This window comes from Callithrix jacchus, chromosome 14, assembly GCF_049354715.1.
Source record: "Callithrix jacchus isolate 240 chromosome 14, calJac240_pri, whole genome shotgun sequence".
NCBI lineage: Eukaryota > Metazoa > Chordata > Mammalia > Primates > Cebidae > Callithrix > Callithrix jacchus.
The window spans coordinates 52,526,453-52,658,586 of NC_133515.1; the positions used below are offsets into that span (position 1 = coordinate 52,526,453).

At 42.2% G+C, this 132,134-nt stretch overlaps 1 protein-coding gene and 2 non-coding genes across 10 annotated transcripts; 2 read left to right on the forward strand and 1 right to left on the reverse strand.

The window, feature by feature from the left end:
- The first annotated feature begins 59,864 nt into the window (after window positions 1-59,864).
- Window positions 59,865-121,183, forward strand: XPO1 (exportin 1). Of its 8 annotated transcripts, none has more exons than XM_078349253.1 (26): window positions 60,128-60,810; window positions 64,370-64,501; window positions 72,250-73,274; window positions 73,433-73,496; window positions 76,110-76,182; window positions 95,781-95,842; window positions 96,065-96,109; window positions 98,283-98,464; window positions 99,106-99,154; window positions 99,230-99,349; window positions 101,520-101,648; window positions 103,228-103,386; window positions 104,444-104,641; window positions 106,527-106,665; window positions 106,835-107,016; window positions 107,101-107,257; window positions 107,340-107,503; window positions 109,023-109,157; window positions 110,274-110,457; window positions 111,361-111,467; window positions 113,975-114,169; window positions 115,791-115,959; window positions 116,801-116,935; window positions 117,311-117,470; window positions 118,707-118,803; window positions 120,143-121,183. In XM_078349253.1, the coding sequence occupies exons 7-26, from the start codon at window positions 96,095-96,097 to the stop codon at window positions 120,287-120,289; spliced, it is 2,823 nt and encodes a 940-aa protein (XP_078205379.1). In that variant the 5' UTR covers window positions 60,128-60,810; window positions 64,370-64,501; window positions 72,250-73,274; window positions 73,433-73,496; window positions 76,110-76,182; window positions 95,781-95,842; window positions 96,065-96,094; the 3' UTR covers window positions 120,290-121,183. The 8 variants fall into 8 exon arrangements, with proteins under 8 accessions (XP_035128373.1, XP_078205379.1, XP_078205378.1 ...); XM_078349252.1 differs by having other exon boundaries at window positions 72,250-72,351; XM_035272482.3 differs by lacking the exons at window positions 60,128-60,810; window positions 73,433-73,496 and adding an exon at window positions 59,865-59,932 and having other exon boundaries at window positions 72,250-72,351.
- Window positions 71,328-71,432, reverse strand: LOC118147534 (U6 spliceosomal RNA). The gene has a single exon (XR_004733987.1). It is a non-coding gene; the product is annotated as a U6 spliceosomal RNA (small nuclear RNA).
- On the forward strand, window positions 100,749-100,853 carry LOC118147503 (U6 spliceosomal RNA). Its single transcript, XR_004733960.1, has one exon. It is a non-coding gene; the product is annotated as a U6 spliceosomal RNA (small nuclear RNA).
- Window positions 121,184-132,134: the final 10,951 nt, after the last annotated feature.

Below are 132,134 nucleotides of genomic sequence, written 5' to 3' on the forward strand. Positions count from 1 at the left end.
AATCCCAGCACTTTGGGAGGCCAAAGTGTTCAGATTGCTTGAGTGCAGGAGTTCAATATCAGCCTGGGCAACATGGTGAGAATCCCGTGTCTACTAAAATACAAAAAATTAGCCAGGCATGGTAGCAGGTGCCTATAGTCCCAGCTACTCAGGAGGCTGAAGCAGGAGAATTGCTTGAACCCAGGAAGCAGAGGTTGCAGTGAGCTGAGATTGCACCACTGCACTCCCACCTGGGCAACAGAGGGTGACTCTGTCTCAAAAATACACACACATGCAAAAAAAAAAACAAAAACCATAAGATTTTCCACTGTTTTCCCACTCTACCTTGTTTCTCTGGAGTGTGCTTCCACCGTCCCTTTATGCATATGTAAGCAAATTTTTTCTCATTTTTACACAGAAGTACCATCTTAAACAGTTTTGAACTTTGCTTCTTTTTTCACATAAAAATACATCCTGGGCCAGATGCAGTGGCTCAAGATTGTAATCCCAGCACTTTGGGAAGCTGAGGCAGGAGGATTGATTGAGCCTAGAAGTTCAAGATCAGCCCATACAACATGGCAAGACCCTGTCTCTATGAAAGTAAGAAAAATTATCCAGATGTGGTGGTACACACATGAGTCCCACTTAGGACGCCAACGTGGGAGGATGCAGTGAGCTATGACTGTGCCACTGCACTCCAGTCTGGGTGACAGAACAAAATCCTGTTATTTAAAAAAAAAAAATGCCAGCCGGGCACAGTGGCTCACGCCTGTAATACTAGCACTTTGGGAGGCCAAGGTGGGTGGATCACCTGAGGTCAGGAGTTCAAGACCAGCCTGGCCATCATGGTGAAACCTCATCTTTAAAAAAAAAAAAAAATGCCATTTTATGTATAAGGTAACCATAAGTCCTGTTTTGTTCGGGAAAGACCCTGTTATGTGTTATGCCTGCTTTTTAAATGTTTGGATGAGAAATGTGATCACTTTTTTTTCTTTATTTTACTTTAAGTTCTGGGATACAAGTGCAGAATGTGCAGGTTTGTTACACAGGTATACATGTGACATGATGGTTTGCTGCACCTATCAACCCATCATCTAGGTTTTAAGCTCTGCATGCATTCAATATTTGTCCTAATGCTCTCCCTCCCCTTGCCTCCCATCCCCCAACAGGCCTCAGTGTGTGATGTTCCCCTCCCTGTGTCCATGTGTTCTCATTGTTCAACTCCCACTTATGAGTGAGAACATGTGATATTTGGTTTTCTGTTCCTGTGTTAGTTTTCTGAGAATGAATGGCTTCCAAATTCATCCATGTCCCTGCAAAGAACATGAATTCATTATTTTTTATGGCTGTATAGTATTCTATGGTATATGTGTGCCATATTTTCTTTATCCAGTCTATCATTGATGGGGATTTGGGTTGGTTCCAAGTCTTTGCTATTGTAAATAATGCTGTAATAAACATACATGTGCATGTGCCTTTATAGTAAAATGATTTATAATCCTTTGGGTATATACCCAGTAATGGGATTGCTGAGTCAAGTGATATTTCTGGTTCTAGATCCTTGAGGAATCACAACACTGTCTTCCACAATGGTTGAATTAGCTTACACTCCCACCAACAGTGTAAAACCATTCCTATTTCTCCACAGCCTTGGCAGCATCTGTTGTTTCCTGACTTTTTAATAATCACCATTCTAACTGACACGAGATAGTATCGAATTATCATTTTAATTTGCATTTCTCTAATGACCAGTGATGATGAGCTTTTTTTCATATATTTGTTGGCCACATAAATGTCTTCTTTTGAGACGTGTCTGTTCATATCCTTTGCCCACTTTTTGATGAGATTGTTTGTTTTTTTCTTGTAAATTTGTTTAAGTTCCTTGTAGAGTCTGGATGTTGGACCTTTGTCAGATGGGTAGATTGCAAAGATTTTCTCCCATTCTGTAGGTTGCCTGTTCACATCTGATGATAGTTTCTTTTGTTGTACAGAAGCTCTTTAGTTTAATTAGATCTGATTTGTCAATTTTGGCTTTTGTTGCTTTTGGTGTTTTAGTCATGAAGTCTTTGCCCATGCCTATGTCCTGAATGGTATTGCCTAGGTTTTCTTCTAGGGTTGTTTTGTTTTGTTTTTGAGATGGAATTTCACTCTTGTTGTCCAGGCTGGAGTGCAATGGTGCAACCTCTGCCTCCTGGGTTCAAGTGATTCTCCTGCCTCAGCCTCCAGTGCAGCTGGGATTACAGGCATGTGCCACCACGCCCGGCTAATTTTTGTATTTTTAGTAGACAGGGTTTCTCCATGTTGGTCAGGCTAGTCTTAAACTCCCGACCTCAGGCGATCCACCGCCTCAGCCTCCCAAAGTGCTGGGATTACAGGCATGAGCCACTGTGCCCAGCCTTTTCTAGGGTTTTTGTCTGTTTGTTTGTTTGTTTTGCTCTGAGACAGAGTTTCGCTCTTTTTGCCTAGGCTGGTGTGCAATGGCATAATCTCGGCTCACCACAACCTCCGCCTTCCAGGTTCAAGAGATTCTCCTGCCTCAGCCTGCCAAGTAGCTGGGATTACAGGCGCCCGCCACCCCACCCAGCTAATTTTTGTATTTTTAGTAGAGACGGAGGTTCACTGTGTTGGCCAGGCTGGTCTTGAACTCCTGACCTCATGATCTGCCCGCTTCGGCTTCCCAAAGTGCTGGGATTACAAATGTGAGCCACCGCAACCTGCCTCTTTTTTCCTTTTTTTTTTTTGAGCCAGAGTCTTGCTCTGTTGCCCAGGCTGGAGCACAGTGGCGCGATCATGGCTCACTGCAGGCTTGATCTCCTGAGATCAGGAGGTCCACATGCCTTAGCCTCCCGAGTAGCTGGGAGGACTGCAGGCGTGTGCCGCCATGCATGGCTAAATCTGTTTTTGTTTTTATTTTATTTTGTTTGAGACAGAGTCTCAATCTCTCACCTATACTGGAGTTCAGTGGCAAGATCTCGGCTCACTTCAACCTCCGCCTCCGGGTTCAAGCAATTCTCCTGCCTCAGCCTCCCAAGTAGCTGGGACTACAGGCCAAAGACGCCACTTCCAGCTAATTTTTTTTATTTTAGTAGAGGCGGTTTCACCGTGTTGCCCAGGCTGGTCACCAACTCCTGAGCTCAGGCAATCTGCCTGCATCTGCCTCCCAAAATGCTGTGATTACACGCATGAGCCACCACTCCCAGCCTGAGAAATTTTTTGTTTTGTTTGTTGTATAGATGAGGTCTTGCCTTGTTGCCCAAGGCAACTCCTGGGCTCAAGCGACCCTCCTGCCATACCCACCCAAAGTTCTGAGATTACAGGTGTGAGCCAAAATGCCCCACCACTTTGCAAAATATTCTAACAATTCAGATAAGATTAAATTGCCCTTGACCTTTCCTCCACCCAGTCCCACTCCCTTCCCAGGAGATGACCACTGCTGACAGTTTATTTGTATCTTTCTTTCATCATTGTTAAAAAGTATGTGTGAATCCCTTTGAGCTGCTTGAATCTGTGTTTATTATTAGTTGTAAAAGTCCCCACTGACCACAGAAACACTCCTTATGGGGAAAGGGAAGTTTTAAAATAGGGGAGCAACAATATTTGTCATAAACTTGACCCCAGGTCTTTTTTATATCCCAAAGAGCAGGAGAAGGATGGCTTAATGTGACTGTTCAGAGGCTGCGAGCAGACAAAGAAAGGAAGCCCAGAACAATAGGGTCCTTCCATGTCTGCCTTTCTGGATAGAGGCGGGGCTGCTGCAGTTAGTGTGAAATTAGTTTAAACCAATGTAATTTAGGGATTAGGAAGTCACCAGAGTTAAACTCCCCCCACTGCCCAACCCCAAATTCCTTGTGAATACATATTTTAATTTTTTTTTTTTTTTACAGAGTTAAATTTCTAAATCTTTACTTTGAACTCTTTTATTTTTTACTCTTTTTTTTTTTTTTTGAGATGGGGTCTCACTCCTGATCACAGCTTACTGCAGCCTTGACCTCCTGGGCTCAGGCAATCCTCCTGCCTCAGCCTCACAAGTAGCTACAGGGTTTCACCACCATGCCCTGTTGCCCAAGGCTGGTCTCCAGTTCATGGGCTCAAGGGATCCTCCCGCCTTGGCCTCCCAAAGTGCTAGGATTACAGGCATGAACCACCACGCCCAGCCCTTTACTCCTCTTACTATCATCCCCAATTTTTTGTATTACATATTTATTTATTTATTATTTTTACCCTTTTGTTTGAGACAGTTTTGCCCTTGTTGCCCAGGCTGGAGTGCAATGGTGCAATCTCAGCTCACTGCAATCTCTGCCTCCCGGATTCAAGTAATTCTCCTGCCTCAGCCTACCGAGTAGCTGGAATTACAGGCATGTACCACTATGCCCAGCTAATTTTTTTTTTTAAAGACGGGGTTTCATCATGTTGGTCAGGCTGGTCTCAAACTCCTGACCTCAGGTGATCCACCCGCCTCAGCCTCCCAAAGTGCTGGGATTACAGGCATGAGCCAAGGTGCTCGGCTGTATTTTTTTTTTTTTTTAAATAGAGACAGGGTTTCATCATGTTGGCCAGGCTCATCTCAAACTCCCAACCTCAGGTGATCCACCCACCTCAGCCACCCAAAGTGCTAGGATTATAGGCATGAGCCACCATGCCCAGACTCTTTTTACTTTTTATTCTAGGATAGAATATGGTAAGAAGAGTGGGGATGTCTGAGTGTCAGATGCTTATTTATTTATATTTTTATTTTTGAGACGGAGCCTTGCCCTGTCACTCAGCCCGGAGTGCAATGGCACACACAATCTCAGCTCATCGCAAACTCTGTTATCTCCCAGGTTGAAGTGATTCTCCTGCCTCAGCCTCCCAAGTAGTTGGGACTACAGGTGCATGCCACCTTGCCTGGCTAATTTTTGTATTTATTTATTTAGTTTTGTTTTAATTTTTGTATTTTTAGTAGAGACGGGGTTTCACCATACTGGTCAGGCTGGTCTCGAACCCCTGACCTCGTGATCCACCTGCCTCAGCCTCCCAAAGTGTTGGGATTACAGGCGTGAGCCACCTCACCCAGCCACAGATGCTTCTATTTTATTATTTATTTTTTTAGACAGAGTCTTGCTCTGTCACCCAGGCTAGAGTGGAGTGACATGATCTTGGCTCACTGCAGCCTCCGCCTCCCAGGTTCAAGCAGTTCTCCTGCCTCACCCTCCCAACAAGTAGTTGGAACTACAAGCTTGCACCACCACTTCCAGCTTTTTTTTTTTTTTTTCATTTTTAGTAGAGACAGGGTTTTGGCATGTTGTTGGTCAGGCTGGTCTCAAACTCTTGGCCTCAAGTGATCCATCTCTGCCCCCCTTGGCCTCCCGAAGTGTTGGGCTTACAGACGTGAGTCTACCAGATGCTTCTTTAGATCCAAACTTCCTTTTTTTGTCGTTGTTGTTGTTGTTTTTTTTTTGAGATAGAGTTTTCCTCTTGTTGCCCGGGCTGGAGTGCAATGGTGCAATCTCAGCTCACTGCAACCTCTACCTCCCAAGTTCAAGCTATTCTCCTGCCTCAGCCTCCCAAATATCGGAATTACAGGCATGAACCACCACGCCCAGCTAATTTTGTATTTTTAGTAGAGACGGGGTTTCTCCATGTTGGTCAGCCTGGTCTCGAACTTCTGACCTCATGTGATCCGCCCACCTCGGCTTCCCAAAGTGCTGGAATTACAGACGTGAGCCACCACACCTGCCCTAGATCCAAACTTTCTAACTGCCTTGGATTTAGAAAGGAGCACTGAAGATGGTGGCATTACAGTTATTTTGCTGCTTAACGATCATGATTGGGTGAATGTTATATAATCCTTTTTCTCTGTTAATTTGTAGAAACAGGGTCTCATTATGTTCCTTAGTCTGATCTGGAACTCCTAGCCTCAAGCAATCCTCCCACTTTGACCTCCTCAAAAGGTGGGATTATAAACATAAACCAGCGGGCATGGTTGCTCACGCCTGTAATCCTAGCAATTTGGGAGGCCAAGGTGGGTGGATCACCTAAGGTCAGGAGTTCACAACCAGCCTGGCCATCATAGTGAAACCCCATCTTAAAAAATAAATAAATAAATAAGCAGGCCGGGCGCGGTGGGTCACACCTGTAATCCCAGCACTTTCAGAGGCCAAGGTGGGCGGATCACGAGGTTAAGAGATCGAGACCATCCTGGCCATGGTGAAACCCCATCTCTACTAAAAATACAAAAATTAGCCGAACGTGGTGGCACGCGCCTGTGGTCCCAGCTACTCCGGAGGCTGAGGTGGAAGAATCGCTTGAACCCAGGCGGAGGTTGCAGTGAGCCGAGATTGCACCACTGCACCCCAGCCTGGCGACAGAGTAAGACTCCGTCTCAAAAAAAATAAAATAAGGGCCGGGCGCGGTGGCTCAAGCCTGTAATCCCAGCACTTTGGGAGGCCAAGGCGGGTGGATCACGAGGTCAAGAGATCGAGACCATCCTGGTCAACATGGTGAAACCCCGTCTCTACTAAAAATACAAAAAATTAGCTGGGCATGGTGGCGCGTGTCTGTAATCCTAGCTGCTCAGGAGGCTGAGGCAGGAGAATTGCCTGAACCCAGGAGGCCGAGGTTGCGGTGAGCCGAGACTGAGCCATTGCACTCCAGCCTGGGTAACAAGAGCAAAACTCCATCTCAAAAATAAATAAATAAATAAATTTAATTTGATTTAAAATAAATAAATAAGCATAAACCACCACACCTGGCTTGTTATAGAATCTTTTCACTAAGAAAGTTGCTTTATGCCAGACTCAGTGGCCCATGCCTGTAATCCCAGCACTTTGGGAGGCCAAGGTAGGCAGATTACTGGAGCCCAGGAGTTCAAGACCAGCCCGGGCAACATAAAAAACTCTGCCTTTACAGAAAATACAAAAACTATCTGGGTGTGGTGTTGCACACCTGGAGTCTGAGCTACTGGGAAGGCTGAGGTGGGAGGATGGCTTGAGCTGAGAAGGTTGAGGCTGCAGTGGATTGTTATGGCACCACTCCGTTCCAGCCTGGGTGACAGCAAAACTGTCTCAAAAACATAAAAAGTTGCTGTTTATGTTGTTTTTAGATTACCAGGCTATTTTCACAAGATATTAATTAATTCCTTTAATTATTTTTTTAAAATACTGAATTTTACCCACCTCAGGCCAGATGTATTTAGGGAATTGGGAAATTCCTAAACTGGGCCTCTGATTAAATGGCAAAAGCTCAAGACTGGGACTCTCATCCTGGCACAGAACGCTGTGTGATCTCTCACTTAATTGTGTGATGCTTCGTTTGCCTCATCTGTAAAGTGAGAGTGTTGGTACAAACGATTTCTAAGTTTCTAGGGTTCAAAAATCTATTAGTTGAACCCATCTAGTTAATGTAAGACTGTCAGACTGAATCATACATTCAAAATGAAGAGTTGGAACAATTTATAGATCGTTCTAGAAAAAAATAAAAAATGAGTTAGACCTCAATTAGATATATTTCAGGCCACATTGTTTAGTCTATTTTATTTTTCTGGGCCTGTAAGACCAGAACACTACCTGACGGATCAAGGTAACTTGCTTGTTCTCAGATCCATTTCACCTAGATGGGCCCCTCAGAGATTCAAGCATTTATACCTAACAATGCCAGGCTCCATATACACTGAAAAAACAAAGACATTCTTTCAGCCCAGTGCCAACCAGATCCTACATGTAGCGTCTACCACCATTTAGCTAACCAGCGTTTTGCAATTGAAAAGTGCCAGTGAGTCACCTAGAGACCTTTTTAAAATGCACATTCTGATTCAGTAGATCTAGGATAAGGCTCAAGATTCTCCATTTCTAACGAGTTCCCGGTTGATGTGATGCTGCTGGTCTGTTTCACACTTAAAGTGGCAAGGGGGCTAAACTACTAGCAGCCCACTGTTTTCTTTTTCAAATGCATGCTATTTTTGATTTTTAAAAAACTCTTTAACTGATACATCTAATGCTGCTTTCAAGTAACATTGGTGAAATAAAGTCAGAATTAAGGTCCTTCCTAAAATAAATGTGTTGGGTGTGGAGGCATTACACTTTGCTAAAGGCTAGGAAACTTAGAAATGTGTTTCTTCTTCTTTAAATCTATAGATAGGTACCTTACAGTAGCAAAGATTCATTAACATATATAAATATCTTGCTCTAAAACAGGAGTCAAAGCAGTAGATTGTAAGGATTCATAACATAACCTTTGCAAAACCTTTTAGCCCCCATGCCCAGTACTTACAAAAGGCTTAAACAAAAGATATATAACCAACTAAGGCAAAAGATATAAAGAGGCATTTCATAGAAGGGACTTGAACAGTCAATAAGCATATGAAAAAGTCCCACAAGGCCCGGTGCGGTGGCTCACGCCTGTAATCCCAGCACTTTGGGAGGGTAAGGCGGGTGATCGCTTTACCCTCCCAAAGTGCTGGGATTACAGGACTTTGGTCAGGAGTTCAAGACAAGCCTGGCCAACATAGTGAGACCGTCTCTACTAAAAATGCAAAAAATTAGCTGGGCGTGGCGGTCGCTTGTAATCCCAGCTGCTCGGGAGACTGAGGCAAGGAGAACTGTTGGAACCGAGGAGGCGGAGGTTGCCGGCGGAGATTGCAGATCACTCTGTTTCATTCCAGCCTGGGTAACAAGAGCAAGACTCTTCCCCCTCCCCCCAAAAAAAAAGAAAAGAAAAAGAAAAAAGGCACACAACTTTATTAGGAATCCCAGAACTGAAAATGTAAACCAAAAGGAGACACCATTTTATAACCTTCAGATGGTCAAAAAGGAAAAAAAAATCATATAATAACACATGCTGATAAGGATGTTGTCCGGGTGCTGTGGCTCACACCTGTAATCCCAGCACTTTGGGAGGCCGAGGCCAGCGGATCACAAGGTCAGAAGTTTGAGACTAGGGGCGGGAAGAGGTTTATTAAAAAAAAAAAAAAAATAGTTTGAGACCAGCCTGACCAACATGATGAAACCCCGTCTCTCCTACAAATACAAAAATTAGCCGGGAGAGGTGGCGTGCGCCTGTAGTCCCAGCTACTCAGGAGGCTGAGGCAGGAGAATCCCTTGAACCTGGGAGGCGGAGGTTGCAGTGAGACGAGATTGTGCCGTTGCACTCCAGCCTGGGCAACAAGAGCAAAACTCTGTCTAAAAAAAAAAAAAAGAAAAAGATATGTTATACACTGCTAGTGAGATTTAAGCTGGTGCAATTACTTTATTTATATTTTATTTATTTATTTATTATTTTTCCTTTGAGACAGAGCCTCACTTTGTCTTCCAGGCTAGAGTGCAGCGGTACAATCACAGCTCGATGCAACCTCTACCTCTAGGGCTCAACTGATCCTCCCACCTCAGCTTCCTGAGTAGCTGAGACTACAGGCAAATGCCACAAGGCCTGGCTAATTTTCGTATCTTTTTGTAGAGATGGGATTGTGCCATGATTTCCAGGCTGGTCTCCAACTTCTGGCCTCAAGTGATCCACCCCACTCAGCCTTCCAGATTTAGCCAAGGGATGGAATTTGCAAAGAGATGGGATTATAGGCATAAGCCACTGTGCCTAGCCCCTAACTATATTTTAATAGTCATATAATAATCTATTATATCATATCAAGCAGATAATTTACTTTGCTGTTTTCATATTATTAACAATTAGATTGTTTCCTTTTTTCATTATTCTGCTTTTTCAGTTTTCTTTCTCTTTTCAGTAATTTCCATATGAAAAACTTCTAACAGAATATTACAAGGTCAAAGGGTTTGAACATGTATACGAGTCTTCAGACATGTACATAAAATAATTTCTGCAGCCGAAAGTATATATCCACTCAGATGTACTTCCATCACTTCAAATTCAGACTTTCTAAAATAGAAGTAGCTGCTGCACTCCAGCCTAGGCAACAGAGTGAGACTGTCTCAAAAATAAAATAAAATAGAAAAGCTCCCTGTTATTACCCTTTCTAAATGTTTTCCTTCTCCCCTTTATTCCATTACAGGCAGTAGAAATATTGGGAACCCAGGTTGGCCAAATTCCTTTTCCTAATTCCTAGAAATATCCTCCTAGAAGAAAGACTGTCCTAGACGAGACAGATCTCCCTCAAGGGCCTAAATGTACTGTGAAATGCTTTTGGAAATTCCGCTAATATCTTTAAGGATTTCTTCAGCTGTGATGACTATGTTAAAAACATATATATATATATATGTTCACACACACACACACACACACACACACATATCTGTATATATAGTCCTCATCCTCCCGAGAAGCTGAGACTACAGATGTGCACCACCATGCCTGGCTAATTTGTCTTTGTTTTTTGTTTTTGTTTCTTTTTTGAGGGGGCAGGGGGGATGGGCTCTGTTGCCCAGGCTGGAGTGCAGTAGCATGATCTCAGTTCAATGCAACCTCTGCCTCCTGGGTTTAAGAGATTCTCCTGCCTTAGCCTCCCAAGTCGCTGGGACTACAGGTTCATGCCACCACCCCCAGCTAATTTTTTGCTTTTTAGTAGAGATGGGGTTTCACCATGTTAGCCACTATGGTCTGGAACTCCTGACCTCAGGTAATCCACCCGTCTCAGCCTCCCAAAGTGCTGGGATTACAGGTGTGCGTTACCACACCCGGCCACCTGGCTAATTTTTGTATTTTTTGTAAAGACAGGGGACTCACTATGTTGCCCTGGCTGGTTTCGAACTCATGAACTCAAGTGATCCATCTGCCTCAACCTTCCAAAGTGCTAAGACTACAGGTGTGAGCCACCACGCCCATCCTTGTCTCTGATTTTTTTAAAAAAAGAAGGAGAAAACCAACAATCTGGCCATATAGAGAGGTCAGATTTAGTGGTCATTTAGAAGCCCAGCACTGGGAGGCAAACTACTAGCCACGCCACCCTGGTGCTGGGTGAGTTTCTGATCTTCTCTGTGCCTCATCTCCTTATCTGTAAAATCGAGATGAATATTATATATATACACACTCATACATATGTGTATAAACCTTAGTATTTTTCAAGCCTGTCTAAGCAAGATCTCATTCACTCCCTGATCCAATTCCCATATACACCACATGAATTCCAAATCTCTGACTATACCGCACCCCGTCTGTTGAAGTTCATACTTGTTTCTGTTCTTTTCTGTTTTTTTCTTTCTTTCTATTTTCACATTGAAGGCCATATTAAAGTTATTATCCTCACCTATCAATCTACATTTCTTTCCTATTGTTCAAGGTAGGCACTTTGTCATCATTATTTTGTTGTTGTTGTTATTTTTATTTTCATTTTTTGGTGCTGTGACTCAGATTATTCTTGTTTTTTGAGATAAAGTCTCACTCTGTCACCCAAGTTGGAGTGTAGTGGCTCGATCTCAGCTCACTGCAACCTCTATCTCCTGGGTTCAAGCTACTCTTCTACTACAGGCGCATGCCACCACACCGGGCTAATTTTTTTTTTTAACTTCGCATGTCCTTGAATTAACACCCGGCTAATTTTTGTATTTTTAGTAGAGACAGAGTTTCACCATGTTGGCCAGGCTGATCTCAAACTCCTGACCTCGTGATCGACTGCCTCGGCCTCCCAAAGTGTTGGGATCACAGGCTCGAGCCACCACACCCAGCCCTGTCATCGTTCTTCAACCTCTGCTCAGTTTTTTTTTTTTTTGCATTACCTATCTCAGCTAATGGCACCATTAATCCTGTCATCCAAACCAGAATGGGAGCATCACCTTTGATTCTCTCTCTTCATCTCTACTACCAAATCCATTTGTAAATTTTCTCATCCAAAGATTTCTCGGTTCTCGGCCTTTATCTCCAATCCTATCACCACTAATATATGTTAGGTCCTCAAACCCTCACTATTGGGATCACCTTCCTTTTCTTTCTTTTTCTTTTTCTTTTTGAGACAGGGTCTCACTCTGTCACCCAGGCTGGAGTACAGTGGCACAATCACAGCTCACTGCAGTCTCAACCTCCTAGGCTCGATCAATCCTCCCACCTCAGTTTCCAGAGTAGCTGTGACCACAGGTGTGCGCACCACCATCCTTAGGTAATTTTTAAATTTTTTGTAGAGATGGGGTCTCACTTTGTTGCCAGGCTGGTCTCAAACTCTTGGCCTTAAAGAGATCCTCCCTCGAAAGCTCATCCTCCCAAAGTGCTGAGACTACAAGCACAAGCCACCATGCCCAGGTTACCTTTGAATTATTCTTCCCATCTTCAGTCTCTCTTCTCTGACTTCCCGCTCTATCCTGTTCTGTAGCCAATCATCTTTCTAGAATGAAATCCAATCGTGTTCCTTCCCTAGAAATCCTAAATGGCTCCCTATTGTTTTCAGGATAAAAAGCATACCCTTTCTCATAGATGAAGGTGTTTAACATTTTAACAAACAATACTAGTAACTAAGATTTAGCGAGCACTTACTGTGGGTCAGATAGCATTCAAGATGATTTACATGATTGGTCTCAGTGGCTCATGCCTATAATCCCAGCACTTTAGGAGGCTGAGGCAGGCGGATCACCTGATGTTAGGAGTTCAAGACCAGCCTGACCAACATGGAGAAACCCCATCTCTATTAAAAATACAAAAATTAGCTGGGCGTGGTGGCATGTGCCTGTAGTCCCAGCCACTTGGGAAGCTGAGGAAGGAGAATTGCTTGAACACGAGAAGTGGAGGTTGCAGTGAGCCAAGATTGCGCCACTGCACTCCAGCCTGGCGACAGAGTGAGACTTCCTCTTAAACAAACAAACAAAAAAAGATGCTTTTCATTTATTAACTTGTCCTCACAACAACCGTATAAAGTGGCATTATTATCATTCTGTGCTTGGCCCATAGAGGATGCTTAATGAATACTATTAAATGAATGCATTCCTCTTTTAGAGTTGGGAAATGTGGCTTAGGACATTAGGTTACCCAAGATTTCATGGCTAGTAAATGGTTAAGAAATTACAAAGGACAGTCTGTCTCCAGGGCCTACAAAACTCCTTGAAACCTCAAGGTTCTTTAAGATCATATCATACCCTAACCTACTTTTCTTTTTTTTTTTTTTTTTTTTGAGACAGGGTCTGATTCTGTCACCTAGGCTGGAGTACAGTGGTGCTATCATGGCTCACTGCAGCTTCAACCTTGACCTCCTGGTCTCAAGCCATCCTCCTGCCTCAGCCTCCCAAGTAGCTGGGACTACAGGCACATACCACCACACCTGGCTAATTTTTTTGTTTGTTTTTTGAGATAGGATCTTACTCTGTCACTCAGGCTAGAGTACAGTGGAGTGATCTTGGCTCACTGCAACCTCCGCCTCACAGGTTCAAGTGATTCTCCTATCTCAGCCTCCTGAGTAGCTGGGATTATAAGCATGCACCACCACACATGGCTCCGTTTTGTATTTTTAGTAGAGATAGAGCTTCACCATATTGGCCAGGCTGGTCTTGAACTCCTGACCTGAAGTGATCCGCCCATCTTGGCCTCCCAAAGTGCTGGGATTACAGGCAGGAGCCACCAGGCCTGGCCATCCAACCTTTTTATGAGTCCTATGAGAAGCATCCTCTACCCTGAGGGAGAACTACTCATTCCCTCTTCTTTTGCTCCCATAACACTTTATGTATTCCTCTAATTACAGACATTCTAACACTACATCAAGATTTATTTAGGTGTCTGTTTCTTACCAAGTTGTGTTCTCCTTCAGGGCAAGAGCTAAGTTTTATTCATTTTTGTATCCCCAGCCTGGCTAGGGATGTGATCAGGATTCAGTATTTGTTAAGTGAATGAATAAATGGACGTCTTTGATTTGACTTTGCAAAAGATGCAGGAAACATTTATTTGAAAGGACTTTTTTTTTTTTTGAGATGGAGTTTTGTTCTTGTTGCCCAGGCTCGAGTACAATGGTGCAATCTCGGCTTACTGTGACCTCTGCCTCCTGGGTTCGAGTGATTCTCCTGCCTCAGCCTCCCACATCACTGGGATTACAGGCACCTGCCATCACGTCCAGCTAATTGTTGTTATTTTTAATAGAGACAAATTTTCACCATGTTGGCCAGGCTGGTTTCAAACTACTGACCTTGTGGTCCACTGTCTTGCCTCCCAAAGTGCTGGGATTACAGGTGTGAGCCACCTCGCCCAGCCGAAAGGACATTTGTTTTTCCTTTTTGAGATGGAGTCTCACTTTGTTGCCAGGCTGGAGTGCAGTGGCACAATCTTGGCTCACGGCAATCTCTGCCTCTCAAGTTCAAGCAATTCTCCTGCCTCAGCTTCCCAAGTAGGTGGGACTACAGGCATGTGCCACCATGCCCAGCTAATTTTTGTATTTTTAGTAGAGACGGAGTTTCACCATATTGGCCAGGCTAGGTTTGTCTCGAACTCCTGACCTTGGTGATCCACCCGCCTCAGCCTCCCAAAATTCTGGGATTACAGGCGTGAGCCACCACACCTGGCCTAAGGACATTTTTTTTATAATCACCTTTGTATAGAAGCTAAGGGCATAAGATTAAATCTTAATTTAGGAAAGGTTTTTGGCAGAGAAGCTATTTCAATATCAGCAAGATATCTTGCTTTCTAACATTACTTATTACAAGGGTGTCAAGGAATAGTTACAAAGACAAATCTTAAGTGCACTTAATGGAGGACACGGCAAATGAATGTGAATAGTTTGGTAATATAAGCAATCTAGAGAATGAAACCTAGGGAACTTAAAGACCACAAAGGCCTTAAATGTTTTCATTTATCTTTTAAGTTTTGGAAAAAGGAGTTGAGAATAGAAGAAAAAAATTACCAGGCACCTGTGCTAAGTCGATGTTTATGGATTCCAGTTTGAATGCCTTTTCAAAAAGATTAAGGACATCGAGGTCCTCATTGTACATAATGTATCATCTTTTCTTTGTCTATGAGATGTTGATAACTGCAAGTTCAGTTTCTGAGCCCTGTCATTTGGTAGGTTCTTTGGATCCTTGGGTCTCTGGAAATTGTTCGTTCTTGCCAACAGGTCTTAGTAATTACAAGCTTCGAGAGAGATGCATCTGACTCATTGACAAATCCAGAAAGTAAAACCATCCTCTCTATTGTTGTCCTGGTATATACTTGACAATTATTCCAATATTATTTTCAATGACTTGGTTAAGCTTACCACTTTTTCCCTCCCCACCTTTCTCTGTGTAACCAAAAACATCAGTTGAAAAATTCTCAAGAATTTTTTCTTACTTCCATTCCACAAATATGGCCCAAAGCATCAACTCCATGATGATTAAAAAAAAAAAAGCTTGCAAAGAAGTATATGCCTGGCTGGGCGCGGTGGCTCACGCTTATAATCCCAGCACTTTGGGAGGCCGAGGTGGGTGGATCACGAGGTCAAGAGATCGAGACCGATCCAAGATGGCCACCCACTAGCAGCTCAGGCTTGTAGCTCCCAGTGAAAGCGCAGAGAACGAGAGGACGCCACACTTTCATATGAATTCTTGTTGCTCGAGGACCAGGAGATTCCCAGCAGAGGAGCCCCACAGGTCGCCAGCGCGACTCTTGCAGCCAGCGCTGTGGTTTTGCCAGTGCCCCAGCGCAGCGGTTCTTGGTGCAGAGTAAACAGGACCGGTTCCCCTTTTGGCCGTTTGGAGCTGATTGAAGAAGGGATTCAGGAGGGAAGCCAGATGGGAGACTCCCAGACAGAAAAGCACCAAGAATCTTGATGCCGCTGTTTTAGCTGGCACAGTGGGTTGCTCACATTTTGGCCCTGGGAATTAACAAGTTGGATGTCTACTAAGAGACCTAATTTGAAAGTTGGTAATTGCAAAGACGACAGGTGGATAAATTTACAATGATGGGAAGAAACCAGCGTAAAAAGGCTGAGAATACTCAAAATCAGAATGCCTCTCCCTCTACGAAGGATCACAGTTCCTCATCAACAGGGGAAGAAGGCCTGATGGAAAACGAGTGCATTCCATTAACAGAATCAGGCTTCAGAAGATGGATAATAAGAAACTTCTGTGAGTTAAAAGAACATGTTCTAGCCCAATGTAAAGAAACTAAGAACTTTGAAAAAAGATTTGACGAAATCCTAACAAGAACAGACGATTTAGAGAGGAATATAAGTGAATTAATGGAACTGAAGAATACAATACGAGAACTCCGAGAAGTATGCATAGGTTTTAACACTTGAATTGAGAAAGGATATCAGAGGTCGAAGACCAACTTAATGAAATGAAATGAGAAGACAAGATTAGAGAAAAAAAAGTCAAAAGGAATGAGCAAAGTCTCCAAGAAATATGGGATTATGTGAAAAGACCTAATTTACGTTTGATAGGTGTACCTGAATGTCAGGAAGAGAATGAATCCAAGCTGGAAAATATTCTTCAGGATATTATTCAGGAAAACTTTCCTAACCTAGTAAGGTGGGACAATACTCATCTCCAGGTAATACAGAGAACACCACAAAGATATTCCTCAAGTAGAGCAACCCCAAGACACATAATTGTTAGATTCACCAGGGTTGAAACAAAGGAGAAAATTCTAAGGGCAGCTAGAGAGAAAGGTCAGGTTACCCATAAAGGGAAGCCTATCAGACTTACAGCACATCTCTCAGTAGAAACCCTACAAGCTAGAAGAGAGTGGGGGTTAATATTCAATATTCTCAAAGAAAAGAATTTTCAACCAGAATCTCATATCCAGCCAAACTAAGCTTTATAAATGAAGGAAAAATAAAAATTTTCACAAACAAGCAAGCACTCAGAGATTTCACCACCACCAGGCCAGCTTTACAAGAGCTTCTGAAAGAAGCACTACACAAAGAAAGGAACAACCAGTATCAGTCATCCCAAAAACTCACCAAAAGGTAAAGAGTATTTCCATAATGAAGTATTTATATCAACTAATGGGCAAAATAGCCAGCTAGCATTAAATGAAAATATTAAACTCACAAATATCAATATTAATCCTAAATTTTAATGGATTAAATGCCCCAATCAAAGACACAGACACGCAAACTGAATAAAAAGTCAAAACACATCAGCACTCTGTATCCAGATCCATCTCATAAGCAAGGACACACAAAGACTCAAAACAAAAGTTTGGAGGAAGACTTACCAATCAAATGGAGAGGAAAGTAAAACAAAACAAACAAACAAACAAACAAACAAAAAACAGGAGTTGTAACTTTCCTCTCTGACAAAATAGACTACAATAGTAACTAAGACTAAAAGAAACAAAGAAGGACATTACATAATGATAAAAAGATCAATGCAACAATAGGAGTCAATGATCATAAATATATATGTACCCAATATAGGGGCACCCAGATATATAAGACAAGTTTTCAATGACTTATAAAGAGACTTGGACTCCCACACTAATAGCGGGAGACTTTGACACCACATTGTTAATATTCGACGGATCAACGAGAGAAAATTAACAGAGACATTTATGATTTGAATTCAGACCTTGAACAAGTAAACTCAGTGAATATTTATAGAATTCTTCACCCCAGGTCCACAGAACATACATTTTTTTTTTTTTTAGTATCACATTACACCTATTTTGAAAGTGACCACGTAAGTGGAAGCAAATCACTCTTCAGCAGTTGCACAGCATTTCACAGATTTAAATGAAATATTGGTTGGTTGGTTGTTGTTTTCTTTCCTTATTCCTTCCTGTCTCTGCTGTTAAGCACAATCATCAGAATAAAAGAGGTTTTTAATACCTATTTCTAGATTGCATTCCAGCCTGGGCAATAGAGCAAGACTCCTGTTCTCTCTCCCCCTTTTCTCTTTCTCTTTCTTTCTAAAAAAAAAGAGAGAGAGATCGAGACCATCCTGGTCAACAAGGTGAAACCCCATCTCTACTAAAAATAGAAAAATTAGCTGCGCACGGTGGTGCGTGCCTGTAGTCCCAGCTACTCGGGAGGCTGAGGCAGGAGAATTGCTTGAATCCAGGAGGCAGAGGTTTCGGTGAGCCAAGATCGCACCATTGCACTCCAGCCTGGGTAACAAAAATGAAACTCCATCTCAAAAAAAAAAAAAAAAGACGTATATGCCTAGAAGCTTCTTCTAGCTATTTGTCACTGCTTATTCAGTAAACTTAATCTTCTTGCCAAAAAGGAGCTAGGATAACAAGAAAAACAGCTGGGTCATGAGTATAGGAGCATCACGGAAGTGCCTGGGTATAGACAAACAGGAGCTTTTGTGCTGACCTGATTGAACTGCTGGATTATAAACTGACTGTTTAGTGAGCCAGAGAGGCTCAAGATTCTGAAAGAGAGATGATTAATTGCACAAAGCCCAAGAGGACAGGGGTGGGGAGAGTGTGATCCACAGCATAGGTAGAAAAAATAGCCTTAATAGGTGAAAGGAAGGGTATTATTTTGGAGGCAGGAAGTCGGGGGAGTTCCTTTCAAAGACTTCTGTTTTCTCTAAAGTTGGAGGTGAGGTCATTCTTGGAGGGAGTGAAGGGTGGGTCAGAGGTTTGTGGAGATTTTAAATGGCTATCGTGGATAATGGGAAGCACTGGCTTAGCCTGGGCACACTTACAGGTGAAAAGGCAAAGGAATGAGCAAGGTGATGGACCAAGAACTACAGGATGAAGAAGGAAGAGATGAAGGCAGAAGGGACTCCAAAGGGAGAAAGGAGAAGGGCCCAAACACCCGAGTACAAGGAGCAACTGAGGAAAGGGCAGAGGAGGAGAAAAGTTTGGGTAAAAAGTGGTATGTCCAAATTCTCCTTATCATTTTAAATTCAACAAATAGTTATCAACTTAAAACTAAATTAAATATACAGCTTTTTTTTCCCTTTTTTGGGGGACAGGGTCTCTTGCTGTTGCCTAGGCTGGAGTGCAGTGGCATGATCACAGCTAACCACCGCCTTGACCTCCCCAGGCTCAGGTGATCCTCCCACCTCAGCCTCCTGAGTAGCCAGGACTACAGGCCTACCTATGCCACCATGCTTGGCTAATTTTTGTATTTTTTGTTTTCTTTTTTTTTTTTAAGACAGAGTCTTGCTCTGTTGCCCAGGCTAGAGTACAGTGGCATCATCTTGGCTCTCTGCAACCTCTGCCTTCCAGGTTGAAGTGATTCTCCTGCCTTAGCCTTCTGATTAGCTGGGACTATAGGCATGTGCCACCATGCCCAGCTAATTTTTGTATTTTTAATAGAGACAGAGTTTCGCCATGTTGGCCAGGCTGGTCTCGAACTCCTGATCTCAAGTGATCCACCCGCCCCAGCCTCCCAAAGTTTTGGGATTACAGGCATGAGCCACCGTCCCTGACCCAATTTTTGTATTTTTTTTTGTAGAGATGGGGTCTCAATATGTTGCTCAAGGTTGGTCTCAAACTCCTGGGCTCAAGTGCTTCTCCCACCTCAGCCTCCCAATGTGCTGGGATCACAAGCATGAGCCACTATCCCTGGCCACAGTTTTGTTTACTTGTTTTTAATTTTTCTTTCTGTTTTTTTGAGACAGAGTCTTGCTCTGGCACCCAGGCTGGAGTGCAGTGGCACAATCTCAGCTCATTGCAACCTCTGCCTCCCCAGTTCAAGCGATTCTCATGCTTCAGCCAGGGAGGCTGGAATTACAGGCATATGCCACCACATTGTTTTAATTTTTAGTAGAAATGTTTTAATTTTTAGTAGAAATGGGGTTTTGTTTTAATTTTTAGTAGAAATGGGGTTTTGCCATGTTGCCCAGACTGGTCTCGAACTCCTGGCCTCAAGAGACCTATCTGCCTCAGCCTCCCAAAGTACTGAAATTACAGGGGTGAGCCAACGTGCCCGACCCCATCCACAATTTTGTAATCTTGCATTTAAACATTGTTTTTTATCTACAGATTGTAGTTTTCAAGTCTTTTTATTTTTAATTTATACATATATATACACACACATACATCTCTATATATACACACACACAACAAATATAACAAATTTGTTATATTTGTTATATATGTATCACTATGCATATATACATATGTATGTATATATATGAATATATATAACAAATGTAACAACAAAAACATATATATATATGCGTGTGCGTGCACGCGCACACACACACACACATATATATTTGTTGTTGTTAAAAAGAAGCATGATAGTCAGCAGTGGCTCACACCTGTAATCTCAGCACTTTGGAGGCCAAGGTAGGATTGCTTGAGCCCAGGAGTTTGAGACCAGCCAGGGGTAGCATAGCAGGACACCCATCTCTACAAAACATTAAAAAATTTAGGCCAAGCACAGCAACTCACACCTGTAATCCCAGCTACTCAGCACACTAAAGCAGAGGATCACTGAAGCCCAAGACTTTGAGGCTGCAGTAAGTCATGACTATGCCACTGCCCTCCAGTCTGGGTGACAGAGCAAGACGCAAAAAAACAAAAAAAGCAAAAGAAAAAGAAGAAAGAAAGAAATGGAGTCTCAGTCTGTTGCCCAGGCTGGTCTTGAACTCCTGACCTGAAGCAATCTTCACCTCTTATCCTCCCAAAGCGCTGGTGTTATAGGAAAAAAATTATATCAACTTATGGTTAGAGAGGCCTAAGCAGCTGCCCAACTCAGAAGCCCAACAAGAAAAATACTGTTGGGTGTGGTGGTGCACAGTCCCAAAACTAAAGTAAGTTTTCTGTCTTGTCTCTTTATATTACATTAAGAGTACAACAGTAGCTGTTGTCCCACCTACTTAGGAGGCTGAGGCAGGAAGATTGCTTTAGGCCAGGAGTTGGAGGGCAATATAACAAGACTCTATCTCTTAAAAAATTTTTTAAAGGTTTAATAGAGAATATTTGGAGAAAACAAACAGAAGGAAAAAGATATATCTGACTACACAGAGGGACAAGCAATGACAACGAAAAAGTGCAAAAACTATCGTCAAAGACTGGTAGAAATATTTGCAGTATATATGACTGGGAAAGAGTTAATAATATTGCAAATTGATAAGAAAAAGACAAGTGGCTGGGCGAGGTGGCTCACTCCTGTAATCCCTGCACTTTGGGAGGCTGAGGTGGGTGAATCACCTGAAGTGAGGAGTTCAAGACCAGCCTGGCCAACATGGTGAAACCCCATCTCTACTAAAAATACAAAAAATTAGCTAAACATAGTGGCATCCGCCTGTAATCCCAGCTACTCAGGAGGCTGAAGCAGGAAAATCCCTTGAACCCGGGAGGTGGAGGTTGTAGTGAGCCAAGATCTCACTCCTGCACTCCAGGCTGGGTGACAAAGCAAGACTCCATTTCAAAAAAAAAAGAAAGAAAGAAAGAGAAAGAGAGAGAGAGGAAGGAAGGAAAGAAGGGAGGGAGGGAGGGAGGAAGGAAGGAAGGAAAGAGGGAGGCAGGGAGGGACAAAGACAAGTAAAGCAAGAAAAAGAGGCAAAGAATATGAACAGAAGAGGAAACATAGCCACAAAAGAGGAAATCCAAGTGATCAACAAATATATGAAAATAGTAGTCAGGAAAATAAAAACTAAAATAACCTTAAAATAACAACCCATGCTGGAAAGAGAATTTCAGAAATGGGAACTCTAAAATTTATTGAGCGTGTGTGCATGTGTGTGTGTGTGTATTACTAGAGCCTTTTAAAAATAATCTAACATCTATAAAATAGAAAAATTAAGGGAGCCTCACCCTGACCAACATAGAGAAACCCAGTCTCCTTAGCTGGGCTTGGTGGTGCATGCCTGTAATCCCAGCTACTCGGGAGGCTGAGGCAGGAGAATCGCTTGAATCTGGGAAGTGGAGGTTGCAGTGAGCCAAGATCACACCACTGCACTCCAGCCTGGGTGACAGAGTGAAACTCTGTCTCAAAAAAAAAAAAAAAAAAGAGAAACCCAGTCTCTACTAAAAATATAAAAATTAGCTGGGTATGATGCTGCATGCCTGTAATCCCAGCTACTCAGGAGGCTGAGGCAGGAGAATTGCTTGAACCCAGGAGGCAGAGGTTGAAGTGAGCTGAGATTGTGCCATTGCATTCCAGTCTGGGCAACAAGAGTGAAATTCCATCTCAAAAAAACAAAACAAAACAACAGGAAAGTTAGATTAAAATAAAAATACACATATGCTTTGTTTTTTGTTGTTGTTTTGTGACAGGATCACCTTTGTTGCCCAGGCTGGAGTGCAGTGGTGAGATTATAGCTCACTGTAGCCTCGAACTTTTGGGCTCAGGCAGTCTTTCTGTCTCAGCCTCCCAAGTAGTCAGCATTACAAGTGTGTGATTGCCATACCTGGCTAATTTTTTTTTTTGAGACAAAGTCTCTCTCTGTTGCCAGGCTGGAGTTCAGTGATGCAATCTCGGCTCACTGCAACTTCGGCCTCCTGGGTTCAAGCAATTCTCCTACCTCAGCCTCCCAAGTAGCTGGGACTACAGGTTCACACCACCACACCCAGCTAATTTATTTATTTGTTCGTTTGTTTGTTTGTTTATTATTTGAGATGAAGTTGCACTCTTTTTTTTTTGTTTTGTTTTAGCTACAGACTACACAAAGATTTTTTTTAATTAATTAATTTATTTTTTGATGCGAAGTTGCACTCTTGTTGCCCAGGCTGGAGTACTATGGCTCGATCTTGGCTCACCGCAATCTCTGCCTCCCGGGTTCAAGCAATTCTCCTGCCTCAGCCTCCCGAGTAGCTGGAACTACAGGCACGCACCACCATGCGCAACTAATTTTTGTATTTTTAGTAGAGATGGGGTTTCACCTTGTTGACCAGGATGGTCTCGATCTCTTGACCTCGTGATTCACCTGCCTCAGCCTCCCAAAGTACTGGGATTATAGGCCTGAGCCGCCATGCCTGGCCTTCAATATCTTTTAACTTTAAAAAAATTTTGAGGCTGGGCACAGTGGCTCACACCTGTAATCGCAGCACTTTGGGAAGCCAAGGCAGTCAGATCACCTGAGGTTGGGAGTTTGAGACCAACCTGACCAACATGGAGAACCCTGTCTCTACTAAAAATACAAAATTAGCTGGGCTTAGTGGTACATGCCTGTAATCCCAGCTATTTGGGAGGCTGAGGCAGGAGAATCCTTCAATCCCGGGAGGCAGAAGTTGTGGTAAGCCAAGATTGCGCCTTTGCACTCCAGCCTGACCAACAAGAGCAAAACTTCATCTCAAAAAAAAAAAAAAAAATTCAAATCTATGGAAAAGTTGCAAGAATTATACACTGAATAATCATATGTCTTTCACAGTCACCAGTTGTGAACATTGTGTTATATTTACTTTTTATATATATATTCACACACATATACATATATAATATGTAAATATGTCTCTATATAAAAATACCTTTTACATATAAAATTAAGAAAATGCTTAAACAGAAATACTTTTATCCTGAGGTCTATGTATGTCAATGTCAACTAAAAAATTAAATGTAATCAAGCTGTATGCTCTACACAAAAAAGACTATTAAGACAAGTCGTTTAATTTTTGCAATAGGAATTAGGCAGATGGAATGGCATTCTAGCCAGAGGATGCAGCATTCATTCATTCCAACATTTACAGTGCTTATCATGTGCCAGTCAGTGTTCTAGGCCCTGCGGATGTGGTAGTGAACAAGACAGAAAATTCTGTGCCCTCCTAGGGGGACAGAGAATAGATAAGTAAACAGTGAAGCAGGATAAGGGGTGAGAGGCGGTCTGGAGTGGTGTGTGTCGTTTTAGATAATATGGTCAATGGAAGACTCTCTGAAGAGACAACATTTGAGCTTTAGCAGACATTTGAGTGAAGTAAGGGAGGAACCATGGAAGGAAGAACAGTGAAAATGCTCTGAGGTTGGCAGTAGGTCTAGAAATGAGAGAGTAGGAGAGCAGTGCAGCAGGCGATTAAATCAGAGAGCCATTCAAAAGAGGTCATGGAGAGCCTAGGACTCATCAGCATGGAGCTTTCATCCAATCACCAAGGAAACAAGAGTAGAGCTAGAAGAGTAGCCTCAAAACTGATTTTTAGCAGTCTAGGAAAAGAGAAGGATCTGGAAAAGAAAACCGAAGTAGGAGGAAACCCAGGCGTGAATGATGTACTGGAAGGCAAGTGAGATTTGTGTTTTAAAAGAGAGAAGGTCGGCTGGGTGTGGTGGCTCAAGCCTGTAATCCCAGCACTTTGGGAGGCCAAGGTGGGTGGATCATGGGGTCAAGAGATCGAGACCATCCTGGTCAACATGGTGAAACCCCGTCTCTACTAAAAATACAAAAAATTAGCTGGGTATGGTGGCGCGTGCCTGTAATCCCAGCTACTCAGGAGGCTGAGGCAGGAGAATTGCCTGAACCTAGGAGGCAGAAATTGCAGTGAGCCGAGGTCGTGCCATTGCACTCCAGCCTGGGTAACAAGAGCAAAAACTCCATCTCAAAAAAAAAAAAAAAAGAGAGAGAGAGAAGGTCAAGCCTGTAACCCCAGCACTTTGGGAGACTGAGGCAGGAGGAATGATTGAGGCCAGGAGTTTCAGGTCACCCTGGGCAACAACTGAGACCCTGTCTCTACAAAAGCTTTTTAAAAACAGCCTGGCTGGCCGGGCGCGGTGGCTCAAGCCTGTAATCCCAGCACTTTGGGAGGCTGAGGCGGGTGGATCACGAGGTCAAGAGATCAAGACCATCCTGGTCAACATGGTGAAACCCCGTATCTACTAAAAATACAAAAAATTAGCTGGGCATGGTGGTGCGTGCCTGTAATCCCAGCTACTCAGGAGGCTGAGGCGGGAGAATTGCCTGAACCCAGTAGGCGGAGGTTGCGCCATTGCACTCCAGCCTGGGTAACAAGAGTGAACCTCCATCTCAAAAAAAAAAAAAAATTAATAAATAAATAAAATAAAAACAGCCTGGCATGGTGACCTGCACCTGCAGTCCCAGCTACTTGGGAGGCTGATGTGGATCGACTGCTTGAGACCAGGAGTTCGAGGCTCCAGTAAGCTATGATTGTGCCGCTGTACTCCAGCTGGGATGACCAAGCAGATCCTGTCTCTAAAGACTAAAAAAGAAAAAATCAGCTGGGCGAAGTGGCTCACACCTGTAATCCCAGCACTTTGGGAGGCCAAGGCAGGTGGATCACGAGGTCAGGAGTTCAAGACCAGCCTGGCAACATGGCGAAATCCCATCTCTACTAAAAATACAAAAATTAGCCAGGCGTCATGACGGGTGCCTATAATCCCAGCTACTTGGGAGGCTGAGGCAAGAGAATCACTTGAACCTGGGAGGCAGAGGTTGCAGTAAGCCAAGATTGTGTCACTGCACTCCAGCCTGGGTGACAATAGCAAGACTCTATCTCAAAATAATAACAATAATAAATGAAAGAAAGAAAGAGAGAGAGAAAGAGAGAAAGGAAGAAAGAAAAAGAGAAAGAGAGAAAAGGAAAAATTGGCCAGGTGTGGTGGCTCATGCCTGTAATTCCAGCACTTTGGGAGACCAAGGCAGGTGGATCACTTGAGGCCAGGAAATCCATAACAACATGACCAACATGGCAAAACCCTGTCTCTACTAAAAATTAAAAAATTAGCTAGGCATGGTGGTACATACCTGTAATCCCAGATACTTGGGAGACTGAGACACGAGAATCACTTGAACCTGGGAGCCGGAGGTTGCAGTAAGCTGAGATTGTACCACTGTACTCCAGCCTGGGCACCAGAGTGAGACTCTATTTCAAAAAAAGAAAAAAAAATACAAAATACAAAAATTAGCCAGGCATGATGGTGTGTACCTATAGTCCCAGCTACTCAGGAGGCTGAGGCAGGAGAATCACTTGAGCCAGGAAGTGGAGGTTGCAGTGAGATCATGCCACTGTACTCCAGCCTGGGTGACAGAGCAAGACTGTCTCAAAAAAAAAGAGGAAAAATTAAAATTAAAAAAAATTTTAGGGCTGGGCGCAGTGGCTCACGCCTGTAATCCCAGCACTTTGGGAGGCCGAGGCGGGTGGATCATGAGGTCAAGAGATCGAGACCGTCCTGGTCAACAAGGTGAAACCCCATCTCCACTAAAAATGCAAAAAATTAGCTGGGCATGGTGGTGCGAGCCTGTAATCCCAGCTACTCAGGAGGCTGAGGCAGGAGAATTGCCTGAACCAGGAGGCGGAGGTTGCGGTGAGCCAAGATCGCGCCATTGTACTCCAGCCTGGGTAACAAGAGCGAAACTCCGTCTCAAAAAAAAAAAAAAATTATAGCACTGAAATTTCCTTTGACATGATTAAAAAAAAAAAAAAATTAAGAGAAATTTCTGTCCCACAACTGAATAAATGTATTGGATATCTTTTTTATTTCAGATTTTAGTATTAACTATTCCTACTGTACTGTCCAGGCCCATGCTGGAGCTTTTTGTTTGTTTGTTTTTGTTTTTGTATTTGTTTTTGAGACAGGGTCTAACTCTGTGTCCCAGGCTGGAGTGCACTGGCACAATCTCAGCTCACTGCAACTTCCGCCTCCCTTGCTCAAGCTGTCCTGCCACCTCAGCCTTCTGAGTAGCTGGAATTACAGACCTGCACCACCATGCCTAGATAATTTTTGTATTTATTTTATTTATTATTCATTAATTTATTTGTTTTTGTAGAGACAGGGCAGTAACACAGTAGGGCTTAAAATCAACCACTGGGTCTGTAGTCATAATGATCTGTAATTAGAACAACTAGTTACAATGTGTACAAAGGAAAAAAGTAAGAATACAGGAAAAGAATACTACAATGATGAATATTTGTTTTTTTGTTTGTTTGTTTGTTTTTCTCCAGACAGAGTCCTGTTCTGTTGCCCAGGCTAGAGCGCAGTGGCGTGATCTCAGCTCACTGCAACCTCCATCTCCTGGGTTCAAGCGATTCTCCCTGCCTCAGCTTCTGGAGTAGCTGGGACTATAGGCATGTACCACCACACCGAGCTAATTTTTGTATTTTTTGTAGAGACAGGGTTTTGCCATGTTGTCCAGGCTGGTCTCAAACTCCTGACATCAGGTGATCCGCCCACCTTGGCCTCTCAAAGTGCTGGGATTACAGGCTTGAGCCACTGTGCCTCCCATTTTTCTTCATATTTTTAATGGCTAATATCAAAATGGTGTTAAAGAGTGTATTATTGGCCGGGCGTGGTGGCTCATGCCTGTAATCCAAGCATTTTGGAGGCCAAGGGGGGCATATCACCTGAGGTTGGGAGTTCAACACCAGCCTGACCAACACCGTGAAACCCCCTCTTGAAAAAAAAAAAAAGAGTGTATTATCTTGCATCTTCTTATTGGACCCAACAGTATTTTTCATTTCTTTTACCTGGAGGTATTAAATTAATTCTATTAATTTGAATCAATTTTAAACTAGCTATGTAATCAGGTTTGAATAATGATATTATTGCCATTTTCTTTACTTCAATTTTTTAAAATTTAATTTCATTTTTTCTTTCTTAAAAAAAAAGAGATGGGGTTTTGCCATGTTGCCCAGGCTGGTTTTGAACTCCTGAGCTCAAGAGATCTCACCTCAGTCTCCAAAAGTGTTAGAATGACAGGCGTGAGCCATTGCACCTTGTCTGGGTTTTTTGTTTTTTTGTTTTTCTTTTGTTGTTTTGTTTTTTTGCCTTTTACCCTGTTGACCAGGAACTTTCTCCTTTTGAGTATTTTTACACCATATTTAATACATGCTTTGTTGCATTGATTAGAATTTCTAAAACAGTATTATAAGGAAAGTAGCTGTGCTTACCTCACAGGCAAAGGCTAATCTTCCTAATATAGAAAAAGCTCCTACCAAACCCAGAGAAAAACACCAACAAGAGAAAAATGAACACCAGATATGAATAGACAGTTCAGAGAGAAGAAATACAAACTTTTAAATATGAAAAAAAAAATGTTCAACCTGACTAATAATGTGAAAAATGCTGTGGTGCCATTTTTAATTCATCACATTGGCAAATAACCAGATGTTTGTTAACCCTGTGTTGAGAGGCTCTGGGAAAACAGGTGCTCTGATCCACTGGTGTCAGGAATGTACATTGAATTAATCCTTATGGAGGACATTTGGTAATGTCTGTCAAAATTACAAATGTGGCAGGTCGCAGTGGCTCATGCCTGTAATCCCAGCCCTTTGGGAGGCCGATGTGAGTGGGTCACCTGAGGTCACGAGTTTGAGACCAGCCTGGCCAACATGGTGAAACCCCATCTGTACTAAAAACAAAAAAAATTAGCCCGGTGTGGTGTTGAGTGCCTGTAATCCCAGCTACTTGGGAGGCTGAGACAAGAGAATCGCTTGAACCTGGGAGGCGGAGGTTGCAGTGATCCGAGATTGCGCCACTGCACTTCAGCCTGGGTGACAAGACTCTGTCTCAAAAAAAAATTGCGGTCCGGGCGCGGTGGCTGACCCCTGTAATACCAGCACTTTGGGAGGCCGAGGCAGGTGGATCATGAGGTCAAGAGATCGAGACCATCCTGGTCAACATGGTGAAACCCCATCTCTACTAAAAATACAAAAAAATTAGCTGGGAATGGTGGCACGTGCCTGTAATCCCAGCTACTCAGGAGGCTGAGGCAGGAGAATTGCCTGAACCCAGGAGGCGGAGGTTGGGGTGAGCCGAGATCGCGCCATTGCACTCCGGCCTGGGTAACAAGAGGGAAACTCCGTCTCAAAAAATTAATTAATTAATTTTTAAAAATTAAAATAATTTTAAAATAGCCAGGTGTAATGGTGGGCGCCTGTAATTCCAGCTACTCAAGAGGCTGAGTCAGCGAGAATGGCTTGAACCTGGGAGGTGGAGGTTGCAGTCTCAAAAAAAAAGAAAAAAAAAAGAATGATGTGCTAATAAAGATCTTCAAGAAAAAAAGAAAAAAAAAGAAAGATCTTCAAGATATATCACTAACTGGAAAAAGCAATGTGCAGAACATTGTGTATGGTATGCTACCTTTTGTGTGAAAAAAAATGAGGCAAAATAAGAACGTAAAGCAACAGATAGATAGATTTTGTTTGTATTTTGTTTTTTTAAATTGAGTCAGGGTCTCACTCTGTCACCCAGGCACTTTGGGAGGTGGAAGCAGGAGGATTCCTTGAGCCCAGGAGTATGAGATCAGCCTAGGCAACAGCAGGACCCCTTCTCTATGAAGACATTTTTTAAAAATTAGCTGGGCATGGTGATGCACACCTGTTGTCCCAACTACTGGGGCAGCGGGCCAGGTAGGGTGGGAGGATCACTTGAGCCTGAGAGGTCAAGGCTGCAGTAAGCTGAAATTGTGCCACTGCACTCCAGTCTGGGTGAGAGAATGAGACCCTGTCTAAAAAAAAAAAAGCAGAAATAAAGTTTTTTGGGTTTTTTTTTGAGACAGAGTTTCACTCGTTACCCAAGCTGGAGTGCAATGGCACGATCTCGGCTCACTGCAACCTCCGCCTCCTGGGTTCAGGCAATTCTCCTGCCTCAGCCTCCTGAGTAGCTGGGATTACAGGCACACGCCACCATGCCCAGCTAATTTTTGTATTTTTAGAAGAGACGGGGTTTCACCATGTTGACCAGGATGGTCTCGATCTCTTGACCTCGTGATCCACCCGCCTCGGCCTCCCAAAGTGCTGGGATTACAGGCTTGAGCCACCACGCCTGGCCAAAATAAAGTATTTTAAATGACCTATTAAAAAAAGAAATGGGAAAAACATGTTTTTGGCCATTTTGATCTCCTTTGAAATTGTTAACAGAGCATGACAGTGTGTCTGCTTTCTGCTTTGGAGCTTGAAGACCTGGATAAACTGGATCAAATTCTGGCTATGGCCTTGGGCAAGTTCCTTTACCATCCCTAAAAGAATACCAACCACCAGAGGCAGTCAGGAGGATGGAATAAGGGAGATAAGGTTTTGCAGGTTTTGTTTTGGAGACTCATACATCATAAGTGGCAATGCTTGTTTTTGTGTTTTCTGAGACTTGGCACTTTGCTCCTCCCTCTTCCCAAGGCACCTGATGCCCACTTCCCTTCCAAGCCCTTCTGCTCTGTGATAGTAGTGTGCAAGTCCGATACCTGTGAAGGCAACACTCTGTCTTGCTCCTCTCTTCCCCCCACCCACAATGCCTAGCACAGATGTCTGGCATGTAATAGAATGTAGTGGGTGCGTAATAAATGTATTCATTCATTCTACAAAAGATTAACTGAGCACCTACTATTTGGTCAGGTACTCTGCTTGGGGTTGCACATTGAAGAAACACATAGCCATGATTAACAATCTAGGAGAAGAGATAGACATTGACAGACTTGACTGCAGTGGGATGAATGAAGAAATAGTAAAGTGTGAGACGCTGTAGAGGCGATAATTTGGGAGAGCCTCTCTTAGGAAGTGGCTTTTAAAGTGAGAATTGAAGGTAAGCAAAATTACTGTAGCCAAGATTATGAAAAAAAGTGTTATAGGCAGAGACAACTGCCTACCCAAAAAACAGGCTCCATACCTTTGGGGAGCCACAAGGCCCACATGACTGGCCCCTAGGAATAAGGGGACAAACGTCTGCAGTTTGAAGGCTGACTTGACAAAATTTGTTAACATGGGTGGGCTTAATAAGGACAATGGGTTTCCACTGAAGGTTTTTAGATAGGATAAATTATTAATTAGATTTGAATTTTTTTTATTTCTTTATTTTTATTGCATTTTAGGTCTTGTGGTACATGTGAAGAACATGCAAGATTGTTGCATCGGTACACACATGGCAGTGTGATTTGCTGCCTTCCTCCCCATCAACTATATCCGGCATTTCTCCCCATGCTTTCTCTCCCCAACTCCCCACCCCCTGCTTTCCCTCCCCTATTTCCCCCCGACAGACCCCAGTGTGTGATGCTCCCCTCCCTGTGTCCATGTTTTCATTGTTCAACACCCGCCTATGAGTGAGAACATGCGGTATTTCATTTCCTGTTCTTGTGTCAGTTTGCTGAGAATGATGGTTTCCAGGTTCATCCATGTCCCTACAAAGGATAGGAACTCATTGTTTTTGATGGCTGCATAATATTCCATAGTGTATATGTGCCACATTTTCCCTGTCCAGTCTATCATTGATGGGCATTTGGGTTGGTTCCAGGTCTTTGCTATTGTAAACAGTGCTGCAGTGAACATCCGTGTGCATGTGTCCTTATAGGAGAATGATTTATAATCTTTTGGATATATACCCAGTAATGGGATTGCTGGGCAAATGGAATTTCTATTTCTAGGTACTTGAGAAATTACCACACTGTCTTCCACAACGGTTGAACTAATTTACACTCCCACCAACAGTGTAAAAGTGTTCCTATTTCTCCACATCCTCTCCAGCATCTGTGGTCTCCAGATTTTTTAATGATTGTCATTCTAGCTGGCATGAGATGGTATCTCAATGTAGTTTTGATTTGCATTTCTCTAATGACCAGTGATGATGAGCATTTTTTCATGTTTGTTGGCCTCATGTATGTCTTCTTTTGTAAAGTGTCTGTTCATATCCTTCACCCACTTTTGAATGGGCTTGTTTGTTTTTTTTCTTGTAAATCTGTTTTAGTTCTTTGTAGATTCTGGATATCAGCCCTTTGTCAGATGGATAGATTGCAAATATTTTTTCCCATTCTGTTGGTTGCCAATTCACTCTAATGACCATTTCTTTTGCTGTGCAGAAGCTGTGGAGTTTGATTAGGTCCCATTTGTCTATTTTGGCTTTTGTTGCCAATGCTTTTGGTGTTTTAGTCATGAAGTCCTTGCCTATGCCTATGTCCTGAATGGTTTTGCCTAGGTTTTCTTCTAGGATTTTTATGGTGTTAGGTCTTATGTTTAAGTCTTTAATCCATCTGGAGTTAATTTTAGTGTAAGGTGTCAGGAAGGGGTCCAGTTTCTGCTTTCTGCACATGGCTAGCCAGTTTTTCCAACACTATTTATTAAACAGGGATTCCTTTCCCCATTGCTTGTTTTTGTCACGTTTGTCAAAGATCAGATAGTTGTAGATGTGTTGTGTTGCCTCTGAGGACTCTGTTCTGTTTCATTGATTTATATCTCTGTTTTGGTACCAGTACCATGCTGTTTTGGTACCAGTACCATGCTGTTTTGATTACTGTAGCCTTGTAGTATAGTTTGAAGTCTGGTAGTGTGATGGCTCCCGCTTTGTTCTTTTTGCTTAGAATTGACTTGGCTATGTGGGCTCTCTTTTGGTTCCATATGAAGTTTAAAGTATTTTTCTCCAGTTCTATGAAGAAGGTCATTGGTAGCTTGATGGGGATAGCATTGAACCTCTAAATTACTTTGGGCAGTATGGCCATTTTCACGATATTGATTCTTTCTAACCATGAACATGGAATGTTTCTCCATTTGTTTGTGTCCTCTCTTATTTCGTTGAGCAGTGGTTTGTAGTTCTCCTTGAAGAGGTCCTTTATGTTCCTTGTTAGTTGTATTCCTAGGTATTTTATTCTCTTTGTAGCAATTGTGAATGGCAGTTCGTTCATGATGTGGCTCTCTTTAAGTCTGTTATTGGTGTATAGGAATGCTTGTGATTTTTGCACATTGATTTTGTATCCTGAGACTTTGCTGAAGTTGCTTATCAGTTTCAGGAGATTTTGGGCTGAGATGATGGGGTCTTCTGGATATACAATCATGTCGTCTTGCAAAGAGAGACAATTTGACTTCCTTCTTTCCTATTTGAATACCCTTTATTTCTTTTTCTTGCCTGATTGCTCTGGCTAGAACTTCCAGTACTATATTGAAGAGGAGTGGTGAGAGAGGGCATCCTTGTCTGGTGCCAGATTTCAAAGGGAATGCTTCCAGTTTTTGCCCATTCAGTATGATATTGGCTGTTGGTTTGTCGTAAATAGCTTTTATTATTTTGAGATACATTCCGTCAATACCTAGTTTATTGAGGGCTTTTAGCATAAAGGGCTGTTGAATTTTGTCAAAGGCCTTCTCTGCATCAATTGAGATAATCATGTGGTTTTTGTCTTTGATTCTGTTTATGTGGTGAATTACATTTATAGACTTGTGTATGTTGAACCAGCCTTGCATCCCCGGGATGAAGCCTACTTGATCATGGTGGATAAGCCTTTTGATGTGCTGTTGCAATCGGTTTGCCAGTATTTTATTGAAGATTTTTGCATCTATGTTCATCATGGATATCGGCCTGAAGTTTTCTTTTCTGTTGAGTCTCTGCCGGATTTTGGTATCAGGATGATGTTGGTCTCATAAAATGATTTGGGAAGGATTCCCTCTTTTTGGATTGTTTGGAATAGTTTCTGATGGAATGGAAACTCCTCTTTGTGTGTCTGGTAGAATTCGGCTGTGAACCCATCTGGACCTGGGCATTTTTTGGGTGGTCGGCTCTTAATTGCTGCCTCAACTCAGACCTTGTTATTGGTGTATTCAGGGTTTCAACTTCTTCCTGGTTTAGGCTTGGGAGGATGCAAGTGTCCAGGAATTTATCCATTTCTTCCAGGTTTACTAGTTTATGTGCATAGAGTTGTTTGTAATAATTTCTGATGATGGTTTGTACTTCTGTGGAATCTGTGGTGATATCCCCTTTATCATTTTTTATTGCATCTATTTGATTATTCTCTCTTTTCTTTTTTATTAATATGGCTAGTGGTCCATCTATTTTGTTGATCTTTTTGAAAAACCAGCTCCTGGATTTATTGACTTTTTGAAGAGGTTTTTTGTGTCTCTATCTCCTCCAGTTCTGTTCTGATCTTAGTTATTTCTTGTCTTCTGCTAGGTTTTGAGTTTTTTTGATCTTGCTCCTCTAGCTCTTTCAATTTTGACGACAGGGTGTGGATTTTAGATCTTTCCTTGCTTCTCATGTGGGCATTTATTGCTATATATTTTCCTCTAGACACTGCTTTAAATGTGTCCCAGAGATTCTAGTATGTTGTGTCTTCGTTCTTGTTGGTTTCAAAGAAAATCTTTATTTCTGCCTTCATTTCATTGTTTATCCAATCAACATTCAAGAGCCAGTTGTTCAGTTTCCATGAAGCTGTGCGGTTCTGAGTTAGTTTCTCAATTCTGAGTTCTAACTTGATTGCACCGTGGTCTGAGAGACTTTGTTATGATTTCCATTCTTTTGCATTTGCTGAGGAGTTATTTACTTCCAATTATGTGGTCAATTTTAGAGTAGGTGTGATGTGGTGCTGAGAAGAATGTATATTCTGTGGATTTGGGGTGGAGAGTTCTGCAAATGTCTATTAGGTTTGCTTGTTCCAGGTCTGAGTTCAAGTCCTGGATATCCTTGTTAATTTTCTGTCTGGTTGATCTGTCGAATATTGACAATGGGGTGTTAAAGTTTCCCACTATTATTGTGTGGAAGTCTAAGTCTCTTAGTAAGTCATTAAGAACTTGCCTTTTTCTTCACATGTACCCCAAAACCTAAAATGCAATTAAAAAAAAAAAGAAGAAGAAGAAGTCACCAGTAGATAAGGAAAAAAAAAAAAAGAACTTGCCTTAGGGCCAGGTGTCGTGGCTCACACTTGTAATCCTAGCACTTTGGGAGACCGAGATAGGTAGATCAACTGAGGTCAGGAGTTCAAGATCAGCCTGGCCATCATGGTGAAACCCCATCTTTTTTTAAAACATAAATAATAAATAAATAAATAAATAAATAAATAAATATAAATAAAAGAATTTGCCTTATGTATCTGGGTGTTCCTGTATTGGGTGCATATATATTTAGGATCTTTAGCTCTTCTTGTTGCATTGATCCTTTTACCATTATGTAATGTCCTTCTTTGTCTCTTTTGATCTTTATTGGTTTAAAGTCTATTTTATCAGAGATAAGAATTGCAACTCCTGCTTGTCTGACCTGCCTAAACCCTCATAACTTGGACCCCAAGGCGCGACCGAATTAGACCAGATGAAAGAGGAGTTCAGGCTTTATTGGAGAGTCTCTGGGCGGACCGGACTCGTGACGGGGGAAGAGTCAGCAGTCTCGCACTGGCTTTCTTTGTTCGGCGACTTTTATAGGGGTAGAGGGACTGGGGGAGTGGGAGAGCCGACCTGGCAGGTAGCAATTGGTCAGGTTGGCTGTCGGGCGGGAAGTCTGCCGGGCGGGAGCTTGTTGGGCGGGAAGTTACTGGAGAGCTGAGGGGGCGGATGGTGATTGGTTCAGTCGGTTGCCGGGCGGGAAGGTTGCTGGAATCGGGCGGAGCCAAGACGGTAGACAGAGTGAGATAAGGGACCTTCCTTGCGAGGGAGGAGGGGCTTTCCTTATCGGGAAGTTAGGTACTTTCCATGTGGCTAGGGGGCCCAAGGTTCCTCCACCAGACACTGCTTTTTTTTGCTCTCCATTTGCTTGGTAAACCTTCCACCATCCCTTTATTTTGAGCCTTTGTGTATCCTTGCATGTGAGATGGGTTTCCTGGATATAGCACACTGATGGGTTTCGGCTTTTTATCCAATTTGCCAGTCTGTGTCTTTTGATTGGGGCATTTAGCCCATTTACATTTAGGGTTAATATTGATATGTGTGAATTTGATACTGCCATTTTGATGCTAGCTGGATGTTTTGCCAATTAGTTGATGCAGATTTTTCATTGTGTTGATGCTCTTTACCATTTGGTATGTTTTTGGAATGGCTGGTACTGGTTGTTCCTTTCTATGTGTAGAGCCTCTTTCAGGAGCTCTTGTAAAGCAGGCCTGGTGGTGATGAACTCTCTGAGTACTTGCTTGTTCATAAAGGATATCATTTTTCCTTCACTTATGAAGCTTAGTTTGGCTGGATGTGAAATTCTGGGTTGAAAGTTCTTTTCTTTAAGGATGTTGAATATTGACCCCCACTCTCTTCTGGCTTGTAGGGTTTCTACTGAGAGATCTGCTGTGAGTCTGATGGGCTTCCCTTTGTGGGTAACCCAACCTTTCTCTCTGGCTGCCCTTAGTATTTTCTCCTTCATTTCAACCCTGTTGAATCTGATTATATGCCTTGGGGTTACTCTTCTCAAGGAATATCTTTGTGATGTTCTCTCTATTTCCTGGACTTGAATATTGGCCTGCCTTGCTAGGTTGGGGAAGTTTTCCTGGATAATATCCTGAAGAGTATTTTCCAGCCTGAATTCATTCTCTCCATCACATTCAGGTACACCTATCAAACGTAGATTAGGTCTTTTCACATAGTCCCATATTTCTTGGAGACTTTGTTCATTCCTTTTTACCCTTTTTTCTCTAATCTTGCCTTCTCATTTTATTTCATTGAGTTGATCTTGGACCTCTGATATCCTTTCTTCTGCTTGGTCACTTTGGCTGTTGAAACTTGTGTGTGCTTCTCAAAATTCTCATGTTGTGTTTTTCAGCTCCATCAATTCACTTATATTCCTCTCTAAGTTGTTTATTCTCATTAGCATTTCGCCAAATCTTTTTTGAAGGTTCTTAGTTTCTTTGCATTGGTTTAGAACATGTTCTTTTAGTTCATGGAAGTTTCTTATTGTCCACCTTCTGAAGCCTGATTCTGTCAATTCATCACACTCATTCTCCATCCAGCCTTGTTCCCTTGCTGGTGAGGTGGTGTGATCCCTTATAGGATGAGAGGCGTTCTGGTTTCAGGTGTTTTTATCCTTTTTGCACTGGTTTCTTCCCATCTTTGTGGATTTATCCACCTGTCATCTTTGTAGTTGTTGACCTTCATATTGGGTCTCTGAGTGGACATCCAGTTTGTTGAGCATGAAGTTATATCTTTCTGTTTCTTGGTTTTCCTTCCAACAGTCAGGCCCCTCTGCTATAGGACTGCTGAGGTCCACTCTAGGCCCTGCTCACCTGGGGATCACCTGCAGCTGGCTGCAGAACAGTAAGGGTTGCTGCCAGTTTCTTCTTCTGCTATCTTTGTCCCAGAAGGATACCCACCAGATGTCAGTCTGAGCTCTCCTTTATGAGGTGACTCTGGATATACAGTGGTCAGGGAGCTGCTTGAGGAGACAGTCTGTCCTTTATAGGAGCTCAAGTGCTGAGCTGTGAGCTCCATTGTTCATTCAGAGCTGCTGGGCAGGTATGTTTAAGTCTGCTGCAGCAGAACTCATAACCCCCCCCACTTTTGTTTCCCAGGTGCTCTGTCGCAGGGAGTTAGGGGCTTATTTATGAGTTTCCGTTGTGTTGCTGCCTTTTTTTTCAGGGCTGCCCATTCCAGCAAGGAGGCAGCCTAGTCACTGTCTGCCTGCAGAGGCTTTGCTGAGCTGCTGTGGGCTCCACCCAGCTGCCATGTGAACTTCCCTGCAGTCCTGTTTATATGGGTGTAGTTAGAACTCCCTCAGCAATGGCGGCCCACCTCTGTAATGGCGGACTCTCTCTGTAATGGTGGACTGCCTCAGCAAAGGCCAACTGCCTCAGCAATGACAAACTACCTCTGTAGTGGTGGACTGCCTCGGTAATGGCAGACGCTCCTCCCCCACAGAGCTGGACCATCCCAGGTTCAGCTGTGCTTGCTGTGAAACTCTCAATCCAGAGCATTTCTGATTGCTGAGATTTGGATTTCTTAAAATCTTTTTGAGCCTGGTGTGTTGGCTCATGCCTGTAATCCCAGCACTTTGGGAAGCGAAGGCAAGAGGATTCCTTGATTTCAAGAGTTTGAGACCATCCTGGGTAATACAGTGAGATCCCATCTCTAAAAAAAAAAAAAAATAGGCCGGGTGCGGTGGCTCAAGCCTGTAATCCCAGCACTTTGGGAGGCTGAGGCAGGTGGATCACGAGGTCAAGAGATCGAGACCATCCTGGTCAACATGGTGAAACCCCGTCTCTACTAAAAATACAAAAAATTAGCTGGGCATGGTGGCACGTGCCTGTAATCCCAGCTACTCAGGAGGCTGAGGCAGGAGAATTGCCTGAACCCAGGAGGCGGAGGTTGAAGTGAGCCGAGATTGCGCCATTGTGCTCCAGCCTGGGTAACAAGAGCGAAACTCTGCCTCAAATAAATAAATAAATAGTGTTAATAACAATACTTAATATTGGGTGCTTACCAAGTGGTAGGTAGTTTCATATAAGCAATACCAGTATTACATTTGTTAAATACCAATCCTCAAAATGATCCTTTGAAATAGGTCCTGTTCTGAACAGTGTTTGAGAGGGATTGGCAACAAAAAAAAGAATTTAAAAAAAAAAACACAAAATAGGTCCTGTTGTTATCCTCATTTTAGATGGGGAGGCTGGGACACAAAGAGGGTGGGTAATTTGCACAAGGTTACAGAGTGAGGAATAGGGGAGTTGGAACTCAAAATCACACACTGACATCCACAGTTTTAAATCACAATGCTGCTGCTGCTTCTTGAAAAATTTTTTTTTCTCAGAGTCTCGCTCTGTCACCCAGGCTGGAGTGCAGTGGCACAATCTCAGCTCGCTGCAACCTCTGCCTCAGCCTCTTGAGTAGCTTGGACAACAGGTAGACGCCACCATGCCCAGCTAATTTTTTGTATTTTTAGTAGAGACAGGGTTTCATCATCTTGGCCAGGCTGGTCTTGAACTCCTGACCTTGTGATCCACACGCCTCAGTCTCCCAAAGTGCTGAGATTACAGGCAAGAGCCACCATGCCCAGCCTTGAAATGTTATCTTGCCCAACCTGGGTGACATACGGATTCCCTGTCTCTACAAAAAATAAAAAATAAATTAGTCAGGCGTGGCAGCGCATGCCTATGGTTCCAGCTACTCAAAGCTGGATCCCAGGAGGTCAAGGTTGCAGTGAGCTCTGATCAAGCCACTATACTCCAGACTGGGCAATAGGCCAGTACCCTGTCTAAAACAAAAAAGAAATATATGCATCTCACTATGTTGCTCAGGCTGTTCTCAAACTCCTGGATTAAAGTGATACTCCTGGCTGGTCTGAAGGCAGTGAGTTATCTCAATTGATAGTTCACAGTCAGTTACAGATTGAACTCCTTGTTCTACTCTTTCGCCCCTTCTCACTATTGCACTTGACTAGTCTTTAAAAAACAATAAATAAAGTGATACTCCCACCTCAGCTTCCCAAGTACTTGGGAGGATTTCGAATGTTTTCACCACAAAGAAACAATAAATGTTTGAGGTGAGGTGAGAGATATGCCAATTACCCCGATTTGATCATTATACAATGTATATATGTATCAAAATATCACATTGTTCTCCATAAATATGTATAATTATGTGTCAATTAAAAATAAAATAACATTGGCCAGGCATGGTAGCTCACGCCTGTAATCCCAGCACTTTGGAAGGCCAAGGTGGGCGAATCACTTGAGGTCAGGAGTTTGAGAACAGTCTGGCCAACATGGTGAAACTCTGTCTCTACTAAAAATATAAAAATTAGCTGGGCATGGTGGCAGGTGCCTGTAAGCCCAGCTACTCAGGAGACTGAGGCAGGATAATTATTTGAACCCAGGAGGCAGAGATTGCAGTGAGCCAAGATAGTGCCATTGCACTCCAGCCTGGGCAACAGAGTGAGACTCTGTTTCAGAAAAAAAAAAAAATTAAAATTTGAATATCATAGTTTAAAATTGTTTCCATCTTTGGTTCTTTCTGTGCCTTTAAATATTTTCAAGAAAGCACAGGCCAAGATCAGTGGCTCACCTGTGCAATCTAGCACTGTGTGAGGCCCAGGTGGGAGGACTGCTTGAGACCAGGAGTCCAAGATCAGCCTGGGATTCAAAGTGAGACCCTGTCTCTACAAAAATTAAAAATTAGCTGGGTGTGATGGCTGGTACCTATGGTCCCAGCTACATGAGAGGCTGAAGCAGGAGGATCCCTTGAGCCCAGGAGGTCGAGGCTGCAGTGAACCACCATGTTTGTGCCACTGCACTCCAGTCAGGACAACAGAGCCAGACCCTGTCTCAAAAAAATAATAATAATGGCCAGGCATGGTGGTGCATACATGCATGTAGTCCCAGCTCTTTGAGAGGCTGAGGTGGGAGGATCACTTGCTTCCAGGAGTTCAAGGTTACAGTGAACTGTGATTGAGCCACTGCACTCCAGCGCAAAACCTTGTCTCTAAACAGTAACAACAATAATAATAATGATATTCCTTTCCTAGTTTACTACCAAGAGTTATGCAAATGGAAGACAAATTAGTCTTCATGATTTTGTTTCTTTTTTGTGTATATGATTAATTATGACTTTGTTTGAAAATGTTTTGACAGGATATTGAACTTCAAAATTTAAGATTTTGCCATCACTTCTTTGATTGTGGAAATAATTAAGTAAAAGTTGAAGAATGAATCAAAGCATTTATTATGTAGGCTAAATGTGTTTGTTATGTTAACTGTTAAGATTATTGCTGATTTCCACTAATGGGTTATTGATTAACTATAATGACCTCCTCCACCATACCTGGCATATCTTTTTGTGAGTTGGTTTGCCCTATAACTTCAGGAATTATAGTTCAATATTTTATGAGTTACAAGATTTGCAGAGGGAATCTGAAAAACATACAAAATTTTTCTGTACAGAAAGCACGTAACACTGCTTCTGACATTTCTGACATATCTAAGCCACAAGATTTCTCAAAACATATGTACCATATAATATACTTTTATATTGCAGGCCAGGTATGGTGGCTCATGGCTGTAATCCCAGCCCTTTGGGAAGCCCCAGGCAGGTGGATCAAGACCAGCCTTGTCAACAAAGTAAAACACCGTCTCTACTAAAAATAGAAAAAAATTGCCAGGCATGGTGGTGCATGCCTGTAATCCCAGCTACTCAGGAAGCTGAGGCACAATAATTTTTCTTTTTCTTTTCCTTTTTTGAGACAGAGCCTCTCTCTGTTGCCCAGGCTGGAGTGCAGTGGCACGATCTTGGCTCACTGCAACCTCCTCCTCCCAGGTTCAAGTGATTTTCCTGCCTCAGCCTCCCGAGTAGCTGGGACTACAGGCATGCACCACCACACCGGGCTAATTTTTGTATTTTTAGTAGAGAGAGGGTTTCACCATGTTGGCCAGATTGGTCTCAAACTCCTGACCACAAGTGATTTGCCCGCCTTGGCCTCCCAAAGTGCTGGGATTACAGGCATGAGCCACCGTGCCTGGCTTGGAAAAAAAGTATTTTTAAGTTGTTTTTTTTAGAGACAGGGCCTTGCTCTGTTGCCCAGGCTGAAGTACAATGACATGATTATAGCTCATTATAACTTTGAATTCCTAGGCTCAAAGGATCCTCCTTCCTGCCTCAGCCTCCCAAGTAACCAGGAGTATAGTTGCACACCACCATGGCTGGCTAATAATTTTTATGTTTTGGTAGAGATGGGGGGGGGTCTTACTATATTGCCAGGCTGGTCTTGAACTCCTGACCTCAGGTGATCCGCCCACCTCAGCCTCCCTAAGTGCTTGAATTACAGGTGTGAGCCATCATGCCCAGCCACTTTTATTTTTTTGTTTTATTTTATTATTTTATTTATTTATTTTTTGAGACAGAGCCTTGCTCTGTCACCAGACTGGAGTGCAGTGGCACAATCTTGGCTCACCACAACCTCCGCCTCCCGGGTTCAAGTGATTCTCTTGCCTCAGCCTCCTAGTAGCTGGGATTACAGGCGCCCATCACCACACCCAGATAATTTTTGTATTTTTAGTAGAGACAGGTTTCACCATCTTGACCAGGATAGTCTTGATCTCTTGACCTCATGATTTGCCTGCCTCAACCTCCCAAAGTGCTGGGATTACAGGCATGAGCCCCACACTGGGCCCCAGTTTTATTTTTTAAGAGTAAGAATTTATCAGCTGTTTTGCAAGTAGCCAAAAGTTTCATTCATTCTTTCAGTAATTCAACAAATATTTATTGAATACCTCATCTACAGGTAGGCAATATAGATAATTCAATAGAATACAAAGAGATAAACTACAGAATTTCTGCTCTTCAGAAGTTTATCACTCAACTGGGGAGGGAAGATGCAAAGCCAATTAACCACCAAGTTCTGACAATTCTGATCCCTTAACATTTCCTGAATTTTTCCACTTCCTGCCATCCTCAAGGCTGCTCCATTACTTCAAGCCAGCCCCAGCTCTCCCTTGGTTTTCTGCAATAGTCACTATAACATAGCTCCTTGTCCTCAGTCTTACTTGCTTCAAATCTATTCTTCAGAATGGTTTTTGTTTGTTTGTGTTTTTGGTTTTTATTTTTGTTTTTTTTTTTTCTCACTAACTTGAGACAGGGTGTAGCTCTGTCACCCAGGCTGGAGTGCATTGTTATGATCACAGCCTACTGTACCCTGGACCTCCCAGACTCAAGCAATCCTTCTACCTCAGACTCCCAAGTAGCCAGGACTACAGCTACACACCACCACACCAGGCCCAGAATGTTCTTTCTAAAATGCTAATCTAATTTCTTCCTTTTCTAAAGCCCTTTAATAAATCACCATTGTCCTCAGGATGAAGTCTAAATTGTCTCACCGGTTGAAAGTATCCTTGCTTCTTTTGTCCCATCTCTGAATGTCCTCAGCCATTCTGAATTCCTTTTAGAGTCCCCAATTCACCTTGCTTGCCTTCCCTCATGCTGTTCACCCTGCTTGAAGTGTTATCTGAAGATATATATTTATTACTTCATTTATTTCCTCAAAATATCTTATTAAAAGTGTCTACATGTTGGGTCCCATGCACCACCCTGGAACTTTTCCCTGTGGTCAGGAGATAGATGTTTAAGTGGGCCATTGCACTGCAGCAGGCATGTCCCAGGATGGATGTAGGCACAATAACTGTGGAGGGCATGGATGAACCAAATCCAGGGAATCAGCAAAGACTCTGGAGGGATGGGGTGAAGAACATTCTGGATCAAGGGAGCAGAATGCATCAAGACCCAGAGCTGGAGAGCATGTTACTCTGGGAAACAGCAATCAGTGTGGCCTATGTGGACATCATGAACAGGACTAGGAGAGCCAGTGCCCAGTCACCAAGCACCTTGTCTGATTTGCTAGGGAGTTGGGGTTTCTTTTCTTGTAAGGTAAAGTGTAGCCACTGAAGGATTTTTTTTTTAAGACGGGGTCTCACTCTGTTGCCCAGGCTGGAGTGCAGTGGCACAATCATAGCTCACTGTAGCCTCCTGGGATTCCTGGGCTCAAGTGATCCTCCTGCCTGAGCCTCTCCAGTAGCTGGCTCAGGCACACCATTACATTTAGCTAGTTTTTGTATTTTCTGTAGAAATGGTGGGTCTTGCTATGTTGCCCAGGCTGGTCTTAAACTCCTAGCCTCAAGTGATCCTCCTACCTCAGCCTCCCAAAGTGCTGGGATTACAGGCATGAGCTACCGTGCCTGGAAGGATTTTTTTCGAGTTTGGGGTGGGAGGAAGGGATAAAGAGCTGGGAAGGAGAAGAGAAAATGGCATGGTCACATTCATTTTCTTTTTCTTTTTTTTTTTTAAAGATGGGGTTTCACCATTATGGCCACCTGAACTCCTGACCGCAGGTGATCCACCCACCTCGGCCTCCCAAAGTGCTAGGATTACAGGTGTGAGCCACTTCACCCAGCCTCACATTCATTTTCTTGAAATGAACACTCTAACAGCAGTGCTAGAAAAAGTGGCAATTTGTCAAAAAATGTTTGAATAAGAAAAGTCTTAAATTATTTTTTAAAAAATCACTTTTAAAATTTCAGGCCCATCTTATGAAGCTTGACTAGCATGCTCCAGAATTTTAATTGCATAAATGCATACTAGTTGAAAATTATCATATTTTAATGGACCCAGAAATATGAGTTCTTGGAGGGCAGGGACTCTGCCTGACTTATTTCCTACCCTATCTTCACCACCTACAACAGAGCATGGCATGGAGCAGATTATCAATACATAATTTTTTTTGGGGGGACAGAGTTTTGCTCTTGTTGCCCAGGCTGGGGTGCAGTAGTGTGATTTCAGCTCATCACAACCTCCACCTCTTGGGTTCAAGCAATTCTCCTGCCTTAACCTCCCAAGTAGCTGGGATTACAGGCATGTGCCACCACACCTGGCTAATTTTGTATTTTAGTAGAGACAGGGTTTCTCCATGTTGGTCAGGCTGGTCTCGAACTCCTGACCTCAGGTGATCTGCCCACCTCTGCTTGCCAAAGTGCTGGGATTACAGGTGTGAGCCACTGTGCCTGGTCTATCAATACACATTTTTAACCAAGTGATTCTGAACTCTCTTCAAAGACTTCTCCTAAGATTATTCAATGAAAAAACTCCCCCTCCCCCAAAAAATTGATCCTCAGCAATGGCAGAAAATAAATAAATAAAATAAAATAAAGAAAAAACTCCCTGATTGCTAGGAATGGTGGCTGGTGACTATAATCCCAGCACTTTGGGAGGTCAAGGTGGAAGGCTCCTTTAAGCTCAGAAGTTCAACCTGGGTAACACAGTGAGACCTTGTCTCTACCCATAATTTTTAAAATTAGCCAGGCATGGTGGTGAACGTTTGTGGTCCTAGCTACTTATGAGGCTGAGGCTGGAAGATAGCTTGAGCCCAGATGGTCAAAGCTGCAGTGAGCCATGATCATACCACTGCACTCCAGCCTGGGAGACCAAGCTAAACCATGTCCAAACAACAACAAAAACCAGGTCAGGTGTGGTGGCTCATGCCTGTAATCCCAGCACTTTGGGAGGCCAAGGTGGGTGGATCAGTTGAGGTCAGGAGTTTGGGACCAGCCTGGCTAAGGCCAGTGGATCACTTGAGGTCAGGAGTTTGAGACCAGCCTGGCCAACATGGTGAGACACTGTCTCCACTAAAAATTAAATTACCCAGGTGTGGTGGCACACATCTGCAATCCCAGCTATGAGAGGCTAAGGCACAAGAATCGCTTGAACCTGTCCGACCTACCCTCTGCGGGAAGACTGAGCTCGTTCGGAAAAAACCGGACCGCTGGCTAGAGGAAATTCCTTAAGTTCAGGCTTTATTGAGAGGAAAGAGCCTCCGGGCGGACCAGCCGGGAGGAAGAGGAGAATGGCCGCGCCGCTCAGAGGGGCAGGGTTGTTTTATAGGGGGCTGAAGGGCTGGGGGTGGGGAAGCCAAAAGCCGAGGTGGTGGGCAACTGTTGGTCAGTTTGAACTGCTGGACGGGAAGCTGGGCAGCGGGAAGCTGGACAGCGTGAGGGCTAGGGCCGGTAATGTAAAGTGAGAGATAAGGGAGCCTCTTTGTGGGGGAGGGAAAGAGAGAGAGAGCTTTTGCGGTAGGGGCAGAGTTTTCCAAACAGAACCCAGGAAGTGGAGGTTGCAGTGAGCCGAGACAATGCTACTGCACTCCAGCTAGGAGACAGAATCTCAATAAATAAATAAATAACAACTCCCTGGTATTTAACAACAAAAAAGATCCAACAATACAACTAAATGAACTCCCCACTTGTTAAGGATAAAACTTCTAAATTTAAACAATTAAATTTTGGGCCGGGCGTGGTGGCTCATGCCTATAATCCCAGTACTTTGGGAGGCCAAGACGGGTGGATCACGAGGTCAAGAGATTGAGACCACCCTGGTCAACATGGTGAAACCCCATCTCTACTAAAAATACAAAAATTAGCTGGGCATGGTGGCGCACGCCTGTAGTCCCAGCTACTCGGGAGGCTGAAGCAGGAGAATTGCTTGAACCCAGGAGACAGAGGTTGCGGTGAACAGAGATCGCGCCATTGCACTTCCAGCCTGGGTAACAAGAGTGAAACTCCATCTCAAAAAAAAACAACAACAACAAATTTTAACAAATCTAAACATTAAATTTATGAAACAATGTGTGATTACTTTAAAACTATTATAGATCCAATTATTGAAAAAACATTGTTTTTGTTCAGTCCTTTTCTGCCTGTGGAAATCATCATTGACTTCCAGCCCCAGCACAGTACATAAAGCATGGTGGGACTCAAAAAAAAATTATTTAAGTGAATAAATGACTGAATTAGTATGGATAATGCTTCCTTAAACTTTCTTAAACTTCGCATTCACAAAATTCCTTGTCAAAAAAATATTTCTGCACTTCTCTTTATCTGCTTTTATCTTCAAGAAGAAAAGAATATACAGAAGTTAAGTATTATCATTGATCCAGGAACGATCTTAGGAACCTTCTAGTAGTTTGATCATAAATGGCAAAGAGCTCCATCTATTAAGGGCAGAACTGGGAGGAAATCCAGAACCTCTGATTCCAAACATTTTTCTCTGTCCCATTTTACTACTCCAATTTTTTTTTTTTAATGTGGCAACATTTATAAATATATTGTTTGGTCCTGTGAAATTCATTTTTTTTTTTTTTTTTTTTGGGTACAGCTGAAACCTATCTCTCCACCTTGTGGAGTTATTGCAGAGTCATATGTCTCCTCTAGGAGCAGAATTTGAAATATAAACGTGGAATTCAAAAATAAAGGTGTTCCTTGGGGAGGGATAGCCTGGGGAGAAATGCCAAATGTGGGTGAAGGGGAGAAAGGAAGCAAAACACACTGCTATGTGTGTACCTACGCAACTGTCTTGCATGTTCTGCACATGTACCCCAAAACCTAAAATGCAATAAAAAAAAATTTTTTTTTTTAAATAAAATAAAGGTGTTCTTGTTCCCTGAGTAAATCTTGCTTGTTTTTCTGTATGCCAGTTATTTCCACAGTATTAATTGTTTGGTGGCAGCCTTCAACAATCAATGAAGTTATGCATAAGACCTTGGCGGTTTCATGTTTGCGAGGCCAATAAAAGCAAATTCTCTCATGCTCTCCTACCAAGAACCTCATTATGATGTCCGGCTGATTGCCATTTTAGATCTGCATGTGATTCTACTTCTTTCTCTAGATTCGAGCACAGGCAGCGTTTGTCTTGTAAGCTCCATTGACTCTGCCCCGGTTACTGGCTCTCTTTTTGGCCCTTTAGGGTCCTTTAGTGGTCCTGTTTTCCTCCCGTAGCTACCTTTGCCCCAGCCCCCACCCTCACTTGGCAATATATCTTTCACTTACAAATCTTTCACTCCCATTAAAGCTTAAATGCCTGAAAGCACTCTTCTCACCCACACCATTCCTCTGTGAGAAAAACAGTAAAGGAGAAATGACACTGACTTAATCCTCAGTTTTGCTTCCCTAAAGGAAGAGACTAGAAGATAATTCTTCTAGGAGTTGCCCCGAATGGCCTTAGGGCTGCCTACAGTCTTCTGGGTCCTCTCTGGAGAGAACTGCTTTGGAGTATGAAAAGACCATGGTAGAAAGGAAAGGGAAGGCTTGTTCTTCCCTTCTGGTTCCAGTCTATGGAAGGGTACTCACATCTCTCATGATAAGGATTCAGCCGGAGCATCCAGATAGCTGTGCTGAGCTCTGTAACAGGATAATAGGAGGCTGGAAGCCCCAACAGGCCACATTCTACATTTTCAATAGGGTATTAGGAACAAATAAACTCTTTTGATGGAAAGGTGATGAGGAGATGTTTAAACTTCCAACTGCCCCTTGCCCATCTTTCTCAGGCTTACTTACTTGGAGGACTACCTTTTGTATCATTGTATCTTTCTCTAGCATCAGAGCTGACCCTACTAGAAGATAAGATTGTGGCCAGGCATGGTGGTTCAACCTATGGTGGCTCACACCTACAATTCCAGAACATTTGGGAGTCTGAAGTGGGCAGATTACCTGAGGTCAGGAGTTTGAGACCAGCCTGACCAACATGGAGAAACCCCGTCTCTACTAAAAATACAAAATTAGCCGGGCATGGTGGCGTATGCCTCTTATCCCAGCTACTCCGGAGGCTGAGACAGGAGAATCACTTGAACCTGGGAGGTGAAGGTTGCAGTGAGCCGAGATCGTGTCATTGCGCACCAGGCTGGGCAGTAAGAGTGAAACTTGGTCTAAAAAAAAAAAAAAGATTGGCCGGGCACGGTGGCTCACGCCTGTAATCCCAGCACTTTCGGAGGCCAAGTTGGGTGGATCACGAGGTCAAGAGATCGAGACCATCCTGGCCAACACGGCGAAACCCCGTCTCTACTAAAAATACAAAAAAAGTAGCCGGGTATGCTAGCACGTGCCTGTGGTCTCAGCTACTCGGGAGGCTGAGGCGGAAGAATCGCTTGAACCCAGAAGGCGGAGGTTGCAGTGAGCCGAGATTGCATCACTGCACTCCAGCCTGGTGACAGAGCAAGACTCCATCTCAAAAAAAAAAAAAAAGATCGTACAAATTTTCATGACAGGACTGAGTGAAGAACTCCATTGACTTGTCTCCAGTCTTTTCGAGCCATGGAGTGGAAGCATCAGCTTGGAAAACAGGTCAGAGCCGGGTGTGGTGGCTCACGCCTGTAATCCTAACACTTTGGGAGACTGAGGTGGGTGGATCACCTGAGGTCAGGAGTTCAAAACCAGCCTGGGTATCATGGTGAAACCCCATCTTTATTTAAAAAAAAAAAAAAGAAAGAAAGAAAGAAAGAAAATAGGTCATTGTGGACCTCTGTGGATTTTGAAAATGCTGGAAAGTCAGTGGATGGGAGCTCTCTAAACCTTTGAACTAATCTGTGTATAGCATGGGTTTCTTGGCCTCCTGGCCCACTCTGTTTTCAACCGGAAACCTGAAAAGTTTGCATGTGCTAGGGAGGTTTGTATTCTGGTGAGGGAGGAAGAGGCTGAAACTGTTTATACTGGCAACACTCATAAAATCTTAGTTCTTCTTCATAGCTTTCTTGAGTTGAGTCCACTGGTCTGTCACAGGAATGCAAATACCACCTGGGTAATTAACTCTGTGATCTTCATTGTCTCCCACTTAATTGCCTCTGTAGGCCAACCTGGAGCTGTTTTCTATTTCCTCAGCCTGGCGAGTCAGCAGGCTTGTTTTGATTCAGCCTTCTGGATAGCATATGGCTTTCACTAAGCCTGAGCCGCCCAGCCTGTGACTGCACAGCCTCTTCGGCCTCAGAGGTAGCCCAGTTGTTTCAGTGTTGCCATTCTGCCTTGGCCTCAGCTTCATGCACCCTTGCCCATCTTATTTGCTCATTTTGTGCTCTGCTTTCCCCAAATTCATTGTCAAACCCTTGTTGGGGAATTCTATTGTTACCTAGTAAAGAGAAGTGTGGCTTGTCATGGTGTAAACACAATCTGGAAAGAAAAGACTGTGTAGTACATTAGCAATTATATTTAGGTTCTACAGAAAACTTACAGTTAAATTATTAGGCAAATGACTTTCAATGTGTTCTTTGGTACAATTTGATTTATGTAGGAAAGACTTAAGAAATATTTTCAAATATTTCAGCTTTCATCAATCTCAGAGTAGGTTTAAAAAGAATGAAAATATATTTAAATACTTTTTTAAGGGTCCAATGGCCAATGGACTGAATCTTGGTAGGCAAAGAAAAGTGTCATGAGCCTGGGTGTGGTGGCTCACACCTGTAATCCTACTACTTTGGGAGGCCGAATCAGGCAGATTAGCTGAGCTGAGGAGTTCGAGACCAGTCTTGGCAATATGGTGATGAGACCCTGTCTCTAACAAGAAGAAAGCTGAGACTAGCCTGGGCAACGTAGTGAAACCCCATCTTTACAAGAAATATAAAAATGAGCTGGCCATGGTTTTGCATTCCTGTAGTCCCAGCTACTTGGGAGGCTGAGGTGGGAGGATTACCTGAGCCCAGGGAGGTTGAGGCTGCAGTGAGCCATGTTCAAACCAATGCACTCCAGCCTGAGTGACAATTCAAGACACTGTCTAAAAAAAAAAAAAAGGCTGGGCCAGTGGCTCATTCCTTTAATCCCAGCACTTTGGGAGACCAAGTTGAGCAGATCACCTGAGATCAGGAGTTCGAGACCAGCCTGATCAACATATAGAAACCCCATCTCTACTGAAAATACAGAATTAGTCGGTGTGGTGGTACATGCCTGTAATCCCAGCTACTTGGGAGGCAGAGGCAGGAAAATTGCTTAAACCTGGAAGGCGAAGGTTGCAGTGAGCTGAGATCGCACCATTGCACTCCAGCCAGGGCAATAAGAGGGAAACTCCCTCTCAAAAACAAAAATACCAAAACTAGCCAGGTGTGGTGGCACACACCTGTAATCCCAGCTACTTGGGAGGCTGAGGGCAGGAGAATGGCTTGAACCTGGGAGACAGAGGTTGCAGTGAGCTGAGACCTCGCCATTGTACTCCAGTGTGGGCAATAGAGCAAGACTCTGCCTCAAAAAAAAGTGTCATGAAAAACTTATCTGGATAAATCAGAAAAATTTCATTTTAGTTTAAATTTATAAAATCATACATTCTTTGGATTCATGGTATACGGCATAAGCAAGATTTCACTGTATACAAGATTTTTTAAATCTCACTTTTTATTTGATTAAACATTCAAACATTTAGAAATTTAAAATTACTTTGGCCCTATTTCTGACTTTCTCTCTCTCTCTCTCTCTATATATATATATATATATACACATACACACATATATATATACACATATATACGCATATATATACACACATATATATATACACACACACATATATATATATAAAGCATCTGGCAAGTAGTAGATACTAATAAATGGTGAATTCAGTTGTTTTCTTTTCTTTTTCTTTTTTTTAGACGAAGTCTCACTCTGTCACCAGACTAGAGTGCAGTAGCTCAATCTCGGCTCACTGCAACCTTCACCTCTTAGGTTCAAGTGATTCCCCTGCCTCAGCCTCCCGAGTAGCTGGGACTACAGGTGTGTGCCATCATGCCCAGCTAGTTTTTTGTATTTTAGTAGAGACACATTTCACCACGTTGGCCAGGATGGTCTCGATCTCCTGACCTCAAGAACCTCCCACCTCGGCCTCCCAAAGTGCTGGGATTATAGGCATGAGCCACCACACCCAGCCCCAGTTTAGCTGTTTTCTTATAAGCAACAAGTACTACTACTTGATATCCAGCAGATTATTGTATCCATCTAGAAAAGAGTAAGTATCCAAGATTCAGAGCCTAGTTAAAAAAAAAAAAAGACCCTTTGACCACCTTCAAAATTTTGGAGGGGGAAAGTGTTGAGTAAGAAGATAATTTTCCTTGATTTCAATTCCAAGAGCCTTCCTTTTTTTCTTTTTAATGCTCCCAAAGTGAAAATAAAAAGGGAGGCTGGGTGCAGTGGCTCACACCTGTAATTCCAGCACTTTGGGAGGATGAGGTGAGTGGATCACTTGAGGCCAGGAGTTTGAGACCAGCCTAGGCGACATGCTGAAACCCCATCTCTACTAAAAATACAAAAATTAGCTGGGCATGGTGGTAAGCACCTTTAATCCCAGCTACTCTGGAGGCTGAGGCACAAGAATAATTTGAATCCAGGAGGCGGAGGTTGCCGTGAGCTGAGATCATGCCACTGCACTCCAGTCAGGGCTACAGAACAAGACTTGGTCTCAAAAGACAAAAAAGAAAAAAAGAAAGGGAGAAGAGTAATGAATGTATGTATGTATAAACAAAAGAATTTTTACATACCCATGAAATTGAATAATTATTATAAAAGGAGTTGGTAGCTGGGTGCTGTGGCTCACACCTGTAATCCCACCTCTTAGGGAAGCAGAGGCAGGAGGATAGCTTGAGCCCAGGAGTTTGAGACCTGCCTGGGCAATATAGCGAGACCCTGTTCTTTAAAAAAGAAAAAAAAAAAAGGATCTGGTAGTGAAGGATATTATGATCTTATGCTTACACAGATGCTCCTGGCTTAAACGATGGGTTACATCCCAATAAACCCATCTCAACATAGGAGCCGAAACTATTGTAAGTCGAAAATGTATTTAATACACATAATCAGGCTGGGCTTGGTGGCTCACTCCTGTAATCCCAGCACTTTGGGAGGCCAAATGGGCGGATCACCTGAGGTCAGGAGTTTGAGACCAGCCTGGCCAACATGGAGAAAACCCCATCTCAACTAAAAATACAAAAATTAAGGCCGGGCGCGGTGGCTCAAGCCTGTAATCCCAGCACTTTGGGAGGCTGAGGCAGGTGGATCACGAGGTCAAGAGATCGAGACCATCCTGGTCAACATGGTGAAACCCCGTCTCTACTAAAAATACAAAAAATTAGCTGGGCATGGTGGTGCGTGGTAATCCCAGCTACTCAGGAGCCTGAGGCAGGAGAATTGCCTGAACCCAGGAGGCGGAGGTTGCAGTGAGCCGAGATCGCGCCATTGCACTCACTCCAGCCTGGGTAACAAGAGTGAAACTCCGTCTCAAAAAAAAAAAACAAAAAAACAAAAATTAGCAGGATGTGGTGGTGCTCACCTGTAATCCCAGCAACTCGTGATGTTGAGACAGGATAATCACTTAAACCCAGGAGGTGGAGGTTGCAGTGAGCTGAGACCGTGCCATTGCACTCCAGCCTGGGTGACAAGAGTGAAACATTGTCTCAAAAAAAAAAAAAAAAAAATACACATAAACTGCCAGGCATGGTGGCTCACACCTGTAGTAATCCCAGCACTTTGGGATGCCAAGGTGGGTGGATCACGATGTCAGGAGATCAAGACCATCCTGGCTAACACAGTGAAACCCCATCTCTACTAATAAATAAATAAATAGACAATAGAATGGTTAAATAATATTAAATAAATAAGTAGTAGGGGATAGTATTTCTTTTATTCAATATTCTGATTTATATTCAAATAGAAAGGGAAAGAAAAAAAAGCTAAAAGAGTTTATTCCTCTAGGAAACTTCTTGACATTTTCTTCTTTTTTTTTTTTTCAATTCACCCAGGTGCGGGTGGGCTGAGTCCAAAACTGGAGTCAGCCAACATTTCATTCATTCAATTAAGCCATTAATTAATTACTTTTTTATTTTCATTTTCTTTTCAAATATCTTAACTTTCTGTATTTATTTCCCCATCTTAAAATGGCAATGATAATGACTACTTCATTGGAATGTTGTGAAAATTAAATGAATAGATACTGTAACATGTTTAGAAAAGTTCCTAGCACAAAGTAAGTGCCCAATAAATGTTAGCCATTATTATTCTGCTGTTTTCGTAATTACCTTCACCTTCTCATCTGTCTGGGCTTATGGTCTATCTGCTGTTTGATCTGATGTTCTCAGTAAGCATGTAGATACCAGCTTGAAATGGTTTAAACATAATCCCACCTGAAAGCAGGGGAAGTACTGAGAATTTTCTACTAATGCATTTATGATGTCAATTTGATCTCTTCAGAGAGGAATTTCTTCTGCTCTAGAAATACACTTTAAAACATCTCCCAGGGCTGGGCACTGGGGCTCATGCCTATAATCCCAGTACTTTGGGAGGCCAAGGCTGGAGGATTACTTGAGCCCAGGAGTTTGAGACCAGCCTCAGCAACATGGTGAGATCCTGTTGCTACAAAAAATAAAACAAGTTAGCTGGGTGCATTCATGCACACCTGTAGTCTCAGCTACTCAGGAGGCTGAGGCAGGAGGACTACTTGGAGCCAGGGAGGTTGAGGCTTCAGTGAATCACAATCATGCCACTGTACTCCAGCCTGGGTGACAGAGCAAGCCCCTGGCACAAAAATATATAAAAATATTCTTCGTGTAAGGGCTAAAGAAAAAACAAAAATAGGCCGAGCGTGGTGGCTCACGCCTGTAATCCTAGCACTTTGGGAGGCCGAGGTGGGTGGATCACCTGAGGTCAGGAGTTCAAGACCAGCCTGACCATAATGGTGAAACCCCATCTTTTAAAAAAAGAAAAAGAAAAACAAAACAAAACAAAACAAAAAATATATATAGAGAGATAGCCAGGCGGGTGGCACATGCCTGTAGTCCCAGCTACTCAGGAGGCTGAGGTGGGAGGATCGCTTGAGCCCAGGAGTTCTGGACTGTAGTGTGCTATGCCGATCGGGTGTCCACACTAAGTTCGGCATCAATATGGTGACCTCCCGGGAGCGGGGGACCACCAGGTTGCCTAAGGAGGGGTGAACCGGCCCAGGTCGGAAACAGAGCAGGTCAAGACTCCCACGCTGATCAGTAGTGGGATCGCGCCTGTGAATAGCCACTGCATTTCAGCCTGGGCAACACAGCGAGACCTCATCTCTAAAAAAAAAATAATGTGTGTGTGTGTGTGTGTGTGTGTGTGTGTGTGTGTGTGTATAGGCCGGGCGTGGTGGCTCACACTCATAATCCCAGCAATTTGGGAGGCTGAGGCAGACAGATCATGAGGTCAGGAGATTGAGACCATCCTGGCCAACATAGTGAAATCTCATCTCTACTAAAATACAAAAAAAAATTAGTGGGGCATGGTGGTGTGCGCCTGTATTCCCAGCTACTCCGGAGGCTGAGGCATTGCCCAGGCTGGAGTGCAATGGTGCAATCTTGGCTCACTGCAACCACTGCCTCCTGGGTTCAAGCAATTCTCCTGCCTCAGCCTCTGGAGTAGCTGGGATTACAGGCATGTGTCACCACGACAGACTAATTTTATATTTTTAGTAAAGACAAATCCCAGCTCTACTATGTTGGTCAGGCTGGTCTCAAATTCCTGACTTCAGTTGATCTACCTGCCTCGGGCACTGGGATTACAGGCGTGAGCCACTGCACCTGGCCTAATTTTTTGCATTTTTGCAGAGTCTGGGTTTCACCATGTTGGCCAGGCCAGTCTCAAACTCCCGACCTCAAATAATTTGCCCGCCTCAGCCTTCCAAAGTGCTGGGATTATAGGCATGACCCACCATGCCCAGCTCATTTTTAACCTTAGCACTTAACCACTGTACAACATATGAATTCTCTGACTTACACTATTGACTTTGTGTCCTCCATTAAACTCAAAGTTCAATGAAAGCAAGGATTTTTGTTGGATTTGTTCCCCCTTGAATCCTCAGAACTTAGAACAATAATCAGGAAATAATGGGGTCTTGATATTTGTTGAACGAATAAATTCATGTCACTTCTTCATTCCCTTTATTTCCTTTTCTGTTTCCTATTACCTAATACATAATACAATTTTTTGTGTAATTATTTTATTTTTATTTTTTCTGAGACATGGTGGGGGCGGGGGTTCTCACTTTGTTGCCCAGGCTAATCTCAAACTCCTGGCCTTAAGTGATCCTTCCACTGCTGCCTCCCAAAGTGCTCAGATTACAAGCATGAGTCACCCTGCCTGCCCCTTAATGAAATGTTTTTGAGTGAAAAAGAATTGCAATGACCAGGCATGGTGGCTCATGTCTGTGATCTGAGCCAAAGCAGGCAGATCACCTGAGGTTGGGAGTTCAAGGCCAGCCTGATTAACATGGAAAAACCCCATCTCCACAAAAAATACAAAATTAGCCAGACATGGTGGAGCATGTCTGTAATCCCAGCTACTTTGGGGGCTGAGGCAGGAGAATTGCTTGAACCAGGAGGCAGAGGTTGCGGTGAGTTGAGATAGTGCCATTGCATTCCAGCCTGGGCAACAAGAGTGAAACTCTGTCTCCAAAGAAAGAAATGGCATATCTTTTCAACCCACAGGTACCAACTTTAGCTTCCCTAGTCTATTTTGCTTCTTATATATTGCAATGGACTGAATGTTGGTGTCCCCTGAAAATTAGCATGTTGAAATCCTAAACCCTAATGTGATGGTATTAGGAGGTATGGCCTTTGGGAGATCAGTAGATCATGAGGGTGGAATCCTCATGAATGAGATTAGTGCTCTTGTAAAACAGATTCCAGAGGCTGGGCGCAGTGGCTCACGCCAGTAATCCCAGCACTTTGGGAGGCTGAGGCGGGCAGATCACGAGGTCAGGAAATGGAGACCAACCTGGCAAACATGGTAAAACATGGTCTCTACTAAAAAAACACAAAAATCAACCAGGCATGGTGGCGCATGCCTGTAATCCCAGCTACTCAAGAGGCTGTGGCAGAAGAATTGCTTGAACCTGGGAGGCGGAGACTGCAGTAAACTGAGATCACGCCATTGCAATCCAGTCTGGGCAACAAGAGTGAATCTCAATCTTCAAAAAAAAAAAGATACCCCAGAAAGCTCTCTAGCCTTTTTTTTTTACCTTTGCAAGAGAGTACAGGAAGAACTCATCCATCTGCAATCCTGAAGAGGGTCTTTGCCAGAACCTAAACCATGCTGACACCCTGGTTTCAGACTTCCAGCCTCCAGTAATGTGAGAAATAAATGTTTAAGCCACCCAGATCACGGTACTTTATTAGAGCAGCCCAAACTGACTGTTACAGCAGACCTATAACCCCATTTCATTATTTTTATATTTGGCCTACAAGTACTTCAACAAAACAGCTATAGCTTCCTCTGTCCTGTCCGAGAATGGTACAGGTTAAGGGATACTTCTCTCATTTCTCCAGGAGTAAGAGAATCTTGGGATCCATTGTTGAATGTCACCCCATAGAACTGTACAGACTTCTCAGACTGTCAAACTTCAACTCCTAGATTTAGCAGCTTTGTCACATATTCTTTCAGTATGTTCTCAAAAAGGCAGCAACTCACCTGCAGGCAACTACTGATTCTGCTCCTGATTGATTTGAGGTTTCACAGACAATGTAGGTTTCCAAGATCCTCTCCATGAGCATGTTAAGTGAGGACTTACTGTATTTGCATATACTGTATTTGTACACTTCCCGTTACACTTTAATCTCACCCCTTTTTAGCTGGGGACTCTACATAGATTATTTACTGATGTCTTGGTGATATAGGGAGCTTAACATCAGACAGAATACTCATTAATTTTTCATAAACAGTCTCGACACTGAATTGAGCCTGACAGAAATAGGGGTGCAACCCAGACTTCATCTTCCCAGGTCTATTTTTTCTTGAAGAGAATATCCTATTGGGTGCCGTGGCTCACACCTGTAATCCCAGCAATTTGAGAGGCCAAGGTGGGCAGATCACGGAGGTTGGGAGTTTGAGACCGGACTGACCAACATGGAGAAACCTCGTCTCTACTAAAAATAAATTAGCCAAGCGCAAGCCTGTAATCCCAGATACTCTGGAGGCTGAAGCAGGAGAATTGTTTGAACCCAGGAGGTGGAGGTTTCGGTGAGCCGAGTTTGCACCATTGCATTCCAGCCTGGGCGACAAGAGCAAAACTCTGCCTCCAAAAAAAAAAAAAGAAAAAAGAAAAGAAAGGAAGAGTATCCTGACCAGGCCAGGTGGCGCAAGCCTATAATCCCAGCACTTTGGGAGGCTGACGCAGAAGGATCACTTGCCTACAGGAGAATCAGCCTGGGTAACATGGCAAAACCCCTTCTCTGAAAAAGATAATACAAAAACTAGCCAGGTGTCGTGGCATGTACCTGTAGTCCCAGCTACTCAGGTGGCTGTGGCAGGGAGGATCCTTTCAGCCTGGGAGGTCCAGGCTGCAGAGAGCCTGGGTGAAACATGGTAAGATCCTTTTTGAAAAAAAAAAAAAAAAAAAAATCCCAGCTGGTTTTAGCATCATATACAATCATACTTTTGTCTGAATTAGATTGGTAATTTTTTTTGAGACAGGGTCTCGCTCTGTCACCCAGGCTGGAGTGTGCAGTGGCACACTCATCACCACAGCTCATGCAGCGTCAGCCTCCCGGGCTCAAGTAAGCTATCCTTTCACCTCAGCCTCCTGACTAGCTGGGACTACAGGCACATGCCACCATACCCAGCTAATTATTATATTTTTGGTAGAGACCAGGTTTCACCATGTTGCCCAGGCTGGCCTCCAACTTCTGGGCTCAAGTGATACTCCAACTTTGGCCTCCCAAAATGCTGGAATTAGAGGCCTATGGTAAAACTGATTTTGTTATACATCCTTGTGGGTTTTGTTGTTGTTGTTTGTTTTTGAGAAAGAGTCCTGCTCTGTTGCTCAGGCTGGACTTCAGTAGCGCAATCTCAGCTCACCGCAGCCTCTGCCTCTCGGGTTCCCCGTATTCTCCTGCCTTAGCTTCCTGAGTAGCTGGGATTACGGGTGCCCACCACTACGCCAGGCTAATTTTTGTATCTTCAGTAGAGAAGGGGTTTCACCATGTTGAGCAGGCTGGTCTCAAACTCCTGACCTCATGTGATCTGCCTACCTTGGCCTCCCGAAGCACTGGGATTACAGGCGTGAGCCACCATGCCTGGCCTATCCTTGTGTTTAAAGTTGAAGTTTCCAAGATCCTCTCCATGAGCATTAAGTGAGGATTTACTGTATTTGCATATACTGTATTTGTACACTTCCCATTACACTTTAATCTCAAGATTGTTTATAATACCTTATATGACTTAAAGTTTACATCATATATATTGTGTACCTTATACAATGTAAATGCTATGTAAATAGTTGTTTTATGGCATTGCGTTTTAATTTATTTTTATTGTTGTATTATTTTTTTGAGAGGGAGTCTCACTCTGTCACCCAGGCTGGAGTGCCATGGTATGGTCTCGGCTCACTGCAACCTCTGCCTCCCGGTTTCAAGCCATTCTCCTGCCTCAGCCTCCTGAGTAGCTGGGATTACAGGTGCTGGACACCACGCCCAGCTAATTTTTGTATTTTTTTAGTAGAAACAGGGTTTTACCATGTTAGGCAGGCTGGTCTCTTGTGATCTGCTTCCCTTGGCCTCCCAAAGTGCTGGGATTACAGGTGTGAGCCACGTGGCCCAGCCTATATCATTATTATTTGAATATTTTTGAATATTTTCCACCGAGGGCTGGTTGAAACTGAGGATGGGGAACCATGGATACAGAGGGCTAACTGGACATCATATATCATACATAGTACATTATATATATGTATATACGTATGTGTATATATACACATATGTGTATGTATATACGTATGTGTATATGTATATACACATACGTATTATACACATACGTATATACGTATGTACATACGTATGTGTATAATACGTATATACCTGTGTATGTATGTATACATATGTATATATGCATGTGTACATATGTATATACATATGTATACACATCTATAATGTATATACACATATACGTATGTGTGTGTATATATATATACGTATGTATATGTGTATATATATACGTATGTATATGTGTGTGTATATATATATATATATATATATCAGAGAGTTGGACGTTGCAGTGAGCTCGAGATGGCGCCACTGTACTCTAGCCTGGGCGACGAGCAAGACTCCTTCTCAAAAAAAAAAAAAAAAACTTAGGTCTGAAAATCATCCCAAATCATTCTGGTACACCTAAGAATTGAGTTGTTGGGGTTTTCTTTATTGGAGGGGGAGTTAGAATAAGTAATGCTTTGGTTAGCCATAGTCCATCGTAAGTGAACATTTGCTAAGGAAAATTTTATTAATTTAATAAACCATTTATCCACGTCTTGGTGGCACAATGAGCCTAGTAAATTTTGGTAGGCTATTTGCTCTTAAGCGTACAACAATCTGTAAAGCTGATTTGGAGGACACTTGGGAACAAATCAGAGAGGCAACCACGTCAAAGGCCACATGCATGTGACTTTCACAGAAAATACTATTTGGTGATTTAGTACGTGAAGGGCATCTAGGGTAAAAGAAATATCTGAGTGTGGCAGATCAAGGGCACCAGGTGGGAAGCAGTTGGCATGAAAGCTCACCCAGCCAAAACATGCACTGTTAAACCACACTTGGAATTGCAGTGTTTTGGTTTTCAGGAAAGGTTGTTGAAGCGGCCAAATTCCAGCCCGGGGAGACAGAGTTGAAATTTTAAGACTTTCCCAAGAAGTATTTCGATATCTTTTCCAAGACCCTGAAAACATCACAAGGCGCCAAAAATGCACACTCTGCGCGTCACCCCAACCTTTCTCTCTCAGCTACCTGGCCCCGAACCCAGGCCTCTAAAATGGATGAGAGGTCTGGGGCCTACCTAGGAAGTGTTCTTTTCGCTACTTTCTCCACCCCGCTTTGAGTTCTAAACAACTGGGTGTCTCCTCCCTTTTCCGAACGCAGCCCCCATCTGAGGGGCGGATCCTGATTCCCGCTGGCTCAGGCCCCGCAGGTTGGCGGGACCCGGTAGGGATAGGCCAGCCGAGTCCGGGGGAAGCAAAGCGAACGCTACCGCGCGCAGCGATCAAACTCGCGCCGCCACACGCTCACGAGCTGCGCCCCACCCTCTCCGTCACCGAAGGCGCCCAGCCAATGAGCCGGCGGGAAAGGCCGGGCCTGCGAACTAGACACTGGGAGGGGGAGGGCTGGAGGGGGAAGGGAAGTCGAGGGCGGGCTGTGTTTGATTGACAGCTCGTTCTAACCAACCCTCCACGCGGATTTTCTTCACTCTCTTTTTCTACTCAGCCAGACTCTTCGTCCCACCTCCTCCTCCTCCACCCCTCTCCTCTTGCTTTTCGACCCGTCCCACTTCCCCTCCCCCATTCTGCGGGCAAATCGCTGCTGAAAAGAGGCGGGGGCCGGAGCGGCGGGCTCGTGTGGAGACTTGAGGTGGGATTGACTGGCTCTCGGACCAACGAGAGATAGGCTCATGGCGTGGCTGTGGCTGGAACTGACCAATAGCAGGGCGGGCTGGGGGCGGAGGCCCAGGTTCCAAACGCTCCGCGGCGCCATGGGCTGAAAACTCAACCGAGATGGAATCTCCCAGTCTGAACCGGTTTCAACCGGTTCCGAGTTTGAGGCACTAGAAGGAGGGGGAGAAGCGGCTGCAGCGGCCGCGGCAGGAGCAGCGGGAGCTACAGCATCAGCAAGAGCAACAGTAGCTACAGCCCCGGCGGCCGTGCCTGTTCCAGTCTTTGCTGCTGCAGTCCGTGCAACCACCCAGAGGGGGAGGGGGAGCCACCAGTCGCTGAGGAGCAAGAGAAGGGGGGAAAGTTTAGGCGAGCCTGTGGGGGGGCCCAGCGCCGGAGCCGCGTGAGAGAGGGAGCCGTGTTTTGGTAGGGGGGGAGTCGGACTGCAGCTGGCAGCAGAGCGTCCCCCCGGCCGTGTGGACTCTACACCCCCTACTCCTGCCACTTCTGTTGCTGCCTGTGGCTGGAGGGTCCCCCTTGGGCTGAATCTTCAGGACTTGACCCCGTTCCCTCCCCCTTCCCTCACTCCTAGCCAGGCGGGAGCGTTTATTCCTCCTAATTCCCCTTGTTTTTGGGGGGGGGGCGGGTGGGTGTGTGTGTTGTGGGGAAGCGTCCCTGAAATAGTAAATATTATTGAGCTTTTTTTTTTTGCCCTTTTCCTCTCCGTTTTTGAAATTTCCTTTTTTAAGGTGGGAAAACTGTGAAACCCACCTTGATTCGTCCCCTTTCCCCCCTCCCCACCTTCCCTCGCCCTAATCCCCCAACAAGGAAGGAAGGAGCAGTTGGTTAAATCTCTGGGTAAGTCGACTGTGTCTTCGGGGCCGAGGGTCGGGCGGCGTCGCGGACGGGCGGGAGGAGGCCGGCGTGGGGCGCGGCGGCTGTAGTCGCCGCGGGAAGCGAGCCCGGGAGGCGGCGGGCGGGCCGGGGGCGCGCCGGGCCCACGATGGAGCCTGCGATTGAATGGAGCCGCTTTTACCGCTGGGGGATGGAGGCGGGGAGGGGAGCGCTTGCTGGGTCATTCGTGTGTGCGGGTGGCGGCGGAGGAGGACGAGGAGCGTGATAGTTAAGCGGGGCGCCTCGCGAAATGGAAGGGCTTCCTCAGCCCCACGGCTTGGGGAGAAGTTGGGGTGATTTCAGGAACATCTCTGTAAATTATTAGGAGTGGAAGTTTCCAGAAATATTTAGTGCAGCAGCATTGAAACGTCCGCCTGCATCACGTGGCCCCCTCGGTGGAGAGCTTGGGATGGGGGAGGGAGGGGCTGCCGACTCCCTGTTCCTCCGGCAAGGAAACTCGAAAGCTCTCCGGGTTTTTGCGGAGTGGCATGTGAAGTAGGAAAGATAAATTTTTCAGGGACCTGCACGTGGGATTCCGTCTTACAGTTTCTTTTCAGGGGTTTGAGTGTGATAAGTTGGTTAAACCATATGCTGCTGGCCTTGTACAGTGTAGGATGCCCTGATTCTCCTTCATTCCGATGTCTGAGTTTAGGGTGGGTGGGAGGAAGTGGTGTAGTAGAGGAAGCATTCGGTACTGGCTCAGCCCGGACCTCCTCTGATCACGCCGAGGCCATGCTGCTCAGAGAAAGGGGCGGTGAACTTAAGGCGCCTGGTCTAAATGCCTCCTCCGAGTATGGGCGGGGTGAGTGCGTGCTCCCCTGTGCTATAGTTAGAAGTGCAGCCGATCGGTTCGGGTGGGAAGCCAGGGGAGGGCGGGCCCTAGTGAGGTGTGTTTCTCCTGAATGAAGCAGGCGATTGCCCACACACCTAAGGAGAAGTCTTTTGCTTTGTTGCGACTTTTTTTTTTTCCTAGTGTGAAGTTGGATTAAGCAACGGTTATAATTTTCTGGTTTTTGGATAAGAACTGGCATTGGGGGTCACTTGTAGAGTTACAGCATCCATAAACTGGTTAATCCCTAGTGTATGCTGTCCAGTGAGTGGATTTTAGGATTGAAAAGCCCAACGAGAAAAGAGCGTTCATGGTTACACCTCTCCCACTATGGTTGTTTGCTTGTATATCTTAAGTGTGGGATGCTGCTGTTAGTGGAAAGAATGTTTCGGAAGCGTTTTGATTTGGGGGACTAAATGTGCTTGGCATTGACCACAAAGCCGCCATTTCTGTACTACGTACAGTTCAAGAATAGGTAGGTTATTTCGAAGACAGCCGCTAGTTCTAAGGATGGCAAATTACTGTATTGAAACCCTTCTATTCCAAATCTCGTTTTTCACACCAAAATCTAATTCGTAGAACTCTGTAAGGACAGTGTATTTGAAAGTGAAACTTTGAAGAGAGTCATTTTCTTAATCTTTTTTTGTTTTGGCATTAAACTGTGGTAGGAGTAAATAGGTGAAAAGTTTGTTCATTTTTTTTTTTAACCGAAGTATTTGGAAATTTTTGATACATAGATCTTGGTGCTTTGTGGACATTGCTTTTAAGCCTCAAATATTAAGATTGTTCTGATCTTTTAAATTTTATGGTACTTGAAGGTGGAGGAGAGTTTACACATTTATTTGTGAAATGTGTATTTCCTCAGTATTTAGATCTCGGGTTTTTGTGTGGTAACAAGTATTCTGTTTAAAAACGTTTAATGCCAACTACAAAACATTTTGAAGTCTCATCAGTTTTGTCAATAATGGACCAGTTCTTGAACTCCTAATTTCTTGGGTTTCACATCATTTTTACATTTTATCAGTCATAAGTGACTCATCTTTTGGCGTTCTAATCTGTTGTAACAGACATTATCTTTAAGAAAAACCTTTGCATTGAAATTGCTGCCATTATTGCTATGAACGTTTTAAAGCTGTTATAAAATACCCTAGAATTAATGCTTTTTCCCCCCCTGCCAAGCTAGTTTGTCCAAGTATAATGTAAAGAAATTGGCCACTCATTTTCTGGTCCACGGAAGTTCCTAAAATGGGAAGAAGTGGAGATCTGACCTTGTTAGTTCGAAATACACTAAACCGGGGGTGCCATGGATGGCTTTCAGGATGTCCCGAATCCTCTGTAGTTGTATACAAAATAGCGAGTTTTTAAAAACTGGGTTAGAACTGTTGGTTCCTCAGAGTCTCAGGCATCTTCGACCCCCAAAAAGGTTAAGGGCTACTGGCTTAACCAGTCAGGTTTGAGTGGCATTGGCTTCAAAGAAAAGCAGAGGAAAAATACTTTTAATAATTCTGGGTAACAAAAAAGTGGATGTGTGCCAGCATCTTAGAGTAGAATCCTCTTAAATGGATAACACTGCATATGAACTAGCAGGTTTTAACCAGTACTTATTTGGGCGAAGTAGCTCATTTTTCTGTTAGAATTCTTTTTTATCTGGAAATGGGCAAGCTTTTAGAGGTTTTACCTTGCTGAGGAATACCTGGAATTTAAAAAATCTTGCTTGGCATATTGCTATAAAGTTTTTTTTTTTCCCCAGATCGTATGTTCAGTAAATATGTTTGTAAATGTAATTACAATCCCCCAATTCATTGAGGGTTGAAACAATTTGAATGTTTTGAGTGTAGAAACTAAGTTATTTCTGTAAAGGTTAAGGGAATTTTTACCAAGATATGTAAGACTTGTGTTTTTGCTAACCATTGCTGTATACAATAGGAATTACTGTATATCCTAATTTAATTTTTAACATCTGTCTTTTTTCTTTGTTGGTTTTTGAGATGGAGTCTAATACTACCACTGGAGTGCAGTGGCGGAATTGAGGCAGGGATTACAGGCGCCTGCCTCCATGCCTGGCTAATTTTTGTATTTTTAGTAGAGATGGGGTTTTGCCATGTTAGCCAGGCTGGCCTTGAACTCTTGACCTCAGGTGAGCAGCCTGCCTCGGCCTCCCAAAGTGCTGGGATTATAGACGTGAGCACCGTGCCCAGCCCATTCTGTCTTTATAGCATATCTTTAAAGTTACTGTAATGTGAAGTGAGCTTTTACTGAGTTATCCAGAAGCCCCTACTTGGGAAGAAAAGAAAATCTCATTCACTGGAACTTAATAATCATACTTGCTGAAAAAGTTTTGACATCAAGATACTGAACTGTATCACTTTTTAGGGCCATACAGTCCTAATAGTGGATGAATTTAAATAATAGGTTATCATACTTTATACATGTTAGTAGGATAGGAAAATCTGGTGTATAAACTCTGAAAAAGTTGAATGGATCATAATAACTTATGTAATTATCAAGTAGTTAAGTAATTTCAACTTTTGTTACTTGATTTTACTATCGCAGTTTTTTTGTAATAATAATAAGTCTCTAAAGTATTCATTAAAATATTTGGAATAACATGATTGAAGTAAAATAACTTGTAGAAAGTTTTTGATAATACCAAAACTTTATAGGCAGCTTCAATTTTTTTTCCTTTATTTTCAGTAATCTATGCCAGCAATTATGACAATGTTAGCAGACCATGCAGCTCGCCAGCTGCTCGATTTCAGCCAAAAACTGGATATCAACTTATTAGATAATGTGGTGAATTGCTTATACCATGGAGAAGGAGCCCAGGTAAAGTAGCCAACCAAATCTTTATAACGTAATGACAGTGTAACAGAGTTGTTGGGTTTAGAATAAAATTTTATAATTTTTAAAAAAGATATTCCATAGTTTACATTAATTTGGAATTATATATTAACCATAATGATAATTGGTTTGGAGAAAGAAATAGCATAATGTTTGACATTGTTAGAGTGGGTTGTTTTGAAATATTATGCTTGTTTTGTCCTTAAGAGCTGAATGTTATTAATAAATACTTTGTAGGTATTAAAGGTTCTCTGTATTTTTATATATACTTAATATGTTTGGAGCTACATGATTCTTTTGCTTTGGAAACATTTACAGAAGTATTTCACAGATATGTTTGTTTAAAAAAACCAGGAATACCAAGTATTTTTATGTTAGTTGAAATTTGTGCACTTTCTAAGTAACTGTTAATGTAGAGAAGAATTATCTTAAACATAAACCGTGTTTTGATCAGTTTAAGGTTTTTGGCCTTTTTGAACCCAATTAAAAGGTGAAACAGAAATGTATATAAAATTTTAAATTGTGTTACAAGAAAAAAACCTTGACTTTTTTTTTTTTACCCATAGGACCAAACTTTTTTGAGACAGAGTCTTGCCCTGTGGCCCAGGCAGGAGTGCAGTGGTGCTGTCTTGGCTCCCTAAAACCTTTGCATTCAAGCGATTCTCTTGCCGCAGCCTCCCTAATAGCTGGGATTACAGGTGCACGCCACCATGCCTGGCTAATTTTTGTGTTTTTAGTAGAGACAGAGTTTTACCATGTTGGCCAGGCTGGTCTTGAATTGCTGACCTTAGGTGATCACCCACCTCATCCTCCCAAAGTGCTGGGATTACAGACATGGACCACTGCGCCTGGCCCAAACAGTTTTTTGAATGAGTAAAAAGTTCTTCAGTTGGGTCAGAAATTTTTTTTCTTTTTTTTTTTGAGATGGAGTCTTGCTTTGTTGCCAGGCTGGAGTGCAGTAGCCTGATCTTGGCTCACTGCAACCTTTGCCTCCCAGGTTCAAGCAATCCCTTACCTCAGCCTCCTGAGTAGCTGGTACTACAGGCGTGCACCACTATGCCCTGCTCTGCTCATTTTTTGTATTTTAGTAGAGACCGGATTTCATCTTGTTGGCCAGGATGGTCTCCATCTCCTGGCCTCGGGATCCACATGCCTCCACCTCCCAAAGTGCTGGGATTACAGGCGTGAACCACTGTGCCCGGCCTCCCAGGGGCTTTTAATCAGTATGTTATCTCCAAAAGCATTCTTGAAAAATTGTCCATCAGTATTTATTATCCCTGTCATTTAGTTGTTCCTCAGGCTATGCATTCAACATGAAGTTTTGTTTTTTTTTTTTTTTTGAGATGGAGTTTCGCTGTTGTTACCCAGACTGGAGAGCAATGGCACGATCTCAGCTCACCGCAACCTCCACCTTCTGGGTTCAAGCAATTCTCCTGCCTCAGCCTCCTGAGTAGCTGGGACTACAGGTGCGCACCACCATGCGCAACTAGTTTTTTTGTATTTTTAGTAGAGACGGGGTTTCACCTTGTTGACCCAGGATGGTCTTGATCTCTTGAACTCATGATCCACCCGCCTCAGCCTCCCATAGTACTGGGATTATAGGCCTCAACATGAAGTTTTAAGCTTCATTTCTTCTAGCATGGATGCATAGAAAGCAGCTGCTTTTGGAGGAAACTGTGAAATTAAGGTTGGGTTCAACTTTGAATATATTATTGGAAACACGGGTCTGTAGCCATTGGGAAAAAGGGCACTTAATTTTTTCCATATATATTCAGCTGCCAATACTGTTTAATCTTGGCACTAAGGTAGTTCACAACATCTAAAGGATCTAATAAATAAACCAACATAGACTAGTGTTCTTCAAGACTTATAACAGAATTAATGGTAATTTTTATAATTGAAAATGTTATAGTAATACTGCTTTTAATGTTTCACAGTATTCAGAAATTTAATGGTTTGTTTTAAAGTTGACTTGTTAATGAAAAGTTTCTAAATTTTTTTTGTTTATAAAGACAATAGGTTAACTTTCCCAAAGTAAAAGGATTTTGTCTGCAGTATTTAATAGATATGTAACAAATCAATTGCATGAAAATACGTAGGAAACTTGTATTGTAAATGAAGACACAGATTTAGAGCTTAAAGCTGGTTAATGAATCCTTTTGGTCTCTCCTTTTTTTTTTTTTTTTTTTCATTTTTTTGAGACAGAGTTTCACTCTTGTTACCCAGGCTGGAGTGCAATGGCGCGATCTTGGCTCACCGCAACCTCCGCCTCCTGGGTTCAAGCAATTCTCCTGCCTCAGCTTCCGGAGTAGCTGGGACTACAGGCATGCGCCACCATGCCCAGCTAATTTTTGTATTTTTAGTAGAGACAGGGTTTCACCATGTTGACCAGGATGGTCTCGATCTCTTGACCTCGTGAGCCACCGCGCCCGGCCGTCCTTTTGGTCTCCAAAAGTACTATGTCTTTCAACTTTTAGTTCAGTCTACTTTTTGATTACCACCTCCTTGAGGGTCTTATTTCAAAGGAAAAGTAGTAGTAGTAGAGAGCTGTAGTGGAAACATGTTTTTAATGTTAGATGTCTTAATTTGATTCCTGGAAGTTCTCTCTAGTCATTTCTTAAGTCCCATGTAGAAACGTGACCTGCCCTACAAGAGACTGGAAGGTTAGTAATGAGGTTTGTAAAGCACCTATTACAGTGCTTAATAGGTAGAAGGCACTCTGTTTAAAGGGTACAGTTAGCAGTATAATTAAAATGATTAAACATATGTGATACACACTCATTGCTTGAAATTAAAAAATACTTTTTTTGCTACTCATAAAATATGCACTAAGAAAAAGAAAAAAATAAAATATGCACTAATAATGACAAGTAAAATTTATGCCAATTAAACTTTTAAAGTCAACTGGGAAAACGTCAGCTGTAGGTAGCCCCTTTTTTTTTTTAAGGAATATGTAACTTGGGGAAGGGGAAGAAATTATTTAGAAGGGTGACTTTCAAACTGTAGGCAGAACTTTTGCATACATGGTTAGTAGTATAGTAGGATATTTAGCACTGTGACATTAGGACTACCTTCTGTTACAGCATTTTTCCATTTTTAGCCAAGTAGACAGAAAAGAGATAAGGGAAGAGTTGGGTGTCTTCTCCAATATTGTGTTCTGTTAAGGATCTTGAACTCTTTATTGCTTAGCAACTAAAATGCTTTCACCATTCAGTTAGTAGCATAAGGGAGATGCTAGGTTTTCTGTCCCTTTAGTTTGCTTTTTTGTCTTTTTTTTTTTTTCTTTTTAACCCCTGCTGGGGTTTTAAGTTTATAAAGAACATTATGTGAGAATGATAGGATTAGAATACATTAGGATGTAAATACTAGAAGTAACATCAGAAAGTAAAATTGCCACAGGAAAGAACATGATTGATGTAGAGATTGAAATGAGTGATGATAGTGTGGGAAGTATTTGATTCTGTGTAGAAAGCATATCCCTTCAAAGCATCTGACAAAATGGCAACTTGACCAAGTAACTTTTACTATGTGAGGATCTTTGTTACAACTTTTCCTCTAGTTAGATATGATTATCTAGTTAGATATTCTCAGGGAGAAGATCAGAACATTGCTAAAATGTGCTTTGGCCCTAGATAACTCACATCATTGTTATTTCTGCCTTCTGTCATTTCTCATGACGCATTATACTCTTCAGTTCTTTAATGAGATCAAATAAAAATGTGTGTAATTGTATTTTCAAGTATACACATTAACTCTTCTAACCACAGACTTGAAATGGAAGCAGGTATCTATCTGTCCGATCATTTCAGGCAACCACAGTGGTTCTGGTGGATTTCTGGGTAGAGAACAACCATATTATTGAGTGTGTAACAGTGTGTTTGCTGATTGATGGATGGGATAGTCATTAATATGATATTGTATTTGCTACCTGAGGAAAAGATTGTGGTTGAAATAAAGCATCAAAGCCAGGATAAGCATCCCATTTTTTTTTTTTTTTTCTTTTATGAGGCAGAGTCTCACTCATCGCCCAGGCTGCAGTGCAGTGGCCTGATCTCAGCTCACTGCAACCTCCTGAACAGTTCTCCTTCCTCAGCCTCCCAAGTATCTGGGATTACAGGCACGTGCCACCATGCCCAGCTAATTTTTGCATTTTTAGGAGAGATGGGGTTTCACCCTGTTGGCCAGGCTGATCTTGAACTCCTGACCTTGTGATCCTCCTGCCTCTGCCTCCCAAAGTGCTGGGATTAACAGGTGTGAGCCTCCACATTCAGCCAAGCATATGATTTTTTAAAAGACCGGAATAAAAGCCAAGCTAAAGAGTATGAGATATATCTTTGTCAGAGATGATTATAAGAGTGTTTCCTGCCCTCTTTTTGATGCTTTCTTGTTTATAACCGTAGAGTTAAACTGATGATAAAGTATAGTATAAGAGAAAGGTAATTCACAGATTTTAAAGTCATCAAACCTTTTTCTTGCTCTGTCATACAGGCTGGAACACAATGGCATGATCACAGCCAACTAACTGCAGCCTTAACTTCCCAGGCTCAGTCTTCCCACCTCAGCCTCCTGAGTGGCTGGGACTTTAAGTGTGTGTCCCACCACAACTGGCTCATTATTGAACATTTTTCTTTGTTGCCAGGCTAGTCTTGAACTCCTGGGTTTATAGACATGAGCCACCACACCTGGCCCAAACTTTCTGCTTACAACTTTTAATAGAAAAGATAGGAAGAATCTGATTGAGTTATAAAACAACCTTTAAAAATATAAAAGTGAAAAAGATTAAGCTATTGCTTCTTGTCAATAGAATTAAAAGCTGTTGGTAAAAATATGTTAATGGGTGAAAAACTTTTTTTTTTTTTTTTGGGGAGATGGAGTTTGGCTCTTGTTGCTCAGGCTGGAGCGCAGTGGCATGATCTCGGCTCATTGCAACCTCCACCTCCCGGGTTCGTGCGTTCTCTTGCCTCAGCCTCCCTAGTATTTGGGATTACAGGCTTGCGCCATCTTGCCCAGCTAATTTTGTATTTTTAGTAGAGACGAGGTTTGTCCATGTTGGTCAGGCTAGTCTCGAACTCCTGACCTCATGAGCCACCCGCCTCTGCCTGCTGAAGTGCTGAGATTACAGGCATGAGCCACTGCATCCAGCCTAAAAGATTCTTTTTTTTTTTTTTTTTGAGACTGAGTTTCACTCTTGTTACCCAGGCTGGAGTGCAATGGCTCAATCTCGGCTCACCGCAACCTCCGCCTCCTGGGTTCAGGCAATTCTCCTGCCTCAGCCTCCTGAGTAGCTGGGATTACAGGCACACACCACCGTGCCTAGCTAATATTTTGTATTTTTAGTAGAGACAGTGTTTCACCATGTTGACCAGGATGGTCTCGATCTCTTGACCTCGTGAGCCACCCGCCTCGGCCTCCCAAAGTGCTGGGATTACTGGCGTGAGCCACCGCTCCTGGCCAAGATTCTTTTTTTTAAAGATGAGGTTTCACCATGTTGGTCAGGCTGGTCTTGAACTCCCGACCTCAGGTGATCCACCCGCCTTGGCCTCCAAAGTGCTTGGATTACAGGCATGACCCACCATGCCCGGTAAAAGATTCTTAAGTATACTATTAACATGGCCAGGCGTGGTGGCTCACGCCTGTAATCCCAACACTTGCGAGGCCTAGGCGGGCGGATCACCTGGGGTCAGGCGGTCAAGACTAGCCTGGCCGTTATGGTAAAACCTCGTCTCTACTAAAAATGCAAAAAAATTAGCTGGGTATGGTGACCGACACCTGTAATCCCAGCTACTCAGGAGGCTGAGACAGGAGAATCACTTGAACTTGGGAGGTGGAGGTTGCAGTGAGCCAAGATTGTGCCATTGCACTCCAGCCTGGGCATCAAGAGTGAAAACCATCTCAAGTATACTATTAAAATAAAATTTGGTAGCCGTACAACGCTGTTCATGAAAGAGATTACCTTTTAAAGTAACAGAGGTTTAATCCCAGAACATTGGGAGGCTCAGGTAGTTGGATCACAAGGTCTGATTTCAAGACCAGCCTGGCCAACGTGGTGAAACCCTGTGTCTCCTAAAAATACAAAATTAGCTGGATGTGGTGGTGGGCACCTGTAATCCCAGCTACTCCGGAGGCTGAAGCTGGAGAATTGTTTGAACCATGGAAGTAGAGGTTGCAGTGAGCCGAGATCATGGCATTGTGCTCCAGCATGAATGACAGAGCGAGACTCTTGACTCAAAAAAGAGCACAGGAAGGAAATGGCAATAGGGAAAGGCACAAAGGTGGTTTCCATAAATTTGTTATTTTATGTTAAAAGAAAAACACAAACACGAGATGATGAGTACATAGCCTAATATTTCTGGGTTTGCATGTTAAAAGTATGAAAACATAAAAGGAAATACTTTCCAAAAGGATTTTATACATGAAATTATTGAAATTTCAGAATGGAGAAAGGATGGTTACAATAAATTTTAAGAGCTTTTTAAAGAGCTTAAAGGGTATGTAAATATTTGGGATTTGTGGTCTTACTTAGACCTAGTTTTCAGCAGTCTTTCCATGAAATGTATTTTTGTAGTTAGAGAGATCTTGGTAAAGCAGAGTGCCCTACTACATTGCATTACATTACATAACTTATCTAAGTAGATGTAATTTCTTGTTTTTCTGGAGACAGGGTCTCTGCTCTGTCGCCCAGGCTGAAGTGCAGTGACATCATCATAGGTCGCTGCAACCTTAATCTCCTGGGCTTAAGTGATCCTTCCACCTCAGCCTTCTGAGTAGCTAGGACTACAGGTGCAAGCCACTATGTGCAGTTTTTTTTTCTTTTTTTATGGAACGCTTCACAAATTTGCATGTCATCCTTGCGCAGGGGCCATGCTAATCCTCTCTGTTCCAATTTTAGTATATGTGCTGCAGAAGGGGGGAGCACAGCTTTTTTTATTTTTATTTTTTAGTAGAGTTACAATCTCACTACATTGTCTATCACCCAGGCTGACTGGCTGGTTTTGAACTTCTGGCCTCAAGTGATCCTCCTGCCTCAGTCTTCCAAAGTGTTGGGATTACAGGCATGAACTACTGCTCTGGCCTAGATAAGAATTCTTAGGTGGCTTTTGGTTGATTTAAATGCTGAGAACTCATTTGCTACAGAGTAGATTGGTTGAAATCCAGTTGCGTTTTGAGACTAAAAAGTAAACCAGATTTACTCCCCAAAAACGTTGCTGTGTTTCAAAGAAGTGAAATATTTGTACCTTTAAAGATTAGGAGTTGGCTGGTTGCAGTGGTTCACACCTGTAATCCCAGCACTTTGGGAGGCCAAGGCAGGCGAATCACTTGAGGTCAGAAGAGTTAAAGAGCAGCCTGGCCAATATGGTGAGACCCCATCTCTACTAAAAATACAAGTATTAGCCAGGCGTGGTGGTGCATGCCTGTAATCCCAGCTACTCGGGAGGCTGAGGCGGGCGAATCACTTGAACCCGGGAGGCAGAGGTTGTAGTGAGCCAAGATCGCATCACTGCAGTCCAGCCTGAGTGATAGAGCGAGATTCTGTCTAAAAAAAAAAGATTAGGAGTCATATTTACATAATTTTATTTCTATTTCTGTAAGGTCTAATTTTTAAAATATTTCTGAACATTGATAATAGAATCTCTGTCCAATTAGGATTTGTGCCTTGTTCAATAGTTTTTATTTTAATGAATGATTCAAAAGAACACATTAGCTTAAAAATTTTTCTTTTTGTAATATTTTAGCAAAGAATGGCTCAAGAAGTACTGACACATTTAAAGGAGCATCCTGATGCTTGGACAAGAGTCGACACAATTTTGGAATTTTCTCAGAATATGAATACGAAAGTAAGCAAGTGGTGGTTTTAAAATCTGTTATTTCTTTTCTTCCAGTCATAAACTTTGAGGAAGGTATCTCATTTTTAGTATTAGCATTTGTTATCTCAAATCATTTTATATTGTTAACTTGTTTCTAAATTTAGTCTTAAGCATATTATTAATTCTTGCAAATAGTCCTAAGAATTATGAATTTAGTTTTGTAATGGGACTAGTATGCAAGGTGGCTTTTTTGGTTGTCTGTTCTTGTTTTTTTTCTTTTTAGAATATGTATACAGGTCTTAGTAGCATAAATTCTGAATGTTATTCAGAGATGAAACATAACATTAAGGAATTATTTTGGGCAAGTAATCAATATAATACAGGCTAGGCACCTCTGACACCAAGTTGTGTGGACAGCTTAAAAACCTACTCCATGGCATTGGGCTTTAATGGGATAGCTCTCAGTTTTTATTTACAATGGAAAATGTTATAATTCGGGTCCTTTTTTAAGTTTGAACAGAAGGGTTGATCAAAATGTGTTTTATCTGTTTTAGGCTTGATGATTCACACTTCTCTTTAAATTGCCTTAAAATAATAAAATACTATGGCATTCTGTTTAATACACGAAAGGTTTCCACTTGATATACATTGTGTTAAAACAAAATAGCCATATTCACATCTGTTTCTGAAACCAGACTGTGTTAATTAACAGTTTAAAAATATTAGTTTTGACATCTTGTAAATTTTAAGTCAAAAATACAGTCCAGAACTTCCTCAAAGTGCTAACCTTAAGTAACATAACAGTGTTTGCCTGTTTGCTTGCCTGGTAAATTTTGCTTTTTATACTGACAGACATTACTAATGTTTAAGTTGATTTATCAACAGTATTTTTAAAAACTCAAATTTGTCTTGTGAAAAATGAGATGATTAGAGGAACAGAAAGAAAGCAACAGGTAAAGAATTCTTCAATTTACATAAATTACAAATGATTTGGTGCTAAATTTATGCACTATGACATTTGGCTTTTATGCAATCATTTTTTTTTCTTTAAAGATGTTAACACTACCTGATATTAATCATAATGTTCCATTATGTTGATTGCTTGTAATAGGAAGAAAAGGGGTGTCTTCCTGTGCAACTGACACAGCTAGGCTTTGACGGCAGGCCTCCACAAGGTCTACCCTTTTGATTCCCTTTAACTGAATTCTGTTCATCAATTGTTTTTGTTTCATGGGCGGTGGGAGGGGAAAGGGGAATTCAATGCATAAAATAAGTATTTCTAAGGGCTCAGTAGAAATTTCTACCATAGGGATCATTTCATGCATGTATTTTTTCATTTAGTCTTTGCTGTTATCTGTCCCTCATCTTCATAACTCAGCAGTGGATTTCTCAAGTTCGGAGATGTAAAGCAAAAGTATAATTCTTTAGAATGTTTGGATTATAGTGATTTGTCATTGGCTTTGAGATTTGACTTTCACTTCAGATTTTTGAGCAAAAATACTTAAAAATTCTTTGAAGAGACAGAACCTCAGTTTGTTGCCCACACTGGAGTGCAGTGGTATGATCATAGCTCACTGTAACCTCAAACTCCCCAAGTGACATTCTGCCTCAGCCTTCCAAGTAGTGAGGGCCACAGGTGCATACCACCATGCCTGGCTAATCTACTAATTTTTTAATAGAGGGTGTCTCCCTATGTTGCTCAGGCTGATCTTGAACTCCTGGTCCTCCATCTTGGCCTTCCAAAGTGTTGGGATTATAGTTGAGGGCCACGGTGCCTGACCCCCCCCCCCTTTTTTTTTTTTTTTTTTTTTTTTTTTTTTTTTTTTTTTTTCCAAAAGAATGTAAGTTCTCTTTATTTCAGTTTCAGAGGCAAAGTCTTTATGTCTGGGAGAGGTTGGGTTTTAGGATATTGTGGTAACAGATATATTCCTCTGACCTAACCTGGGCAAAGCTTTGATTTGGCTCCCTGCTTCAACCCCCCTGGCAGAAAGTTGAAATATGAATTTCATCATCAGGCTTATGCTACCTTTATACAGTTGTAGGAAATTACTACACATTACTAAACAGTAATTTTAGGTAATAAAATATGAAATAATAAGGAAGAAGTAAATATAGCAATAAAGAAAGAACAATGTCTTTCCATTAAAAATGTTGACACAAAGTTTGGTTCAGTGATATTGAAGTTATCTTTAAGATTTCTTTTTCTAACTATATGGTGAATTTTGTTTCTTAGTGTTTTAAAGACTATAATTGATTTTTGGCAAGAGGATACATTGTTAAGCAGTGGGTTGCTTTGACTTAGTGAGTCTTGACAATCTGATTTCATGCCTACAAAGTTAAACAAAACGTTTAGGATAGTATGTTTTTTAAAGCGAATTAAGAATTATTAGGCATTTGGAAAATTCTCTTTGCTTATTTATGTATTTTTCAGACCTAGACATAATAGAGAGCTGTGTTTTTAAACATGAGCAGGTTAGAAAGCATCACTATTTACTGCTGATTATGAAACATTTTAATAGCATCAAATTTGTAATTAGAGAATTTTGCTTTGTGCTTGTTTTTATTTTGAAAGATTTTAAGGAATGTTCTGCAAATGTAGTATTTTAGTTGCAGTGGCAAAATTTTTTCCTGAAGTGTGAAATGTTAAAATGAAAGAAAACAGCAAAAACATTTACTGTTTGAGCACAATGTAGTTTGGGACAGTCTATATTGTGCTTTGGATAAAACGAGCATTCACATGATCCCTTTGGTTGAAATACTAATGCTCCTATTTTATTGTGTAATGACTAACCATTTTAAAGATGAACTCTTATTCTCAGCCAAAACTTGCAATCTGAGGTTATATGTCTATGTATGAATGAGTTTATCTTTCAGGTATTATAGCTAATTCTTCCCTAATTCAGTTGAAATGTACCACAACGGTTGTGTCCCTTTTCTTCCTCCTGCCTATCCACACTAATTGGTCATAATAATAATTCAGGTAGTAATTCCTGGACCTTTATAAATTATAAATATTGTTGACTATTTAGAGTGAGTAATCAGCAGGAGGGACAAAATGGCTTGAAAGTGGTATCTCTATTTTTTAACTTTTTTACTTTTAGTTATAACTGTCAGTATTTAGGAAGAAATACCTGAAAGGTAGATAACAGATTGCAACATGCATTTATGTATTATTTTGACTGTGCACAAAAGTTTATCTTTAAATTAGTAGAAATAGCAATTATAAGGGTGGGGTTAAAATATAAAATAAACCATGGGTTGTCTTGCTGCTCCTTAAGTAACACACCAGTGATGCTTGTAAACACTTTGCATAGAAAGTATTTGTGACAGTACTTTAATATTTGGCCAAAAGCTTACAACTCCTAGAGGATGGTAGGAAGCTTGATAGCATCCAAGCTGCTAAATTCTTAGGAGCCCGTTCGTGTTAAAGTACCTGAGCCTATGAGTAGTCATTTATGCTGTGAATTCATATCTGGCTGCTACTTTTCTTTCAACAGATAAGCCCATTTGGCTGCTAAAGGGCTTTTTATTTGGTTCTTCCTCCTGGTGTGAGCATGTATAAACAGCAGGACGTTATATAGAATAGTAAACAATAAAATGAGGAAAATGCATGAAAACTCAGTATATGGGTGAATAGATACTTGTTTAATATATGTAATTAAACTTGGTAGCGTAATGTTTTTGAAACTTTAGATGTAAATGTGTGAATGTCTGTCCATTTGTGAATCCTGAGAGTTGCCAGTCCTATACAGCAATATATTCACATGCTTCTGTTCTCCAATTTTCAGTATTATGGACTACAAATTTTGGAAAACGTGATAAAAACAAGGTGGAAGATTCTTCCAAGGAACCAGTGTGAAGGTAGGAAAATATAATAAAGAATTATAAATTCAGAATTTTGTTATTCCTGGCAATTCCTGGCATTTTTATTATAGTTGACTGAGGAGGCATATAATACATCTTGAGTATATTTTCCTCTAATGGAGTTTATTGCTTTTATCATGAGGCAAAGCAGGTTCTGTTTGTCTTGGTGGGTATAGGAAGGCCACTTGTAAGTTCTCTTCTGGGAGAAAAAGCAGACCAGACTATTGAAAACTCTGACAATAAATATTCTGGTTAAAAATATGGGCTGGGAGCTGGGCACGGTGGCTCATGCCTGTAATCCAAGCATGAGGCCTTTGGAGGCCAAGGCGAGTGGATCACCTGAGGCCGGGAGTTCAAGACCAGCCTGATAAACATAGTGAAACCCTGTCTTTATAAAAAATATGGGCTGGGGGCCTGGCACAGTGGTTTATGCCTATAATCCCAACACTTCAGGAGGCTGAGGTGGGTGTACCGCTTGAGCCAAGGAGTTCAAGACCAGCCTAGGCAGCATAACAAGACCTGGTCTGGACAAAAAATTTCAAAATCAGCCAGGTGTGGTGGTACATGCCTGTGGTCCCAGCTATATAGGAGGATTGCTTGAGCTCAGAAGGTCGAGACTACAGTGAGCCATGATCCTGCCGCTGTACTCCAGTCTGGGTGACAAGGCTGAGACCCTGTTTCTAAAATATATATATGTATGTATACATGTATATGGGCTGGGCAGTGGCTCAAGCCTGTAATCCGAGGACTTTGTGAGGCTGAGGTGGGAGGTTCGTTTAAAAAAAAAATTAGCCAGGTGTTGTGGTGCAGGTGGCCGGGGATCGGGGTTGCTATCAAAGGGGTGAGGTAGGACGACCCCTTGAGCTAGGAGGTTGAGGCTGCAGTGAGCCGTCATTGTGCCACTGTACTCTAGCCTGGGCAACAAAGGGAGACCATGTCTCAAAAAAAAAAAAAAACCCTCATAATTAATGTGGAATATGTCTGAAGTTTACCAGACAGTAACTGATAAGCAATAAGTATTACAACATGTAAGGTTAACCCAGGAAGGGAAAAGCTACATACTAAAAATCACAAGGCTGTTTTACCTTTTGTGATTCTGGGAATGCCTTGTAAGAGGTTGGCTTCTTAAATGAAGAAGATCAGAAAATGAAGGTGTTAGTGATACCTGTTATTAATAATTTAACTTTTCTGTCTGCTACCTCGAGGAGTATAGGCATATTTTGAGAAACCTGAGGCAAGGTTTGTGTCTTGGGATTCTTCGATGCGGGTAATTTCATTTATGATACACTGCCTTTTTACCTTCCTTATTTCATTTATCTCTGAAAAATAGAAATTTTTTCCTTGACTTCATTACAGAGCATATGAGAGTTCTAGTGGTATTTTCATTTAAAATATATCTCCTTTCTTTGATTATTTATTGGTCTTTAAGTAATGTCCTTCACCTGCTTTCTCTTTTTTTATTTTAAGATGGGGTTTCACCATCATGGCCAGGTTGGTCTTGAACTCCTGACCTCAGGTGATCCACCCACCTCAGCCTCCCAAAGTGCTAGGATTACAGGCGTGAGCTACCGTGCCCGGCTCACCTGCTTTCTCTTATCATTATGGTAGAATAGTGACGTGGATTTACTCAGTTAATCTGACTTAAACCTTGACAAATTTTGAGCACATTTAAAGTTGAATATAATTAAATTTTAATGCCAGTATCCTTTTTTAAGAATCTTAAGGGTAATCATTGGCAGTTTCTTTAATATATCATGAATTGTACATTAAGAGTGATAGTGCAGGAGCAAATAGTGTACCCTAAAAGAGGTTCTCATTTCTTTAAATGTTTTATTATTGGTTTGAAACTATTTTAGATCATGTTCTGTGATGAACTGAGAAATTAATAAGCACAATTTGACTATGTGGTCCAAGTAGATCCTTCATACTTCATCTGTATTCTTCAAGGAGCTTTGATGTAATCATTCCTTGTTTCTTTACTACTATTTTACTCGTGTTACGGGCCATGGCCTGCCATACCAACAAAAGGTGTTTTTTACTTTTGTCCTATTTTACTGTACTATAATTTTAAATTTTCCTGTTGTTCTTAAATCTACATTTTTTTTTCTTATATATATATTTTTAATTTAATGTTCTTCCACCTTTGCAGCATCTCTCTTTTTTATCACATTTGATTGTTCTGGAAGATCTTTTTCAGATTTGAAATATATGATTATACTAGCTTATCAATATCATTGTTAGATTTGTTAACATAAAAAAATTAATTTAAAAAAGTTTTCTTATTTTCTTTTTTGTTGAGACAGGATCTCACACTGTTCCCCAGGCTGGAGTACAGTGGCACCATCAGTGCAGCTTCAAATAGCTGGGGTCAAGCAGTCCTCCTACTTCAGCCTCCCAAGTAGCTGGGAACACAGGCATGCCCCACCATGACCTACTAAAAAAAAATTTTTCTTTTTTTTGAGACGGAGTTTCACTCTTGTTACCCAGACTGGAGTGCAATGGCATGACCTCGGCTCACTGCAACCTCTGCCTTCTGGGTTCAAGCAATTCTCCTGCCTCAGCCTCCCGAGTAGCTGGGACTACAGGCACACACCACCATGGCCAGCTAATTTTTGTATTTTTAGTAGAGACGGGGTTTCACCTTGTTGACCAGGATGGTCTCGATCTCTTGACCTCATGAGCCACCTGCCTCGGTCTCCCAAAGTGCTGGGATTACAGGCGTGAGCCACTGCGCCCCGCCAAAAATTTTTTTTTTTAATGTCTTGTAGGGATGGGGTCTTGTTGCATTGCCCACTACTGGCTGCTGGGCTTGAGCAGTCCTCCCACCTTGGCCTCCCAAAGTACTGGGATTGCAGGCATGAGCCACCACACCTAGTCCACATGTTTACCTTTTTAATATTGACTGGGAGCCTTCTTTAACCTAAAAATTTATTTCACAAAATAGATTCGATCTTCTGAACATTAATTTTCCTTCATCTTTAAGTAACTTTGGTATTATAAATTCCATATTAATTTATTGCATTCCCTTGTCCATAAGTGTCTTGTCTTTTAGAGGTATTCTCTACTTGTTAGCTATAGCTGCCCTTTGTACAACTACCATAGCATATATATTTGTTTACCTGGGGTGCATATGTTCTTTGTGCCAAGTACTGCCAAATATTAAGGTTATAAATATTTAAGGTTATTTAATATATTTAAAATATTTAATAGAGGGTTATATAATATAACCTTAATATAAACATTAAGGTTACCTGTACATCAAAGTGCTATACGTTACAGTGTTAAAGTTGGGAAGACAAAACAAATGCTAATTTGATCAGCATTAGATTAGGTGTATCTAATGAATGCTTCACAAGCTTAATCAACAGAATGATACAGCAAGTTGGTGCTGGAAAAAAAAAAGAACAGGGCCAGGCGCGGTGGCTCAAGCCTGTAATCCCAGCACTTTGGGAGGCCGAGGCGGGTGGATCACGAGGTCAAGAGATCGAGACTATCCTGGTCAACATGGTGAAACCCCGTCTCTACTAAAAATTACAAAAAATTAGCTGGGCATGGTGGCGCGTGCCTGTAATCCCAGCTACTCAGGAGGCTGAGGCAGGAGAATTGCCTGAACCCAGGGGGCGGAGGTTGCGGTGAGCCGAGATTGCGCCATTGCACTCCAGCCTGGGTAACAAGAGCGAAACTCCGTCTCAAAAAAACAAACAAACAAAAAGAACAGAATGATAGAGTCTAAGTCTAGGTCTTTAGACAAATTTCATTCACATAAATGGAAAGAAATGCCTGATGTATTTTAAAGGAAGGAAAGGTTTCACTGCACAAAAGTATGCCAAAATGAGATTCCTGCATTTGTTTCTGATTTAGAATTTCTTTTATCTGCTTTTAGGTTCTTGTCCACAGCATATGTTAATTTTTACATGTTCTTTTAGAGTAATGGCATTTTCAATTTAGGCCTCTTGTCTAAGTTAGTGTCAGGAAAATCTCAGGATTTTTGACTGGGTTACTTGTCTCTTGCTGTGTTATACCTTAGTGTATCCTGTACCAGTGGGTCACAGAATAAAATTTTAAAGAGCAAACAATACACATAATTAGAAAGTAAGGATGTTTAAAAGAACATTTAATTTTCCAACAGATTTTTTTTTTTTTTTTTTTTTTTGAGACGGAGTTTCACTCTTGTTACCCAGGCTGGAGTGCAATGGCGCTATCTTGGCTTACCGCAACCTCCGCCTCCTGGGTTCAGGCAATTCTCCTGCCTCAGCCTCCTGAGTAGCTGGGATTACAGGCACGCGCCACCATGCCCAGCTAATTTTTTTTTCATTTTTAGTAGAGACAGGGTTTCACCTTGTTGACTAGTATGGTCTCGATCTCTTGACCTCGTGATCCACCCACCTCAGCCTCCCAAAGTGCTGGGATTACAGGTGTGAGCCACCGCGCCCGGCACCAAAAGATATTTTTATAACAAGAGAAAGGGAGAGATAATAAAACATTTAAATGAGATTTGGTTTATATAAAATTTATATAGATTTTACAAGATTTGGTATTATATAAAATTTATTACATTCCTCTAGATTTTCATTTAGCTTTAGCTGTATGTGTCTGTGCATGTCTTATGTGTTTTGTCCTGAGCAGCCCATATTACGCTTGGCTATATTAGTCACTTTTTTCCACATCCTCCAAACTATAAGCTCATTGATATTAGGGCTCAGAATATCTTTTTTTCTTTGTTTTTTAAAGAGTCAGGTTTTACTCTGTTGCCCAGGCTGGAGGGCAGTGGTGTAATCATGGTTCTGCAGCCTGGAACTCCTGGGCTCCAGCAATCCTCTTGCCTCAGGCTTTTCTCTCTCTCTCTCTCTCTCTCTCTCTCTCTCTCTTTTTTTTTTTTTTCCCAAATGGTTTCTCTTTCTTTCACCCAGGCTATAGAGCAGTGGCACAATATTGGCTCAGTGCAACCTCTACCTTCTGGGTTCAAGTGCTCCTGCCTCAGCCTCCCACGTAGCTGGGATTACAGGCACATACCACCATGCCTGGCTAATTTTTTAAATTTTTATTTATTTATTTTTAGTGAAGACAGGATTTTGCCTTGTTGGCCAGGCTGGTCTTGAACTCCTGACTTCAGGTGATCCACCCATTAACCTCCCAGAGTGCTGGGATTATAGGCAGGAGTCATCGTGCCTGGCCCTCTTGCTTCAACCTTGAGAGTAGCTAGGTCTGTAGGTCCACACCATCATGCCCAGCTAATTTTAAAAAATGTTTTTAAGAGACAGAGTCTCACTGTGAAGCCCAGGTGGGTTTTAAACTTCTAAGCTAAAGCAGTCTTCCTACTTTGGTGTCCCAAATTGCCACCATACCTGGCTGGGAAATATTAGTATGTGAAATGGGAAGAATTTTCAAATAAAGAGTGGTAGTTTTTTGTTTATTCAGTTGTTTTGAGATAAGATCTCGCTGTGCCACCCATGCTGGAGTACAGTGGCACAATCGTAGTGCACTGTAGCCTCAAACTCCTGAGCTCAGGCAGTTACCCTGCCTCAGCCCTGAAAATAGCTAGGAGTACAGGAATGTGCCACCACATCCAGCTAATTTTTTCTAATTTTTGATAGAGACACAGTTTGATTATGTCGTCCAGGCTGGTCTTGAATTCCTGACCACAAGTGATGCTCCAGCCTTGGCCTCCCAAAGTGCTGGGGTTCAGATATATCACCATCCCTAGCCATCACTGAAATCATAAAGGTCTTCTAGGTGGTCTCAATTTTCTATCAGAGTCATGATCCAGATAATCCCCCATCCCTTTTTAAAAATGGCATTTAGGCTGGGTGAGGTGGCTCACACCTATAATCCCAGCGAGTACTTTGGGAGGCCAAAGTGGGCAAATCACCTGAGGTCAGGAGTTAAAGGCTAGCTTGACTACCATGGTGAAACCCTGTCTCTTTTAAAAATACAAAAATTAGCTGGGTGTGGTGGCGGGTGCCTATAATCCCAGCTACTCGAGAGGTTGAGACAGGAGAATCGCTTGGACCCGGGAGGCAGAGGTTGCAGTGGGTCAAGCTTGCGCCATTGAACTCCACCCTGGACAACAAGAGCAAAACTGCCTGTCAAAAAAAAAAAATTGCTCATATTGCTTCATTTCCTCTATTTAGAGAAGAAGCTAATTTATAAAACAACTAGTCCAAAGTGGAAAGATTGTAATTACAAGGTTGGTTTTTTGTTTTTGTTTTTGAGACGGAGTTTCGCTCTTGTAACCCAGGCTGGAGTGCAATGGCGCGATCTCGGCTCACCGCAACCTCCACCTCCTGGGTTCAGGCAATTCTCCTGCCTCAGCGTCCTGAGTAGCTGGGATTACAGGCACGTGCCTCCATGCCCAGCTAATTTTTTGTATTTTTAGTAGAGACGGGGTTTCACCATGTTGACCAGGATGGTCTCAATCTCTTGACCTCGTGATCCACCGCGCCTGGCCAAGGTTGGGTTTTATAAGTAGTTGGGCCACTAAAATTTCTGAGTTGTACAGTTTCATGTCTTTGGTTGGGCAGACCAAAGCTGATCCACTCATAAATTCTTGTTTAGTGCTCTCCTTTGCGGTGAGACACGTGGTACATTTATTGGCACGGTAATACTGGGTACATTATTTGACCTCATATTTTGGCTTGTGTTGTGAGGTTTTGGGGGTTAGCTAATGTTTAGGAAGCCCTGTGCTTCTATGTGCTGAGTATCAATAAGCAGTGGATTCCCAACTGTTTTTTCGTGAAATATTCCAAATCACCTTATTTCAGTCTCAAAATACCCTGAAATTTCTGAAATACCTTCTTACGTGAGCTCACTAACACCTACTTTTCTGTGTCCTTTACAATTTTTTCACCACAGAGTCTCAAAAGTTTCAGGAACAGAACTAATCGGGTCACTGCTGCTTACGATCTCCCATTGATTGTATTGAAGTTATTTAATATATTTTCTTTAATTAATATTGGCCTTTGAGAATTTCCTGTATTTGCCTTATTTATTAAGTTTGAAATGTACGGTTGGATAAGTTTTGCCTTGTGCGTATTCCCATGAAACTAACTCTGTATAATCAAGATCTCCCTCTCTCCAATTATTTTCACCTTCACTGCGCCACTCCACATGTGCTTATTGTCACTCATTTGAGTGGGATCCCTGATGGTATGGTTTATTTTATTTACTTATTTATTTTAAGACAGACTCACACTCTGTTGCCCAGGCTGGAGTGCAGTGTTGCACTCTTGGCTCATTGCAATCTCCGGCTCTTGAGTTCAAGCAATTCTTGTGCCTCAGCCTCCCGAGTAGTTGGGATTACAGGCATGTACCACCACACCTGCCTAATTTTTGTTTTTATAATAGAGATGGAGTTTCACCATGTTGGCCTGACTGGTCTCAAACTCCCAACCTCAGGTGATGCGCCCACTTTGGCCTCCCAAAGTGCTGAGATTATAGGTGTGAGCCATTGCCCTGGACCCATATGGATGTTTTGGTGTATGTTTATACATCCAGCTATATTCCAAAGTGTTTGTATCAGTCTCACCAATACATAGTGTTTAAGTGTGCTTCACATCTTGGCTGACACTTGATCTGCACAGTGCTTTTAGTTTGGCTGTTGTAGTACATATACAGTAGCACCTCATTATGGTTTTAATTTCCATTTCCATGTGAAGTAGTGCTGTTCTGTGTTCCATCACATACATGTTCTTTGCCATGGCTGTATGTTTTCTGGTGAAGCATCTGTTAAGAAATTTGCCCAGTTTTTATTGGGCTTTTTTTTTTTTTTTGAGACAGAATCTTGCTCTATCACCAAGCACCAGGCTGGAGAGCAGTTGCTTGATCTCGGCTCACTGCAACCTCCACCTCCTGGTTTTAAGCAGTTCTCCTGCCTCAGCCTCCCGAGTAGCTGGGACTACAGATGCATGCCACCACACCCAGCTAATTTTTGTATTTTTAGTAGAGATAGGGTTTCACCATGTTGGTCAGGATGGTCTTGATCTCTTGACCTCGTGGTCCACCCACCTCGGCCTCCCAAAGTGCTGGGATTACAGGTGTGAGCCACCACGTCCGGCTGGGCTATTTTCTTATTGAAATCTAAGGGCTCTTTGTAGTCTAGTCGGGAGTATTTTGTTAACTATGATTTGCAAGTGTTTTCTGTGGGTTCCTTTTTAATTTTGTAATGGTGTCTTTTGAAGAGCAAAAATTTCAAATTTTGGTTAAATTCAATGTTGATTTTTTTTTCTTTGTATAGTTCATGCTTTTCTGTGTTGTATTCAAGAAATTTTTGTCATGCAAAGGTAAATTAAAGTTTTCTGTAAGCTTTTGGTTGGGCGCAGTGGCTCACACCTGTAATTCCAGCAATTTGGGAGGCCGAGGCAGGTGGATCTCTTGAAGTCAGCAGTTCAAGACCAACCTGGTCAACAGGGTGAAAAACCATCTCTACTAAAGGTAAAAAAAAGCCAGCTTGTCAGGTGTGGTGGCGAATTGCTTGAACTGGGGAGGTGGAGACTGTAGTAAGCGGAAATCATACCACTGCACTCCAGCCTGGGCGACAGAGCAAGACTCTGTCTCCAAAAAAAAAAAAAAAAATATTCTACAAGTTTTCTTACAGAGGCTTTGTAGTTTTAGCTCTTGTGTTGAGATCTGTGATTTGGCTGAGTACAGTGGCTCACACATATAATCCCAACAATGGGAGGCCAAGTTCAGTCAGGGCAAACCCTGGTCTCTATAAACAACACAGAAAAAATTAGCCAGGCATGGTGGCATGCCCCTGTAGTCCTGACTACCGGGAAGCTCAGGTGAAGGGAGTGCTTGTGTTCAGGAGCGGGGGGATGCAGTAAGCCAAGATCATGCCATTGCATTCCAGCCTGGGCAACAGACACCCTGTGAAAAAAGCATCCTGTGATGCATATTAATTTTTGAATATGATGTGAGATAAGGGTCAAGGTTTATTTATTTTTTTGAGGCGGAGTCTTGCTCTGTTGCCAGGATGGAGTGCAATGGCATGATCTAGGCTCACTATAGTCTCTGACTCCTGGGTTCAGGTGATTCTTCTGCTTCAGCCTCCTGAGTAGCTGGGACTACAGGTGCCTGCCACCATGCCCAGCTAATTTTTGTATGTTTAGTAGAGACAGCATGTCACCATATTGGCCAGGCTGATCTCAAACTCTTGACATCCTGATCCATCTGTCTTGGCCTCCCAAAGATCTGTGGTTATAAGCAGGGGCCACTGAACCTGGCCTATTTATTTGTTTTTAAGAGAATATCTCGTTTGGTCTCCGAGGCTGAGGTGCAATGGTGTAATCACAGCTCACTGCAGCCTTGACCTGTCAGTTTCAAACAATCCTTCTAACTCAGCCTCCCTAGAAGTTGGGACTGCAGATATGCACCCCTACACTCAACTAATTTGTTAAAAATTTGTCATAGTGACAGGGTTTCACTGTTTTGCCAGGCTGGAGTGCAGTGTCACATTCATGGCTCGTGCAGCATAGAACTCTTGGGCCCAAGCTTTCTTCTCCGCTCAGTCTCCCAAGGTTTATTTTTGTACATGTTATCTGATTGTTCCAGCAACATTTATTGGAGAGATTATTTTTCTCCATAGCTTTTCTTTTGACTTGTTGAAAAAATTTGACCCAGGGGCCAGGTGTGGTGGCCCCTAGGTCAAATTCTCCTGCCTCAATCTCCCAGCTGCTTGGGAGATTGAGGCACGGAGAATTGCTTGAATCCGGGAGGCAGAGGTTTCAGTGAGCCGAAATTGCGCCATTGCACCCCATCCTGCACAGCAAGAGTGAAAGTCTGTCTCAACAAAAAAAGAGAGAAAGAAACAAAGCAGTATTTTGTCTTTTTCACATTGTCTAAAAATATATAGCATGTGTTTTCAAGATTTATATTTGTTACGGCATGTACCAGAATTTCATTCCCCTTTAAGCTGGATAATATATTCCATTGTACCTGTATACATGTGTATCACATTTTGTTTGTATATTCATCTATTGATTGACATTGGGGGCTTTTCACTTTGTTTTTTTGTGATAGGGTCCCACTCTGTTGCCCAAGCTGGAGTGCAGTAGTGGGATTATGGTTTACTCTAGCCTCAACTTCTGGGGTTCAAGCAATCCTCCTACTTCATCTCACTACATGCTTGCACCATCATACCTGGCTCACTTTTTTATTTTTTGTAGAGATGGGATCTCACTATGTTGCCAAGGCTGGACTTGAACTCCTGGGCTCAAGTGACCCTTCTGCCTCAGCCTTCCAAAGTGTTTTAGATTACAGTCGAGAGCACCTGTGCCTGACCTGCTTTCACCTTTTGGCTATCATGAGTGAAGCTCCTGGATATTATAAAATTTTAATCTTTTAGATTTTTTGTTTTGAGGCCATACGCATCCATATAAGAATGGTGAATGTTTGTATAGATCCATTTCTCTTAAGATTATCAAAGTAGGTTTAATTCTAGACTATCTATGGGAGCCCTAAGTTAAGAACTCCCACTTTAGAGTTATTGGAATTATTTTTAACTATTTGTCTTCCACCGCATTGTTCTCAGAACTACTAATATTTCATTGTGAGAACAGTAGTAACAATGTCCTGCATACCCTGTGTAAGTAAAGAGAATAGATCACTATACTTTGACCATCTTTCCAAAGAGCAATTTTGGTAGTTTTGTTTTTTTTTTTTTTTTTTGAGACAGTCTCCCATTGTTGCCCAGGCTGATGGAGAGCAGTGGTATGATCTTGGCTCACTGCAACCTCTTGCCTCCTGGGTTGAAGTGATTCTCATAGCTCAGCCTTCCAAGTAGCTGGGACTACAGGTGTGCACCACCATGCCTGGCTGTATTTCAGTAGAAACGGGTTTCACCATGTGGGCCAGGCTGGTCTCAAACTTCTGGCCTCAAGTGATCCACCCACCTCAGCCTCCCACAGTGCTAGGATTACAGGTGTAAGTCACCGCATATGGCCAATTTTGATGTTTTGTTGGGCTGATCTTTGTAATAAACATTTCAATTATGGCCGGACACGGTGGCTCAAGCCTGTAATCCGGGCACTTTGGGAGGCCGAGATGAGTGGATCACGAGGTCGAGAGATCGAGACCATCCTGGTCAACATGGTGAAATCCCGTCTCTACTAAAAATACAAAAAATTAGCTGGGCATGGTGGTGCGTGCCTGTAATCCCAGCTACTCAGGAGGCTGAGGCAGGAAAATTGCCTGAACCCAGGAGGCAGAGGTTGCGGTGAGCCGAGGTCACGCCATTGCACTCCAGCCTGGGTAAGGAGCGAAACTCCATCTCAAAAAAAAAAAACATTTCAATTATATATGGCATTGATGTAGAAATGTATCAAATTTACATTTTTTAGTTTATAGAATAAACAAATGTTTGTTTGTTTGGTTTAAAAGAGACAAGGTTTCACCATGTTGGCAAGGCTGGTCTCGAACTCCTGACCTCAGGTGATCCACCTGTCACAGCCTCCCAAAGTACTGGGATTACAGGCATGAGCCACCGCGCCTAGCTAAACAAATGTTTAAACTAAGATTGGTTGAAAACTGGATTGAACTATTTTTTTCTTTGTAATTTACATTTTTAGTAGTGTGTTGAAAGCGTTAAACCGTTTTCTGTGGTGCAGGTTGAGTCTCTCTTATTGGAAATGCTTGGGATGAGAAGTGTTCCAGATTTTGGGGTTTTTCAGATTTTGGAATGTTTGCATTGTGCTCACTGGTTAAGCATCCCAAATCTGAAATGCTCTAGTGAGCATTTCCTTTGTCATGTTGGTGCTTTGGAACTTGCAGATTGTGGAGTATTTCAGATTTCAAATTTGGGGTACTTAAACGGTACATTAAAATTAGCTTCTGTGAAGGAGAGGAACTGGAAAGTGTAACATGGACTCCCACATTCTAAGAATTTGTCTAGGAATGCATCTTTCTTTTAATAAGTCAGGTCCATATTTGGTCGAAAATGTTTGCTATATAACTATCACTGACTATGTAAGATGCTGATGTACAACTATATGACTTAAAGGTTGAGTTTTGCTTCCATGGGAATATGACACCATTTGAATCAATTTGTTCTCAATATTTTAAAGAGTGTTAGTGAATTGTGTTCACATAAAAATCAAGTTCAATAATGCATGGTTTTTACGCTATCATTGAGTATCCAGTGTTTACAAGGTGTTTCTGAGGGATAAGATTATTATTGCTGTGTAAATAACATGCCAGATGGTATGTACCTTCTAAGTTAGCATAGGGTTTATTTAGATATCATCTTTTTAGCTTGCTGAAGTTGATATTCTGCTGTTGCAAGTTTATATTGACCATTTGCATTGGTGTGTTTTTATTTGAAATGGGACTGTTAGAACATTTATATTGAGAAGATAGAGCTGGAATATTAAAGATGTATACATTGCCTCTTGGATTTGGAACTTTTATGTCATAAGCTGCCTTTCAGTGAGTGGTTAGGCATTTCTACAGGTGTGTATTATATTTTGAATACATTTTATATGGCTTTAACAAAAAAAACTTTAGAAGAAGCATTTAGAGTATTTGACCTATCTTTTTTTTTTTTTTTTTTTTTTTTTAAGACACAGCCTCTTGCAGTGGTGCAATCTTGTCTCACTGCAACCTCTGCCTCCTGGGTTCAAGCGATTCTCCTGCATCAGTTTCCCTAGTAACTGGGAATACGGGGACACAACCCCACACCCAGCTAATTTTTTTTTTGTATTTTTAATAGAGATAGGGTTTCACTATGTTGGCCAGACTGGTCTTGAATTCCGCCTCAGGTAATCCATCTGCCTCGGCCTCCCAATGTGCTGATATTACAGGTGTCAGCCACCATGCCCAGTCTGACCTAGCAACTTTGAGTGTGAATTTTTATTTATTTTGAGAATAAGGTCTTGGGACACTATGTAACAATACTAAGTCAGTATCTGAATCCATTGAAGATTCTAATGGCAACCTCAGGAAGGTAATTACTGCATTTATCAAAGACACACAACTCAATGAGAACCTTTCTTTGAAATGTTTAATTACTTTTGAAACGAAGTCTTACTCTGTCACCCAGGCTGGAGTGCAGTGGCACGGTCTTGGCTCACTGCAACCTCTACCTCCCAAGTTTAAGCAATTCTCCTGCCTCAGCCTCTCGAGTACCTGGGACTGCAGGTGTGAGCCACTGTGCTCAGCTAATTTTGAATTTTTAGCTGAGACGGGTTTTGCCATGTTGGCTAGGCTTGTCTTGAACTCCTGGCCTCAAGTGATCCGCCCACCTTGGCCTCCCAAAGTGCTAGGATTGCAGGTGTGAGCTACTGCACCTAGCCTTGTTTGTTTATCTTTAATCCATCTTGAGTTACCTTGTTTTTTTAAAGAGACAGAGACCCACTCTACTGCCCATGCTGGAGTGCAGTGGCACAATCATAGCTCATTGTAACCTCGATCTCCTGGGTGATGGGTAGAATTCTTCTGGCACAGCCCAAGTAGCTAGGAGTGTAGGGAGGAATTACTGCGCCCAACTAAGTTTTTAATTTTTTATGGAAATGGGGTCTTGCTGTGTTGTCCAAGCTGGTCTCAAACTTCTTTCTTCAAACCATCCTCTCACCTCAGCCTTCCAAACCTCTAGGATTACAGGTGTGAGCCATGGTGCCTGAGCTATTTTTTATTTTTAGATCAAGGTTTCATCACCTTTTTCTCCCTCCCCCCCCCCCCCGCCCTTTTTTTTGAGATGGAGTCTCCTCCTGTTGCACAGACTGGAGTATAGTGGCTCGATCTTGGCTCACTACAACCTCTGCTTCCTGGGTTCAAGTAATTCTGCCTCAGCCTCCCCGAGTAGTTAGGACTGCAGGCGCATGCCACCACGCCCAGCTAATTTTTTTGTACTTAGAGTAGAGACAAGGTTTTACCATGTTGGCCAGGCTGGTCTTGAGCTCTTAACCTCAGGTGGTCTACCTGCCTCGGAGTGTAGGGATTGATTATAGGCATGAACGACTGTGCCAAGCCTTCTTCACCTTTTATATCAAGCTTTTTAAGAAATTAAAACGTATTATGTAAATGTCTATTTTGCAACTTAGACACACTAATTTATTTAGCACAGAAAGTCAGACCAGTAATGGATCATTCACTGTCAAATCGCAGGCTGAGCTGTTAACATTTCAATTTTCTACCCAGATATGTATTATATCATTGCTAATTTAATTTTTAATAATTTTTTAAATTCTTAGCTATTAGTAGGGATTATTGCTAATTTATTTTTAAGTGCAGTTCACAATTGGAATTTTTTGTTTTTGTTTTTGATATGGAGTCTCTTTGTCACCCAGGCTGGAGTGCAGTGGCATGATCTCAGCTTACTGCAAAGTCTACTTCCTGGGTTCAAATGACCTTGTGCCTCAGCCTCCTGAGTAGCTGGGATTATAGGCACCCACCATCATTCCCGGCTAATTTTGCTGTATTTTTGTAGTGGAGACAGTTTTACCATGTTGGCCAGGCTGGTCTGGAACTCTTGACTTCAAGTGTTCTGCCTGCCTCGGCCCCCCAAAGTGTTGGGATTACAGGCATGAGCCACCCCTGGCTGGAATGCCATTCTTAATTGAGTCGCTTTTTTTTTTTTTTAATTTTAGGCAAGACTTGAGGAAGGGATTTGGGGAATGAACAATGGTACTTGATCAAATAATCCTTGTAGTAGGCAATCAGAGCTTCTAGGGCCACTGTGTACCTGGTTTTATTGATAATAATCTTTAAGGAACAAAAGGGTCAGAACTATCAGAATTATTTAATTACATGTAGTGAGCATTAAGGACATATGGAAAGTAGTTTGAAGTAAAATGCTACTATAAGAGTGAGAATCGGTCAGGTAGGTGGCTTACACCTATAGTCCCAGCACTTTGGAATGCCAAGGTGGGCGAATCACCTGAAATCACGAATTTGAGACCAGCCTAGCCAAGAAGGTGAAACCCCATCTCTACAAAAAAATACAAAAAGAGCCAGGAATGATGGCTCACCCCTGTATTCCCAGCACTTTGGGAGGCTGAGGCAGGAAAATCGCCTAAACCTGGGAGGCACAGGTCGCAGTGAGCCAAGATTGCGCCACTCACTGCACTGCAGTCTGGGGGACAGAGTGAGGCTCTGTCTCAAAAAAAAAAACTGGCCGGGTGCGATGGCTCAAGCCTGTAATCCCAGCACTTTGGGAGGCCGAGGCGGGTGGATCACGAGGTCAAGAGATCGAGACCATCCTGGTCAACATGGTGAAACCCCATCTCTACTAAAAATACAAAAAATTAGCTGGGCATGGTGGCGCGTGCCTGTAATCCCAGCGACTCAGGAGGCTGAGGCAGGAGAATTGCCTGAACCCAGGAGGTGGAGGTTGCGGTGAGCTGAGATCCACCATTGCACTCCAGCCTGGGTAACGAGCAAAACTCCATCTCCCAAAAAAAAAAAAAAAAAAAAAGGGTAGCCAGACGTGGTAGCACAAACCTATAGTCTCAGGTACTCAGGAGGCTGAGGCAGGAGAAAAGCTTGAACCTAGGAGGCTGGCCCCATCAGTGAGCCAAGATCATGTCACTGCATTCCAGCCTTGTTGACAGAGGGAGACACTGTCTTAAAAAGGAAAAAAAAAAAGGAATGTTGCATAGGTTACCCAAATTTTTGTTTTTTTGTTTTGTTTTGTTTTTGAGACAATTTTGCTCTTGTTGCCCAGGCTGGAGTGCAATGGTGCAATCTCAGCTCACCGAAACTTCCGCCTCCCAGGTTCAAGTGATTCTCCTGCCTCGGCCTCCTGAGTAGCTGGGATTACAGGCATGTGCCACCACGCCTGGCTAATTTTGTATTTTCGGTAGAGACGGGCTTTCTCCGTGTTGATCAGGCTGGTCTCAAACTCCAACCTCAGGTGATTCGCCACCCTTGACCTCCCAAAGTACTGTGATTATAGGCGTGAGCCATCACCCCTGGCCAGATTGCCCAAATTTTTATAATTTAGTTCTCACTTAAAAAGAGAATTGATTTCCTACTTTTTGTTTTTAAAAATTGTATTAGGTTGGACATGGTGGGTCAGGCCTGTAATTCCAACATTTTGGGAGGCCAACACAGGAGGATTGCTTGAGATCTTGAGTTCAAGGCCAGCCCTAGCAATAGCGAGACCAGAAAAAATTATCCAGGCATGGTGCTGTGCAGCTGGCTGAGGCAGGAGGATCGCCTGGGTCCAGAAATTCAAGGCTGTGGTGAGATGTGGTGGGACTGCTGCATTCTAGCCTCCCAAAGTTCTGGGGTTATAGCCTGGGCAACAGAGCAAGACCCTGTCTCTGAAACAGAGTATAAACAAGATATTTTCCACTTCCCCTTTCATTTTATGTATTTGTAGTGTAAATGTTACTATGCATGTTGACACTTACCACCATTAGATTTCTATTACATGTATTATGTTGCTTTGCTGCATTAGTAATATTTTTTCATTATTAGGAAAGTCTTTGTAATTACCGTTTTAGAAATTTTTTATTTTGGGTATTGTGGGAAATGGCTAGTTTGGTCATAGTTAATAAAAATTATTAATTGCCAGTGAAGAACCATAGTTTAAAAGTGAATATAGCTGGCCACAGTGGTGCATGCCTGTAGTCCCAGCTACTCAGGAGGTTGAGGCTAGAGGATTGCTTAAGTCCAGGAGTTCTGGGCTGTAGTGTGCTATGCCAATCGGGTGTCTGCACTAAGTTTGGCATCAATATGGTGACCTACTGGGGACGGGGACCACCAGGTTGCCTAAGGAGGGGTAAACCGGCCCAGGTCGGAAACAGAGCAGGTCAAAACTCCTGTGCTGATCAGTAGTGGGATCGCGCCTGAATAGCCACTGTACTCCAGCCTGGGCAACATAGTGAAACCCCCATCTCTTTTTTTAAAAAAAGTGAATTTAATATATTAGCTCATAGTTATACAATCTCATAAGCATTTTGCTACCTTAAAGTTGGCTATGTTTACTGCTAATTCTGATAGCTAAATTTTTTATTTTCCTTCTCAACGAAAATTTCAGTCAGTTCTTTCTATATATGCTGGATGAGACTTGGAACATACAGCTCTACAGCGCTTACCTGCTTTTCCGAAATTCTGAAAGCTATGAAGATGAAAAGTCATAATGTAACTGATTTGGTGGCAAAGCCTAAATTAAACAAATGTGAGAGTATTAATTAGTTGTTAATTTTACATAGTAGGAAAGAGTAATTTGTTCAGTTAGAGTTGCTACTTCATAGTGTTTTAATATAGGTACACCACACTTTTTTATGTCTTTTTTTTTTTTTTTTTTTTTTTGACGGAGTTTTGCTCTTGTTACCCAGGCTGGAGTGCAATAGCGCAATCTCGGCTCACCGCAACCTTTGCCTCCTGGGTTCAGGCAATTCTCCTCCCTTAGCCTCCTGTGTAGCTGGGACTACAGGCACACACCACCATGGCCAGCTAATTTTTTGTATTTTTAGTAGAGAAGGGATTTCACCATGTTGACCAGGATGGTCTCGATCTCTTGACCTTGTGATCCACCTTCCTCGGCCTCCCAAAGTGCTGGGATTACAGGCGTGAGCCAGCGCGCCTGGCCCTTGTTTTTGTTTTTTCCCTTAAAGATAGAGTCTCGCTCTGTTGTCCAGGCTGGAGTGCAGTGGCACAATCTGGGCTCACCGCAAACTCCACCTCCCAGTTTCAAGCAATTCTCCTGCCTTAAATTTTCATTACTATAGTCCCGAGTAGCTGGGACTACAGGTGCCTGCCACCATGCCCGGCTAATTTTTGTGTTTTTAATAGAGATGGGGTTTCACCATGTTGTTCAGGATGGTCTTGATCTCCTGACCTCATGATTCGCCAGCCTCAGCCTCCCTAAGTTCTGGGGTTATAGGCATGAGCCACTATGCCCAGCCTGCACCAACACTTCTTTTAAAAATGTTCTGAGAATTAAAAATTTTGCAACATCGTTGAATCCTGTGATCTTGGAGAATGAAACCTATAGTAGATGCTCAGCAAATTCTGCATGAAGCAAATTAAAATCCAGGATATGAGTATCATGTCTTAATTATTTAAAGAGTAGGTTTTACACTGAAGAGATCCTTAAGTAAAGAAATGTTTCTCTAAACCTCCTCCCTTTTTTATTTAATGTGTGTGTGGAGAAGTTAATGTATTTTTCATTAGCTTAATGTTGCAATTAATGTATAGTGGAAAACAATAACATGTATATTAATTCATTTTTGAAACATGGTCTCACTATGTTGCCCAGGCTGGAGTGTAGTGGCACAATCTCAGTTCACTGAAGCCTTCATCTCTAGGCCTCAAGCAATCTGCCCACCTCATCCTCCAAAAGTGCTGGGATTACAGCAGTAAGCCACTGTGCCCAAGCCATCAGTAAATTTTTATGCGTTAAAAAAGTTTGGGCCAGGTGTGGTGGCATATGCCTGTAATCTCAGCATTTTGGGAGGCCAAGGCAGGTGCATTACTTGAGGTCAGGAGTTTCAGACCAGCCTGGCCAATATGGTGAAAACTGGTTTCTACAAAAATTAGCCAAGGCGTGGTGGTACGCGCCTGAAATCCCAGCTGCTTGGGATGCTGAGGCAGGAGAACCCGGGAGGTGGAGGTTGCAGTGAGCCGAGATTGCAACTCTGCACTACAGCCAGGGCAACAGATTAAGACTGTCTCTAAAAGAAGAAAGAAAGGGCTGGGTGCAGTGGGTAATGAATCGAGCACTTTAGGAGGCTGAGGCAGGTAGATCATTTGAGGTCAGAAGTTTGAGACCAGCCTAGACAAAATAGTTAGACCTTGTCTCTACTAAAAATACAAAAGTTAGCCAGGTGTGTTGGTCCTTGCCTGTAATCCTAGGTAGTTGGGAGGCTTAGGCAGGAGAATCACTTATCTGGGAGGAAGAGTTCGCAGTGAGCCAAGATGATACCACTGCACTCCAGTGTGGGTGACATAGCAGGACTCTGGCTCAAAAAAGAAAAGAAACAGGTGAAACCCAGATTATGATGAGAGAAACTGGAATCGCAGTTTGTTACAGGCTGGATGTGTTGGCATATTCCTGTAATTCCGGCACTTTGGGAGACCTGTGCAGGAGGATCACTTGAGCCTACTAATTTAACACCAACCCAGGCAACAATGCCAGATCCCATCTTTAAAAGTATGAATAGGACATTAAACTCAGTGGATTTTTATTTTTATTTATTTATTTTTTTTTTTTGAGACAGTCTCCTTCTATCACCCAGGCTGGAGTGCAGTGGCCCGATCTCTGCTCACTGCAACCTCTGCCTCTTGGGTTCAAGCAATTCTCCTGTCTCAGCCTCCTGATAGCTGGGATTATAGGCACCTACCACCACATCCAGTTGATTTTTGTATTTTTAATATAGACAGGTTTTCATCATCTTGGTCAGGATGGTCTCAAACTCCTGATCTGAGGGGATTCACCCCTCTCAGCCTCCTAAAGGGTTGCTGGGATTACAAGTGTGAGCCACCATGCCAGAATTTTTTTTTAATGCCAATATTGGTGATGGGGTGAGAGTATACTATCTGATTTTACTTAATCCTCCCACTCCCACATTAATTACAAATACAGTTCTCAAAATCTATTTGCATGCTGCAAAAGAGATAACAGTTTGTTTTATATGTGCAATTTTTTTTAATAGGAATAAAAAAATACGTTGTTGGCCTCATTATCAAGACATCATCTGACCCAACTTGTGTAGAGGTAAGTTTATTTTGGAGATTATTAGGAGAGCATAAAATCATTTAGATATTGAGTCATCTTTGACTACGTACAACCTGATTTGTCAAGACACATAGTCCCACATAAGCGCAATCAGTCGTTTGCAGTAGAGCTGTAATTGTTTGTTTCTTAGGAGGATTGTCTATGCTTATATTCTTATTATACTTACCTCAGGCTCTCATTTAATCTTTTATCTTTCCTTAGAAAGAAAAGGTGTATATCGGAAAATTAAATATGATTCTTGTTCAGGTAAGCTTTGCCTTCTAAGAAAAAATATGCTTATTTGAATAAAATGTTTGACCTACTTAGGAAATAAAGTATATTAATATTTTACAGAAGCAATGATAGTGTTCAACAATAATAGGTATCCTACTGTCTAGTAAATTAATTTACTAGTGAAATACTAGTAAATTTACTAGTAATTTACTGGTAAATTAAATTACTAGTGAATGTTAATTTGCTGTGGTAGGAAACATCAAATATTGTTAAACATATCATCTATATGGCTGCAATATGCTTTGGAGTGTATGTTGGATTTTTTTTTTTTTTTTTTTTTTTTTTTTGACAGAGTCTCACTCTGTTGCCCAGGCTGGAGTGCGGTGGCACCATTTCAGCTCACTGCAATCTCCGCCTCCTGGGTTCATGCAATTCTCCTGCCTCTGCCTCCTGAGTAGCTGGAATTACAGGTGTCTGCTACCACATCTGGCTAATTTTTTGTAGTTTTAGTAGATACAGGGTTTTTACCATGTTGGCCAGGCTGGTCTCAAACTGTTGACCTCAGGTAACCACCCAGCTTGGCCTCCCAAAGTTCTGGGATTACTGGCATGAGCCACTGCTCCCAGCCAGATTGTTTTTTAATTTTCTAATATGCCTATGCATGTTCCCTTTGCATGTTATCTCTCTCAATCCTTTGATTTTTTTTTCGACCTTCTAATTGATTTCCATGCTTAGTCGTTACACTATGTTGACCAAATTGATAATTTTTATATGTATCTGTTTCCTGTACTGTCATAAATTTTTTTCCAGAGAACCCTTGTATATGAGGGGGAAAAAACACATTTTCTGTTGAAATAAGGTTTAGAAACATCCAAGTCTCCAAAAACTTTGGTGTATTCAGTGATAAACTCCAGCTTTTATTATACTTTAGACTTTTCTTTTTTTGGGAGACGGAGTTTCGCTCTTGTTACCCAGGCTGGAGTACAATGGCGCGATCTCGGCTCACCGCAACCTTTGTCTCCTGGATTCAGGCAATTCTCCTGCCTCAGCCTCCTGAGTAGCTGGGATTACAGGCACACGCCACCATGCCCAGCTAATTTTTTGTATTTTTAGTAGAGACGGGGTTTCACCATGTTGACCAGGATGGTCTCGATCTCTTGACTTCATGATCCACCTGCCTCGGCCTCCCAAAGTGCTGGGATTACAGGCGTGAGCCACTGTGCCCAGCCACCCAGTCAATTTTTATCATCTATAGTTAGTTAAATTCTGGAGTCTCCTAGGATGGTTTCTTTTTTTGAAACAGAGTCTCGCTCTGTCTCCCAAGGTGGAATGCAGTGGCGAGGTCTCGTCTCACTGCAACCTCTGCCTTCCAGGTTCAAGCAATTCTCCTGCCTCAGCTTCCAGAGTAGCTGGGGCTACAGGCCTGCGCCACAATGCCCAGCTAAGTTTTGTATTTGTTGTAGAGACAGGGTTTCACCACGTTGGCCAAGCTGTTCTTGAACTCCTGGCGACAAGTGATCCGCCTGCTGTGGCCTCCCAGGAAGTGCTGGGGTTACACGTGTGAGCGACCCCATCCGGCCTCCTAGGATAATTTCTACATATCTATCAGGCAGATACTAATACACAGACCCATTAGACCAATCAGACCTTTCATTAGGATAATTGAGAACGGTTTTGGGGCGATTACGATAAAATACTTTATTGGTGTTTTATTTTCTACCCAGTATGGTGAAGAGGGTGACACATTTGTTTTAATAAAGGAGGAGATAGGCCGGGCGCGGTGGCTCAAGCCTGTAATCCCAGCACTTTGGGAGGCCAAGTCGGGTGGATCACAAGTTCAACAGATCGAGACCATCCTGGTCAACATGGTGAGACACCCGTCTCTACTAAAAATACAAAAAAATTAGCTGGGCATGGTGGCGTGTGCCTGTAATCCCAGCTACTCAGGAGGCTGAGGCAGGAGAATTGCCTGAACCCAGGAGGCGGAGGTTGCAGTGAGCCGAGATCGCGCCATTGCACTCCAGCCTGGGTAACGAGCAAAATTCCGTCTCAAAAAAAATAATAATAATAAAATAAAATAAAGGAGGAGAAAATGAAAAGTGGTTGGTCCTTACTGCTGCTTTTATCCATTAAACAATTTCTTTGAAGGTTGTTTTATTTGCATTTGATAAAGGAAGTGCGATTAACATTTCATGTCTTATTTTAGATACTGAAACAAGAGTGGCCAAAACATTGGCCAACTTTTATTAGCGATATCGTTGGAGCAAGTAGGACCAGCGAAAGTCTCTGTCAAAATAATATGGTGATTCTTAAACTCTTGAGCGAAGAAGTATTTGATTTTTCTAGTGGACAGATAACCCAAGTCAAATCTAAGCATTTAAAAGACAGGCAAGTAATAATTATGTTTTAGAATTTTAAAGTAATTTCTCAAACAATTTCAAGCAATTTGAATGTATATTGTAGGTATTTTAAGGAACCATGATCAGTAATACGTTCAATTGTTTATACTGGTTTTCAACTACAAATTAAGAAATAGTCCTAGATTGGGTCTATAACTACCTCTGGAGGTTGAAAAGTGGATTGTTCTGAGATACACTTCAGGATTTGATTTGTATGATAACTAATTAATAGGTTCTAAGCAAATGATTCGTGTCCAAACATTCAAGTTAGTTATTTTATGAGACAAGTCTCACTCTGTTACCTGGGCTGGAGTTCAGTGGCTCAATGTTTAAATAGAAGATAATTTTGCTGAGAGAGAGCAGATAAATATAGTCACATCTTTAATTACCAGATGGTTGAAATTTTCATCTTTTTTTTTTTTTTCCTTTGAGAGATGGGGTCTTGCTAGGTTGCCCAGGCTGGTCTTGATCTCCTGGGCTCAAGCAATTCTCCTGCCATGGTCTTCTAAAATTCTGGGATTACAGGCATGAGCTACTGTACTGGGTCTTAATCATTTTTATTAGTATTGTACATAACTGTTAATTTATTTCTGTGTCTTCTAAAACTGATATGTATATATATTTTTTTAGCATGTGCAATGAATTCTCACAGATATTTCAACTGTGTCAGTTTGTAATGGTAAGTGTTTTTAATTTCATTTTTAAAAATAACAATAATATGTTAGCAATTATTTACAAGTATGTTTTATTGTAGGAAAATTCTCAAAATGCTCCACTTGTACATGCAACCTTGGAAACGTTGCTCAGATTCCTGAACTGGATTCCACTGGGATATATTTTTGAGACCAAATTAATCAGCACATTAATTTATAAGGTACAGTGAATACAGTTAATTTGTCACTGGATAGCCACATATATTCTTTTCACATATAAAGCTCTCATATCTGCATTCAAAACCATTATTCAACCTTGGTTCTAACATGAGGAAACTGCTCAGAAGAAATGTTTCATATTTACACCTAGTAAATTCTTTGAAGTGAGTCTCAAATCTGATTCTGCCACTTGTACCATGTAATTTTATGAATTCATTTATAACAAATAATGGATTTGATTATATTGCCATATTTTTTTTTTTTTTGAGACGGAATCTCATTGTATCACCTAGGCTGGAGTACAGTGGCGCAATCTTGGCTCACTGAAACCTCTACTCACTAGTTTCCAGCAATTCTCCTGCCTCAGCCTCCCAAGTAGCTGGGATTAGAGGTGACCGCCTGTAATTCTTTGTATTTTTAGTAGAGATGGGGTTTCATCATGTAGGCAAGGCTGGTCTCAAACTCCAGACCACAGGTGATCTGCCTGCCTCAACCTCCCAAAGTGCTGGCATTACAGGCGTGAACCACTGCGTCCAGCCCTGTGTTGCCATCTATTAGTTGAATGTATAAGTTACAGTGAGGTAAGTCAAGTACTATTTGTGAAAAATGAAAAGTTAATCTTTTAACTGAGATTTAAAAATTGATACCATCTTATGTGTTCTTTAAGTTATACAATGGTTTAGCCTGCGAAACATGATGAAACCCCATATCTACAAAAAATATAAAACTTGCCGGACACAGTGGCTCATGCCTATAATTTGAGCACTTTGGGAGGCCTAGGCAGGTAGATCACAAAGTCGGAGATCGAAATCATCCTAGCTAACATGGTGAAACCTCGTTTCTACTAAAATATAAAAAATTAGCCCAGTGTGGTGGCATGCACCTATAGTCCCAGCTACTTGAGAGACTGAAGCAGAAGAATTGTTCAAACCTGGGAGGTCGAGGTTGCAGTGAGCCAGACTCACATCACTGTACTCTAGCCTGGGCAACAGAGCAAGACTCCATCTCACCAAAAAAAGGAAAAAAAAAAAACCACTTAGGTGTGGTGGTGCATGCCTGTAAGTCCCAGCTTCTTGGGAGGCTGTGGCAGGAAAATCTCAAACCCAGGAGGCAGACTGCAGTGAGACAAGATTTTGTCACTGCGCTCCAGCCTGGGTAACAGCAACACCCTGTCTCAGAAAAAAAAAATTCTACAGTGGTTCATCCGGAGATAATCACTGTTAGCAATTAGTTGTATTACATGTTCAGATGTTTTCTAAGACTGATGTAATGAATAAATTAATTGGTACATTGTAACTTAACCCCTTCAACTTTGTAGTTTAGAGTTTGGTAACATGATTTATGGTATTTGAATGATCAGTTTATTGCTCAATTAAGTTATGTAAAAATATTGGTATTGTTGTGCTCGCTTCGGCAGCACACAAACTAAAATTGGAACGATACAGAGAAGATTAGCATGGCCCCTGGGCAAGGATGGCACACATTCGTGAAGTGTTCCATATTTTTTTTATTTAAAAAAATAAATAAAAATACTGGTATTGTCACCAGTCTTACAGAGTACGTTCTTAGACATAAAAGATTATGCAGTTGTCCAAATAGTCACTTTCTTTAAATATTTTAATGTTTCAAGGTGAGATTTAGGTAAGAAAAAAATATTTTAATGTATAATTACCAGGTTATTAGCTATGTTTATTTTTAAGGTTTTAATGCCCACTAAATTCCCAAACCCGGATAATTGTTTATCTTCTCAACAATAGAATATAAAAGCCAGTTTTCCCACTTTCTTATTACTCTTAGATATAATAACCATTTTCCAAAATCCTAAGCAATCACAAGTTTTAGGTTCTGTGTAATTACACAGAAAGTATGACATTCCCAAAAGTCATGTCACAGATTCTAGGAAAGTTGTTAAGGAGTCTTGTTATTTTAGATGTCTAAGAACACATCAAAAGAAAGCAGAATTTGCTCTTAAAGCATTTAATGTGTATTGGGTAGGTAATCAAATTTCCTCTCAGTATATCTGTCAGATACAATATGTGCATTTACTTGGCCTGTTTCTGACATCTACTTCTGTGTTTAATTGTTAAGTAGTTTTTCCTTTTAATTGTGAATTTTAAGTACAGTGTTTGTCAGGCCAATTAATTTTATGGTTCCCTCCCCTCTTTTGAATAGTTCTTGAATGTTCCAATGTTTCGAAATGTCTCTCTAAAGTGCCTCACTGAGATTGCTGGTGTGAGTGTAAGCCAATATGAAGAACAATTTGTAACGCTATTTACTCTGACAATGATGCAACTAAAGCAGGTAATGTAATATTGTCTTGAAAATTGAACAATTTTAGTGCCTTAGAAAATACTGAATTTCAAATGAGCTATTTTAGAACAGCGTGTCATAGCCATAGTTATTTTATATTTATTACATAAAATTTATAGTGAGCTACAAATTTTTATATCTCCAAAAATTTCTTAAAATTCAAGATTGGGGTATGTTGTGGTAATTTTATTTCTGCACAGTTTAGGAGTTTGGTCCTTTGGGAGAGATCTGATCAGACAGTGGGAACTGATCAGAACTGGCATCTGTTCCTAACATTGTGTCTGGAAGAATTCTTTCCAGCCATAGTTTGATTGCTTATTTATCTATTAAATGATCTAGAAGGTTATTCGTAATACCGTGTTCATGGCCAGCATTGACACCTATAATCCCAGAACTTTGGGAGCCCAGGATAGGAGGACCAGTTGATACCAGGAGTTCAAGACCAGCCTGGACACCATAACCAGATCGTCTCTATAAAAGATTTAAAGTAGCCAGCTGTGGTGTTGCACATCTGTAGTTCCAGCTACTCTGGAGGCTGAGGCAATAGGATCTCTTGAGCCCATGAGTTCAAAGTTCAAATGAGCTATGGTCACACTACTGCACTTTAGCCTGGATGACAGGGCAAGTTCCCGTCTCTTGAAAAAAAAAAAAAAGGAAAGCCTGGGCACAGTGGCTTACGCCTGTAATCCCAGCACTTTGGGAGGCCAAGGCAGGCGGATCACAAGGTCAGCAGTTCGAGACCAGCCTAACCAATATGGTGAAACCCTGTCTCTACTAAAAATACAAAAATTGTCTGGGTGTGGTGGCACACACTGTAGTCCCTGCTACTCAGGAGGCTGAGGTGGGAGAATCGCTTGAACCTGGGAGGTGGAGGTTGCGGTGAGCTGAGATCATGCCACTGCACTCCAGCCTGGCAGCAAGATCAAAACTCTGTCTCAAAAAAAAAAAGGAGAAGTAGATTATTGTGTATGTTTGTGATCTGAATGAATGAATTGACTGTTTTTACGTTTTCATTGTCACCGAGAAAGGGATCAGTCCAATACTAGAAAAAACTTAAAGGCTTTGAATGATCGCAGCCCTACTCATTCCAATGTATTTATTTGAGAAGAGTCAAAATCTAGGTTTTAGGAATGGAAGAATAGGTATACCGGCTCTAGGAGTTGTGTTTGTGGTTTAATATTAGCAAAAGACTGTTGGGATCTTAGGGCTTAAAAATAATAGTGTTGGCTGGGTGCAGTAGATCACACCTGAAATCCCAGCACATTGGGAGGCTAAGGTGAGAGGGTTACTTGAGTCGGGAGTTCGAGACCAGTCTGAACAACATAACAAGATACTGTCTCTACAAATATTTTAAAAATTAGCTGGGTATGGTGGCACATGCCTGTGGTCCCAGCTATTTGGGAGGGGCTGAGTTGAGAGGACTGATTGAGAGGCTGCAGTGAGCTGTGATCATACCACTGCACTCCAGGTTGGATGACAGAGTGAGACCCTGTCTCAAAAATAATAATAAAATAAAAGTCTTTTGTCGTTCTATAAAATGCAAACTAATTGTCCCTTTTAAAATTTGCAGATGCTTCCTTTAAATACCAATATTCGACTTGCATACTCAAATGGAAAAGATGATGAACAGAACTTTATTCAAAATCTCAGTTTGTTTCTTTGCACCTTTCTTAAAGAACATGATCAACTTATAGAAAAAAGATTAAATCTCAGGGAAACTCTAATGGAGGTAAGCTTTGTGGAGCCTTTGCTCCTAAAATTCTGCTCTACCTACTGATACTCTCAAAAGTGTGTCTTTTGGATGTGCGTGGTAGCTCACGCCTGTAATCTCAGCATTTTTGGCGGCCCAGGTGGGTGGATCACAAGGTCAGCAGTTAAAGACCAGACTGGCCAACATGGTGAAACTTACTATCTACTAAAAAATAGAAAAATTAGCTGGGCATGGTCGCTTGTGCCTGTAATCCCAGCTACTTGGGAGGCTGAGGTAGGAGAATTGATTGACCCCAGAAGGCGGAGTTGCATTGAGCCAAGATCCTGCTACTACACTTCGGCCTGGGTGACAGAGCAAGACTCTGAAGAGGAAAAATATATATATATATATATATATATATATATATATATATATATGCATACACATGCATTATATGTATACAAATATACACGCACAAAATTGTGGCATTTCAGTATATATACAACGTGCAACTATTAATACCTAGATCCAAAACATTGTCATTATCCAAAGGTGACCCTTTACTCATAAAACAGTCACTTCCTTCTTTGTTCTCTTTCCCAATCATTAGTTTGGGTTCTGTCTCTGTAGATGTATCTATTCTGATTATACCATATGAAAGGAATCATACATGTAACATTTTGTGTCTGGTTTCTTTGATTTGGCATCATGTTTTCAGTGTTCTTCCATGCTGTAACCTATATCAATACCTTACTTTACATCGTGGCTGAAGAACATTTTCATTGTCTGAATATTCTGTTTGTTCTCTCATCTATGATGGTACATTTGGGTTGTTGATAATTCTTGCCCGTTGGCGCCCGAGGCCTTTAAAATGTCCCTTCAGAGAGACATGATAAAAACTTTGAAGTATTTTAGGGCATGTCAGAAGAAGCAGAGTTACTCCTCCAGAGTTTACAGTCTATTTGATTAGTATTGAAATCTGAGGTGTGATGAGTAAAACATGAATTTTTATTTTCCCTTAAATGTTATAAGTGAAAAGCAGTTTTAAGTTGGTAATGTTTAAGAATTATTTTAATAGTTTTGGTGTTCTTTGTAGGCCCTTCATTATATGTTGTTGGTATCTGAAGTAGAAGAAACTGAAATCTTTAAAATTTGTCTTGAATACTGGAATCATTTGGCTGCTGAACTCTATAGAGAGAGTCCATTCTCTACATCTGCCTCTCCGTTGCTATCTGGAAGTCAACATTTTGATGTTCCTCCCAGGAGACAGCTGTATTTGCCCATGTTATTCAAGGTAACAGAGTGGTTGATTGAGTGCTGTTGTTGCTTACCGTGGTTTTGAGGTCTGAATGCAAATACTTCTAATCTGTCTAAATAAGTGAGCTACAAAGAGAGAACCCAACAACTTCTCCATGAGTGTGGGAAAAAAACTAGAACATGAAACGAGTTCAGTCTAGAACCTCGTTGGTTCTCAAGAGTGTGGTCTTTCTGTCAGCATCAGTATCACCTGTGATTTTTATTAGCCAGATTTGATGGTCACCTGCCAATCCACTGAACCAGAGTCTGGGAATGAGACATAGCTCCTGTAATGAAAGTTGTTTTTTTATTTTTTATTTTTATTTTTATTTATATATTTTTTTGAGACGGAGTTTCGCTCTTGTTACCCAGGCTGAGTGCAATGGCGCTATCTCGGCTCACCGCAACCTCCACCTCCTGGGTTCAGGCAGTTCTCCTGCCTCAGCCTCCTGAGTAGCTGGGATTACAGGCACACGCCACCGTGCCCAGCTAATTTTCCGTATCTTTAGTAGAGACGGGGTTTCACCCTGCTGACCAGGATGGTCTCAATCTCTAGACCTCGTGATCCACCTGCCTCTCGGCCTCACAAAGTGCTGGGAGTTGTTTTTTTAAAAAACAAATTCACATTAAAATACACTTAAACAACTGTAAAGCCATTTTTTAAATTAAACTGAAAAAAAATTTTTTTTTGACAAAGGATCATGCTCTGTCGCTCAGGTTGTAGTGCAGTGGCACAGTCATAGCTCACTACGATCTTACACTCCTAGGCTGAAGCAGTTCTTTTGTGTCAGCCTTCCAAGTAACTACAGTTGCAGGCACACACCACCATGCCCAGCTAATTTTAAATTTTTTGGTTTTTCTTTTTTTTTTTAAGACAGGGTTTCACCATGTTGGTCAGGTGGTCTTGAACTCCCGACCTCAGGTGATCCGCCTGCTTTGGCCTCCAGAGTGCTTGGATTACAGGCATGAGCCACCATGCCCGGCCTGGTTTTTCTTTATATACTTTTTCCTGTTGTGCTTTAAGCTCCAGTATTTTTATTGTTTTAGAGGTTGGGTGTCACTGTTGCTCAGGCTGGTCTCAAATTCCTGGCCACAAGCATTTCTTTTTTTTTTTTTTTTTTTTTTTGAGACGGAGTTTCGCTCTTGTTACCCAGGCTGGAGTGCAATGGCGCAATCTCGGCTCACCGCAACCTCCGCCCCCTGGGTTCAGGCAATTCTCCTGCCTCAGCCTCCTGAGTAGCTGGGATTACAGGCACGCGCCACCGTGCCCAGCTAACTTTTTGTAATTTTTAGTAGAGACGGGGTTTCACCATGTTGACCTGGATGGTCTCGATCTGTTGACCTCGTGATCCACCCGCCTCGGCCTCCCAAAGTGCTGGGATTACAGGCTTGAGCCACTGCGCCCGGCCGGCCACAAGCATTTCTATATGCCTCAGCCTCCAGACTTGTTGAAATCATAGGCATGAATCCCTACACATGGCTGTTCTATGGTTTTTTCGGGTTTTTTTGTTAGGTTTTTTGAGACGGAGTTTTGCTGTTGTTACACAGACTGGAGTGCAATGGCACGATCTCGGCTCATCGCAACCTCCACCTTCTGGGTTCAAGCCATTCTCCTGCCTCAGCCTCCCGAGTAGCTGGCTATAGGCGCGCACCACCATGCCCAGTTAATTTTTGTGTTTTTAGTAGAGACGGGGTTTCATCTTGTTGACCAGGATGGTCTTGATCTCTTGACCTCGTGATCCACCCGCCTCGGCCTCCCAAAGTGCTGGGATTATAGGCATGAGCCACCGCGCCTGGCCTGTTTTTTTTGTTTTTAACTAAACTTCTACACTAAATGATTTCAATGATCTAACAATTTTTTCTTGATTTATTGTTGAGTATAGGTCCGTTTATTAATGGTTAGTCGAATGGCTAAACCAGAGGAAGTATTGGTTGTAGAGAATGATCAAGGAGAAGTTGTAAGAGAATTCATGAAGGATACAGATTCCATAAATTTGTATAAGAATATGAGAGAAACATTAGGTAAGTTAATTACTGTTAATCTTTACCTTTATAAATCTATTCTGGGGTGGAACTACATTTTAGGAAATGTGGTACAAGTAGTTTCTAAATCTTTTCTAAACATAACTGTTATTCATCAATAAGACTTTTTGCTCATGCTTTGCATTTGAAACAATTTTTTTCTTTGTAGTTTATCTTACTCATCTAGATTATGTAGATACAGAAAGAATAATGACAGAGAAGCTTCACAATCAAGTGAATGGTACAGAGTGGTCGTGGAAAAATTTGAATACATTGTGTTGGGCAATAGGCTCCATTAGTGGAGCAATGCATGAAGAGGATGAAAAACGATTTCTTGTTACAGTTATAAAGGTATGCAAGGGATAGATATGAATTAGAATTGCTAAATAAGTATATATTGTTACAGTAAATGATATAAATTTGTCTTATTTACAGGATCTATTAGGATTATGTGAACAGAAAAGAGGCAAAGATAATAAAGCTATTATTGCATCAAATATCATGTACATAGTAGGTCAATATCCACGATTTTTGAGAGCTCACTGGAAATTTTTGAAGACTGTAGTTAACAAGCTGTTTGAATTCATGCATGGTAAATCTCTTTCTTTACTATATTATTTTATTTTGTTTTTATTTTTATTGAACCAACTAAATGAATGTTTTTGTCTTGTTAGAGACCCATGATGGAGTCCAGGACATGGCTTGTGATACTTTCATTAAAATAGCCCAAAAGTGCCGCAGGCATTTTGTTCAGGTTCAGGTTGGAGAAGTGATGCCATTTATTGATGAGATTTTGAACAACATTAACACTATTATTTGTGATCTTCAGCCTCAACAGGTATGTTAAGTACTGAGCGTGTATTATTTTTAGAAAGTAACACCCATATCAATCTGTATTTATCAATGGAAATAGGAAAGTAACTATTACATCCAGTAGAAGTATTTCTGATTAACTTTTCTTTTTCTTTTTGTTCCTTGAGACAGAGTCTTACTCTGTTACCCAGGCTTGAGTGCAGTGGCACGATTACAGCTCACTGCAGCCTTGAACTCCTAGGCTCAGATGATCCCCCCCCCTCAGCCTCATGGGTAGCTGAGACATGTGCTGCCATTACACTCAGCTAACCATTTTTTAATTATCTTGGTAGAGATGGAGTTTTGCCAAGTTGCTCAGGCTAGTCTTGAACTCTAGCTTCAAGTGATAAACGTTTGCCTCAGCCTCCCAAAATGATTACATGTGTGAGCCACCACACCCAGCCTGGTTAAATTTTCATAGTGAGACAGATTGTTTTTTGACCAGATGTTTGTTAGGCTGTTGCCCTATGTAAAATTATTCCTAACAAACAAAATTCAGATTTTTTACATTTTGGGCTGTGTGTGTGTGTGTGTGTGTGTGTGTGTGTGAGAGAGAGAGAGAGAGAGAGAGAGTTTCGCTCTGTTGCCTAGGCTGGAGTGCAGTGGTGCAATCTCAGCTCACTGCAACCTCCACCTCCCAGGTTCAAGCAATTCTTCTCCTCAGCCTCCTGAGTAGCTGGGACTACAGGTGAGCACCACCAAGCCTGGCTAATTTTTGTATTTTTATTTTATTTTATTTTATTTATTTATTTTTGAGATGGAGTTTCGCTGTTGTTACACAGACTGGAGTGCAATTGCACGATCTCAGCTCACCGCAACCTCCACCTTCTGGGTTCAGGCAATTCTCCTGCCTCAGCCTCCCGAGTAGCTGGGACTACAGGCACGCACCACCATGCCCAGCTAATTTTTTGTATTTTTAGTAGAGATGGGGTTTCACATTGTTGACCAGGATGGTCTCGATCTCTTGACCTCATGATCCACCCACCTCGGCCTCCCAGAGTGCTGGGCTTATAGGCATGAGCCACCGCGCCCGGCCTAATTTTTGTATTTTTAATAGAGATGGGATTTCACCATATTGGCCAGGCTGGGTCTTGAACTCCTGACCTTGTGATCCACCCACCTTGGCCTCCCAAAGTGCTGGGATTACAGGCGTGAGCCACTGCACCTGGCCTCACATTTTGGACTTTTTAATAGTTTTTGTTGTTTTTTTTTTGACATGGAGTTTTCCTTTGTCACCCAGGTTAGAGTGCAGAGGTGTGACCTTGGCTCACTGCAACTTCTGCCTCCTGGGTCCAAGCATTTCAGGCCTCCCAAGTAACTGGAATTATAGGCACTTGCCACCATATCTGGCTAATTTCTTTGTATTTGTAGTAGAGATGGGGTTTCACCATGGTGGTCAGGCTGGTCTAAAATCAGTTTCAATACATTTGTATATTGCTTGAGTGTGGGTTTTTTTTTATTAGGGTGTATAAGAATATAAAAGTTTAAATGTCTTTTTAAAATAGGTTCATACATTTTATGAAGCTGTGGGGTACATGATTGGTGCACAAACAGATCAAACAGTACAAGAACACTTAATAGAAAAATACATGCTACTCCCTAATCAAGTCTGGGATAGTATAATCCAGCAGGCAACCAAAGTAAGTATTTCTACTTTTTCTTAACGTTTTTATGGGATTGAGGAAGTCTGTGGGGTTTTGTTTTTGTTTTTGTTTTTCTGAGACGGGGTTTCACTCTTGTTGCCCAGGCTGGAGTGCAGTGGGGAGATCTTGGCTCTCCGCAACCTCTGCCTCCCGGGTTCAACCAGTTCTCCTGCCTCAACAGGAGAATTCCCCTGTGCCCAGTGAAGACTGTGTTCTTTACAAATGTATTGAATTGAGACCTTGTAACATGTATGTCTGATCCATAAGTACTTTTATCCGTGGCTTTGCACATTTAAAAAACTATCTGGACCTGGTGCAATGGCTCAGGCCTATGTTTCTAGCACTTTGGGAGGCCAAGGGGGGTAGATCACCTGAGGTCAGAAGTTCAAGATCAGCCTGCCCAACAAAGCAAAACCCTGTCATTACTAGAAACAGAACAATTATCTGGGTGTGGTGGCCCATGCCTGTAATCCCAGCTATTCGAGAGGTTGAGGCAGGAGAATTGCTTGAACCTGGGAGGTGGAAGTTGCAGTGAGCCAAGATCAAGCCATTGCACTCCAGCCTGGCCAACAAGCGGGCGGGACTTTGTCTCCAACAACAACAAAAAAAATGCTGGGCGCAGTGGGTTATGCCTGTAATCCCACCACTTACGGAGGCTGAGGCGGGTAGATCACGAGGTCAGGAGTTAAAAACCAGCCTGGCCAAGATGGTGAAACCCCGTCTCTACCAAAAATATTAAAAAATTAGCTGGGCGTGGTAGCACACGCCTGTAATCCCAGCTACTTGGAAGGCGGAGGTGGAGAATTGCACAAACCCAAGAGGCAGGGTTTTCAGTTAGCTGAGATCATGCCACTACACTCCAGCCTGGTTGACAGAGCGAGACTCCATTTCCCAAAAAGAAAAAATTATCCATGGTACAATTTTAATTCTCATTTGATCTTAAAATGGAATATATTATTTTATTCTAGATACAGACAAAAATACTTTTGTGTTCCTTTTAACATTTGGGATTATAAATGTGGTTTACGGTAGGGGAAATGTAGTGGCTTTTGCTTTAGTAATTATGTGGATAATTCTTATGTGATAAATGGAATTTGCTTTTTTTCCTCCAAGAATGTGGATATACTGAAAGATCCTGAAACAGTCAAGCAGCTTGGTAGCATTTTGAAAACAAATGTGAGAGCCTGCAAAGCTGTTGGACACCCCTTTGTAATTCAACTTGGAAGAATTTATTTAGATATGCTTAATGTATACAAGTGCCTCAGTGAAAACATTTCTGCAGCTATCCAAGCTAATGGTAGGTGATTCTGAATTCTTACACAGTGTAGTATAAATAAAGCATGGCTGGGCGTTGTGGCTCATGGCTGTAATCCCAGCACTTTGGGAGGCTGAGGGGGGCAGATCACCTGAGGTCAGGAGTTCGAGACCAACCTGGCCAATGTGGAGAAACCCCATCTCTACTAAACAAAAAAGAAATGAAAAAGTAGCAGGTCGTGGTGGCTCATGCCCTGTAATCCCAGTACTGCAAGGCTGAGACAGGAGAATCGCTTGAACCCCAGAGGCGGAGGTTGCAGTGAGCCAAGATCACACTGCTGTGCTCCATCCTGGGCAACAAAGAGCAAAACTTTGTCTCAAAAAACAAAAAAGAAAAATCATTTCCACTTTTACTTCCTTAAGTCAAACATTCAATATTTTTCACAGATTTAAATTAGACCTCCTGTTTCCCAGATGACCCTAGATATATTTAAAACAGTTGGGGTACCTTTCCCTTTTAAGATTAGTCTTAGGCAAGGGTAATTTTTTTTTTTTGGGGAGATGGAGTTTCGCTCTTGTTACCCAGGCTGGAGTGCAATGGCGCAATCTCGGCTCACCGCAACCTCCGCCTCCTGGGTTCAGGCAATTCTCCTACCTCAGCCTCCCGAGTAGCTGGGACGACAGGCACGTGCCACCATGCCCAGCTAATTTTTTGTATTTTTAGTAGAGATGGGGTTTCACTATGTCGGCCAGGCTGGCCTCGAACACCTGACCTCTTGATTCACCCGCCTCAGCTCCCAAAGTGCTGGGATTACAAGCATGAGCCACTGTACCCAGCCGGATTTATGCTTTTTAATGATAAAATGAAATTTCAACTAATGTATACCTGAGTACCACTGTATGATTTTAGTGGTAAAGTTAGATTCCATTTGATTCTGTTTTGTAGGTGAAATGGTTACAAAGCAACCATTGATTAGAAGTATGCGAACAGTAAAAAGGGAAACTTTAAAGTTAATATCTGGTTGGGTGAGCCGATCCAATGATCCACAGATGGTAAGTGAGAGATGCTTTGCTTGTGGTTTTTAGTGTTGATGCTGTGTTTTATGGAATATGTTATACTCTTTTATGTGCATTTTACTAATTTAGAGGATGTCTACTTTGTGGTTATTTTATGGCATTCTATATATTGTAGTCTTTATGTTAATATACTGACAGTTGTATTTCATCTTCAAAAGAAAGTGCTGTTAATAAGGAAGTGTGGTGATAATGTAACAAGATAGCTAAGAAGATTTGGTCATTTTATATTTCCATAGATAGGTTAGGAGGATTTAGTTAATGGAGTATAGGTGCTATTTTTGCATTCCTCTTGACTTTTTACAACAATTAATAGAGCTACAAAGTTGTCACTACTTTACCTTTTTTTAAATAAGAGATAGTTATGACAAACCCACAGCCAATATCATTACTTTACTACTTTAGCTAAGTGACAGCTTCCCAGATTAAAGGCTTGAAAGTCTTTTTTACACTCTTTTTCCTTTTTTAAAATGATTTGCAGAAAGGGAAATCACTTTCAGTAATAAAAACCAGCGGCATTATCCCTCAACTTGTAAAATTGTGAATTAGTTTTAGATGTTACTTTATCATTTTATTCACTTGAACCTTGGGACATTCCAAAAAGTTCTATTCTGATATCACTACTACTTGGAATAGTGTTTTTTCTGTTTTGTTTTTGGGGTTTTGTTTTGGGTTTTTTTAAAGTGTGCTAGTTATTTTCATAATTTTGAAATTTCAGTATTGTTTCTTGTTAAGGAAATAATTTTCTTCAGTAAACTTCTTCTGAATATAATTCTTGTGGAATAATTAAGTTGGCTGATCTACACATCAAAAGGTTTTAAATATGTGTATTATGTGATCAGAACTGTATTTAAAATTTGAAAACAAAAGGAAAGATGTATTAAAGGAATTGTGATGTTTGTAATTTACAAGAAGCTTTGGCAGTCAGGAATAATACAAACGGTATCATTTTATAAGATTTATGTTAAAGTTTGGGATATTTGTTCACATGAAACATTGTGTTTCTTTTTCTTGTCTTGGCTTGGAACGGTGGCTCATGCCTGTAATTCTAGCCCTTTGGGAGGCGGAGGCAGGTGGATCACTTGAGTTCAGGAGTTTGAGACCAGCCTGTCCAACATGGTGAAACCATATCTCTACTCAAAATACAATAATTAGGCCAGGCGTGGTGGCTCATGCCGATAATCTTAGCACTTTGGGAGGCTGAGGTGGGTGGATCACCTGAGGTCAGGAGTTCAAGACCAGCCTGACCAACATGGTAAAATCCCCATCTCTACAAAGACACAAAATTAGCAGGGTGTGGTGGCAGATGCCTGTAATCCCAGCTACTTGGGATCCGGAGGCAGAAAAATTGCTTGAACCTGGGAGGCGGAGGTTGTAGTGAGCCAAGATTGTGCCATTGCACTCCAGCCTGGCAACAAGAGCAAAACTCTATTAAAAAAAAAAATTAGCTGGGCTATGGGAGGCAGAGGTTGCAGTGAGCCAAGATTGTGCCACTGCCCTCCAGCCTGGCAACAGAGCAAGACTCTGTCTCAAAAAATAATAATTTTTTTTTTAGCTGGGCTAGAGACATGTGCCTGAATCCCAGCTACTTGGGAGGCTGAGGCAGGAGAATTGCTGGAACCTGGGAGGCAGAGGTTGCAGTGAGTTGAGATCGGCCGCTGCACTCCATCCTAGGCAACAGAGTAAGACTCCATCTCAAAAAAAAAACAAAAACATTTTTTTGTGTCGCAATAAATATGAAATTAAGAAAAAGAAGTTATTAAGTAAAAACTCAGTTTACTTAGAATCATGAAAATATTACTGGGCATCGTAGAATGCACCTGTAATCCCCACTACTAGGGAGGCTAAAGCAGAAGAATCACCCTAGCTCTTCAAGTCCGGTTTAGACAACATGGCAAGATTCTATTTGAAAAACAAAAAAGAATTATAAAAATCCATAGGCTTCCTCCTTTTCTGGGAGTGTAATTGATTGTTATTTCTACTTATGAAAATACCAGTTAGCATTTATTAGGTTAAAAAATTGAGGGCTCACTCTCTGCCATCTCACATATACAGTATACCTAGAATCCTGATTCTGTGACTGTAAGTTGGAATCAGCCACTGAGTTTTGAACCTCACTTAATATAAGAGTTTTATTGCTGGGCATGGTGGCTATACCTGTAGTCCAAGCTACTCGGGAGACTAAGGCACAAGAATCGCTTGAACCTGGGAGGTAGAGGTTGCAGTGAGCAGAGATTATGCTACTGCACTCCGGACTGAGAGACAGAGTGAGACTGTCTCCAAAAAAAAAGAGTTTTGAATGACACTGTGTCCATGAGAGTTACCAGCCTATTGTGATTTCCTGCTTGCTTTTGCTAAAAACTGTTTTAAGATAGGAAAACATAATACAAACCCAAGATATTTCTATTTTCAGTAGATGATCATGCTGAATTAGTCACCAGGTACCTATATTAAAACTTAACTTTCTTTTCCACCCCCCCCAACAGGTAGCTGAAAATTTTGTTCCCCCTCTGTTGGATGCAGTTCTCATTGATTATCAGAGAAATGTCCCCGCTGCTAGAGAACCAGAAGTGCTTAGTACTATGGCCATAATTGTCAACAAGTTAGGGGGACATATAACAGCTGAAATACCTCAAATATTTGATGCTGTTTTTGAATGCACATTGAATATGATAAATAAGGTGTGTAATATTTCACTTATATAAGGGGAAAGTCTGCAGGATATCCTTCTTGAAAGCTAAAGTATATCTATGAATGTAACAATTTTAATGTCATGGAGTTTAAATATTTAAACTTGTTGTATATTAGGGAAATACTTTCTTGGTTTTTAAGAATTTACTGCCGAGGAGTTTGAGACCAACCTGAGCAATATAGTGAGACTTAATCTCTACAAAAGATTTAAAAATTAACAGGCACATGGTGGCATGTGCCTGTAGGCCCAGCTACATGAGAGGCTGAAGTGGGAGGGTTACTTGAGCCTGGGAGTTCAAGGTGGCAGTGAGCCGAGATGGCGCTAGTGCACTCCAACATGGGCAACAGAGTGAGACCATTTCTCAAACAACAAGAATAATTTACTACACAGAATCTTGATTGGTAAAAAGTAAATAGAGAAACAGATTTTAACATTCACATGGCATGTAGCATTTTTTGAAACCTCATAGCAGGTCACGGGCATTCTTTTATGAGCATAGTTTTATTAATCTGTTTGAATAAATGATAGAAGTGTAGTATATGCTTATAAGAAACAGAAAAATGGCCTGGTGCTGTGGCTCATTCCTGTAATCCCAGCAATTTGGGAGGCCAAGGCGGGTGGATCACGAGGTCAGGAGTTTGCAGTTTGGCCAACATAGTGGAATCCTGTCTTTAATAAAAATACAAAAAAGTAGCTGGGTGTGGTGGTGTGCTCCTCTAATCCCCAATACTTGGGAGTCTGAGGCAGGAGAATTGCATGAACTCAGGAGGCAGAGGTTGCTTGTAATAGGCCAAGATGTGCTATTGCACTCCAGTCTGGGCGACAGGGCAAGACTTCGTCTCATAAAAAAGAGAAGGAAGACCGGGCGCGGTGGCTCACGCCTGTAATCCCAGCACTTTGGGAGGCCGAGGTGGGTGGATCACGAGGTCAAGAGATTGATCGAGACCATCCTGGTCAACATGGTGAAACCCCTTCTCTACTAAAAATACAAAAGGTTAGCTGGGCATGGTGGGGCGTGCCCGTAGTCCCAGCTACTCAGGAGGCTGAGGCAGGAGAATTGCCTGAACCCAGGAGGCGGAGGTTGCGATGAGCCGAGATTGAGCCATTGCACTCCGGCCTGGGTAACGAGCGAAACTCCGTCTCAAAAAAGAAAAAAGAGAGAGAAGGAAAGGAGATGTTGTGTTCTGTGTTTTTTTGGTTTTTTGTTTTGTTTTGTTTTCTAAATCCTAACCACTAGACAACCAGGGAGGAAAGATGTTAAGTGGACATATTTATATAGCAACTTTAATTTTTTTCCTAATCTGTAATAGTAGTTTCATATTAACAAAAACAAGTCTAATGATAATAATGGTTTTGATGCGTTCTCTTTATTAATAAGGTTAGCCTTCTTTCTCCGTTGGATAACTCTTGTTGGTAATAGGGGATAGTTTCATTTTCCATGAGAGGTGGATTATATTTTGTTTGGGTTTACTTTTAAGGAGATACTATATCTTCTGGGGTTTATTGGAAACTCCAAACATTTATACTGGATTAAGGCTTGCTTTTTTCCCCTCCTATCTAGCATAACAAAGACACTGAAACATTATTTTGTTTCCACCACTTATTTTTAGGACTTTGAAGAGTATCCTGAACACAGAACAAACTTTTTCTTACTACTTCAGGCTGTAAATTCTCATTGTTTCCCAGCATTCCTTGCTATTCCACCTACACAGTTTAAACTTGTTTTGGATTCCATCATTTGGGCCTTCAAACATACAATGAGGAATGTCGCAGATACAGGTAAATAAATGATGCTGTTTTAATCATTTGCTTGCCAATCCAAAAGTAAGACAATATATATAATTAATTGTACAAAGGAAAGTATTACTTGTTCAGAGTTTTTGAGTGCATGAATTACATAAGTGAATGTCTGAGAAAATAGTTTAATCAGCTGTTCCAGATTGAGTCCATAGGTAAAACTGAGTTATGGGGAGAAGGGCCTAAATCAAGATAAGGACTACATCAGTTAAAAGGCATGGTTCCATATCCTCACCAATGAGTGTTTCTTTTCCCTGTATGCTTTTCCTCTGTAACACTAAGGGTCAACATTTGTTTTAATAATAATTGGTTTGTGTAATACAAAGTTCTACTGAGAAGTTCATACAGAATCAGCTAAGCTTTCAGAAATGGTGAAAAGGTGGTAATAGTCACAACTTAGATAATTTTTTCCATAGGCTTTTTAAATATTCACAAATTTTTCATTTTTATTTCAATAGTTTTTAGGGAACCAGTGGTCTTTCGTTACATGAATAAGTTTCTGTAGTGGTGATTTCTGAGATTTTGGTGCACCCATCACCCAAGCAATATGAACTCTAGTTTATGTATAGTCTTTTATCCATCACCCCCTCACACCTTACCCTGAAGTCCCCGAAGACCATTATATCATCTTTATGCCTTTATATTTTCATAGCTTAGCTCTCACATAACTTAGATTATAATTATAAATAAGCCAGCATTGGATATAGTTGTACTTAATTATTAATTTAAGAAACCTTAGCCAAGTAATTATTACTCATTATCCCAAGAGAAAGAGAGAACAAGGTTAGATAGTAACTTTCTATTGGTATTCTATATTTTTTAGGCTTACAGATACTTTTTACACTCTTACAAAATGTTGCACAAGAAGAAGCTGCAGCTCAGAGTTTTTATCAAACGTATTTTTGTGATATCCTTCAGCATATCTTTTCTGTTGTGACAGACACTTCACATACTGCTGGTAAGAATTTAAAACCATTAAAATGTTAAGTGCTGGATCACACCTGTAATCCCAGCACTTTGGGAGGCTGAGATGGGGCAGATCTCAAGGTCAGGAGTTCGAGACCAACCTGGCCAGCATGGTGAAACCCCATCTCTACTAAAAATACAAAACATTATCTGGGCATGGTGGCACATGCTTGTAATCACGGCTACTCGGGAGGCTGAGGCAGGAGAATTGGATGACCCAGGAGGTGGAGGTTGCAGTCAACTGGGATTGCCCCACTGCACTCCAGCCTGGGCTACAGAGCAAGACTCTGTCTCAAAAAAAAAAAAAAAAGTCAGGTGCTGCAGTTGTATTACATCTTGGAGTTAATAATTTTCTTCTTATCAACAGGTTTAACAATGCATGCATCAATTCTTGCATATATGTTTAATTTGGTTGAAGAAGGAAAAATAAGTACATCATTAAATCCTGGAAATCCAGTTAACAACCAAATCTTTCTTCAGGAATATGTGGCTAATCTCCTTAAGTCGGCCTTCCCTCACCTACAAGAGTAAATACACTTTTTAATAAACTTAGAATGTTCCTGGTCGGGCACAGTGGCTGACACCTGTAATCCCAGCACTTTGGGAACCTGGGTGGGAGGATTGCTTGGGCCCAAGAGTTGGAGACCAACCTAGACAACAAGACCCTGTTTCTACAAAAAAATTAATTGGACATGGTGGTGTGCATCTGTGGTTGTTTGTATCCTGGAGTTCAGGACTGCAGTGAGCTATGATTGTGCCACTGTACTCCACACTGGGTGACAGACTGAGACCCTGCCTCTTTTATTAAGAAAAAAAAAAGGCCGGGCGCGGTGGCTCAAGCCTGTAATCCCAGCACTTTGGGAGGCCGAGGCAGGTGGATCACGAGGTCAAGAGATCGAGACCATCCTGGTCAACGTGGTGAAACCCCGTCTCTACTAAAAATACAAAAAAATTAGCTGGGCATGTGTGCCTGTAATCCCAGCTACTTGGGAGGCTGAGGCAGGAGAATTGCCTGAACCCGGGAGGCGGAGGTTGCAGTGAGCCGAGATGGCGCCATTGCACTCCAGCCTGGGTAACAAGAGCAAAACTCCGTCTCAAAAAAAAAACGCCGGGCACGGTTGCTCAGGCCTGTAATCCCAGCCCTTTGTGAGGCTGAGGTGGGTGGATCACGGGGTCAAGAGATCGAGACCGAGATCATCCTGGTCAACATGGTGAAACCCCGTCTCTACTAAAAATACAAAAATTTAGCTGGGCATGGTGGCGTGTGCCTGTAATCCCAGCTACTCAGGAGGCTGAGGTAGGAGAATTGCCTGAACCCAGGAGGCGGAGGTTACAGTGAGCCGAGATCGCGCCATTGCACTCCAGTCTGGATAGCAAGTGAAACTCCGTCTCAAAAAAAAAAGAAAGGGAAAAGGGCAGGGGGCCAGGTGCAGTGGCTCCCACCTGTAATCCCAGCACTTTGGGTGGGAGGTTGAGGCGGATCAGCTGAGTTCAGGAGTTTGAGACCAGCCTGACCATCATGGAGAAACCCCGTCTCTACTAAAAATACAAAAATTAGCAGGGTATGGTGGCAGGTGCCTGTAGTTCCAGTTACTCAGGAGGCTGAGGCAGGAGAACCGCTTGAACCCAGGAGGCGGAGGTTGCAGTGAGCTGAGATTGCACCATTGCGCTCCAACCTGGGCAACAAGAGCAAAACTCTGTCTCAAAAAAAAAAATCCCAATTAAAAAAACCTATTATTTAATCATTGTGTTTTGATTTGCAGTGCTCAAGTAAAGCTCTTTGTGACAGGGCTTTTCAGCTTAAATCAAGATATTCCTGCTTTCAAGGAACATCTAAGGGATTTCCTAGTTCAAATAAAGGTATGTATTTGCACTTGCAGAAATATTAGGGCTAAATGTGACCACTTAATTGTTAAATTGTAGAATTTGTATCATTTGATTTGTCATGCCAAATAAGTGGAGTTTGAAGATAATACATTTATACAATCTCACTAATCAAAGAACCTGAGACCAGTAATGGAGTGAAAAACTAAATCAGGTCCAATAAAGATAGGTTTGAGATGTTATTTGGGTGAACTTATTATTAATATAATTCATTTTAGGGATTGTTAAGTATATAATGGAATAGTGCCTAAGAAAAACATTAGTAGTCCTTTTTATAAGGCTTGCCTTGGAGGCAGAGGTTGAGATCATACATTGGGGTGACAGAACAAGACTCTCAGAGAACAAATTTCTGTGGATACATAGAAGGTGTATATATCTATGGGATGAAATGCATGAGATACTTAGGTAGAAGCATACAATATGTAATAATCACATTGAATATTTAATACATGGTATCACACCATGAATTTGTATTTATTTATTTATTTTTTTTTTGAGAGGAGGTCTTGCTCTTGTTGCTCAGGCTCGAGTGCAATGTGGTGTGATCTTGGCTCACTGCAGCCTCTGCCTCCCAGGATCAAGTGATTCTCTTGCCTCAGCCTCCCAAGGAGCTGGGATTACAGACACCTGCCACCACACCCAGCTAATTTTTATATTTTTAGTAGAGACAGGGTTTCACCATGTTGGCCAGGCTGGTCTCAAACCCCTGACCTTACGTGATTCACCTGTCTCGGCTTCCCAAAGTGTTGGGATTACAGGCTGTACCAGCCCTGTAATTGTTCTGTAACCTTATTTTTCTCCAGCTAGCAACTGGGGGAAAATATTGAGGTTAATTCAGCTACACAGTATATTGTATCACTAGTCTATAATTTAAAACCCTATCAGGTTTTTTTTGTTTTTGAGACAGAGTCTTGGTTTGTCGCCAGGCACCAGGCTGGAGTGCAGTGGTGTGATTTCAGCCCGCTGCAGCCTCCATCTCCTGGGTTCAAGCAATTCTCCGGTCTCAGCCTCCCAAGTAGCTGTGACTACAGGCGTGTGCCACCATGCCCAGCTAATTTTTATATTTTAGTAGAGATGGAGTTTCACCATGTTGGCCAGGATGGTCTCGATCTCTTGACCTTGTGATCTGCCCACCTCAGCTTCCCAAAGTGCTGGGATTACAGATGTGAGCCACTGCACCCAGCCAAAAACCCTGCTAGCTTATGGATAATTTATATTCCTTCTCTAAAAGGAAATAGCTCATCTGTGATTTCTTTATTTTTCAAAGGCAAGTTGAAGTTTATTGCATTGACATTTCAACTATCTGTTTTCACAGGAGTTTGCAGGTGAAGACACTTCTGATTTGTTTTTGGAAGAAAGAGAAATAGCCCTACGTCAGGCTGATGAAGAGAAACATAAACGTCAAATGTCTGTCCCTGGCATCTTTAATCCACATGAGATTCCAGAAGAGATGTGTGATTAAAAGCAAAATTCATGCTGTTTTTTTTCTCTGCAACTCTTGTTGGCAGAGGAAAACAGCATGTGGGTATTTGTCGACCAAAATGATGCCAATTTGTAAATTAAAATGTCACCTAGTGGCCCTTTTTCTTATGTGTTTTTTTGTATAAGAAATTTTCTGTGAAATATCCTTCCATTGTTTAAGCTTTTGTTTTGGTCGTCTTTATTTAGTTTGCATGAAGTTGAAAATTAAGGCATTTTTAAAAATTTTACTTCATGCCCATTTTTGTGGCTGGGCTGGGGGGGAGGAGGCAAATTCGATTTGAACATAGACTTGTAAATTCTAATGCAAAATTACACGTTTTTTCCTGTAAACAATACCAATTTTTAATTAGGGAGCATTTTCTTTCTAGTCTGTTTCAGTCTAGAAGAAAAGATAATGAGTAAAACAAATTGCGTTGTTTAAAGGATTATAGTGCTGCATTGTCTGAAGTTAGCAACTCTTGGACTGAATCGTTTGTCTAGACTATATGTATTAAAAGTCTCTTTGGCAAGTTTGCAGCAAGATCATGTGCATATCATCCCATTGTAAAGCGACTTCAAAAATATGGGAACACAGTTAGTTATTTTTACACAGTTCTTTTTGTTTTTGTGTGTGTGTGCTGTCGCTTGTCGACAACAGCTTTTTGTTTTCCTCAATGAGGAGTGTTGCTCATTTGTGAGCCTTCATTAACTCGAAGTGAAATGGTTAAAAATATTTATCCTGTTAGAATAGGCTGCATCTTTTTAACAACTCATTAAAAAACAAAACAAAACAACTCTGGCTTTTGAGATGACTTATACTAATTTACATTGTTTACCAAGCTGTAGTGCTTTAAGAACACTACTTAAAAAGCAAAATAAACTTGGTTTACATTTATTTTTCCTTTATCGACTCAGATTTATTTGTATATTAATGATAGTGGTTATTTGTGTTTAAGCATCAAGTAACATTTTAAATGAAGTTTGACACCTTGGTTTACAAGTAAGATGTCTACAGTTATTGTTACTAGTAAAGGTAGCAGGTGTGTAATATGAGCGTGCTCCTTTTGTTCTCAAGAAACAAATTATTACTCCTGTGACATTTTGACTCATTTTACCTTTATTTGGGATTACAGGGCACTTGTTGTCTAACTCTAGTTAGCATCTAAGTGTAACAGAATACACATTAGCCTTAGAATGAGAACACAGATATAACCTGGTACAAGTATTAGTTGTATTATTATAAAATGTAAGTAAGTAAAATGTAAATAAAAATAGCCATGAGTCTTCTAAAAAGGGTGAGTGGGGGCCAGGCTTGGTAGCTCACACCTGTAATACCAGCACTTTGTGAGGCCTAGGTGGGCAGATTACTTGAGTTCAAGAGTTCAAGACCAACCTGGCCAACGTGGTGACACACTGTCTCTACTAAAAATACAAAATTTAGCTGAGTGTGGTGGTGCACACCTGTAATCCCAGCTACTTGGGAGACAGGCAGGAGAATCACTTGAACCCAGGAGGCGGAGACTTCAGTAAGCCGAGATCGTGCCACTGCACTCCAGCCAGAGTGACATTCTCTTTCGTGTGTGTGTGTGTAACTTTTTTTTGAGACAAGAGTCTCGCCTTGTTGCTCAGGCTGGAGTGCAGTGGTGCCATCTCAGCTCACTGCAGCCTCTGCCTCCTGGGCTCAAGCAATTCTCCTGCCTTAGGCTCTGGAGCAGCTGGGATTGTAGGTAAGCGCCACTGCACTCAGCTAATTTTTGCATTTTTAGTAAAGATGGGATTTCACCATGTTAACCAGGCTGGTCTAGAACTCCTAACCTCAGTTGATACCACCTCAGCCTCCCAAAGTGCAGGGATTACAGGTGTGAGCTACCACATCCACCCATCTCTATTTTATATAATGTGTGTGTAAATGGACAACTAATGATTCCCAGACATCTGAGGGCAGTCTCAATATGAATTGTAAAATGGAAATAAAAGCAACTTGAAAACAGACTGCACAGATAAGAAAATATGCAAAACCAAGAAATTCATGAGTACCCTTAGAAAAGTTGATTTTTCCAACCAAGAATTAATACCACAATATAGGTACATTAAGATAACAAAAAATACTGGAAATAAGAGAATAGCAGAAATAGAGTTGAAGAAATCTTCCAAAAATAGAGTAAAAAGAGAAAAGGATGCGAAATACAAACTACTTTAAAAATTTGAGAAGCACTTCATAAGTAAACATGAGTTCCAAATAGAACAAAGAAAATGGAGGGTATGGAAAAAGGGATTTGAGAGAATTCATTCAAACACAAGGATATCAATTTGCTAAGAACAAACCACTATCCATCCTATAAGATAAAAGTAGACCCCAGGTTGTCCAGGTGTGGTGACAGATTTGTCCTCGAAGCTACCCAGGAGGCTGAGGCAGGAGGATCCCTTGAGCCAGGGAAGTGATGGAACACACCTGTAAGTCCTAGCTACTTGGGAGGCTAAGGCAGAAGGATTGCCTCAAACCAGGCTTTTCAAAGGATGCTGGGCCTATAAATTGTCACTGCACTGCAGCCTGGGCAACAGACTTCTATGTGGGGTGCGGTGACTCACAACTGTAATCCCAGCACTTTGGGAGGCCGAGGTGGGTGGATCACAAGGTCGGGAGTTCACAACCATCCTGACCAAAACAGTGAAACCTGGTCTACTAAAAACAAAAAATTAGCCGGGCATGGTGGCAGGTGCCTGTAATTATATCTATGCCAGAGCCTGAGAGAGGAGAATCACTTGAACAAGGGAGGTGGAGGTTGCAGTCAGTGGCTGGGCAACAGTGCCAGACTGTCTCAATAAATAAGATGAAAGGCACAGAAATGGAGAGATAGAAGGAGAGGGAAGAGGTTGACTGTACAGTACATTCCAGGGTAAATGTTAGTTTGTGATAAAGTTCTCTGCTGTTCGTTTGAGTTGTGTCAAATAATTTAGTAACTGTCAAAACTGGTCTCCAAAATGTTGAAACAGTTAGACAAACTTATTAAACTTTCAGTTGTTTCATACCCGCAATGAATGATACATTATTTTTATCTTGCAGTGGCTGGTGCCAGGGCAACGTCTCTGAAGGAGGACAGATGAAATAAAACTGGTCTTATACCATGAATCACAGATGAAATTTGACATGTATCAGCCTGTCTTCAACACCAACCAGAGTAATTTCCAGAACCTAGTCTTCCACAATGAATTGAGGGGCAGAATTATAGCTAGACACTCCAACTGGATATAAAATAGTACATATTCTGCCTTATTCTCAAGTTACCAAAGATAGCTTTAAAGGCAATGAATTTATAGAAAATAAGTAAAATGTGGCCGGGCATGGTGGCTCATGCCTGTAATCCCAGCACTTTGGGAGGCCGAGGCGGGTGGATCATGAGATCAAGAGATCGAGACCATCCTGGTCAACATAGTGAAACCCCGTCTCTACTAAAAATACAAAAAATTAGCTGGGCACGGTGGTGTATGCCTGTAATCCCAGCTACTTAGGAGGCTGAGGCAGGAGAATTGCCTGAACCCAGGAGGTGGAGGTTGCGGTGAGCCGAGATCACGCCATTGCACTCCAGCCTGGGTAACAAGAGTTATCAAAAAAAAAAAAAAAATAGGTAAAATGAAATGATTAGTTCAGAACATTGGTGCTGGATAATTCTTAATAATTTAGTTGAAGACATAAAGGAAAGCACCTAGAAGGGCATCTAACCCAACCTTCTTTCTGAGACATTCCAGCTAACCGGTTATCCAGACACTAGACCGTCATGCATGTGTAGCTGATGCATTAATCTGTTGGCACTGTGTAGCACAGGGACAAGGAGTGATCTGGATCACTGGAGTACTTCAAATTGATGAGGTTTCTGGGACAAACTTTTCTCTTTTTGAGACAGGGTCTTGCTCTGTGGCCCAGACTAGAGTGAAGTGGCATGATCACAGCTCACTATATCCTCAAACTCTGGGACTCAAGTGATCCTTCCACCTCAACCTCTCAAGTATCTGGGACTACAGGTGTGTGCCACCATGCCCAGCTATTTTTCTTTAATTTTTTGGTCTTCCCATGTTCAGGCTGGCTGAACTCCTGGGCTTAAGTGATCCTCTTGCCTTGGCCCCCCAAAGTGCCGAGATTACAGGTATGAGCCACTGTGCTTGGCCTAAAACTGTATTTCATAATAATTTCAATTTGTGTTATTCTACCATCAGATAATCAAGGTATTTGAAAAGAAGCTACAAGGATAATAGTTTGTATGAGAGGCTGTGCATTTAAAAAAAAAAAAAAAGCTCGTTCATCTGTAATCCCAGCACTTTGGGAGGCTGAGCCAGGCGGATCATGAGGTCAGGAGTTCAACAAGACTAGCCTGACCAACATGGTGAAACCCCGTCTCTATTAAAAATACAAAAATTAGCTAGGCGTGTTGGCGGGTGCCTATAATCCCAGCTATTTGGGAGACTGAGGCATGAAAATCATTTGAATCTGGGAGGTAGAGATTGCAGTGAACCAAGATGGTGTCACTGGCTGCACTCTAAGCTTGGGCAACAAGAGGAAAACTCTGTCTTGGAAAAAAAAAATTGTTACACATTGAAATAAAAAAAAAGGCCAGTCGCAATGGCTCACGCCTGTAATCCCAGCACTTTGGAAGGCCAAGGTGGGCAGATCACTTGAGGTCAGGAGTTTGGGACCAGCCTGGCGAACATGGTGAAACTCCATTTCTACTAAAAATACAAGAACAAAAAAATTAGCCAGGTGTAGTGTGCACCTGTTATCACAACTACTCAGCTGATATCCTGCCACTGCACTCTAGCTTGGGTGACAGAGCAAGATTCCATCTCAGAGAAAAAAATTTGCAAATAGGATGAATAAAATGAAATTCTACAAAAATCAAATTTTCATCTTCCAAATTGGCAAATATTAAAATATATCCAGTACAGCCAAGATATAAGAAATTTCGAACTCTCTGCTGATAGTATAAAATGATGCAACGTTAATACATTCATTAATAGGTAAATATTTAATTACTGCTTACCATGTGCTCAGGATACAATGAAGAATGAAACAAAGGTCCACTTCCCATAGAGCTTACATTCTAGTGGGTAGGAGATTGACTGGGGGATATTTTACACAGGGTAGCCAGGGAAGTCTTCTCTGTAAGGTAACATTTGAGCAGGAAGTTAGGAAGCAAGCCATGTAATTATCTAGGGAAAGTGCATTCAGGTAGAGGGATCAATGAGTACAAAGTTCCTAGGGTGGAACATACTTGATGTATTAGAGCAGGGTTTCTCAACCTCAGCACAAATAGCATTTTTGGCAGGTTAATTTTTTCTTTTTTGAGACGGAGTCCTGTGTCACCCAGGCTGGAGTGCAATGGTATGATCTCGGCTCACTGCAATCTTTGCCTCTCGGGTTCAAGCAATTTTCCCAGCTTAGCCTCCCCAGTAGCTGGGATTACAGCTGCCCGCCAATTTTTGTATTTTTAGTAGAGATGGGATTTCACCATGTTAGTCAGGATGGTATTGCTCTCTTGACCTCGTGATCCGCTTGCCTTGACCTCCCAAAGGCTAGGATTACAAGCGTGAGCCACCACACCCGACCCTGACTTTTAAATTCAAAAACAGCTGCCTACTCAACTCCTTTCAATAATCTCACGGGCACCTCAAATTGAACACTTCCAAAATAAAATAGACCATATACAAGGATTGTTTTCATATTTGCCTTTCCAGTCCAGATCTTTTCTCTGAGCTTTAAATTCAAAAACAGCTGCGTAATCAACAACTCCTTATAGTAATCTCACAGGTACCTCAAACTGAACACTTCCAAAATAGTACTCCTCATCTTAACCTCATCTCCCTTTGGTGCTCCTTTAAGTGATCTCTATCTTTGCTAAAGGCACCAGTTTATGGGCACTTAGTGAATGCGCATATTTACTCACCTGTGCATATCACAAATCTGGAGCCAGCCCTGATACCATTTTTTCCTCTCTTGATACTCATCAACTAAGTCTTTTTCCTTTCTCCTCTAAAAAATCCTTAGAGTTGACCTCTTTTCTCTATTTCTTTCCAGTTATCCTAGTCCAAACTATCATTATGTTTCTGGACTAATATTATTGGCCCTCCAGTAGTCCTACTTCCAACCCACACTCTGCAGATTAGTCACAATATTTTAAAATACCTGGGTGGGTGCAGTTGTTCACACCAGTAATCCTAGCACTTTGGGAGGCCAAGGTGGGTGGATCACCTGAGGTCAGGAGTTCAAAACCAGCCTGGCCAACATAGTGAAACCCTACCTCTACTAAAAATACAAAAAAAATTAGCAGGGCATGGTGGCATGTGACTGCAATCCCAGCTACTCGGGAAGCTGAGGCAGGAGAATCACCTGAATCCAGGAGGAAGAGGTTGCCACTGCACTCCGGCCTGGAGGACAGAGTGAAACTCAGTCTCAAAAATAATAAAACACAAATCTGATTTTGCTGCTTCCAGACTTAAAAGTTTCCAATTGCTTGTATGATATAGGCGAAAATTTTAGGAAACTTTTTGTACTCTCTAAAGTCTGGCTGAGGTCTTTTCTGTCAACCACATTCTAGTCATGCTAGCTTTTTTTTTTTTTATCCGAGACAGAATTTCGCTCGTTACCCAGGCTGGAGTGCAGTGGCGCGATCTTGGCTCACCGCAACCTCCGCCTCCTGGGTTCAGGCAATTCTTCTGCTTCAGCCTCCTGAGTAGCTGGGATTACAGGCACACGCCCCATGCCGAGCTAATTTTTTGTATTTTTAGTAGAGACAGGGTTTCACCATGTTGACCAGGATGGTCTCGATCTCTTGTGATCCACCCGCCTCGGCCTCCCAAAGTGCTGGGATTACAGGCGTGAGCCACCATGCCTGGCCCATGCTGGCTCTTGCAAGTGTGACAGGCTGGAGCCAGTGTCATGGGCAGTAAAGGCATTTACCAAGATAGGCGTAGGTAAAGAAAGCAAATGTGGCCAAGCACAGTGGCTCATGCCTGTAATCTCAGCACTTTGAGAGGCTGAGATGGGTGGATCACAAGGTCAGGAGTTCGAGACCAGTCTGGCCAAGATAGTGAAATCCTGTCTCTGTTAAAAATAGAAAAAGTAGCTGGGTATGGTGGCAGGTGCCTGTAATTCCAGCTACTCGGGAGGCTAAGACAGGAGAATCGCTTGAACCCTGGAGGTGGAGATTGCAGTGAGCCAAGATTGCGCCATTGCACTCTAGCCTGGGCAACAGAGTAAGACTCCGTCACACACACGCACACACACAGAAAAGTGAGGCAGATTTTTTTTTTTTTTAAAGACAGGGTTTCACCATCTTGGTTAGGCTGGTCTTGAACTCCCAACTTCAGGTGATCCACCTGCCTTGGCCTCCAAAGTGTTTGGATTATGGGCAGATGTATTAGCGAAAGTATGAAGATACATGGCAAGGGTGCAATGGTCAGCACAGCAAAGAAGGGGTTGTCTGCAAAGAGGCAAGGGCTAGAGGAAGCTTTACAGGGTCTTGCTGGAGCGGGCTACATGTGGAATGAGGTCATGCCACTGGGGCTCTATGTGTGGAGCAAGGTAGTTGTGCTAGTGGGTTGTTTGGGCTTAGTGGTCTCTCAGAACTGTTCTCCCAGACCTAACCCATGCCCCTTCCTCATTGTTGTTTTCTTATCAGGACTATACACCCCACCCCAAGTACAGTGACAAATGTCTGGCATTGGGGTGGAGATCTCATCTTCCAATTACTTCCTGCTGAACCTGGACATAGCAGTGGGCCTACCTATTATTGCTGGTCTGTTAGGAGACCCTGTGGGTTATTATTCCTGATTGTGGGACTTAGGATATTGGATTTTGCCAGAGGAAGGGACTCATCTGAGAAGGGGAGCATTTCAAAGTGAAACTTGTGTTCAACTGAATCTGGGGGAGATTTGTAAAGGTAGCAGGCATCACTGGGGAGATACTAATATCCCATGTGCAGCGTCATTTGAAGGTAAAAACTGTTGTTGAATTCTAGAAGATAAATATTGGCCAGGAGCTACTCCAAGAATGTTAAGAAGTTGTCACAAAAAAAAAAAAAAAAAAAAATTGGCCAGGAGCAGTGGCTCATGCCAGTAACCCCAGCACTTGGGGAGGCTGAGGTAGGCAGATCACAAGGTCAGGAGTTTGAGATCAGCCTGACCAACATGGTGAAATCCTGTCTCTACTAAAAATACAAAAATTAGCCAGGTCAGGCGCTATGGCTCATGCCTGTAATCCTGGCACTTTGAAGATAAAAATTTTGTTTCTTAAGCCAGTTACCAAAAAGGCAAAGAAAAACCTTTTGCAGTGTGGCTATTTTTCCTTATTGGAAGTTCATTTAGATAACCTGGAAATTGAACTCAATGAAAAAGTATTTGAATTTAATTAGACACAGCATAGGGAACTAATTTTACAGCAATTATTATGCCTTAATTACATACAACATCCCTTTTATAAATCTTTCATGAATTTTCTCATGACTTAGACAATTTACAACACTCTTGGACTTTCACTTGTCCTCAATATCCTTCTTTTTTAAATTTTATTATTTATTATTTTTTTGAGACAGAGTTTCCCTCTTGTTACTCAGGCTGGAGTGCAACGGCGCGATCTCGGCTCACTGCAACCTCCGCCTCCTGGGTTCAGGCAATTCTCCTCCCTCAGCCTCCTGAGTACCTGTGATTACAGGCATGCACCACCAAGCCCAGCTAATTATTATTATTATTATTATTTTGTATTTTTAGTAGAGACGGGGTTTCACCATGTTGACCAGGATGGTCTCTATCTCTTTTTTTTTTTTTTTTTTTTTTGAAATGGAGTTTTGCTCTTGTTACCCAGGCTGGAGTGCAATGGCTCGATCTCGGCTCACCGCAACCTCCGCCTCCTGGGTTCAGGCAATTTTCCTGCCTCAGCCTCCTGAATAACTGGGATTACAGGCACGCGCCACCATGCCCAGCTAATTTTTTGTAATTTTTTTAGTAGAGCTATGACAAGGATGGTCTTGATCTCTTGACCTTGTGATCCACCCGCCTCGGCCTCCCAAAGTGCTGGGATTACAGGCTTGAGCCACCGCGCCCGGCCTGGCCTCTATCTCTTGACCTCATGATCCACCCGCCTTGGCCTCCTAAAGGGCTGGGATTACAGGTTTGAGCCACCGCGCCTGGCCTATATCCTTCTTTTAAAACAACCAGTCATTTTATTTTAGGACAAGAATTTACCATGTAAGATCCTTTGTCATATAAATCTCCTTTTCATAACCTTCCTTACCAAAAATACCTCTACCTTTACAACCTTTATAGTGTGGCAGTTACCTCTCTTTAAAAAATTGGTTGGTTAGATTTCTTGCCAGGGCTTGTTTGAATAAGTGTGGGCTATTTTAAACTCCTGAGGTAGAGTTATCTACATTGAAGTTATTGGTTAAAGATTTAGGTAGCTCTCCTGGGAGAAACAGAGCTATTAGAGAGAAATGTGTGCTGGGCAAGGTAGCTCAGTCCTGTATCCCAGCAGGTTGGGGATGAAGAATCTTTTGGGGAAGATGAATTCAGAGAATGGGTAAATATTAAGCAGGCACCCATCCTTGCCCCAAAGGGATGTGGGGTATTTAGACATTTTCAGACACTGGTGGGAGAATGGTAATTGATCACTTAAGTAAAGGGGTGTGAATTTGTTTTTTGGAGGGAGGGGTGCCATTTGCCAGTTACCCGACAGGATTTGGAGAAGAGTTGCTTGGAGCAGATTAGTACAGAGTAGGCATTTTTTTTTTTTTTTTTTTTTTTTTTTGAGACGGAGTCTTACTCTATTGCCCAGGCTGGTGTGCAGTGGTGCAATCCCAGCTCACTGCAACCTCTGCCACCCAGGTTCAAGCAATTCTCCTGCCTCAGCCACCCGAGTAGCTAGGATTACAGGCGCCTGCCACCTCGTTGGCTAATTTTTTTGTGTTTTTAGTAGAGAGGGTTTCACCATCTTGGCCAGGCTGCTCTTGAACTCTTGACCTCGTGATCCACCCACCTTGGCCTCTCAAAGTGCTGGGATTACAGGTGTGAGCCACCACACCTGGCCTCAGAGTAGGCAGTTATTGAATCCAAAGGGCAATTTATAATTTTATTTACTATTTCCAGAGTTGTCTTGGTTTTGTCCTGTTGATGATGATGCCTAATTTGCAAGCCAGCTGGAGCAGAGGGCCTCTTGAGCTCAATGCCATTGGGGGGTTGGGATTCTGTTCTGGGGGGCTTTTGGCTCTCAGGGAAGTCCTGTTTTCAGTGGCTGAGCTTGTGGCAGAGGGTGTAAGCCATATGGGGCTTTTTCTCATTTATTCCACTGGTGCAGTTTGACTTCCTTCCAGTGGCCTGCCTTCCCGCACCAATGGCAGTTATCTGGAGGAGTGTCCTTAAAGCACACTGGAGGGGGTCAGGGGGTTCTAAAGCAGCCAACAGTTGAGCCTACCTCTTGGCTGTGTGTGTGTGTGTGTGTTTTGAGACAGGGTCTTACTCTGTCACCAAGGCTGGAGTGCAGTGGCACAATTTTGGTTCTCAGCAACCTCTGCCTCTCAGACTCAGGTGATTCTACAGGTGTACCACCACTACACTTGGCTAATTTTGTATTTTATTTTATTTTTGAGACAGTTTTATTCTTGTCATCCAGGCTGGAGTGTAATGGCACAATCTCAGCTCACTGCAACCTCTGGCTCCCAGGTTCAAACGATTTTCCTGTCTCCGCCTTCCCATTAGCTGGGATTACAGGCACCTGCCACCATGCCCAGCTAATTTTTGTATTTTTAGGAAAGATGGGGTTTCACCATATTGGCCAGGCTGGTCTCCAACTCCTGACCTTGTGATCTGCCCACCTCAGCCTCTCAAAGTGCTGGGATTACAGGCACGAGCCACTGCATCTGGCAGATTTTTGTATTATCTTGTAGAGACGGGGGTTTGGCCATGTTGCCCAGGCTAGGCTTTGAACTCCTGGAGTGAAGCAATCTACCTGCCTTGGCCTCCCAAAGTGCTGGGATTACAGGCATGAGCCACTGTGCCCAGCCTGTCCCAGTGTTTTTCTTTCTCTTTAGTCTTGTCCTCCTTATTCTGCTCTCATTTATATAAGAAAGAGGAGATAGGCTGGGCACAGTGGCTCACATTTGTAATCCCAGCACTTTGGGAGGCCAAGGCGGGCAGATGACCTGAGGTCAGGAGTTTGACCAGCTAGGCCAATGTGGTGAAACCCCATCTCTACTAAAAATACAAAAGTTAGCTGGATGTGGTAGCACATGCCTGCAATCCCAGCTACTCAGGAGGCTGAGGCGGGAGAATCACTTGAACCTGGGAGGCAGAGGTTGCAGTCAGCCGAGATTGAATTGTTGCACTCCAGCCTGGGCAACAGAGCAAGACTGTCTCAAAAAAAAAAAAAAAAAAGAATGAGGAGTTTATTTGACGATTTTCTGCATAGGGGCCATGCTATATTACACAAGAAAAAAGGACATTTCTTTTTGAGAGTCTGAATGTCAAATTTATCCCACCCCCTTGTTTTTTGAGACGGAGTTCCACTCTTGTTACCCAGGCTGAAGTGCAATGGCGCAGTCTCGGCTCACTGAAACCACCACCTCCCAGGTTCTTTTTTCTTTTTTTTTTTTTCATCCCAGCTTCAATCAATTCTCCTGCCTCAGCCTCCTCAGTAGCTGGGATTACAGGCACCTGTCACCACAACCAGATAAATTTTCTATTTTTAGTAGAGATGGGGTTTCACCATGTTGGCCAGGCTGGTCTCAAACTCCTGACCTCAAGTAATCTACCTGCCTTGGCCCCCCAAAGTGCTGGAATCATAGCATAAGCCACCACACCCGGCT

Coding starts and splice junctions, on each gene's coding strand:
- XPO1 (XM_035272482.3), top strand. CDS start 64,376: ATGCCAGCAATTATGACAATGTTAGCAGACCATGCAGCTCGCCAGCTG. Junction 101,649..103,227: donor CAATGATGCAACTAAAGCAG/GTAATGTAATAT, acceptor TAAAATTTGCAG/ATGCTTCCTTTAAATACCAA. Junction 111,468..113,974: donor GATCCAATGATCCACAGATG/GTAAGTGAGAGA, acceptor CCCCCCCAACAG/GTAGCTGAAAATTTTGTTCC.